The 120,268-nt window shown below is 41.8% G+C and overlaps 1 protein-coding gene across 1 annotated transcript; it reads left to right on the top strand.

Moving 5' to 3' along the window:
• Nucleotides 1-52,799: 52,799 nt before the first annotated feature.
• Nucleotides 52,800-112,251, top strand: FAT4 (FAT atypical cadherin 4; the record flags this gene model as incomplete). Its single annotated transcript, XM_057373287.1, has 16 exons — nucleotides 52,800-52,931; nucleotides 55,619-55,880; nucleotides 57,447-57,797; nucleotides 61,827-62,749; nucleotides 63,463-63,637; nucleotides 76,876-77,056; nucleotides 80,418-80,668; nucleotides 83,061-87,410; nucleotides 92,410-92,514; nucleotides 94,168-94,475; nucleotides 98,374-98,459; nucleotides 99,459-99,638; nucleotides 100,655-100,779; nucleotides 101,891-102,090; nucleotides 106,549-106,810; nucleotides 108,874-112,251. Coding segments are annotated over 16 exons (9,762 nt in total), but the record flags the coding sequence as incomplete, so codon positions are not given.
• Nucleotides 112,252-120,268: the final 8,017 nt, after the last annotated feature.

The following is a 120,268-nucleotide window of genomic DNA, read 5'->3' as shown; positions in this document are numbered from 1 at the left end:
GGGTTTTGTGTCTCGGTATGGTTAAAGAAAAGGGAAAAACAGTAATAGGGGATTCTTAATGTTGCCTACATGATTGTACTTCATTGCTTTCTATGCTCTCTGCCCTGATGGCAGAAATCATCTCAATTGCACCGTGGTGTGTGAGTGAACAACTGAGCGTGGGGAGCTGCCCAGTGCTGGACGTGCTGCCTGAGATTGGCAGGAGTAAGGAAGTTAATAGATCTTTTGTCTGATGCAGACACCAGCAATGGGTTTGGGTGACGGATACCTGGTGTGAAATAGAGATATTTACAGTTTCCAAACACTGACCAGGCTTTGTCTTGCCAGCAGGCAGCATGAAAGAAGGGCAGGCTTGCGTGAAACCACTTGTTCCAGAAGTGAATTAATCCTTGTCCTTGGGAGATGGTGTGATCATTTCCCCTTCCCCCGCCTCCCAAATTCTGTCACTAATTTATTTTATAGCTGTTTAAATAATACCAAATATATGGAGAAGGTCCATCTAGTGTTCTAACTGAAGGAGGAGTACCTTGCTGAACCCAAATGCCTTGGAACTGAAGCATTCCATTATTTTCAGTAAAGTAACAGCAAAAAGTTTAGTAAACAAAGATGCTTATTTACAATTTGTGCTTATTTCTTTTAGCAGTAGCTTTTGTCTTGTGTATGTTTTGATGCATGTTATTACTGTATGGAGAGAAAAGTGATGGTGATGGTGGGGTTGTGTGTTAGAAAAGTACAAGTGGTGGGTAAAATCTTCAAATACCAAATATTTAAGATTTGTAAAGAAAACCCAAGTGCTTGTTCCAGTGTATTTTGCAGCTGGATGGTGTAATTTTGGATGGCAGTTGTTGAATGTGAAAGCTTGTTTTTTTAAATTTTATTTTGGTTTTTTGTCCTTATTGTAAGCTTCAGTGACAAACCAGATGATTTGATCTTGTGTTTTTTGTTTTGGGATCAGTCTTAGCTTTTCCAATGCCTCTTGTATTAACTGTTAGGTGTTGCACTGTTGATCTCATGTAAAAAGAATAATGTAGGTGTCCTGAAGGGATCCCTTCAGTTTGCCATTTTGTACCTTTTTAAGCATTCTGCTACAAAAAAAGCCCTCAGCAATAGCTTAACTCCTTTCTCTTGGCTGTCCAGCATAAAATCTCTTTTTAACCTTTTGGGCAGGGCTGAGTGTTTCACTGTCATGATTTTATATTTACTATAGAGTTACTAATGCCTGTTGGCATCACTTGCACAATGCATTGCACTCAAACAATGACTTTGTGCTGAGGGATATTTTGGGTGGTCGTGTGCTGTACCCTGGTTTGTGTCTGGCAGCGATAGTAGGAACCCAGGGACAATACCTTATCCTCTGTGCTGTGTTACCAGGGATTAAGTGGAATTAGACAGGATCTCCAGTTTGCATGTTTAACCCTTTGGTGGGTGGCTTCCTTGAAGGGAGCTGTGGGTTTGCTAGGAGCCAGTAGTCCCTGTAAATAGATCATGTGTAGTGATGTATACATCATCTATGTCAAATGACAATAGGGGAGGTGAACTGCTTGTTCAGTTCAACATCTTTCATACACTTTAAATAGGTTCGTAGTTTTCAAGGAAGGGTGTCAGTGAGGAAAGTGTACAGACTTCAAATGAAAGGTTTAGTGATGGTATTGATTTGAAAATGGAAATAATTGGAGAGGCAGATCTGTGGTCCTGGTTCTTGCCTTTTACCTGTGAATGTTAAATATCCTCTCAAAAGAGAGTGGATTATCTTCATTTGCAGACAGGGAGAAATGAGATACTGGGTTTTCTTTTGTAGCTACATCTTGTGAGTACTTCTTGATTGGGAATCTTGGACTTTTAAGCTGGGGAACGGTTTGCTCTGTGTCACTCCTGCATCCCTTGGGCTGGTACCACTTCAGGGGTGTAATGTCACCCATCATCTAATTGAGAGAGGAAAAGCGGTGCCCTAGTGGGGCCAAACACTGAAGGTGCTACTTCTCAAACCCAGCTGGCTAATGGAAGGCTTTAAATTTAGTTAGAGAACTTGAAACCCACTTCAGAGAAGTCTTATCTGGCGTGTCTCATATTTACCAGCACAAGTAAGAACAATGGGGTTCTCCTTGTATTCATGCTATTTATAAATCGGTTTATTCTTTAATGATACATGGCACATCAATTGTTGCCTGACAAAGGAAACTGCTTGTGAAACGTTGGAGTAAACAATGAAAATCTGCTGCCTTGTCCCAGTTCCAGACACTTTTTTTCCTTCCTAGAGCTGATATTGCCGATTCTAAGAAACGTGCAGTTATTTAAGTTACTGCTGTCACGTGCACGATCTGAAAAAGGATCTCTAAGCTGTCCTTGAACCAGAGTGGGAGATGAATGTTCCTTATGTGGAAAACTATTCAAAACCAATTTGTGTGTTTTGGTTCAAAGTTGGCCTTATTTTCATCCTCTCTAATTTCTTTAATGATTCTGCCTTGCTTCGTGTTCTTTATATCTAGACTTTCTCATTTCTTTGCTATTTTAGCAGCCTTTGGGCATTTTTGCATGTGAGGTCACTTCATAATTTTTATGTTAAAAATCGCTAGACTTTTAAAAACAACATTCTTTATTACGGAAAATATTATTTTTCATGCATCTCTAATGCAAACACCAGAAATAATAGCCAAAAAAAAAAGGGCAAAATTTTCATGTGCTTATTTTTGCTAAGTGTTAAATTCTTCATACAAATCTCCAAATGGTTCTTGGGTTCTATCGATGTTAATAAGTGAGTCCTTTCCATGTAAAACGATACCCCTAGGGCTGAGGGAGTGCAGGTTTCTTTCCATGTGTTGGGTGAAGCAGTTGGTGGCTGCTCATTTGTTCCAGAAGTTGGTCACCTGTTTGCCCTCTTGGTGTCCCCAGCCCTCACCAGTGTCTTTACTGGGGTGAGAATGTGTTGGTGGTGTTGTCTGGGATTTTTGCTGTTGCCTTGTCCTGTTTCCTGTGCAGTTTCTCTGAGATTGTCCCTCACCAAAGGATGCTTGTTTTGTTCTGACTGGCAGAAGTTTCCACGTTCTGAGCCTGTCCAGGGGTGGATTTTGAATTGCCACTTCCCCCCCACTCCAGGAGCAAGGTGTCCATTAAATTTATATCAAAGCCAGCCCTTGGTGTGATGTAGTTGTGCTGGTGTACAGTTTGTTTTAACTGTGTCTAGACTAGGGGAGTAGCATTACTGTAAACTCAGTTTGGTTTCTTACCAGTGTGATTGTGTCTGTGCAAGGCCGTGTATAGAGACAAGCCTTAACACACTCGTGTTCTAATTAAAAAAGGAATTTTTGGTGACTAAAATGGAAATAAAACAAAGAGTTTTCCTAATGCATTTCCAAAGTCTGGTGCATCAGTACCATACTGATTCGTTTCAGTAAATTTATAGCCCTGGTTGGCTTTGCCAAGAATAATACCAGATATGTTGGAGAAACCGTGTCTTTGTTTTACTGCGACGTTTCTCTCTGTTCTAATAAATCTTATTTTTAATTAGACCCTCAGTCTAGACTGTCAGGAAGGTTTGTTTTTACAGTGGTCTATTTTTGTTTACTTCCTTGCAGCGAAAACATTCCAAGAGGACAGTAGAACAGATGGAAACTGATAGCCACGATCTCACTGTGAAAATACGTAGAGTTGCATTAGTTAATGCAAAAGAATTTCAAAGGGCCTGTTATGAAGTGGTAATTTATGTGCCAGCAGCTATGCAAAAAGTAATGAAAACAAGAGTTTGCCTTAGCATTTCGTGTGCTGCAGCCATCACATGTGCACCCTGTTAGTGGGCTGCTGCTTGTAGTGACATGTGGTCTTCAGCAAGGGTTGTGAAGCATTTAATGCCTATGGACAGGAAGGCATCCAGCAGCTCTGAGGCTCAGGTGAGGGAGCTTTGGGGGCTCTTTTTGGAGAAGAGTTTCTTGCAGTGTGTTGCTTTCTTGCCGTGTGTTGCTTTCTTGCCCTCTACACTCTGCCCCAGAGGTGGCATCCCATGTCTCTGTTTGGGTTCTTGCAGTGGCCATGTGAGGTGATTGGGATTCTCTAAAAGAAATGAGACACAAAGACAGGGATTTTTTTTACAGATCTTCAAGTGACATGAATGGGAATAGGTTTGTGATGTGCTATGTATTAACCCTTCTAAATAGGGGCCCTCTAAGGTACCCTGAACTCTTCTCCAGGCTGAACACCCTTCAGCTCCGTCAGCCTGTCGTGACAGAAGAGGTGCTCCAGCCCTCATGTCATCTATTTCTTATTACTTATTAAATTCTGTATGAGCAGCACAGATAAAAGTGACGAGCTGGAGACTTTGTGTTTTACAAGTTACTGCTGACTTCTTTCCAGCCCCTTCACTGGATCTCTCTTTTATTGGGCATCTTAAGAGCACTGAGCATGGCTGTCTGTGTCACTGATGGGAGCAAAGAGGGGGTTTATGAGCTGAGTTATGAGAGCAGACAATTTGGAGATCTCCATCACCAGATGGAGCATCACAACTCATTCCTGTGCTGTCTTCTGGAGAGCAGAAGTGGACCCATGTGCCTTTGGGAGCAGGGTCTGCAATCCTGCCAGGAGCTTTCTGCCAGGCATCACAGGTGGAGCTGCTCTGAGCTGCTTCCTAACTCTGATGTTGATGTAAGTATATCATGTACAGCGAGGCAAAAAATAACAATAGACAACTTTCTGCCCAAAGATTTATGCTAACGAGTGTTAGTTTTGGTTATAAAATCATATACATTTTTTTCTGTAAGGATTTCTTTGGAGTTATTTTATTTGATTTTTAATGCTTCTGAAGCCTTTTCAAGATGTTTGTTTGTCTAAAATATGAATGAGTAGAACATTAATTTAAGATTTTAAGCAAGTGCTCGGATCTAGTCCTCTTTGGGTTTTAAGGCAAACATTTTGTTTTTGGTAGCTGCAATATAATCCTGGGGAGACCATTAGTTCTAAGAAAGTGTATATGATGTTTCACCTACCCAAATATGCCTAAAATATGAAAAGAATTTATATCCTACTCGTGCCACATTAATTGAAGTAGCATCCAACGCTAGATAGCGCTGAATTACACAGAGCCATGGTAATTAGCTATCAAAACAGGAATTTGATGTGTAGCATCCTCAAGCAGCTGGGGAGAGTAAAAATCCAAGTTCAGATCACAGGGCATATATGTATGATAAGACAGAAAAAGCTCCACTTTAAGCTGGAGGGGTGTATTTGCCATGGGCACTGTGTATGGGGAAATCCATGATTCTCCTTCCCTTGCAGTGCACTAGAGGATAAATTGTTCCTTGGGGAGCTGGAGAGAGCTCAGCTGAGTGCTTTTCATGTCAACTCCTTTCTGGGTCATTTTTGATGTATTAAGAGAATTCATCTCAAATAGTTCAGACAGATAAATAAGATGCCAGAGCTGTGCTGCACATCTGTAGTATATGTGTTTAAAGCTTGAATTTTCCACGGGGGTTTTCTTCTTTAATATTACACTTCAGGTTTCCTGGTGTTTTCCCCACTTTCATTCTTTATTCTTTTCAATGCAATATTTCTTTTTAATCTATCAAAATGTCATGCCTCCTGAAATATTGAAGACGTGTTACAATTACAAGGCTGTTTAGAAACAGAAGGCAAACTCAGTAGTTTATTGTACTTTTATTCTTTTGAGACCTGCATTTCGGTGTGTATTTAAATGATTTTTCTGAGCATGGTTCTGTTCTCTTTGAAAGTTGCCTTATAAAGTTTTTATGCCCGTCTGCTTTGGGGAATGAATTTGAACCTTTATGATTTCAGTGAACAAATTAATGAAAATCCAGTTTTTTAACCCCAGTAGGGTCATGTCAGATTGTCTGGAAACTAATTTATGGTGGTGGTGATTTTCTTGCCACTGTTTTCTTTCTCTAACAGCACCCTTAACTCCTGCACTTCAAACTTTTGAGGAATTAGCCTRTTTTATTTTATTTTTACCTATAAATTTCTTAATTCCAAATAATACCTATGGTCAGCACTGAAAGTTGTATGAGTTTTTTGACATCTGTTTGTTTTTTGGGCCGAGCTACCAAGTAGGTCTGCTGTTCCTCAGAATGAGGTTCAGTGGTTGTGTTGAGATGGCAATTAATTAAACACATGCACCAATACCTTTTTATTTAGAGTCCTGGAATGAAGAGACTCCAAATGCTGCCTGACCCAGGCCAGCAGAGAGGGGAGGAAGAGGGAGGGGACTTTTTCTTGCAGGGCAGGATGATACGGGGTAGGAGCGAGCTGCACACATGCCTGCCAAAGTGCTTGGATCAGACTAAAGGAACACAGATGGCTGAGGCTGATAAAGGTGTCTCTTATTGTGTTGGGTTTTTTTTTTTTTCCTCCTCAGCACTGTTTTGACTTTGTGTGTGAGAGAGGGGTAAGAAGCAAGACAGCTTCATTGTATAATATGTTTATTTTGATACATTTTACAGCATAAGGGAAGGAGTCGTGTACATTCAATACTCCTCGGTAGGATGCCAGAAGCTGGAGCTAAGTCCTCCTTTTAGGTGTCTGTAACAAATGAACAAAAATGGATCTTCAGGGATTTGTGTCATGCTGTCCAACCTTCAGTTCTTATCTGCTGATAGAAAAATCTCCGTTCACTGCTGAAAGTAGCTCCTAAAAACTGGACTGAGGAGCCTTGAAAGCATGTGGCTGCCTTTGCTTGTAACCAGCTCTCTTCTTACCTGGCCCCTTCCTGTCTCCTGGACCTCAGGTGATTTATTTCCATGGTTATTTATTTGTTTATTGCTGTGGTTATTTGTTTATTGCCATGCTTTAGGGTGTCTGTGGATAAGCATCAGGTACAAATGTGTGTACACAAAGGACACATGTGAACAAATAATCTCCTGTCCTCCAAGAAGGTGGCCCAAGTCTCCTCCAGTGTGCTTGGAGGAGGAGGCCAAGCTGCTGCAGGACAGGAATGTGTTAAAGGAAAGGCAAGTCCCACAGCCTCTCAATCTGAGCACAGCCCAGTTTTTTTGCAGCATTTGTTATTTATTGTTGTAGAAATTAACTGGTCACCGCTATCTGGAAATGTCATGTCTGAACTTTAAAGCTGCTTGCAGCAATAAATCACTGCCACCAGACATGGTGGCTGTTCCAAGTCTGTCAGAGCTGTTCCACCCATGAGCAGCACCATCCATCAGGGCTGGGCTGAGGACAAGGGAGTAGAAGCAAGACCTTTTTTCCCTCCATCTGTTTAAAGCAAAGTCTTAAAAGAGGCAATTTCTTTAGAGGACCCTAAGATTCTTGTCTTGTAAATGATGGTGGTGATTTCTCCTGCTTATGACAGCTGGAAATCCACAGGATGTTCTTCCTGGTGTGCATGGAAGAAAAATGGTGCATGGGACTTCACACTAGGGCAAATAATCTTGCATATATTTTTCAATCTGTGGTCATTAAGTTGAAATATTGCAGTTGTTTTTCATAGAAATGAGTATATTAAAAGTCTAATTGCAAAGCCATGCTCATAATGGCGTAACCAAGCATCACCCAAATCAGGGCTATTTTGGTCTGTTGCTTTCTAGATCCTCTTTTTATCCTTCCTTAATCATCCCACATGTATGTGTTTTTAAAACACCCATGGAAATACAATTCAGAGCATAAACCTGCCCCAAACCGATGGAGTGAGATAGTCTTTCATTCTGAGATTTAGTGCTATAAAAATTAATGTGCTTTTTTGATGCCATGAGGTCTCACATGTGCAGTCTCTTCTACAAATACACCATAATATTACGATTGTTAATTGTAACTACCACTATGCAAATAGAAAAATTAATGCAACCCAGCTACATTCCCTTTTCTTAAAAAAAAAGAAAAAAAAACCAAAAAGACCTTTTGCATGAGTAGGAAAATGCTACATTTTTTTGGTGAAAATATAACATTGTTATTACATTGTTATTACATTGTTATTATAATTTTGGTTCTATAAAGGATGTATGAGCATGAGAATCTGGAGTATAGGAAAGAAATTATTCCTAAACAGTGGACTGGCTTTCCTTTGAGTTATGCTAATTTTCCTTCACTGTAAGTCTATTTTATTTAATTAAATGGTTTTTAATTTACATTGGTATAACCAAGCAGAAAATAAGGCCCCAAGTACACGAGAAGGACCTACTGTTTGTGTAAACTAAAATCTATATTGAAAGTGACACGGGGTAAACACTAAACATCTAACAAAAAGCTTGCTCTTTGCCAAGGAAATAAGGAAATCAAGACGTTCTGGAGTCTATAATTAGGCACTTGACATGACTGTAGCTCTGTGAAAAGGAGTAGAAGACAATGGTATTAGCACAGTACTCCAAGGAAAAGAACAAGGGATAAATTCTGCTGTGAAGTGGGCTACAGGGCAGCTTGATGGGGAACAGTTTTGTGGGGGCTTTGGTTGAGAGGTCAAACTCTAGAAATCAATTTGTAAACACACACACTGCTCCCTGCTGACATAGTTAAAAATCATCTAGTACTGATTTTGAGTGTTTTCTGTTGTGGCATAGTTTTAAAAAGACAAAAATCAGCTGCTTTATCTGATTTATGTTGGGGTAGGCACTTGATGTCCACACTGGGATCTGCATGCCTTGCTTAAAGTAAGCCACTGTATTTGGGATTTGGCTAAAATTAGGTAGTGGATCCCATACTAGATGCAGGTTTCTGTTTATTTTAGGAATAGCAATCAGCAAAAGAGTTGGTTGGTGGTGACAGGTCCACCTTTCTGTGGCTCCAACTTCACCTGCAGATGGAAGGATACAAAATAAACTGTGTGGAATTCAGTGGCTCATGAATGCTTAATGATGTTTGTGGCAATCTCTTCAGTTTATTCATGGTTTTGTTTTGTTTTTTTTCGTTTGAGAAACTTGTATTGGAAAAAAGGAATCATTTTAGTAGGCTGAAAGATAGCATTCACCATCACTCCAAAATCAGTTTTATTGTGATTATAGCAAATACCTGGCTGTCTGTGTATTTCTTCATTTGAAAACCAGAAGGTTGGTGTTTAGAATAAGGGATTCTGAAACAGAAATGGTGCTTTAGATTTCTTTCACAGCTTCCACAGACGTTGATTAATTGGGACAGTCAGCATGGCTTGCTTTTGGAAAGAAAAAGCTTAATGATTAACTAAATTCTTTTTCTGTCCCCCCACTGAGCATATAAAATGGTTATAAAAGAATGTAGAAGAGGCACAGTTGGAGTTGTTGTTGTTGAGCACAATAAAAACACAGGCAAATATTTCACAATGTACTAAATGTAGCCAGAAACATTAATTTCCATGTGATAGCTATCAGGATCTTTGGATAATCATGTATGCTCCAGGTCATTTGGTGGTTTTGGGAGAGAAAAGCTGTCACAATCCCTAGATTTTAGGTTAAGTGACACCTATATTGAATGATTTACCAGCACTTCTTTCTGTGTTTCGCACTACTGGAATTGCAAACCAGGGGGTTGATAAGTTTTTACCAATTCTAAGCCAAATCATGTTGCTCTGTCTTGACATTTCTAAGTGCTTGGTGAAAAGTAATGAGGCTCAGGACATGTCCTCTGTTGATGTGAGATTTTTTTTTGTAATGTGATGAGAATTTTATCCTATAAGGAAGGGAATTGTACCCTGTCCAGCACAGCTGACAATGTCTATCATGTTCCACTTGTAATTCCATGTTGTTGGCTACCACCAGCAATGACTGCAGCGTGTTGAAAGGTGTAATTATCTCTTGAATAAATCCTACACAAATCCAGTGTTTTGGAGTTATCCTGATGTGTGGGACACCACAAGTTTTGCTCCTGTTCAGTGACATCAGCTGCAATTCTCTGTTCTTAAATCAGAGGTCCCAAGAGAGGTTTTTTTTTTTTTTTGGGAAACTTTGCTCTTTTGGGGAAGAGTTATCCTTATGTTAGTTGATAGCACTTAAATTGCTGTGATTTTTTTCGTGCTTTCCCCCCAGTCACGGGAAGGAGAATAGTAGGGTGGGAAGGAGAATAGTAGGATGTAACTGTGATTCACCACAGCTTTACAAGTACAAAAGTTTATGTAATGTAGTGGCAACCTTGGATCCTTTTAACAGATGTTATGTGTAGACTTATGTGAAAGTGACACCGGGGTAGCTTCAGTGGGATGACTTTAATTTATATGTTTTGAAAGATACATCCTATGTTGAACTGCTTTATAAATATGTCATTGTGGGTTTACACAGGCAGTGCCCATCAGTAGCTCAGTGTTCTCATCTCACGAGTCCCCTAAAAGTAATTTTCCCTCCAAGTCATTAAGCTCAACCAGTGCTGTTTTCCCAAGTGCCAGCTTGTGCACACCTAAGCATTTGAAATTCAGTTTTATCATGACAGAGGATGGAATTAAGTCTCTTATTACAGCATGTGAATATCTCATCAGAAAAATTTATGGCTTCAAGTCTGAGCCTAACATATACTTCTGAGGGATTGTTTGTGTTACAGGCTGATAGGTTTTGTCTGGCTCCCCTGGATTTTGAAAACATTGGTGGGATGGTGACACGCTGATGGGATGGTCTGGTGGTCTCTCGTCTCGAGGATTTACTGTCTTTTGAGGAATGTAAATTCTCTTCCAGGCTGGTTTGCATTAATTTTTATGGTGACAGTGGCTTTATTTTCTGAAAGTGGCCTGCATTGGATGAAAGCATTCAACAGGTTTGGAGCATCTGGAACCTCTCCTAGGACTGGGTTTTTTTTCTTGTGTTCCTGTTTTGGGGTGGGAAAGGCTACTTCTGTAAGGCTGGACCTTGTCCTCAACAGATACCACACTGTATCCTTGACATAACTGGACCCACAGAGCAACCCTGTTTGTTTTAGAATTTTCTCTATACTGAGCCTCCATCTATTTWTTTTTTTTGTATAAAATTTTCTTATCTGTCTTTCCATCTTCTTTTCATAGACACTTAACATTTTTCTTCAATCAAAAAGGAACTCATGCTCTTAATTTTTAACAGCATATTTTTGATGTTTATTAGCTATTATTTTGAAGCCAGAAATGTTGTAGTGGTCGGGTTTTGAATGTGTCTTGCAAGAAATCTGCCGAACAAAAGGAAAATGTTATCTAAAGATTTAGTTAGTGGTGCAGCAGCTCCCTCATGACAGACCTGCTTGGGTGGATAGTGGGGTCCAGGAATGAGTGGAATGAAGGAATGTAACTGCATCCCAGGGCTCCAGGACAAGTCTGCATTGTCCACAGCCTCATTGAGGATGAGCACTTTGATTGCAAAGGGATTTTCCCCAGGCAAGGAGGGCTCCTGGTTGGGAATTCTGGCAGCAGAGTGGATAAACATCCATGTTCTGTTGCAGAGTGTAGAGACCCTCACGTAGGAGAGATGTGTCAGGGCAAGAAAAATGGGATTTGTCACCTTCCCCAGGGAAAGAGGTGGAGCCTCTGATCCATTTAAGCACCTTTGCTTTAGAAGACAGGTACTGTTTCATTTTCTTGAAATGGTGCTCAAGTTTTCTCTGTTTTTGGTGGCACCCATGGGATTTACACTCCTCTGTTAATTTTCACATGTTAATTATCTATGTGTGTGTTTATTTGAGGGAGTAATCATTTGTATTTATTGTTTTTGTTTAACACTTCTTCCTGCTCTGTTGCTGGCAGCAGCATTTGATTTATTTCTGTGATTAATTCTTATCCTTTTGAAATCCACAGAGCCTTTAAAAAAAAAAGAAAGAAATCCTAACAATAATAGTAGCATTCAAGCTCCTTTATCTCCATTTTGTTCCAGTGCAGTGGTGGATATTCCAATTTCTCCATGGCAATAGAGAAGTATTTCAGAAGCAAATATCTTGCCAGATCTTTGCATTTTCACTACAATTATTGCTAAGCAGAAAGAGTACTTTATCAGCCATAGGCTTTGTAGGGCCAGAACACGGATGTTTAAAGCTGATGCAAATGAGAATTCCCTTCTCATTGTGAGTTTACTGCTGAAGCAGTGCAATTTTTTAAGAAGCAGGGTTCTTTTCTTAGAAAAACGTCCCTGGCATCTCTTTGGTAAGCGAGCGGCGCGGGGCATCCCTGCGGTTTCTTACAGGCTGAGCAGAAAGGTCTCCTTTGCTTGATCCTGTTCCCTGGGGATTATGTGCATTAGCTGTTATCCCTTTATGGGTACATTATAACTGCTCTGCTCAGGGCCTGCAGTGGCCAGCTTGGGACTGTCCTGCTGTCATGAGGACAAGTAATTAACCAAAGGTTTGTGTGCGTTTGAATCACAGATTGGTTTGGGTTGGAAGGGGCCTTAAAGACCATCTTGTTCCRACTMCCCCATCACGGACAAGGACACCTTCCACTAGACCAGGCTGSTCAAAGCCCCATCCAGCTTGGCCAAATCCAAATCAGTTCAACATTTCTTTCTTTCTTGTACATTTGCTGGTCTCGGGCAGACATCTCTCACCTTTGGTATCATATCTGGCCTTTGCTGCAAGCAGGGAAATCATTTGTTACTCGTGAATATTCTGCTTGATCTTTCAGTGGCATGAGTAAGGGTTTGTTCTTACTCTGTAAAATCTTCCAAAATCAAGGGCTTGAAACTGAAGCTTCTCTCCTTCCTTAATCAAAGACACAGAGCTGTTGCAATATCAAGTACATTGTTTTTCCTGTGATAACATTGTATTTTTATTGTTTCATTCCTGTAATTTAATCCTATAACTGACATCCCACTCTGGTCTGAATTTAGAATTTACACTTGTAGCATTAAACTGTTTTGCTATCTATTTATTCTACTTTGAGACTTCATGGGATAAACCCTACCCTTTCAGAAGAATCATGTATTTATTTATTTATTTATTTAAGCTTTTTTAGACTAAAAATAGCTCTTTTTGAGTAAGGGGTAATAATGAGTGCAGCACTGTCCCTGACTGGGCTAATTACCAAATACTTGAAATTAAGCATATTCATCAAGTAAACCCATGAAAGAAGTGATCTAATAAAAAAATAATGTTTAAAGAGCTTTCATCTCCAGCGAGATTACTTGCATGAGTCAGTTGAGAAGCATTCACCTTTGTTCACTGACATTTATGAAATAAGTAGCTTGGAGCTACTCATTATGTTGTAGCTATTTAACACTTATTTAACTACCAGTTGTTTTGTCTATAGTACAGAGGATTAATTCTGAAGAAATTATATATGATAGCTAATCTGACATTTAAGACTTATTTAATTGCTAGGCTAAATGATTCCTAACAATGAAACTTTAAAAAAATTACTGTGCCAATTATTAGTAATAATAAAAGCACATTAATTCCCTTTATTAATATGGTGTAACATCTTATTAAAAGTTTGAGCATCTACCAAGTTTTGCTTGCCAGGCAATGGAGCTTTATGAGACCTGGGCAGACACTGAATCCAGACACTCAAGTATAATGCTAGACATAGTGCATGGAATTATCTGCATTTGGATTAATGTATTAAGAGCTTTTTTTTTTTTTTTTTTTTTTTTAAATTAAACTGCTCCTTTCACCAGGGTTTGATGGGCATTCCTGCCAGGATAAGAATACGCATGTTGGGTGTAAAAAGAAGCTCAAAAACTGTTTCATGCATTTGTGAGAGCTGAAGAACATTGTGAGTTGGGTCTGTCGTGTATGTGTGCCCCCGTGTCAGATAAAAAAGTATGTGCAAAGCAGAAAGAATTTTATTCTCCTTACAGGCTTCAGCAAAATTTTCACGGTGAGAGATTATCTTTTGAGACATCCTTTTAATGTAGGTAAACATCTCAATCCAAATGGTACCATCAAGTGTGGAAGCTTTTGGACACAGCAGTGTACATTATGTAGAGGATAGAATGGAAATGGGTATAATCGTTGTATCATCACCTTTGAAATGGAGTTTGTGTAGCTGCTGTGCCCCTGAAAAGGATGATGTATCTTCTGAAGGATAATGTAGGGGTAACTCTTGAATATTCCTTGTGATGTCACCCTGRCAGCTTTGTGTGGTGGCCCAGGAAAATGAACAAAGCAGCAGAAAAAGGCCACCGTAGGGAAGGATCAACGTGGACAATGCTGGGCATGRGTCCCAACGCGGGCTCTGTCACGCTAAGGGGATTACTGAGTCTGTGCCGTGACMGCTCTCCCAAAATGTGTCGGAAATATTAGTCACCTGTTAATTTAGATTAATGAGCTTTACACATTTGTGTTTGGCAGGTTTGCATAGATGCTGCCAATTTTTCCCCCTCTAGTTTGAGAGATAAGTCAGCTGGAAGCACACGCTGTGGGGGAGTTACCCACACCAGTATTTAATACCCCTGCATCTCCCCTGTTTGCTGGGACCTGGTCACTAAAGGTCAGAGAGCTCCATGGTCATGTCTGAAGGAAATTTTCTGTCCCTCTGACTCTGAAATTGTTCTTTCCTTGTCCTGTTTACTGCTTGAAAACTCTTCAATTTTCATCAATCCTGCCCTTTAAAGTTCTGCCTTTCTCTTTATAGACACACTCTCTTGGCAGTGGGAAAAACCACCAGTTCTTACTAATTTTAATTCTTCATTTTGAATCCAACTTTTGCTACTTCTAATGAAAGGATCCCTAAAGATTCAAACTCCTTCAATTAGTTATTGTGCTCCCATGCTGCTTGGTAGTTAAAGAGCTCACATCACCTGAATATAACCTTACTGCAGAAGAGGCATCTGTGTGTGTAATGTTTGTCCTGCACTGTTTTCAAGCATAATGAAGACACCAGAGTAAGCAAACAAAATTTTTGCTGCCTTATAAATTATCTTACTCAGTTCTGAAAGCAGCCTGCTTGGCTTTAGTGCATAACATTAACTTCTAAAGCTGTTCAATCTGTATTGCAGATTTTGCTATTACTAATGATTGTTTCTACTGGGTAGTTCCACCACCCATAAGGTTTTAAACTGGTATAAAATGCTCTGCAAAGACTTGAATAATCAGAAAGGAATAAGGATGCAGGAGTTAAGATTCAAAAGAATTATGCCTAAGAGAGGAATCCATGCTGTAGCAACCAGGGGAGTTGACCAGAGCTGCAGGGGGTTGTATTGGGAGGAACAGTGAGTTTTAGGCACAGAATATCTGGTGAAGCTCTGGACATTGAGCCCAGCTGGAGGTGATGCCTGCCTGATAGAAGTGATGGTGCCTCAGGTGAATAAATGTATTAATTGAGCTCTGAGCCAGGTAGTCTTCTGATTAATGACAGAGCATGTCATGTGGATGTAACTTATTTTCAGTGTTTTCCCAGTGTCTGCTTGTATCTTGGTACTGCTGATTTGGATAAAGGCCATTTCCTAATGAAGCTTGTTAGATAGTTGTCCTCAGCCCTGTTTCATTGAATGTGGGTGTCAACTTCAAAATAATATTTCATATCTTTCATTTGAAGTTTGACTTAAATTGTCCCAAACAAAAGCAAGTGCTTGGTTGTCCACACTATAATTTTTATAAGCTTTGGAGTTTTTTTGTCTTATATGAACCATATCTTCCAGGTTTTACAGACATAGTTCAGTTGTGTTCTTGTGAGCTGTATGGGATTACTCATTTCTTAGAGGCAGTCAAGTTTTTCTTATTTAACTTGTTGTCGACAAGTGTTTTTTTTTAAAAAGTAATGCTCTTAGAAGGTCATTTGACTTTTGAGGGTTATTCAAGTTGTTAGCCCAAACACTAAAACCTTGTGTCCTTGGGTTCTGATTAGTGACACTTTAATAAAGTCATTTGAAGTTCAGTAGACTGAATTTTCCACCTTTTCTAATGTTTCTATGGTCACAGGGAAGCGACCTGTATTCAATCTTTTAAATGCAAATCTTTTAAAAGTTACAATTTTGTGTACCAGCCTTCTTCATGGGTTACAGAAAGTCCCCTTTTTTTTTTTTTTAACAGCCACAACAGTGTTTTTTCTCTTTCTTTTCTGTTTTCTTCCTCCTTTTCTTTCTAGTGATGTGACAGCAATTGACTAAACTTGGGTCTTTTGGGATAACAAAGGAGAGAGAAAAATCTTAAAGGTTTTTATTGCCTCACTTGTTTTTTTGGCAGGGCCAGGACAGACAAAGGCCTTTCCACTTKATTAGATAATAAGGCTAACGTGGTCTTTGAGTGAAAAATATCTTTGCATTCTGCTCTTCTTTTTTCACCAACCCAAAAAAAAAGGAGGGGTGTTGAAGGAGAAAACTATGCCTAATCAGCAACAATTAAATCTTTCACGGTGAACTCACTTTGGAGGAATTAATGCATTTTGTATTGCCTAACAACTCGAGTGAACATTAACAACACGTGAGAACTGAGGGGAAGAAAAATTATAGCCTTTTTTTTTTTTTTGGTTCTTAAGGAACAGGGAAGGGCAGGTCATTGACTTGATTTTCATGGGAAGATTGACTCCGGAGCGCTCGCATATCCAGGAGAGGGGTGAAGGGTATTGACAGCTGGGGTTTGGGGAGGGGGAATTGTGCCATGGCTTGTTGGGGAAAAACAAGGGAAGATGGAGAACAAAGCRCGGAGAGAGGGAACAGTGGCTGCAGTGTCCCGGCYGAGGGGCCGCCGCTCCTCCGTGGTGGATGTGCSTTGTGCTGGCACTCAGTGAGCTGTGGCAGGGGAATATGGGCAGAATGGAAGGGGCTGCCCTGAAGTGGGAAGTGTTTGCTGTGAAAGGAGCAGYAGGAGTTGTGCCATGGCCCTCCGTGCGTGCCGTGCAACGGTGGAGAGGATGCTCCTTCAGCCCTGTCAGACCTTCTCATTGCTGAGAGCAGCTCGTGCCAAAGAAATCCAGGAATCCAGGTGTGTCTGGCCAAGATCTCCTAGTGAGTTTTACAGGCTAAGAGCAAGCACTAAAGGTGTCTTTGTTCACTGTTTTTTGATTATTATTTGAAAGAGTTCTCTTTTCTGATACCTGCTTTGCTTGCACTCTGTGATTAAAATTGATCTGGATGCTGAGGTGTCCTCACATAAAGTCCCCAGTCTGCCTGTTCCCCTTTTCCTGGATCTGGGATGCTGATAGATGGGTATTCATCCAGCATTCTCACCCYTCTCCTGTGAGGGGAAAGTGCACGCCCCATGCTCCGCTTCTTGTGTGACCCTCCCGCCTCTGCCAGCGCATCCCAGACCTTTCCCTCCTCCTCCCTTCACTCATGCRTGCTCATTCCCAAAACAGTCACAGCCCACAAGACCTTGGATCRTCATTTGTCTTCTTTTATCCAATTAATTCCGTGTCTTTCTCATCCCTCCCTCTACCTCTGCCATTATTTCCCCCTCTCACTGGGTGCCAGTGACTCTATCCCCAGCCAAGTTTCTCTCTTCATGCAATGGTTTTTCCAGCTTCTTCCTCAGGAAGGTTTTGGTCCTTTTTGAGCATCACATGCAGGATACAAGATTGTAATTCAGAGTAAATATTACTTTTCCCCTTAAGAAGTCCTCACTTCAAGTGAAGTTACAATTCATTAAAGCCTAATCTCATGAGCTGTTAAAGTAACTTACACCAAACAAAAATGAAAATTGTGTGTGGTTTTGCAGGTAAAGGAAACGTGGAAAGCACCAGAACAAACATGTTTGGCCTTTACATGCTTCCTGAGAGAGGACTCTGTCCATTCCTTAACCTTGGAACCATTCCTTAAAGCTTGGTACCCAAACTTTATTTTGGGCTCCAAAATGTCAATACCCTTTGGAGCAGCCGAGCAAACCCCTCTTCTCACTGAGGTCCCACACCTGCTTGTGACCCAGTCATGGAGGTTTCACCACTGCATACCGAAAAATCACCACTTAAAAGCTCAGAACCATTTCCTTTTTAATTTTTTTTTTGTTTGTTTTAASCGCTTAAACAAGTTTTGGCAGCAAAAGCCTTGTCAGCGACATCAGAAGTTTCTTCAGTTCATTCAGCTAATTCAGGTCATTTAGAACTGGGAAACTGATTGGGAGCTGGGAAAAAAACAGAGAAATAATAATTTCCTCACCCAAAAATAATGAAGAAACTGTGAGGAAATGAGGTTTGCTAGTTGTGTGCTCCTGGAGAGCAGGATGACAAGAGGTGATGGCTGCGTTTTCCTTCCACTCTCTGAGGCCAAAGGAAAGGCAAGGAGGTAGGAGCTGTCTGCCTGAAGCTTTTTTTCTTACTAGCAAACAACTGGATTTTTTTTTCCTAATTCTCTGTCCTTTTTAGACAATTTAGCACCGTTTCACTGAGTATGACTTTATAGATGAAARTATAGTTAAATACATCTTCATAGCCTCATCTAAATTCTTTTGAATTGCRCTTACTGCACTTGTGAATATCAAGATATGCAAACATATGAAAGCTATTTTTTTATTTAGATGTGTATATGATGTTCCTCTGCGAACTGCTACTTCCTTTAATAAGTAATACTTGCTACTGTTTATTTTTAGGGTTTTGTGTTTCTTTTTTGTTTTGTAATTAGTTCCTTAGCCGGTCTTGTAGAAAGTACTCTTTAATTTTTTAATTTTCTTTCAACTCTTGTGAAGTCCATCAGCTGAATTTCCCTTTTTAGAGAGCTGAGTTCCTATTCACACACGCAGCCCTTAATTTACAGAGTTGCTCTGAATTGGGGCTGTTCTCTGCAAAGGCAAAGTCCATGGTTTTTGATGCTGGCTGAAAGCAAACCGACCCACACTGCCCAGCATCCAAAAAACCCTGGGGTTAGTGCTGCACAAAGATCACTATAGGAAGTGGCTGAGTTGTTCCTTTTTTCTTTTCCAGCGCTGTCTTTTATCTGAATCCCYGCTTTGCTTGAGCTTTAGAAGTCAAATGAGCAGAAGAAATGCAGTAGATGATTTGAGATGTGTGTGGGAAGAATGGGAGCTGAAAGATTGGCTTTCTGAGGGCTTCGCTCAGTTCCTGCCTTCCCAAAGAGACCGCGGGGAGGTTATTCTTCCTGACTGCATCTCTGCAGCAAAGTAATTGCTTTGAGGATGGTGCTGTGGAAAAACATTTATTTCAGATTATCTTTGTTTTAATGGAGGGTAAAAAAAAACAAACAACAAAAATAAGGCAAGCAGCGGAGGTAGGGAATTGGTTTGGCTAAATTAAAGTGCCTTATGGATAATTTAATAGGCATAAATGGCAAAATTAAAAACAAATGGAAACGAGGGTTGCTGAGCTTTAATGAATGTTCTATTTTTTTTGCAAAGTGGCAGTTTTGAGTGCTGGAACATCGCTGTGCCTTGTGATCTCCTCAGTCAGGGTGGGAGCTGTGTGGTGGAAGCAAAAGGATGCAAAGGAAGGAGAAGGATCAGGTGTCAAGGCAGTTGTGTGAACCCCACAGGAAGAGGACTCTGGCAGAGAGTCTCTTCTGCATGCTGTGCCTCTTACTGGGTGTTTTCCAGCTGGAAGATCCATGAGAATGCCTGGAGCCCATGAGGAAAGCTGTGTGAATCCCATGTGCTCTCTGTAGCACCCACCAGATCGAAAGCTGTGCTCAGCTCAGCCCTAAGGTGCCTTAATCAATTAGTCCTGGCGAGCAGCTTCCGGCTGTAATTRGTCTGATCTGCAATCTTATCACCTCGTCTGGCAGATTATCCATTTTTAGCTGATTTGTGGGCCAGCAACCTGCATGTCCTGGCCTAGGGATGCTCTCAGGTCGCTCCTTCTGCTTGCAGCATTTCTGTAGCTGCCTTGTTCCTTTCTGGCAGTTCAGTGCCACTCTAAAGCCAGAAATGAATTSACTGAGAAAGGAACATCAGGTCAGGAGAAGATGACTTTGAGYGTTCAGAGAAAGCTGTGTATTATTGCTGCTCATTCAAGTGAAAAAAAGAAAAAAATCTGCTTTCGTTGAATTCAGAGCTAATGTATTAAGATGGTAAATTGTGGTGCTCTGTGCTGTAGATAGACCATGTGATGCAGTGATGCTGCATGAAATACAGTCATAGCTGAAAAGAAATGAAGGCACAAAAAATGAAAAATTAATTCTTGCTAATTTATATTTCTGCAGGCAAGTGCCATTTTCATAACAAGCTCTTTCATAACATTGTGGCTGTTACCCAATGTATTTCTTAAGTTGTAGCCCTTTTGTTCGAAGCAAAATGAAAAATTTCTGATCTAACCCGTTGTGAATATTTAGTGAAATTATTCCAATAGGACAGCTGGGGTGGGAAGTCATTCCTAGACATTCCTAATTCCTTAACATGACTTCCAATTMTTTGTCACACCTTCGTTTCTGTCCACTACAACCAGTGACAGCGTTTTCATTGCCAGCCCCCAGGCTCCAGACCTTGCTGCTGGCCTTTTTGCACCTCACACTTTCTAATTTTTTGGAAATCCCAGGTTTTTTGTGTTTCTACTCTTTTCTAACCTCTTGCACACTGAAAGGGTGAAGTCTCTGATTTATCACTTCCATTGTTTGAATGATGCTAGGCCTGGAGTAGATCTATTCTCTATCTTCAGCTTTTATTACTCATAGTTTTCCCAAGTTGCTTGGCACTTTTTTCTTTAGTGGCTGTGTGGTTGGATATTGCAGAAATGCAATTTTTTCTGAAGTTAATAACCATCCCATTGCTGTTGTTGCATTAGGATTTCATGATTGTGATGGACAAGCTGAATCTGTGTAGTTTCTCAACTTTTTTTCCCTCTGTGCGTTATTGGAATAAAGGCAGACGTTTCTCCTTGCAGTTTGGGATAGGCAAGTGAGCTGATGGAGTTCTTGTAAGTTAGATGGCCTTTATTTYGAATGCATGTAAGTGATTAAGTGGCTTGGCAGCTGCTCAGAATGATTGCTCAAGGGCCGCAGCTTCGGTATCTTTCAAATGGAAAACGAGCCAGTCMTTTAGTGATATCACTGAGAAACATAACATTCTTCAAAGCAGGCAAAGATGTGATGCACTAGGGAGACACATCATCCCTGCTTTTGGCCTCTGCTGGCTCAGGCATTCCTGTATGCTGCGCTGCWCCACGATAAGCAAAAATGAATGCTGAGTGTTTCCTTTAATCTAGYGAAAACTTTCCTTTTGCTAAAACCATGGGAGGCATTAGAGCGCATCCAGCCTGGAATTACAGGCTCTTGCTTTGTGCTGTGTTAATTGGATTAAGTTGTTAGTGTTATCTGTGCAAGAAGAAGAGACAAACTCTCTCTGGCAGTGTTAGTTAGCGTGGGACAGCCTGTTTGTGTGAGTGGCTGGGCTTTGTTGCAATCCTTGGGAAGCAAGCTTGCAGTGCTTGCAGATCTTTCCACCTGTGAAAACAGTGCATTATGAATCCTTATGATCCAGAAATCCTTGCCATTCACAAGACGAGATGAGCAGCAGCATGGGAAGACACAGTCACAGCCAAGTGAGTCTTTTGAGTATCACTCCAGTGCTGTCCCCTAGGTTTGTATCGTTTAAAACTCCTGCTGACTTCTTCACTGATGGCTCTGTGCAGGCTGGTGGAGTGTGGTCCAATTTGGACACGGGAATTTCTGTTCTAGCTGCAAAAGCCACCTCATAGTTCTACAATGTTTCTCTAATTGCATACTGTTCATTTTCAAGACTAAAATGAATCATTGTCAGGCTTGTACATAATTCCATGTTTGGTCCTAATGCAGCAGTTGCAGAGCTTGTCTTTAACCACACACACACTTATTCCATGGGAAATGTATTTTCTCAAAAATGGACAAGGGACGGCTAACAAACCATGTCTTGCTCCAATTTCCTTTGCAGGAGGGCTTAGTTGTTAAATTGTGTTTTAGAAGGCACGCAGCAGTGCAGAGCAGTCGGCAGTGTGGTGTGTTTTGGGGTTTTTGGGGGATGCTGCAGCTCTGGCTGTGGCAGTGCCAAAGATGCTCAGGGTGGCCAGCCTGGCTGTGCTTCGTGAGCCCACTGCAGCTCTCCTTACAAATCAAAGCAGCTTTCAGGTCTCGCCCAGGACAGTTTTCATTATTCCTGTGAAGGTGAACCGGGCTAAAATTGTCACAGGCAAGCAGGCAGCAGTCGGGTTGCTTTGTCCAAGGGCTGCCTGCACTGCAGCTGCTTCCTGCCATTGACACAGTGGCATCCGGAGAGCAGCAGCCTGGCTGCTCACACCGTGCCGTGTTTTTGGTCTCTGCTGTGTCTCACACTCTCCCTGGTGAACCCCAAGTGGATAAAAAGCCTCCTTGTCAGGGTCTTTCTCTGCATTATTTGGGATATGAGGTGGGTGCTCCTGCCARCACGCACATTGGTGCTGCTTCTGTACCCTCTCCTCTCTGTAACTTCCATCTTCGCTGCCTGTTTTATCCAGCAAGGAACTGGAAATACCAATTACTGGATGATTTGGCTTTGCTTGAGGGAATAACAGACAAGAGCTTGTATGTGTAATCTTTAGCAATGCCACATCTTTGTGGGGAGGGAATGATGATAGCCAGAGGATCCATTTTAATGGGATTTCTGATCACGCTTGCGTTCTTTGCGTGGCTTACAGCTCCTTCCTTGTGCAGGGCAAGGGTTTTCTGGGGGCAAGGGATGCCCTCTCCCCCTGCCCATCAGCCTTGGAGGTGGCCACCAGCCGTGTCCCTGCATCCCTCAGGCTGGTACCCAGCCTGGGAACGCTGAGGGCAGAGAGGAACAACTGACCCAGAGCGATTGGGCAAATCCCACTGGGGAATTCCTGTAAATTGAGCAGCTCCTTGTGGTCCCAAGAGCAGGAGTCAGCCTGGAGGCACRGGCAAGCCTGATGTTGAACAAGTCAGTGTAATTCAGCCCCTTGAGCTTTTTCGAGTGCCAATCCCTCTGTTTTTTGTCTGTGAGATGTGATGTGCGCTTTCTTAAATTATATGGAGCAGGGGCATTATGGTAACTTCTCTTTTTTTTAACTCCCCCTAAAGGAAGGTGTTTCCGGAGAGAGTGCCAAAAAAATTCCCATTTGTTTGATAGGAAGTGTGTGTGATGTTAAGAGAAATTACAGCTTTGAGCATTCAGTGTTTGTGGAGAGTAGTTCCGCTCTTGAGGAGATTTCTTAATAGTGCAAATTRTTAAGGCACACAAATGCTCTCAGTAATGACAAATTAAAAAGGAAAAAAAGCCCAAATCACATAACTAGCAGACAATTTAGACAGGAATTTGTTTCTTAAGGCCAGTACTTCCAGCTAGTAATTTGCCTGTGGTCAGGGGTATCAAGCAACTACTACCAGGTGGCAGCATCCTGAGACCATAGCTCTGAGGGAGGTTTTTTTTTTTTCCATACATGGCAGATTGTATCTGCAGATCACATTGCTAATGTATCAGTTTTGAACTGAGCCATGAGGTAATTTGTTCAGAAGAAAAACCTCCTGTGTAACTGAGTCAGAAATGGAGAAAGAGCTATATAATTTAACTAATGGYTTTTCATTCTGTCCCACAGGTAGAAAGTAGTAACAGAAAAATTGACCAAGTGTGGACCAAAAAAAATTTTTACACTCGCTTATATTGAAGAAAGAAATACAGGATCATACAGTCTTTTTTTTAAACTTGTCTTAAAATACCAAAGCAAAGGACAAAACTTGTTTTCAGTCCTATCATTCTTCTTTCCATTAGCAAAATAAACTCTCTAGACCCTTCCCCCAGCTAATGTTATTCTGCACACAGCGACATTCAAAAGCCCATTGACAAGCTGCAAATGATGTGTGAAGCAAACTCCAGGATTAAGTTTATAACCTTTCCCCAGGGGGAAAGAATTTGGAGGCAGGAATGAATCTGGGATAGTGAAACAAAAGGGTACAATTGAGATGGATCAGGAAAACTCATATTCATATTCAGCTAAATGAAAAATACTAGCCAATCCTMGTTTCKGTGGTATCCCAGGGGTTTTCCACAYAGGTATRTAGGACATTATTTTACAGYTCCTTCTTGCAGGTTTTACTGCTTTTGCTAATGAGAAACCACATCTCTCTCTCTTCAGCTTTGCAGCTGGGATTTGGAGGCATGATATAAATAAAATATAAACGGTAGGTGATGGAGGGTTTGTATCCCGTGGATATTGTTTGCATCTTGGGTTTTGAGAGTCATGTACCTCCCTCCCAGGGGGGTTGTCATTTACCGCTGAGTTTGTTGTGGGATGGGTGTGAATAGGCTTTGGGGGCCTTTAGACATTGTCAAATCTCAGATGTTAATGAAGTGCTGGAGCTGGGGAGCTCCTTYCCTGCAGTAATCAAAGAACCAGCTAGTTCCTTCACGTATCCCTAAGATTATTGCCTTTCATCTGCCAGCATTAGCTTCTTTTGAAGTCATTTAATCTTTGCTCCCATATAAATTGAGAGRAGTTATTTTAAGCAGCTCAGTGGGCAAGAGGGAGTCTTGTGATGGRTTGTTCACAAAAAGAGGTCCAACTGCAGGAGTTAACCCCTGTCACCCTGGCATCACTGAGGACCCTCCCAGTTAGCTGGGCCCTGGTGACAGTGGGATGCCTATGCCCAGACAGAAATGTGGCTTTACTGGAAATGGATCATTGAGGAGAGCTACAATCAAAAGCAAGTGAAAGCCTGACAGAACTGCTACTTCTTCAAAAAGAAAAAAAAACACAAAACAAAGCTTGGATTATAAAGTCAATAACAGGTATAAATGGGGCCTTGAGTTCCTGAGAAAGTTATAAATACTGTGAAATAAAGTAAGCCTGGTGGGGTTAAGGTGGAATTCAGCCATTCTCACGAAATGAGCTCACAGAAAATCATAGAATGGTTTGAATTGGAAAGGATCTTTGAAGGTCATCTTGCCAACCCCCCTGCAATGAACAGGGACACTTTCCAGTAGGCCAGGTTGCTCAAAGCCCTGTAGAACCTGGCCATGAACGCTTCCAGGGATGGAATGTTTCCACCTCCCTGGGCAACCTGTACCAGTGCCTCATGGCCCTCATTGTGAAAGATTCCTTCCTTATTCCTGGCCTAAAYCTACCCTCCTTTAGTTGAAGCCCATTGCCCCTTGTCCTGTCAGGATGGGCCCTGCTACGAGTCTGTCCCCATCTGCCCCATAAATCCCTTTTCAGTCCTGGAAGGTCACAGTGAGGTGTGGCATTCTGACCAGAGCCGGCTCCCCAGCACTCCTCTGTGCGCATATGTTACTCTGCAGAGCCTGACACTTGGGCTTCTGGCTTGTTTTTGTTTCCTGACAGCACACTTATGAAAATGAAAAATCAGGAGGACTTGCTAGCGGCTGCCAAAAATGCGGAGAACTCCTGTGTAAAGCTGAGCTCCATCAGCAGGACAATGCAAGCGGACACAAATTCCTCTTGCCAAGTTAAGATGTATGCTTGGAATGAGAGGTCAGGGCCCTGCATCCTTATTCCATCTGATGCTCTATTATCAACAACATGATAAATTACTGTCCTCTTCGTGGCTGTGCCACTCCTCTCCCTCTCTAGATCTCAGAGCCATGGATCACGTGGCTTTATTTTTAAGGAAAATACCACCTTTTTTCTCTTTKGGTTGCTGTATGCTTTTGGCACTTCGGCTCTCTCTGCATGGTCCACTTTTTTTTTAAGGAGGGACCGTAGTTTGGAAAGCACAGAAATGTGTTCTTTCAGGAATTCAAGACAGAAAATATTTGGCAAGGCTTTTTCTGTGAGATATCCTTTGGAAATACGATAGTTCAAAAGTAAATATTAAGTAATAAATTCAGATTGACGGGAAAGAAGTTCTAGTAATAACCAGTCTTTTCYATATAGGAGTGAAGTTGGTATCATCTGTCTTTTTAATTGCAAAGCATGAGTTCATATTTGTGTTTCCAGCCCTTCTCTCCACTCTCAGCCCTCACCGCCTGGGTTGCAGATGTTCCTGCTGTGTCCACATCAGGGATGATGGAAAGAGGCAACAAACGACCGACAGAAACTAGCCAATTGAATTATGGAAAATATGCAAGCACACATTGTCTTCTGCTCTCCTCCCAAGTACAAAAGAGTTCCTCGTAGCTGTAATGCCTCCCAGAATTTAAGGTCTGTTGTGCTGTGGCTGACCCCGGTCTCCATGTGTCAGAGGGGGTGGTTTCCAGTGAGCTGAGACCTGTTTGGTGTCTCCAGGTGCTAACCTAAAGGTGAAAGGCTTTGGGCTCCTCCCAGCTGCTGCTCTACCTTGTCTTTCTGTCAGGGATGCTTCTGTGGGGAAGAGTGGGAACAACAGGTGACATTTTACTCGGGGTTGGGTAGTTACCCTGATGTGGGAAATGGGAGAACACCTGAACACTGTGTTTGTGTTTAGCACCCTGGAACATCCTGGTGCTGCACCCCAAATATTCTTCCTGTAATCGCTGTCAAGCCCCAAATGTGATATTTTGTCTGCATTTACCAAATGCTATGGTCAAAAAGTTGTTCGGATTGTTGTGCTGGGAGGTTGCCGTGGCTTTGGGCTGTGATATCCATCAAGTGCTTGCTGCTGTGTTCTCACTTAAACCCTCGGAGCAGAAAATGCACATTCCAAGGGCTGTCCTGCTCGTGTTGTGCTGTCATTGCACCTGTTGCTATTGTCTAAGCCACAGGACAGAGGTGATGGCCAAAGCAGATGGAAGCCGTGGCCGTCCGCAGGGAGATGTGGCAGCCCCCAGCTGTGAGATTCCCTCAAGCTTGGAGCAGAAGCTCTTGCTGGATGTCTGGCTGCCTTCTTTTCAAATGGGCTTTTTTTCTTGCTGTTTCTTTGTAGTCTTGTTTCATAAAAGAAATCAAAGAGCAGATTACAGTTCTCTGTTGGGAGAAAGGAAGGGGAGAGGAGACGGTTGCCCAGATCTTCTTTAGAGGTTATCTCAGATGGTTTTCAGATGATGGTAGAAGGGGAGTGTGCCAAAAAGTTGAATCATACGGTCTCATACCAGAGCCTTGAGCTTTCCAGAATACTTTTGTGTCGCACATAATGCCCACATCTTGGATGCTGAGCTCTGAAATGTTTCCTTGGTGTTCCTGTGGTGCTTTGATGAGAAAAAGTCTTTTTGAATTACAGGGATTGGTTAGTCGTCTTTTAGAAAAATAAATTCCGAGTGGTCTTTGTTAACCRCTGAATGATAGGTTTTTGTGGAATAAAATAGAAGTTCACTTAGACTGCACATTTTTGTTCTGAAGTCGGCAGGAGGAGGAAATGCTGATATGGGTGTATACTTGGGAGGAAGATTTATCAAAGAAGCATACATTCACACACCCTCTCTTTTTCAAAGTTATGGTCAGTAAATGATAGGCTTCCTTCCCTTGTGTTTGACTGCCAAATAGATTTCTAACGMAATTATTTATATACACTTCCATTTAAAAAATATAAAGCATCCCTGGGTCAGTCCAAGGGCTCAGCATCCAGTTCAAAGTGGAAGATTAGGAAACTTCAGGCACAGCCTCAAGCCTTTCCTGTCAGCACAATTTCTCTTCAGGAAAGGAAGATGGATAAAGTGAATTTCTCATTTTATTGTAGATAGTTTGCCTATCAGTTTCTTCCTGCTTATTTCAGTGTGCATTGATTGCAATGGATGCTACTTGCTGTTGACTGGCTTCTCTCTGTAACTTTGACCATTTTATGGCTTTTTGGCTGCTTCTACTTGAATAAGGCTCGTGCTTTCAATGACAGTAGGGTTGGTTACCATTCTCTTCTGCCTTTTCCRTTATCACATCACTTTGAGAGTTAGGGGTTATTTGTCAGAATTGTGAGTTAAAAAAAATAAGCAAACACAGAAAAAAAAAGAATGCTATCCAACCTGCAATCCTAAAATCTTAGATTGTGAGGGAAGTATTTTCCCTGCACCGAGCAAAAATGTATGTATAGAAAGTTTGTCCTTCATTGCTAGGCTTGCTAGACTCATGCTATTTATATTGTTGAACTCACCAAGATGGTCAGGATGTAGGTTTTCAAGCAAATGAATCTATATATGTGTGCTTGCACAGCCTTTCTTCATCGGGGACATTCTTCCTGTTTCCTTCTCAGTGTTTCTCCTAAAATTAGTTTCTTTGTGACAGTCTGCACAATTGGGTACTTCTAGATGAAATATTATGAGTAAAGGGGAAAAAAAATGTTACTGATCTTAGTCTTCCTGTGGGTCTGAGTGATGCTGGTGGTGGTGAGTGCCACTTGTTTTAATTGGGGGTGTTCAAACTGTAAAAACCAAGGATCTGCTTAACCATCAATGACCCAACCATCTCCTCAAGGGCTTTGTACCTGGCTGGAGAGAGCTGTAATTCTGGACAAATGTTTCTTTCCTTATGCTTTGTTACCAATATTTACATTCTAAYGGACAACCATAGTTAGATTTATGGTTATCCTTGATCTGAAGTTTGATACTCAGGCTTCCCTCCCAGATGATGTCCTTGGCAAAGCCACAAARTTTGGCTCCCTGTGAATGCCACGTTAGGAATGTGCCACCATGGTATGGCAGCAGCTTGCAGAGGATGAGGTTTTTGTGAGTGCAGGTCCTTCACACACCCTTCAGCTGCCTCTGCATCCCCCWGAGAGGAGATGCCTCAAGCCTGTGYAKCAGGGCCAGAGGGACTTCAAGATCCTGAGACTTAAGAATCCCACCTGGATCTGTGATCTCAGAGATCTCTTTGTTTAAAACCCTTCTGCATGCTTCAGTACTGTGTTTTAAAATCTCCCCCTTTTAAAAAAAAGTGCAGGAAATATGTAGAAATGGGCTGAAGCGATGGGCAGAACCCCCAGGGATYTTTAGGTGGGATCCAGCTGTGCTTTGCTGTGCTGCAGCAGGAGCAGCAGAGGGAGCACAAGCTAACACATCATTCCTTTACCCACAGCCGKACTGTCATCACCCATGACATTTTGCTCGATGGATGAAGATCAAAAACGAGAAAAAAACCCCAACCCAGTGTGTTTGCCATAGGATAGGGGGATAATATCCCCTGTATTAAATGCAGAGGGATAGCAAATGGAGACGTATCCTGTTACGGCTTCTGTTTTACATTTGATGCTCTCTGTGGAGCTCCAGGTTGCATGATGTCASTGCAGTTCCATGCCAGGCTGTAGCCAAGGGAAGATTGATGCTGTGTGGTTTTGGAGGGCTCTGGTGCCTCCTGCCTCGTGGTGTTCTCCTGGTAGACCTGAAGCAGCAGATTAGCAATATTAGGTATTGAAAACGATGGCAAACAACAGGCTGAGTTGTCTTTGGTGGGTGAGATTAGAGCCAYGAGCTGGTCAGGTTTTTTCAGTACACAGAAGCCTGGCCTGGCCTCCAGGCAGGATTTAAAGCAGAGCTCYATTTTCACTGAGTTTACAATCATGCACAAAAGATATGTATCTTTTCCTCGAAGCTCATTGTGTCCTTTSAAACGTGGGCAGTGTGGGCTCTCTTCATCCATGCAGTCCTTGCCATCCTGCCAGGGCTTTCAGAGTGGATTGTCATCAGCAATGTCACCAACTCTTATTTGTCGCTGTTGCCTTAACCCCTAGGCGTGCAATTTTGTCAGTTGTTTTCCCCATAATCAAAACTTTGGACAGCATTGAATTTCCTCCTGCCAGTTCCCAAAGCAAAGTCCCAAATAAGGTCAAAGAGGAGAGATATATTATTTTTTTTTTCCCTCTAGGAGTTTTAATAAACCAAACGCAAGCTTTAGTTTTTTCCTTTAGATTAGAGATTGCCAATAGCAAGGCTTTGCTTTGTTGAATTATTCAGCAGAAGTAAAGGTTACTGAAACGTGCACAGATAGATGGCTGGAGACCCAGAGCAAAAACTTCAAAAAGCCCTGGGACCGCTGGGGGCAGGAGCCACTTTTGGTCTCAGAGAGCAGAATTGTCTTTGTGCAGAGAAAATAAAAGCAGTAGTGTGCTTTGACAGCCTCACCCTTTGCACCTTGCTGTTTTATTGGGCAGCCTGCTTTGTTTCTGAGGCTGCTGCTGACTGAACTCTGGAGACAGGAATGGCAGGTTATTGGAGCAGGTTGCTGTTTTCCAGGAACATTTGTCCACCACGCTGTTGCTTAATGCTCAAAAGTTGGATGCACAGATGGCGGCCTTTATAGTATTCATTATGAAAATTATGAAATTAATTAGCAACTCCACAGATTGTTAATGTGTATTTTGCTTGATAGCAGCTTTTAAATATCTTCTGCAAGTGGCTGTTTATTCTCCTAAGTATTGCTTTTCGTGTTTTGGAGAAGCTTCCCTGGTGCATCTTTTGAATAAGTTCTCCCATGAATCTCTGCAAGGATCAGCTGGGCTGTGAGCATGTAAGCTGCTCTTCCCAAATTTGCTGCTCTTCCCAAACTTGTGTAGGGTTTTCTGTGGTCTGCTGCTGCCCAGGAGCCCATCTCCCATGGCCATGAGAAGGGGATTAGTCAATAAATAGCATCAGGCTTAAAGGCCAAAGAGACTACTGTGACGTCCAGCCTAATCCCTGGCTTTCACAAGCTACAGAGTCCCTCTGCTTATTAAAACTTKTCTCAGAGATATCTCAGCTTTTCTAAAAGTCTAACTCCAGCACAAGTAGGAAAACCTTGCCTGGTTTTATTCATGTCAGTTGTTTTCCTTATGGGCAGCCTCATAATAGAAATCCAGTTACAGACTCATTTGTGTGAAGAATCTGCCTATAAAAACATCGAAGGTCTAGTGCAGGACCTCTGACATTAAATCTCTGCTACAAAACATGGTCACCTGTTGTAGTCTGTGTTTTAATATGAATCCCTTTCATTTACCAGGAGCAGGAAACCAGAGATCAGAAGCCACAAATTGTCATCACCATGGCCTTTGCTCTTGCCAGCCACTGGTAGAAAGGTGACTTTACCCAGTGTCARTACTGTACCCATAATACTCTTCAACACAGTAGTTTTAAGGAAAACCACCAGAAGCTGCTATTGGAGAGGCAGATTTTATTTTTCCCCTTTATAATGATGTTGGCAGTGTGAMTATAATTTATCCTGACTTGGTTTAGCTTCAGCCAGCTGTTTTTTATTGAAGAGCTGATCTTGTTTCACCGGCAGGAAAGCTCAGAAGTGAGAGAAGTAGCACCCAAAGAACAAAATTCTTGCATCATCTATAAACTTCCAGTACTGGCTGGTTTTGCTTCTAACCTTTCCTGTTTGTTTAATATAAAAGTTGAAGATTAATCTGTAGTCTTTTTATGTGAGTGAGTTGTCAAGGTAGTTTTCTTCATATGTGCTTCTGTCTTAACAATATCCTGTGTGGGGAGAGAAAAATAGACATTTGCAACAGAAAACCATTGTAATTTGTGACTTGGATTACTTTCTGAGGTAGAAAGTGCAAAAAGCATTATATGAGCATACCCACCTGTGCCGATGTTAAAAAAAAAAAAAAAAAATTGAGAGCTTTGGGACTGGATTTACACAGACGTTTTTGCAATTGAAACGCCTCTCTAAATAACGYGGCAACGACAGTTGGGCTTGTCACTTCTCATTTCTTTCCATTTTTCTTTTTCTGCCCTGAGGAGYGGGGTTTGGCCTGTGGGGCTCTGCTCAAGGGCAGTGTTTGGCAATGTCCCTGCTGGTGCTGCTCATTGTTGTCAAATGCTGGTGGCGTGGTCTCTCTGTCAAGGCCGTGGATGCAGGGCACCTAGAACTGAACATTTGTGCACCTGGCAGATCCATTTGTTCATTTCTGTGGATCCAGGGAGAGTTTACTTTACCCTAATCCAGTGTTGGGTTAGTAAATTCTGCTGAGACATTGATCCCATTTCCAAAATCATTCTCCTGGGTCTTGAGGGAAATCAAGAGGAGCGTAGGACTGCTTGATCTATCAGAGCAGGGCTTGAAACACTACATACCATGTTGGTTTAAAGGGAAAAAAAAAGTGATATAAGGAGCTAGAAAGTTGTTTTGTCTCCAGAAGAGCTGGAAGGAGGTGGTTCTCTCCACAACTGATGGAGCTGCGGTAGAGCTCCCTGCCAAAAGGCATTGTGTGTGCTGGAAGTCAAGATGGGTTCAAGGGAATGTTGGACAATGTATAGAAACCACATCCTGCACAAGAAACCCTTGAATTGTAAGTGGCTGGGAGCTGGGAAGTGTAGGGGGATTTATTCTCACGTGTGTCCCGGTGCTTTTTTTATTTCCATGGTTTTACACTTKCCTTTTCAGTCAGAATTACAGAATCATGGAATCACTTCAGTGCAAAGAACCCTCCAGAATCACAGGGTCCAACCTTTAACCCAGCACTGCCATGTCCAAACAACCCAAACCCCAGCAATGTGATATATTTTTACTTAAAAAATCTTTCTATACATTCTTTTCACAAATTCTTTCCCAAATGATAGCTGTATGGAATTGAAATTGGGCTCTTCTTCCTGCGCTACTGAAGGCCTTGAGCAGGTGAACCTTTGGTCTGAGAGTGATCATTCACATGCTGCTTCATGGCAGTAAAAGCAATGAAAAAATGGCTTCTGCAGCTCCGCCTCATTATTGGACAGCAAAATAAATGTTATTTTAGACTTGGTGCCTCAAGGGAGAGATTGCTTAGTTACTTGGACAACTTTTTAATGGCAAAGAGAGTGATRCTTTGTGAAGACACGTCCAGAGAGTTTGTGGAACCGTTCTTAGCATATATATTRCTCAGTGGTTGCAGAAATGCCTGTCTGGGATACCACAGGTACAGTTGATCCTCTCTTTGGGCATGGGGATGAATCAACGTGTTGATTTCCAGATTTTTCCAGTCTTGCTTCTTTTTGTAATGTAACTTTGTACTTCTTTGTGTTTGTAATGCAGGGCAGAAGGCCTTGGCACTGCTTTGAGGACTGCTAATCCTTGCAGGGTTGAATAACTCAGACATACTCAAATTTTAGGCCAAGCCATGGCATAGTACAATTAATAAATTGCAATTCAAGCTGCGGTGCCCTAAAATAGGAACAAATTTGTTCCAAGCTGGAAAATCAGTTAAGGTGTTTACAAATGACTCGCTGTCAGTTTGTAGGAGGTTTTTTTGTGGTGGGTTACCTCTCACCCTACTAATACCTGTGAGCCCTATAAACCTTCTAGGTAGGTTTAAACAAATAAAGACAAGATGTTTTTTCCCCACTTTTCATCTTTTCCAGTAGATTTAAGAAGGAGCAGTGGCTGGCTTCCAGCCACTTGTGTTTCTGTAGCAAATACTTACCTGGGATATTCTGGTGGTGTGTTAAGGCACACTCAGCCCAGGGCATTGCATTGTTCTGGCRAGAACAAGGGCTGCCAAAAACAATACAGAGCTGAGATTTCAGATTCATTCCTTATCCACTGCTGCTGTCTTGATGTGCATCCCTTTTTCAGATAAAAGGATTTGTTTCACAGTCTCAGGAAGGGCAGTGTTTTTCCGGCCCCTGTGTTCATTTGTGAATTTTTTTTTTTTTGGCCATAATTTCATATATGAAAGCTTCACACAAATATTTCTTTTGGTTTTAATTTACGGTTCTTCAGCTGCTGTGTGTGTGTATGGGAAAAAGAGGTTGACTTTTACTGCATTGTGGGAGGTACAAAAGAAATTCATCATTTCAAAACCTGGAGTTTTTGAAAGCAGGAACTAGTCAGCTGGCTGCCTTTCTCAGRGCATCTTCTTCAATGTAAAAGACACCAAGGGTTGTTAAAATATTAATGTACCACCGTAACACTAGGGAGAAGGATACATCACCCAAAGAAGTCAGAGAGGGGTTAAATGAATAAATAATGCTCATTGTCATTAAGTAAAGGCCGGGTGAGCCACAGGTTTTATTCAGGTAGTGTGAAGTTTCWTACCAAATCTGTGAAGTCTGAGGTGGGAGAGCTTTCATCTTTTGCTGTCTTTTTGGTATAAGAATGTTAAACTAGTGTGTAGATCATGGCCTCAGTATTGCTTTTAAAGCACATACTTTGAAAGTGCCTGCAGGTATGTATATGTACTTTAGGGAAAGACAGCAAATAGATTTAAACACCACAAGGAAAAAAAGCCCAACCAAACCTGAGATATTACTTAATTATTMTTTTTTAATTGTATTTTGGTGTGTTTTTTGATTAGAAGTTGAAGAAGCTTTCTTCCATCCCGTACTCTGTCACCTAAATAGTGTTAATAATCTTATGTGAAATAATGATTTGTATTTTTGTGAATGTTTTGTCACATGATGTAACTGAAGTTTGAAATCCTAATGTCCTTTACAGGTGGCATGCCAAAATAGATGATTAATGTTCTCTGAACTTTACAGATGATAATCTGTCTACCAGAGACAGATTTCATCGAGAGAGTGAAAGGGGTAATTAGAATGAAGGACAGCCTTGCAGAAAGGGGAGACATTTGTTATTAAGAGCCCTATAAAAATATTTCCTTCTGTAAACACAGCTGCTGTATGAAATGTTATTCTAAAATATATTGTGAGTGTCACATAAACGTCTAATTGACAGCTGAGATATTGCAGAATGTAATCTGTGTATGTGGGTCAGGAGAAGAAAGCAATAATTCAATGACGAGACTTTTTTGACACGGTAGTCACAAACCCAAACTTTCTGTCTCCTTCTTGCTTAYAGATTCAGATAATATTTAGCTTTTCTTATGGGACTGAAGTTGTCCAGGATGTGCCTCCTGCCTGTAACAGTGGATTGAGCTCTATCAAGAGTTTGTTTGAACCCTCTGAATGTTGTTTGTAGAGGGCAATAGAGCAGAGTTTCCCTGCATTTTCCCAGCCAAGCCTGGCACAGCCGCCTTCAKTTGGCCATGTGTAGATGGCAGCATTTACCTACTGTGCTTTCCTCYTCTAAGACTTCAGGTGATGGGGATAAAAGGTTCTCAGTGCTGCAAAAAACAGTCTTTCTGAAAAGAAATTTGACTATTTGGGCTAGAAAAGGGCAGTGCTGGGTGTTTGTGGGTCCTGATGAGAAGCAGTGCCCTTAGACCCTGCCTCTGGACTATCATGGTGGCAGTGATAACTTTCCTTTCCCAGAAACAATTCCTGTTTGTTGGGGGTCTCATCTGAATCTCAGTGTTTTTCACAGTGAAAAAAAATCTGTACAAGTGCCCTCCAAACTGTTTTTACTTATTTGTGATTTGACTTTTTTTGTTCTTCGCCATTATTCATGTTTAACTTGAATTAAAAATGCAARGAATACAGAAATTCTTTTATATCTCTCTGTAGAATTTTTCTTATTTAAACTTTATGAAAGTAATTGTATACATAAAGATTATACCCCCTCTCAAAAATCTCTCTAGCCATGAAGTCCAGCTTTTGAGAAAGTAAGATACAGTTTTGGAAAAGTAAACACTGCATGGCACAGAATTTGAATGCAGTACAAGGCAGCTTTTTTTTCATTTTGCAGCACTTGGAAAAGTTAAGGAGAATTTTTTGCTTTTTTCCTAATCTATGCCCCTACTCTGAATGTGCTTTTAATCTGTAAAGCTCTTCTTTATTATTCCTCTCATCTCCTTGCACTAAGCAATCCATTGCAGGCAGCTCACAGGCAGCAGCTCCTGTGCTCTGGAGCAGGTGAGTTCATGGGATGTGTGTAACTCTGTGACAAACACTCCAAACTTAGGATCTTGTGGGAAACTTCCAGAAAATGAACAGATCTCTTTCCTTCTCCCAGTATCCCATAATCGTAAATCATCAGAAATAGCATCCCAGTGCTGCCAGATACACTTGATCCCCATGTGCTCAAAAATWTTTATGTATTTCATCCCTGTGAACCTAGTGGTCAGTTTGTGGAGCTACCTTGATTATTTCCACCTTGTGGAACAGCACAAAGTTCAGTTTTATTTGTGTTTAATTTTACTGAAGTTCAAACTTTGGCCATATTGCTAATGCACGCACCTGGGAGAACAACTTTTAGCTTTCAGATTCCAAACCAAGTGTAATAATTGGCATGTTTGCCTGAGAGGGAAAAGCTGAATCCACATAATTCCTATCTTGCTGATTTTGAGTTGTTTCTGTGATTTAAAGAAAGATTGCAGGAACAGGAAGTAATGCAAACTCTGTTGTCTTTTGATAAATATGGTAATATTTATTTTCAGAGTCTGGTTGTAGGAACACCTTTTACTCCATTAGGCCTAGCTACTGTATTTAAGTCAGATAATGAGGAAACATTCATTAATTGCTAGCAGGGATCACAATTTAGTGTTCTACCTTCTTTTGTAAACTCAGATTAGAATATACTGAACAGACTGCCTCTGCCCCAAGGAGTTTGGAGTACAAATAAAACCAGAGCAGAGTGCACTGTGGAAAGCAGAAAGGAAATACCTAAGATTGAAAAAAAAAAAAGAAAAATCTTCAACTTATTATTGTTGACTCATATTTCTGGCTATTATATTAAATATAAAATGAGATGAGAGCAAAAACAATACCTGGAAACTCCACAGTGTCCAAGAGTAGGAGAAATCTTGCTGTACAGGGTTTTAGTATTATAGGATTTTTATAAGAGTCCATGACTTTGCAAGTTCTGTTGCCATAAGGATTGGCAGTGAAGCACAGTAAAGCAATAAAAGGGCAAGGCGTGGAGCCAAATACTTCTGTTTGTAATTGTGGTGGTGATGTGCAGAGCAGCAGGGAGAGCAAATCAAATGCAGATGGCTGTTGGATGAAGCTTTGGCTTTTATTGGTGATAGTGCTCAAGGTGGTGGTGATACTCTACCATCCCTGGAAAAAAGCTGGGGAGCGTTTAAAAGGGATGCAGGGAAGGGTCCTGTGTGCCATGGAAGGTGCCAGACTGAGGGCTGATCACTTTGGTTGTMCTGTTTTCTCACTGGGGTCTCCACCAGGCTGGTCTCACCCACCACTGGCAGTCAGTGTTTGACTGAAGCACCTCCTAAACTGTTGTGGTATCACAGAGAGGAGGTTGGAGGAGCCTGCACGATTTCCAGCTCAAAGGCAGCACTTCAGGTGCCTCATTGTTCCCAGTGGTGACTTTTCCTGCTGCTTCCCAGACTTCCCTCCTCTCCAGTGCTGCAATATTTCCTCCTAAGTGCTAACCCAAGTTATTTTCATTACTGTGTAATTCCTTTGGTTTTTAGACAATTTATTATCTTTGTGCTTTAACGTTATTTCAATATCATTTCTCCCCATCTCCATTTTCGAGACTGAATCTCATCTCTTCCAGCATCCCTCAGTTTGTGGGTTTGTGGGTCATGTTCAATGACTGTAGTTATCATTGCTCTTCTTTCCTGTGTGTTTTCCCTTGTTCCCACGCAGTTCCTGGATTTCTGTGCTGGAATTTGATCCAGGGGCTGTGGCTAAGGTGAGCAGCAGAACAGAAGGCTGATCTCCCATGCCATACGTGTGCACTCCTGGTTTACACCRCAGCACATGGCTCTCCTTTCCTGCATCTGGGCACACTGCTGGCCCGTGTTCAGAGGGGAAGACCCCTCTCTAACAGAGAGCTGTGACATCTGTGGCTTTTCCCCTGGGGCTCTCTCGCTGYAGGAAATTAGGTCTGTGGTACACAGCTGAATGGTTTTTATCTCCTTGTTGCCCTCTAGGTGCCTGTGCAGCCTTTCCTTGGTTCTCTAGGTGGTGTCTCTCTCCTTTTGTGTCCCCCTAGGAAAAGGTTTGCAYAAAACCCCTTGCTGATGGCTTTGGAAGGAGCAGGTAATCTTTCCTCCTTCCCTCCCTCTCCTTCAGGGATTATTGTGACATAGAATGCAATGTGGGACATAACTGCTCACCAGAARGGATGTATTAAACAGCTCATACCTCCCCTGTCAGGAGCAGGGGTTGGAAGGTCTCTCGTAAAACATGGGAATATATCGACTGCATGTCGCCCACAGCACTGCCTGCCTGCTCAGGGAGGAGACTGAAGCGTGCACAGAAGAGAATTAAAAATCAAGAGTTGCAGGTAGAGAATAAGGGCAGTGAATAAAGCCTGTGGGAATTAGTTAATTAGTTTTTTGTAGTTAGAGGACAGGTGCTTTCTTAGTTATTCAGGTACAGAGGGATACAGGAATTAGCAGCAGAGGAAGCAAAGTAGCAAGGTTAAGGAAAGGAAATAGGCAGGATTTTGGAAAACTGTGTGTTCTGTGGCATCACCACAGAAGCGAGTACAGGATAGTTCCATGAACTGTAGGTGAWATTGGGAAAGATAACTCAGGTGCCCTGTTCTCCTTTCCCTAAGGAAGTGTCTGACCCTGCAAATCCCACAGTGCAAGCAGGGGGACTGACTGCTCTACCAGGAAAAGTCGTGTTAGGCTCTTCCTGAATAAATCAGATCTAAGTCATGCTGTTACATGAATACACCCCTAATCCTGGTAACTCAACCCATTTATAACTGTGCAGCTACAAACGATGGAAGAGACCCCACAGCCTTTCCCGACAAATGGGATCTGTTAGCCCGTGGAAGTTGCACCCCAAATGTGTTCAGTAGGAAAGCTCAGACACACCAAACTGCATATCTACAGAAAGGTTTGGACCTCCTCCACGTGGTTGTCACGTATTTGGCAGAGCTGAGGCTGAAACTGAGATAACAGCCCTCTTTTGCCAGGCCTGGAATAATCTCAGTGGACACTGGGAGAGGGAGCAGYCATCCCCAGAGGGTTGGCAGCAGGAAACAAGCAGGTGGTCTCTATTAAATACTCAGTATTTTTTTACCTGTGTTTGAAAGCATCTTTCTGAGACTTTTTGTAGGCTTTGAGGATATTCAGTAGCTTTGAGCTTTGATGTATGTCCCATTTTGCATTCCTACTGAAATTACTCCGTTCCTATTGAGATCCCTCTGGAGCTGGTCAAGGTTTGCTCTGAGCTAAGTATTAGTGTGACACCTTCAGATACCTTCTTCCCAAAATATCAGGGAGGGTTCATGCTGACAGCTCTCTTGGTTTTAAAATGTGGTGCTTTGCTTGTCTGGACCATAAACTTTTGGTTTTGAGGAGATTTTTATTAAAACACATTTAACAGAATATTTTTATTCATGTCCTAGTTTGTAAAACACAATTGCCAAACAATGGATTCTTATAATGAAGCCTCTCCCATGGAGATTTTTCTTTTGCTAATTCCTGAAAGGCAGCTCTTCATTTTCACACAAACATTTYTGTATTTGAAAACATAAAGCCCTACACACACCCTTTTTTGAACTGAGCTTTTGTCCAGTGGATCATCAGCTTAGTCACATCAGTGTGTTCACATCCACTATGTGAACTTAATTTTTTTTTTCTTGGCTTGAAGTTGTGAGACGGTATCTGGTCATGGCTTTAAGGTCATTGTTGMCAGTGCTGAGCAGCTGTACACAAGCAGATGCAAAGGCTTAAGAGCAGATGCTGTAATTACAGAATTACAGATGTACTCATTAATTCTTGTTTTTTAAATTTACTTCTTTTTTTTTGTCTCTCTCTTTTTAAACCGTGCTCTGTAAGTGCCAAGTGTATTTTCCAAAAGTGTCAGCTGGGGATGGCTCACTCTAAAGCACAGCCCTGTAAACAATGACATTTAAAGCTGTGTCTGGTAGTAAAAGCAATAATAACCTGATCTTTTCTCCTGTGCATCAGCCCTGTGTAAGTTATCTGGGTTAGTGGAGCATTTGGCTCTTGGCCAGCATTACCTGGCTCTGTGCCAAATGAGACACACAACTTTCGTTGCTGTGGTGCCTGAGCTGTACAAATAAKCTGCTTTTTAGGCCTACAGGAAGAAAAACACATCCACTGAAATTGTTAGTCACCTTTCCTTAGTCACATTTGAGAGAAACAAGATGGTATCGTAGCCATTGTGCAGTTACACAGCTCGAAGGGGCTGGTGGTGAGAGGAACATAAATCTTCTCAGTTGGCGTTGTTCTGTTGCATGGTTGCTGTTTTCTGTTTTGTAGCAGATGACTCACATAATGGACCATTTTCTGGCGTGGTTACTGAAGGCAGTAGGATTTACACCAGCAGGATTTTTGATATAAGTTAATTAYGATTTCAATACCAGGAAATAAGCTCAAGTTTAGAAGGAAAAAAAACCCCCTCAAGTGCTGCTCTGTTTCTGTGCAGTCTGATGCTCTTATTTGTCAAACTGATTATGAAATTTGTGGTGTTAATGGAGTTAGTCTTAATAAGATGCATGCATAGATGTACCCAAAAACAGAGGAGCTGAGCTGTCTTTGTGCATAAATTAGAAAATTCTATAAGCTACTATGATATAAATGTGGTACAGGAAGCTTGATTAGAAAGCACCAGTGAGGTCAGTGCCTGTATAATATAAAAATTAGTGCAGAATTTGCTGTGCTTTTTGCAATGATTTCATTAGTTCAGCAATGTATGGATAATGTTGTAGCTGTCTGTTAAATTAAAGAGCCCCAAATACTGGTGATCATGGTTTGCTACACACTTCCTAAACCTGCAAAGTACAAAGTTATTAAAAAACCAAAACAGACAAAGCTCAAGAACTAAAAGTTGAATGTTCATTGAGCTTATGCTGAAATGCAATGAATAAATAMGATTTTGAAGCTAGTTGCATATTTTAAATGACCTTCTATGCAGAGAGAGTGATGCTCCTGTACTTTGGTGCTCTGTAGCTCAGACATGGTCACAGTGTGACCAAACACAGCATTGATACCCAGCCCAGAGAAATGAAAGGATTCCCTGTGCTTTTGTTGTCCTGTACACCAAGGGGACAGAGCTGGCTCTGAAGTGAATCACGGAATGGTTTGGGTTGGAAGGGACCTTAAGGAACATCCCATTTCACCCCCTCCTGTGTCAGGGACACCTTCCACTATCCAAGGTGGCTCCAAGTCCTGTCCAGCCTGGCATTGGACACTTTCAGGGACACTCAGCTGCTCTGGGCACCCTGTGCCAGGGTTTCCCCACCCTCACAGTAGTTTCTTTTCTATAGCATTTATTAATACAAGGCAGACTGTAGGTTCTGGCAGTCTAGACAGAACCATAATGTTTCTTCTGGCTTTTCTCATCAATTTTGACAGATTTGAGGCGTTTGCATTTCTGCACAAAGAGGTTTCAATTAACCCTTCTAACTCACTTGTGTGGTGGGCTCATTTTAATTCTCTCAGCAGTGTTTGCCAAGTTCCTTAGTCTGTGCTGTATCTGTGCAAGGAAAGGCATTAACCATGCTGGAGTCTCTGGGGATTTGTTTTGGGGTAACTGAAAGCAGAATGTGAATCCAGCCATCAATTAGCGTTGCTACAAATATTCCCCCTTAGTTTCTTTTTACTGTTGTTATTTTAACCTGAATTATTGTAATCAAAACCTGTAACTTTCTTCCTGAAGCATATTGCTATGGATTAATGCAAAAATCACCTTTATTAATTTCTCACAAGTACTACTATTTCAAGCAATATGTTTCTGGATAGGTGTGGGTATTTTTCACCCATAGAATGCTTTTAAACAGAACATCTGCATGTCCACCTCCTATGCAATTACTTGTAAGAGAARCAAATCCCTGTAAAGCATCCCATGATGTCTTTGAGGCATAACGCTGTCCCTGTTGCCCTATCACCAGCTGTTCATTATGAAATTATGGTGGTAATTATGTTGTTGTCACYATTAACATGATGAGCTAGCAGAGGCATTTGAGTTGTTGCCATTTTTTTAATTATTCAGAAGTTTTTGCCTGTCTTATTTTCTCCTTTTTTCCCACTGCTTGATAATTTTCTCAGAAAGCTTTCAGGTTTGTTACACTTGCACCTAGAAAATACTTCTTTTATAGAAATGTTTTGCTCTGCCATTCTCCTATGTTGTGCTGAGGAAATAAAATAAGGTGTGTCACACCCTATGGAAGGATCAGACCAGGCTGAGATTTAGGAATTTTAGGTGGTGGTGAGGGAAATGGTCCAAAAAAACAAGAAACAAAACCCCTCAGCATTGCTTTTTAGACCTGTCCATGATGCCCAGATTTGTTGCTGTAATTCTCTTGCTAAGAGTTAATGTGTGACTTTCTTTGGGTTTTTGCATTAAATTTTGCCTCTGTTTCTGTTTTCCTGCCTTTTAAAATAATATAATAATTTAACTGCAAGCCATTCAAATTTTGTCCTCGAAACACTTCTTTTTTCTCAATTGTCTATAAAACTATTGAAATGCTTCAATTGTGAGCATACAATGAATGATCATCYTCTAATCTGTTCCATATGGATAGTGGAGCAGTTTGTACATCCAGTACACAGCACTTCTTAATTCAGTTAAAACCAGCCAGACTGAGACTGTTGCAATCTACAAGATCTTTAGAAAAAAATGTACTTTAAAAAAAAAAATCTCATGCCACATCATAGACACCCTATTGAAGACAAAARTCAAAGAAAATAAAGCAAGGGGAGAACACAGGGAAATTGAGCTTATGTTCAATCTTCAAAATACAGAATTATATCTTTTAGTTGTGTATTTAGGGTTTCTTGAACTCTATTTTCTGAATCTTGTATGGTTACACTCTTATTCTGATTTGTTTTGTTYTGGKTTTTTTTCCTGTGTTCCTCAGAAGGGAACTGGTGATTCTCAGCTCTTCTACAATTCCTCCCATACATTTTCAATATCCAGAGACTTGTAGTAATGACCAGTGGGTGGTGAATTTCCAAAGGATCAAAGATCTGGCAYGATCAGGATAATAGCTGAGAAAACCAAATGCTGTAATACAAGGGATAGCTGAGTCACTTCAGTCGGGACATCAGACAGGGACCCGAGCAAGAAAAGGTTCTTTGGTTTCTCCTATTCTTGAAATACCATGGGAACCATTCTCTTGTGGTACATCTGCTTCCTGCCACACTGAAATTAAGAGATGCCGAAGTGCCAATGTGTTTCTTTCTTCTTTGTTTTTTTTTTTTTTTTTTTTTTCTCCCTTTAAAGTTTGCTAAGATTATCAGGACCCAATGTTTTTACTTGATTGAAGGGAGCCTTTGGTTTGGTCGGTCTCTGTGTGGAGTGGATCAAATAACCCTCCTGACAGCTGTGTTCGTGTCACAATTGTCAACTGCTGGGGATATTTCTGACCCAGGAATCAGGGCTTGCTTAGAACCATCCACAACAAAACCAAGTCAGTGAGAGATCAGCTGCAGTGCAAAGTCAGGGGCTTGGGGGAGAGAGGTGTGATATAGGAATATATCAGGATAGGATATGGACTATTAAAAGTTCTCATTATTGATTGCAGCAGCCAGAGWGTGCAGCTTCACAGTTTGATGTAGGTTCTGTATCTAGAGAAGGTGGAGTGGAGATTTAGGCACCAATAAAAGTCAAATCTCTGAATTTATGCTCAAATAAAACACTCCATATTCTTTATTAAGAAAGATGACTGTAAGAATCCCACATAAGCACACTGTTCCAGCTATTTCTGTGAAAGTCTGGGGTTTTTCACTTGATTTTTCTGCAATGCACAAGGTCATGTATATACTTGCAGATTGGTGAAATGATAAGTTTCAAAAGGTGAAGGTCTTTTAAAAGACCTTTTAATTAGTYTTTAATGCTTGATTTTCTAAATTTGCTGTGTCAAATCTGAAGTTCAACAGCTGAGTAAGAAAATTCAAAAGGTAAGTGAGGAAAACCAAAATTGTTGGCTGACGTGAGAATTCTGTAAACTGAGTTTCATCCACCTTCTGCATTCCCAGGCTGAAAGAAATGTATTATTCAGCTATTCAGAATAATTCTGGAGATCCAAAGTTTGTAGTTATGTATGAATTTGGATCTTCACGTTTTGGTAAAGGACCAGTATAGATTTTTTTCTTCACCTTCAAGAAGAGAAGAGATGATGCTGACACTAGAATCTAGTTGGGCAGAAAAACTTGATTTTGGAGGCAGGTAAGACTTTCTTTTTTGACCATTTGTAGGAGTTGATCCAATAAAGTGTATCAGCCTACTGTTATCATGTAGGACTTCCTTAATAATTATACTGAAGTTTTCATGGTGGACCGAAAAGATAATTGGAGAAAGATATGCCTGAAGATACAGCTGCCTGAATAAAAATTCTGAGATATGAAAGTGTCTAAGGGAGTGAGTTGAATTTCTTGACCCTGCCACCGTAGCCTCGATTGTCAGCCAGCTCTGCTGGGGACAGCCACATCAAAAGGTCCATCTGTGGCCACAGCAGAAAGCCTTTCTGGCCTCAAGTGGCCACAGGGAAGGGGCCCTCCCTGACACCRCAGGAGCAGATGTGAAGCTGCTGCATAAGCCTGCAGTCTGCAAAAGAGGAATAYATGGAGGACAACATTTCTGTTGATAGCCATTTCTGCTGATATTTGTGGGAGAATGCAGAAATACTTGGAATTTCTAGCCTCCACAGTTCCTTGCTRGCAGCCTGTTGGTGCTGGGGGGAGGGGGAACACCTTTAGGCATTTCTATAAAATGGCCTTGTTCTTCTAAACCTGAAGCTGGAAAGTAATGGRTTGGCCTTGTGTGTTTTATTGGCTRAAGTCTAWTTAGATTCGTRTAGGGATTCTTCTCTGAAAGGTGCCACATATAAAATCCTCATAACTGCAAACCTTCAGTCCACATTCAATCCTATGTCTTTCAATCCCTTCCACTCAGAGAAAAAGATCTATGCTTTCTTTAGTATCTACAGCAATGCTTTTTCTACCATGGCTCTGGGTAAAGAGTTTTTTTTGTGCTGTTTGGGCAGCCTTCGGTGATGGGCTGGATTTACCGTATTGTCCTGATGACTGTATGTGTCTTAAATGTCACACCTGTAAGTTTAATTAGGTGATTTATTTAATTTAGAGGTGTGACATTCCCATTCTTGAACTTCTAATGCTCACATTTTCTGACTGTATCCTTTTTTTTTTTTCTGGCATGGACTGCAATGTTCTTACCGATTCAATCCATTTCTTATTACATGGCAGTAGACCTTATTTAATTAAATGCAAAGTTATAAACCAAATGGTTCCCAAATGTATACTGCTTTGAGTATTTAAAAAAAAAAATCCAGAAAGAAAAACCTCACTGGCAAGTGTTTGCCAAGTGTTTGTGTTGGTTTGGCAGGTATTTGGAATGGAGTTGGTAACCAGAGGCACTCAGAGATGCAGAAGTAGTAATGTCTTTATGAGAAAGCAAGTTTATCTYTGTTTGTTCAAAAGTCCCCTTTTGTGTGGGGAAATGCCATAGGGCCATGTGTGTGCTGTCTGTGGGAAGGATGGGTGGGTGGAGGAGTTTTTTATGGTCCTTAGTGCCAGCCCATCTTCCTTGGTCCCACTGGATTGCAGACCTGGGAGAGGTCCTTGTGTGCCAATTAGTCCTGTTGAAATGGACTTCCAAATAACTTATTCCCATAATCAATCTATTTTTTAAATTGTATGAWTACTGACTGAGCTATGCATTTTATTCATTTACCAGTACTGACAAAATAACCTATATTTCATTATGGTTCTGGTGGTGAAGTAAGAGAAAAAAAGAACTGCTTGAGCCATTTCTTATYGTTTTTATCCCTTGTACCAATTTGGTGTTTATCTCTCATTACTGTGAARTTGGATCACACTGGGTTTCCATGTTTATGATTCTGTATGTTTTGATGTGTATTTTAAAGTCAGCGTGCTGTTACTTTGTTAAATTAGCCAAGGTTTGAGTAGTGCTTTCCCTCAGCCGGTTTTAATTCCCTCTGTTGCATGTGAGACCGTGTCTCTTTTGAGGGAGCAGAAAATGATGTAGTGCTGTAATTACCTTCAAATACTGATTTCAGAAAGAATGAGAATTTTAGCAGTGCTTGCTTTGCCTTTAGGGGAACTTTWTTTTTTTAATCTTCTGGCTTGGAAGTGTCAGTGTCCTGTCCTGGCTAGTGGCCTTCTGCTGGGACAAAATTGTTTCTTTTCAGTGTCTTTCATCTGGACTTTGGCAAAAAAAGTTAGATGTAACCACAGTAGGTAATACATTTCCAGACAATGCCTTATTGTCTGCGCAGGCTGGATGCAGAGACCTCGCATACTACTTAGAATCCAGATTAAATTACCAACCTTTTGGGCATTTTTATGTAAAATACTCTTTATTATGGTTTTSTCATAGCTAAAGCATGAGTCACTTGCAGGCCATAATAGATTTTGGCTATGCTGCATGATGAAGTGTTCTGGATGCAGTGAAACATTTAATCAAGACTCCAGGCAGTGCAACTCCCAGTGGTCACCTTAACAGACAGAAAAAAAGGAGAGAAAGCGAAACAAATTAATGGCACCTTTTCTTTGCAGCACTAGGGTCAATATTTGTTAGAGACAACGGAAGGAAGTAGCTTCTTTTTAGTTTTTAATTTTAAATGATGATGAAAGCAGATTTGCACCTGATTCAGACTAGGTGAAGGAAGAAATTTTCCATGGTGAGGTTTTGGTTTTTTTTTTTTTTGTTTTCTGAGGTTGCCCAGACAGGTGGTGGATGTCCCACCCCTGGGAACATTCAGTGCCAGGTTGGACAGGGCTCTGAGCAACCTCATCTCAGTCAAAATTGCTGATTGCAGAGAAGCTGGACTAGATGGTCTTTAAGGATCCTTTCCAACCCAAACTATGYTATGATTCTATGATTTTTCTGATAATGCCAGTTGAATCACTCGGGTTTTGATCCCTGTCATCTCCCAGCATTTTATAGAGGTGTTTTATAAAAAGGTCTTGGTTAGAAAACACCAAATCACCTTACTAACCTTTATTATTATTTATTATTTTTCTATTTATTATTATAATATTTATTATTTATTTATTATATACAAATAAATATTATATATATAAATAATATTTATTATTTATTTATTTATTATTAACATGATATTAACTCCAGGAAAGTTACACGGTATTAAAATACTGGAGTTGGAGCCCACAGATTAAAATTACTGGGAAATTCCAGCACTATGGATTGATCATATWAAGATATATAAAGCCCCATGCATGCTTTTTTAATGGACAGAGGAAAACATGTTTCTGAAATGCGCTGAGCCCTAGGTCTCCAAACTATTTCAAGGGTGGTAATCAGTAGTAATTCCTGATTCTGAATCCCTATTCTAAATAACTGTTGTCTTTTTTGGATTGATATTTTATTTGCTTTGGGGTGACTGGTGTGGGCAGTGTAGTAGGAGTTTGGTTAGTATTCACTACATTGATTTTTTTTCTAGAAGTGTTACCCCAAATTTTAAAGTTCAAGTGGCTGCTGCTGCCCCTGGCCTTTTGAAGTTGCCTTTTCTTTTCCTTCCTCCCAGCAGTGCCTTTTTAGCATYTTTCCCCCGCATTTTCTCCCCAGCTGCAATCTTCCCCCTGTTAATAGAGGGATTTTTAGCAACATAGTATTTCTATTTAACAGGTTTGYTGGCCTGCAGCACAATWGTCTAATGTGATTTTTATTGTGCTRGCGTGTGCTGGGGTTGTTTGCCTCCTGGAAAATGGGATATTCAGATGCCTCATTCAGCCCCARCTATTGCCTTGTCCCAAGGCATTTTCTTTATAAATGGGCTTTCCATCTTGTTGTGAAAATTGTAAATGTGCACGATCTGTAGTTCAGGTTTTTCACCTTCTTGRTCTTGAGCTCTGCTATTATTGGGTATTCAAGTAATTTTAGAATATAAGTGTTTATTTTYCCCTCAAATTTACTGTTTTCTGGTGATTTACAGCAAGGTGGGAAACTGATTCAAGACAGCCTATGGGGTTTTATTATTATTAGAAATTTTACTGTAGGTATTTTCTAGGAATATATATATTTACATGTGTGTATATATATATATGTATATATGTATATGTAATTTATATATATATGTAATTTTTATATATATATATTTATATATATGTATATATGTAATTTTTTTTCTTTTAAAGAGGATTTTTTTTTCTAACTGCATTTCCAGAAATGCTTCATACTCTGATGCTTTATCTCCCCATTCCCTTGCCTCTCCAGTTTGGAGGAAGAACACATGCACTGCTCCTGAAGCACTCAGTACAACCACAAATTCACTGATGKGAGCGGCCACTGTGATCACTCACATCAATAAAAGAAGGAATCTGTGCCTCCATGTGTGTTTTTCAGGATTAGTGAAACATTATTTGCTTTGGGGAAGAAAAAGGCTGTAGTGATAGCGACAGGAAAAAAAAATGACTAGTGTTGGCCAGGTTCTTCAGTGATTTATGTGGATGGGGTGAATTAATAGTTRTATTCTTTCCTTTTATCACTGTGATTTATTTAGACTATTTGTCAAGGAAGGGGTAATAAATAAATAAATAAAATCTTTTCACTTTTATTYAGTTCAAATTGATAGTGTGCTGCCGGGGTCTCCAGCAAAGAAGAAAAAGCTCCTTAATTTCTTTTTGAGATGAAGGATAATTTAATGACTTAGGCACAAACAGAAGTGCTGAGGGTGATTTGTGCCCACATAGATTGTGAGATGGGATCTCCTGACAGAGGCTGTGAACGTCACGCAGCGAGCAAAGGGAAGAAGAATGACTCAACAYGGTATAAATGGAAAAAAAAGCCATTGCCTTTCCACTCTGTTTGATCTTTAATCAAACAGTTGTAGTGTTTGAAGAGGTATCCACTGCAGGAGGCATCTGGGAGTTGCCCTCCTCTCAGATCGTGTTCTATCTATAGATCTCTGATCCAGTGTGTGCCACGGATGCTGTGGCTCCAGGCAAGAATTACTCTTTTGGGACTCTCAGGGAAACTTGCTGCTGCCACGTGAGCTCATTCATGTTTCCTGTGTCATCTTTTTTTCCTCCTCTTGTTGTCATCTGATAGGTGGGAAGAACTTGAGGAAACTGTTCTGTCTGTAAAGCCTCCTGACTTTGGAATGAAGGAAAACGAAATGTTAATAACTGTAATAAAACAGAAGGCTAGGCTCTGGCCAAGTGAGCCCATTGGTTTGTGGAAGGTGCTATGATTGGTTAGAATTTGGCACATTACCTTCCAGGGCAATGTTTTATTTTACATACCTTTGGAGCTCATAAACCCAGTCACTGAAATAATTTCTTTTTCCAGACTAAAACTCTCATTTAAAGCTTTTTATGTTGAGCATGAAACTTGTCTAGCCTGTCCAGTAATAGTTATCTGGGGTACTAGGATTTTTGAAGTGGATTGGTGTTTTTTGCTCTAAGAAATGAAATTTTTTAGCAACTGCTTCTTAATTCAACAAATTATTTTGAATAAGCTTAAGAATAGTTTATGTTCTAAATGCTTAAATAGATCTGTGTGCCTTAAAACTTAAGGTCTTGACAGGAATCCTTATATCTGTTAACAACTGAGGTTTTCTCTATGGAGAAAGAGCTATTTTCCTAACATATACATTTAAAATAAATTGAGGCAGAACTATTTGAGGTGAGTGCTGCCCTGCTTCAATCTGTTCTGAATTTGTTTAGGGGTAAAAAACCCAAAACCCCACAAGAGACGAATTTGAGCAGCAAATAAGAATCCTAACAAGATCAAGGCAATTAATACTTCCTCTGCATTGAAAATATCCGTGACAACAGGCTGCAGCAATCGAATTGTCACAGATGAGCTTGGGCTGGCCATCTATAACTGTGACAGGGGCAGGGCATTATTGAGAAAATGTTATTAGGCCTGGGAAGGAGAAATTTGATTCATGCACAGGGAAATTGGTGGTATTGCTTGGTTTTCTGTATTGCCCATCTCTGTGGCTTGTTGTACGCCTGTGTCTTTGCATCTTAGCTAGAGTAAAACATAAAACAAGCACGCAAACAAAACTAAGAATAAAGCCCCACCCAAGAGATGGTTTGTGCAGAAATTGATTTGTAAAATTACTGTGCTTATTTTACAAGGGTTAGTAAATAAATAACATGTATTTATCTGAAGAATGAGCTCTGGGGGAAAGCTTTGATTTTCAGGGGTTTTTTTCCTCAATGTATTAAATGAGTGAAAGAAAAGCATTATACTAGAATCTGTACAAAAGTAATTTTGGGGAGATTTATGTGCAAGTGGGGTGAGCTGTGCTTTCTGATTTTTTMATTTTCCCTTAAACAACAAAAATAAGACAATAGTTTGAATCTGCTAATCAGTTTTCCATCAAAGTTTTAATAGATTGAGAAGAATCTGTAACTATTTGTGTTCCTATGGCTTCTGCAGAAATTCAAGGCTGTTCAGAAGAGCAAAGCCCCCATCAGTGCCTGCACCACTGAAGAGAGCAAGTTAGAGAATTAAAAAGGTGCAAAGACGTTTCACTATGACTTCTGCTTCTGTATTTTATTATATTTGAGTCCTCTGAGCATCAGTCAGACATTTGAGTCCTGCATTAAACGTGCTGTAGATAAAAATAGGCATCAAGGAAAGTTGCAGAAGCTTTTGTTGCACAGTGCAGTACTTTGAGTGGTCCAGGGAGTGCTCTCAGATGGTTGGTTTGTCTCTGTCTTGCATCCTAGAGTTGCACTGAATGATGAGTTTGAGATCAGGGAAGAATATTYCCCATTTTGGATAGATTTGGAGAAGGGGGTGGTGATTATGACTTGCCATGTAGCCTGGGCATGTTGCTTCCTGCATTTCTACAGGCATGTAATGGTTCCTTGTTTCCAAGATTGGGATAAATCCCTTCAGCTCCCKTTTTTTCTATCCTATGGTGTGTTTGAGGTTTTGAGGCCTTTGGTTTTCTCGATATTTATTCTTGTGCWTGCTGTTGTCACTGGTGGGTGGTTCACCACTGGTTTGTGGTGCAAACAGCTGGTRATAACTCCACAACCCCCTTGTCTTGCCTTCATTTAGTCCAAGGAGAATTACACATAATTTTTAATTGATAGCATGTGATCTTCATCAAACCATGTATTTCATGAAGTGGYACACATTGATATCTTTATGCAAATGTGATGTGGGATTAGAAAGATAGAAGCAATTGGTTGAGAAAAGATTTAGTTTAGATCTTTGATTAAAGCTTTGTGGAATATTTTGTTTGCTTTTTTCTTCTCTGGTAAAGATKTGATAAGATATGCTGCAATCTTCCAGTGCCCTGTGGCAATGGGAGGCTTTGTGGTTGTGGTTCTCCCATGGGCTTCTGCTTTGTGTTGGAACTTAGGGAATAATTTCAAAGTGAAATTAATTTCTGAGCTCCTGGACRTTCWGTTTRCATCYRATCTCATTCAGGATGTATACTCTYTTAAATGAAATTTAACAGAYGCTCATTTTGGGGAAAATGAGATTWTCCTCAAATCTTGGTCACAGATGTCTTAGACCAGGCTGGATGGGCCCTGAGCAGCCYGGTCTGGTGAGTGGCATCCCATTCTGTGAGTCTGTGATAACTTTAGTGAAATTTCTGCCAACAGATCCATCCAAGGATCTTATTCCCTAGGTTTGCAGTTCTATGTGTAAGCTGAAGTAGTGTATTCAAGCAGAAGTAAAGATAGCTTTAAACACAGATGCTAATTAGACTTGGCCAATGGTGAATTGTGAAGCAATCCACATTATCTAAGCCCTGTGGATAAGTAATAAAACACGGTGTAAGTCCTCTTCAAAAATGTTGTGTTTGAGAATTTCTTAYTTTTCCACCATCCAAAGCATGTCTTCAATACAAAATACAGTTTCTTTGTTTGCTTGTGTACTGATTTTTCAGAATAAAATTACCTCTTTTATTCTTTTTCAGTTCTCCAGAATGGGACTTTACAATTAATTTATTTGTCCCACAACCATTAGCCATCTTGTATCCTTGTATCCTCACTATTTTACATTTTTCAAGCTGCAGGCGATGCACAGCTCATGTCCCAAACCCCCCAGAAGTTGTCACATATTTTCCATGTGATTTGTACAAAGGGTAATCTCTCATCACAAAAATGGGTTCTGGTGGCAAAATGTCACCCGCAGCTGGAACATTAGCTGTGAATGACACGTATGGTAGGAATAAATGAATTTCAGAGCTGTGCAGCTGCTTTACCTTGAAACCCAGTCTGGGGAAAGGCTGCACTTCGGGAAGGAATAAATAAATAAATAAATAAATAATGGTCTCCTATAAAAGATCACTGCTTTTGACTCCGCTTCCAGCACATGTATCTGTTATATTAATATTACACTAATATGAATAGAATACTTCCTCTGTGTTTGGGATCATCCTGGTGATCAAGACAACAGCTTGGCAATTGGTGGTCCCTGTGAAAACAGAAGAGAGAAGAAAATTTTTAACAGGGGACTAGAAATATTAGATCACCAGAAATGTCTGTCTTGGCTGTATCCACAGTAGCCCAACCCATATTTTTTCAACTAAGTGCAGGGAGAATCTTTGTGAATAATGGCATAGCAGATACTGTAGAGTAAATAATGTTTTATCTGTCAATCCAGGTACCTTCTTTAAGTCATCCATACCTTTGCCTTTTACCTTTCTCTGTTCCTTGGTAAGACTTCTTTCAGCTTCTCATTTTAGTGGGTCTTCAGAGTTTGGTAACTGTTCAGTATTTTGGGTCCAAAAGCTACCATTTTTTTTCTTATGATAAATCTAAACCAGCTGTGTCTTCTTTTCCTATTTTGGAATATTATGTTCCAGACCCAGCAACGAGAGAAAATGTGGGTCTGCATCTTTTTCAATTAGCATCAGCAGGGCAGCAATMTTGCTTATGAAAAACTAGGGATAAAGATCACAAAACAACCTTTCAGGAGCTATCATTCTTACTTGGAAAAGCACACAAACATGGCATGTGAAAAGAACATTTGTTGAACTCTGGATAGGCAAGGAGAGTAGATGCTAGTGGGTGCTCCTAAAGTAATGTTTATGTTTGCAATTAGAGGGGGGCTTTGAGAGAGAGAGGAAAAACAGATTATTTGTTATAAAATATATTAAGTGCAAGGGTGTTTTTTCCCCTCTCGGAACGGAGAGTTGCCAATATATAAACATTTCAGGGAGAATTTTACACCACCTCATCTTTATGTCAGGCAGCATTTAATGGTTGAACGATCTCCTGCCCCGGCACTTGGCAGTTATTCTCCAGGGGCTGACTTTGAGGATTACARTGACAGTCTATCAGTGGATCTTTTCCAATATAAACTAGACTAGGACCATTTAAAATCAGTTGCTATCAACAAGTCAAATTAACTTTTATTTGTGTTAGAGCTTTTCCTAGGAGTATTTTGTAASAATGTGGAATTTTAATATCCGGACGGGCTTTTCCTATTGTTGGTATGATTTGGGAATGTGCTAATTCATGTGATTAAGAGCAATTTGCCTGATTTCTTTTAGAAATATGTGATTTGTAACATTCAGGTCCAATCAGCGTTTAGTGCTCACACTACTTTTTTCCTATTCCTGCTTTTTACAGGTAGAAATAACACTTCAGGATATCAATGACAACCCACCAGTTTTCCCCACAGACATGCTCGATCTGACTGTGGAGGAGAATATAGGAGATGGATCCAAAATACTGCAGCTGACAGCCATGGATGCCGATGAGGTAGGAGCATGGTTTCATATTTGAATATTGGTACTAAAAGTGCTGCTCTGGAAATAGGTTTTTACCTGTTTCCTTCATCCTTTTGTGTAAACTTGGCCCTAGGTACCTTGCAGTCATCACAAAATTCTGTCCAGTATCAAAGAGGTGTAAAGTAACTTTGAAACCAAGATGTTGTAGCTGAACCCAGGTGTGCAGTGAAATAATTCTGGGACAAGCYTTGGAGAACAAGAAAACTTCTGGTCATGCCTGCTCTCCCTTTGACTAGACCTAAGAAAGATCAATATTAGCCCTTCCAAAAGAGGGTTTTATTTTACCAAAAAGAGGGGGAAAGAAATGATGTTAAATTATGTGCTCTGTATCTATTTGCAAAACAGTTTTGCCGTCTTAGATTCATTACTTTGAGGATGTTGCARTTAAGGTGCTATGAAGAGACTAAAATGCTGTTGATGCATTCATTTATTTTAGCAACTGAAGTTATGAAAATGTTAATCTTATTATTTTTGTTCACTCAAACKGATTCTTTCCACAAGGGAAAGGCCTAAAAGGTCAATATAAACATGCAAAGGAGTTTGTGTTATCATTAAAATATAGAGTTACATTTGACAACAACAAGCAGTTCTTGCTTTCAAATAATAGGGCAATTCAGCCTCCTCCAGAGAATTTTTTTCCTGGCCTTTGTTGTGTTAGCTTGGTTAGTCTTCCTGTGATTGTTAATTGGTATACTTAATCTTACTACTACAGAGGGAACCACGGGAACACCCCCGGGAATGGTACCAATGTGACTGTAAATATTTTGTTCTTGCCTTTATTTTCTGGTAGTAGTCTGATATGCAGACAAAACTCAGGGTTTTGGAAAGGTGAACTTCTGTAAAAAAAAATCTAGCTTTTTGTCTTTATTTTAGGAAGAAGTAAATATTGAACTACMACTCTCTGGTGTGGTATGGGAAATACATTTAATATTGTAGGGATATCTTACGCTCCAGACTCTTGTTAACCATTCCTGAGCTGCACCTAATCTGTTACCTATTCTGAATCACTCCATCCGGTGGGAAGTGATTTGTTACCTCAGAGAGAGATCAGCCAGTGTTTTTATCAAGAGGAATGATTTCAATTTCCCTACCAGAACATTTGTAACTTGAACTCTTCACAAAGAGCCCAAGTTTTCTCAGCGATGTGCAGTTCAGGGTTGAGGTACTTTTTCATTCCCCCTCTTTTTGAAATAATATGGTATAAACCAGTACCACACATGGCTGTGGTTTTAGCTGCACTCTGTTAGAAGGACTCTGCCTGGTCAAACACGAGGTGAAGAATGTGTCCAACTCTGAAAATTCTCAGGAGATTTGATGGTTCAGCCACACAATTGAAGGAAAGCGTGTGACATCCCCATGGCACACCTGAGCACACAGCTGAAGCACTGCACGCAGCTCTTCAGGGCTGGGCACCTGCAGAAGCCTGTTTTCTTTCTAAATTGCCTTTTATCAGTTAGCTCAGCCTGACTCTTTGAAACAGCACCCCAGAGAGAAAGTTTGGCACGGGCACTCTGGTCAGGTCAGGTAACAAATGCTTTTCTCTCTTCTCACAAACACGAGCAGGTGTTTGGTAATTTGCTTTTTTAGGCAAGAATATTTGAAACAGCCACGGAATTTCTTTCTGCCTGATCTCTTTGATCTGTTGTTCATTGCACAAGTGCCACTGGCATGTCAGCAGCAGATTTCAGCTGTGAAAGCTTAGCTCTGCCCTGGCACCAGRGGAGGGCACAGTAAATATCTGCTTGCCCACCAGAACACATTGCCAGGCACCATCAGCATGCAGGGTGTGGGTTCTTGATGTCAGAGGTTACTAAACCTTCAGTATCCTTAAGCCTGTCTTTGAAAAATAAATACATGACATTTTTCCATGTAACATTACATTTTCTTCATTTTCCTTTCAAMCAAAATGCTCAAAGTCCACATGAATGCTTTTATTTTTTTCCGTGAGAACAAATGAAATTTTTTGACCCAAAAGCAAATGCTTTTGACTTGCAGCGTAACCCAAGGGATCACAACTGTGATTTTAATGATGCGTGATTGGTCTCTTTGGGGTTTTTTGTTTACAGGGGTAAACATATTTCCATGTAGAAACTGACCTTTGAGGGGCTGCTGCAAGCACAGTCCCCATGAGTTTCTCCTGACCATGAGCTGTGGCCCTTGCCATGCTTGGTGGCTGAAGGAGCTGCCCTGTGCCTGCCCCAGGTTCTCTCTCCTTCCTTCCAACCCTTCCTTCCTCTCCAGAAAACAAGAAAGGCAGAACTGATCCCACTGGCAGGGATTTAATTTAACCTTCAAACATAAAACAAGAATGAACATTGATCCTTATTAAGATGTCACACTGCTTGGTGATGCTGGCTGGAAACTGAAACAGGTAACAGAGCTTTTTGGTATTGATTGGGTGAAATCCTTTTATGAACAATGGGAGCACAAAGTATCTGGGTAATCTCGTCTTTTCACATCTCATAAATAAAAACCATGTGCATATGTGTCTGCCATGGGACTGAAGCAGGGACTGGGCAGGAAAGCTGTTTATTAAAGGAAACTCTTCTGAAAAATAATCCCCAAGTGCAGTTACTGGAACGATCCTTGCCTTACTGCAAGTTACAATGTGGTTTTCCTGGCGGATAGCACGCTTTGACCACTTGTGTTTTGCCTCAGGGAGCCAATGCCCTGGTCACATACACCATCATCAGCGGGGCTGACGACAGTTTCCACATTGACCCCGAGTCGGGGGAGCTGATCGCCACCAAGCGCCTGGACCGCGAGCGCCGCTCCAAGTACTCGCTGCTGGTGCGCGCCGACGACGGCCTGCAGTCCTCGGATGTGAGGATAAACATCACCGTCAGCGACGTCAACGACCACATCCCCAAATTCTCCAGGCCTGTCTACTCCTTCGACATCCCAGAAGATGCCACTCCAGGTAAACGGGAAATGGAAATGTGATCCCCGACCTTTCAAGTGGTTGTGTTCTTCTTTTAAAGCTCGTTTGGGATGCAAGAGTTTTTTGATGCTTAAAAAGGGGGTTGTAAACACTGGAAATATGCTTAAAAAGGGGGTTGTAAACACTGGAAATATTTAGATTTAGTTTTCAAAAACTGTGCTCCATTGCATGTCTCCAGATGACAAATTAATATAAATTCCAATAAAACAACTGTATTTCTATTTTATAGAGATTATTAGTACAAAAGTGTCTGCCAGTAGCATCTCAGAAGCTTGCTCTAAAACAAGAAGAAACCAAGGAGATGTAAATGACATGGTGACAGCTTTCAAGCTTTTATTAGGGTTGTCATAATCATGGGAGTCTCAGTTTGGGATAACTAAGATTTCCCTCAGTGCCTTCAATTTYTGCACTCTGCTCCATGGTCCCTGTCCCAAAATTTGGTGGTGTTTTGCATTAAAGGATTGCAGTGCAATCAGCTGTGCCTCAGGAGTCTGATCTGGAAGTAATTGAGATGTCTGTGTAGCACAGAGTGCTTTGGTTGCTGATCCCCAGCCATGCTCTTTGCTCTCAGAGCCCTGAGTCTCAGTCTGTTTTAGCAGGAATAGCCCTGGAAAAGGCAAGCCTAATTCCCTCACATTAAAATGATTCTTCTCTCGTTAATCATTTATAGGGTGTCCATTAGTGCTTCCTAGCCAGCTTAGCAGTGATGGATGCTGAAGGAAGAAATAGGCTGATTTTGTATTAAAGTAGTGCATCTTCTGCTGTTCTGCTCTCCAGCAGTCCTGGAGCAGATACCAGCATATCCAGATGGATTGAAGCAGCACTATTCTTCATTCTGATGGTATAAGCAGCYTTCATTATCACATTGCTTGAAAATAGTTAACTGTGCTGGCTGTAGTTCATCTGGTTCCACAGAAAGGGAAATTTAATGATTTATTTTCTTGGAAATGAACTGATCTTAATTAAAATTAGTGTTCGAAGTACTAAAAAGTGACACTTGATTTCCAAACTTCAGTCAGATAGGTCAGTCATGCGAGGGCAGCTATGCAGAAATGAAAACACTGGCACGAATTCACAGGGCGTTGAATTTCAGAAAACAGTGGAGAACAGACCCCTATAAGGTTTCTCGTTTTCTAACCGCAGTTACCCTGTAAAGGCACTGTTTCAAAGAGCAAAGCTGGGACATGTGGTGTATACTCACATTTTGGTTTCTGCATTTGGAAAGAAACATCTAGAAGGTTTGAGAACTTGTGATTGTCTGCGGCAAAGGGAGGGTCTTTTGAGTCATAGGAAGACAATACCAAGTAGGAGAAAAGGTATTTTTGCCATTGTTGATATCTAATCTGGATAAAGATAAAAAGCATTCCTGGCCATTTCTTAGGGCAGGAATTAAGGCAAGAATATGGTGTCCCTTGAAAAAACTTATGCAATAGTTACTCAGACAGAATTGAGGCTTGAATTTCTCTTTGAGGATATCTCTCATGTGTGATGCTGAGCTGACTCTGCTGCAAGTGCCTGATGATGCTCTCCTGTGGTGCCGTGCAGGTTCCTTGGTGGCAGCCATCCTCGCCACCGACGACGACTCAGGTGTCAACGGGGAGATCACGTACACCGTGAGCGAGGATGATGAGGAGGGGATCTTCTTCCTGAATCCCGTCACCGGGGTGTTCAACCTGACCCGGGCGCTGGACTATGAAGCGCAGCAGTATTACATCCTCACCGTGCGTGCTGAGGATGGGGGCGGCCAGGCCACGGCCATCAGGGTGTAYTTCAACATCCTGGACATCAATGACAACCCGCCCGTGTTCGCCATGGCCTCCTACAGCACCTCCCTGATGGAGAACCTGCCCCCGGGATCCGCCATCCTCAACTTCAGCGTCACCGACGCCGACCACGGTACGACTGCCCTCACATTCTCTGTCTCGAGTCAGTAACCTGGGTTTCACCTCAGCAACATATTAGAAATCTTGTTAAAAACTTAACTTACTCTCATATGCTTAAACTCACGTTTAAATTAGACCTAGGTGTTCCCGCAATCTTTTTTTTTAAAATTTGTAATGTATTCATAAGAAGGTTGTGGTAATATCAGGTGTTATCTGCGGTCATCTTAAATGTGCTCTAAATTTTAAGTGTGTCACTAAGACAATTGTCATCCTCAMGATGTTGAATACTAAAGGTTAAAAAACTTACTGAAAGAGATCTTGGGGAAATTTCCCATCAAAATAAGGTTTAATCTAGGGATTCTTTATGGCGTCTACCTGTGCTGCAATGTAAAAGGTACAATCTTCATAGTTTGCTAAACCATTTTGCCTTGCCCAAGCAAGAATAGTTATAGAATGTGACCATAAAATAGGTAAACATCATTCTGTTGTGTACAGCATTTTCTGAAGTGTCCACAGACATTACCCAGTGTGACTTAARGCAAAACTCTTCATAACACTCACAGTGGCTTTACAGGTGAAGGTTATTTTTGTGACATTTGAGCAACCTTGTCTCCTCTCAAGCTGACAGGGGCTCAGCAGAGCCCATGGAAGTGTCTCACACTGAAATGTCCTTCAAGGACAGAGCAGCTACATGCTTTGAGGAATCCCAGTTTGTGCACCTAAAATGACTGAATCCATCAAGATTACTCAGTAAAGCAGTTTTTCTTAAGGAAATGCTGAGTTGTTGAACTCCAACATTTTTGTGGGGAGATAAATTTTGTGCTGATGGGTGGAACTTTCCATGGTAAAAATCGTGTTACTGGTTTTGAGATCAAACTGAGTAGGAAGACATTCCATAAGATAAGCCAAGAAATCAAAAGTTAAAACTTTGTGATTCTGGCTGTTCTTGCATGMATCTCTCTTTCACCACACTTGTTAAGCTTTTATTTTACGTAAAYTAAACATAAGTTGGAGGAGGAACTTGAGCTTGTATCATGCAAAGCCAGGGTTGCTCCCTCAGACTTGGAGATAAATGGATTTGTGTCTATCTTCTCCTTTATTTCTTAYTTTCCTATTAGGGCTGCAAAACTCAGTTTCAAATCTCTTTGGAAGTTCATTCCATTTCACCATTATGAGTCTGTTTTCCTTTTCACTTGCACCTCATACATTAATTTCCATCTGTGCACAGTGGATGGGAACTATATCATAGCACTGACATATCAATTCACATTCATCACACACTCAGTTATCAAGGAGGCAAAGAGTATTTGAGGAGCAATGCAACGAGAAGTCAGATATCTTGCCTTTTATATTTTCTGGCACACTTGCTTTTCTAGCAGGCTGGATTTAAAATTAATAGGGCAGAAATATCATTCCAAGAGCGTGCCAGGTTGARTTCTCCCATAGGACTGTAACTTAAGCAAATGTTATGATCTATTGTTGTTTCTGTTTCAAGCCCAAACGCGTTATCTCGTGTTGTCTTACATTTATCTASAGCACAGAAATAGCTGGTGCAAGTATTGTACTCTTCTCCATGTGCTCACAGATAGTGCACTCAATTCAAATATAATTTTGTTGATTATTTATGTTACATGACCCCATAGTTTGAAGGAGCTCTGAAAAGACATTGTTTTATAATGAGGTATGGCTGTTGTTTTAGCATAAACACTGATAAAGACAGAAACATGGTGATAGTGAAACAGCTCCAATTTTCATTTTCTTGTTCAGTACAACCCTTGGGAAACAGCAGCTGTTTATCTCAGCTTGCACTGTTCCATATACAGACCCATAGCAAATATCAGCTACAGCTCTTGGAAATTTAATAATATATATAGTAATATAATAATACATACTAAAGAACTCAGTTACGTTAAACACATTTATCTAGAGATTAAGATTTTATTTTTTTTCAAGAAAGAATTAACAGGATAAATCTCAGAGGAAAGCACACACAACTGGTACAGTAAGGTATTCCTCCAGGCAAAGCTGGTGTAATTTCCTAGCTAAACTCTACCAGTATTTATGGAATGTACTTTTGTGGTGTTTTTGTTTTAGTCTCATTAGTAAATAAATAAAAATAGAAACAAAACTCTTTAAAAGAGTGTTATCATGCAACTGGTGACTCCATGTCTGTCCTTTGWCAGTTTTATCAGATTAACCCTCAGATTAAATAAATGTAAACTTCAGCAAAGAGGATGTTCCTGCATTCTTCCTAAGAAAAGCCCAGCTCCAAACCTTGAAAGAAGGGGGATGGATGTGGTACACAATGCCAGCTTGGCATGCTGTGTTTAAAAAAAGAATAGTTCATTAAGTGGCCTTCCTGGCTTCACTGCTATTTAGGCAACTCTTCTGTTTCATAGTTTAATTTATGTAAGCATTACCAGCATGGAAACCCATGAGAATGCAGGACAAAGAATGAGAAAATGTTCATGGAWGTGAGATAAAGAGGAGCAAACAGTAAATTTTCTTAGGAATAAACACCATAGAAAACAGTGAGGGTAAAAATAGAGTATTTTTTAAATAGTTTTCTTTTGCAGGACCCAAATCGTACCCATCTCCAAAAATTGACAAAAATCTTGAATTGGCAGAAAGTACTTTACGAAATCAAGACTTTCATCCATATAATTAGTCATTTGAAAATACAAATGAACAAAAAAGCAGACTAGCATTAAACTTTCACCCTCCTTCACTTGATCAAAGTAATGGAGAAACACTCATTTCTGCCAGATAAATGTATTAATTTCTTTAATTGCATTCAAATATTTTGTCTTTCATGTTTGGTTCTGTTCATTTTATAATTTAACTCCAACAAGAGGAAAAAGAGAGAGGGAAAGATGCCAATTAGAGTAGCCACTGGGGGAAAGACAAGTAAGACTAGATTTCTCAAGTCTGAGCATAATAAATAGCAGAGATTAGTAAATCTAATGCAGGGATAATTTTACTATCAAAGCAATTCACTTGGAGAGAAAAAAGCTTCTGAGTAAAAATGACAAAATGCAGAGCAATCAACGAGTGGGCAGCTTGGTTTCTTTGCATGAACAAGCCAGTTTGAGGGGTAAATTAGTAGCTAATGGTTGGTTAATTTACTAATCCTAAATAACAGTCTTGAATACACAAAACAGGAAAAAAAAATTGAAATTAATTAAAATAGGAGTAAGACAGAYGGAAAACTCATTTCACAATTAGATGTTCCCAATAAGTAGTTGTTTATAGAGTGAACTGTGGGATCGAAGTAGTGACACACATTGTTTCCTGCATGAAAWATTTAAGGATATTTCACAGCCCTTTCAAGGTTCAAGATGCATTTCCCTTACCGGAATGATAAATCTCTCYCCTGACCATAATTGCTAGTTATGTTTTGATCATGAGATGAGGGCTGTTCATCTGATATTTTGGAATACCATGCCATATATGGGAAGCATACCTTTCCCCACTATTCACTCTTGGCTTRCTCCAGCTAGGCTTGGGAGTTTCTGGTTGTGGCTTCTTTTAATTGAGTGGAAGAATTCATGAAATAATTACATTAATAATAACGTTGCTTAGTTGAACTGGGAAGAACGGAGGAAACCAGATGTTCAGTGAGCAGCAGAGCTACTGAGTCTTGGTTTCTGAAGGAAAATACTTCAAACCCTTTAYTGTAGATGGGGAAAAATTACTCGTGGTGCCACTGTGCAGCTCCTGCTGAATGAAATGCAGAGATGAACTGTGCCAGCCATTCCCTCTGTGGCCTCTCCAATTAACATCCTTCCCGCTCTCTCTTTTCAACTCTTGTCAGAAAATATTCATTTCAAAGGCTTCTGCTCCACTGTGAAACTTGGCTGAAATTAGCAGATGGGATTCAAAAATGGTTATGAGAGGGCTGAATACTCAACGTGGTTGTCCAGTCCTCATTTCTGTAGGAAAATGAAGGAATATTTCCTATGGAAATGAGGCCAGAAATACTGATACCTCAGTCGGTGGGATGAAGTCATGTTCTCTACCTTTGTTGTCCCTCCCCACCCAGGCTCCAACTCTCAGCTRTCGTTCAGCATCGCCTCCGGGGACAGCGCGGGGCAGTTCGCCATCGACAGCCGCGGGGTGCTGAGCATCCGGCAGCCTCTGGATCGGGAGAGCCAGTCCTTCTACAGCCTGGTGGTGCAAGCCCACGACATGGCCCCCCCTCCAGCCTCCAGGTACACCAGCACGGCCCAGGTGTCCATCATCCTGCTGGATGTGAACGACAGCCCCCCCAGCTTCATCTCCCCGAAGCTGACCTACGTCCCYGAGAACACGCCCATAGACACGGTGGTGTTCAGGGCGCAGGCGACCGATCCCGACAGCGGCCCCAACAGCTACATCGAGTACAGCCTGCTCCGGCCTCCGGGAAACAAGTTCAGCATCGGGACCATCGATGGGGAGGTGAAGCTCACCGGGGAGCTCGACAGAGAAGCCGTGGCCAACTACACCTTGACTGTGGTAGCCACAGACAAGGGCCAGCCGTCCCTTTCGTCATCTACGGATGTGGTGGTCGTAGTCCTGGACATCAACGACAACAACCCGCTGTTCGCCCAGAAGCTGTACAGAGTGGAGGTGGCAGAAGATACTCTGACGGGGACGGATTTAATCCAGGTGCTGGCTACGGACGGAGACGAAGGGACCAACGGGCAGGTCCGCTATGCCATCATCAGTGGAGATGGCAGCAATGAGTTTCGGATCGATTCCGTGACGGGGGTGATCACGGTGGCCAAGCCTTTGGATAGAGAGAGGAAGCCTTCCTACACGCTGACCGTTCAGTCATCTGACCGCGGGAGCAGCCCCAGGACCGACACYGCCACGGTCAGCATTGTTCTGAGGGATGTCAACGATTTCATTCCCACCTTTGAACTTTCTCCCTACTCTGTGAACGTCCCTGAAAATTTGGAGACGCTCCCTAAAGTTATTCTTCAGGTGGGTACATTCAGCAATAAATAATGATCTCTGACAATTGCCGACATGCTATTAACGTTCAGTGTCTTTCCTTCAAAATTAAAAAGGGGCAAAACAGCAAAAAAGTTGCTCCTTGGCTTTCGTTGGACTTGCAGTCATTTGCCTGTTTTCCTTTTTGTTTGAATGGGTGAGGCTTTTTTTACCAAAAATTTTAAGTTAAGCTTTGAGTTCTGTTCATGTTTCCCCACCTATCCTCACGTCTGCCTTCACTGGGACTTTAAGAGTCTGCTCTATCTCTTGTCTCATTCTCAGCTTCCATGCAACAAATCTCTCAATCTGGTCATTGCCTACATGGGATGAGGCTGTGTGCCAAATGTTGAGAGAGAACTAAATGGATTGAGACAGCAGGACGTGCAGTGCTTGCTCTCATACAGAACTCAGCCTGTACCAGGTCATTTGTGGTTTTCACTGAGCCCCAACACAGTATTACTGTATTTATGCTTGAGAAAAATAGGTAATCAACTATTGAATATTTTCAAACTGTGCTTTTTAGGTCTGCCACCACTGTGTTAAACATTTTTTTACAATTACAGCTAATTTATACTTGTAGCATTTGAATTAATTTAATCCGTTAACTTGGATTATTATCATTGAGGATGTTTCCTTTATCCCAGTATAATTTTACAGACACACCAGGTCTTGATAACCATTTTTTTTTTGCATTGCTTGTGTAGGTTGTGGCAAGGGATGACGACCAAGGGTTGAACAGCAAGCTGAGCTACATGCTGGTGGCTGGCAATGAGGAGGGAGCCTTCACTCTGTCGGGCAGCGGAGAGCTGCGCCTGGAGCGGAGCCTGGACAGGGAGGCCAAGGAGCAGTACCTGCTGCTGGTCACAGCTTCTGATACAGGTAAGGCAACCAAAACCTCTCTTCTGCTCAGGTCATGTGCAAAGCATGGAGTTCTGGACAGAAATAAATGTTTTCATGGTGGTCTGAAACTTTAGTGGGTGGAGATTGGGTGGGTTGAATGGAGATCTCTGCAGGGAGAGGCTGGGCTTAGCTGATGTCAAAGGGAGTTTGGTTCCTGGAGGTCAGGATTTTATTTTTATGTCCAGTTGTCTGCTGTTAATAGTACTCACTGCAGGTTTAGGGAGGTGGATTTTTGCCCTGCAGTAGCAAGTGGTCCATCCTAAGTCATAAGACCTTCACGCATATAAACAGCAATAAAACCCATATAATGTTGGCATCACAAACGTGCAGAGGTCGCATCAGCGACCAGAAAACAGCTAACAACTACCCAGTTAATCTTACTGAAATCCTAGCCCTGAAAAGTAATAAGAATTTGCATTTCATTATTTTAATTTTCTGCTTTGCTCAGCATCCAGTCATATGTTTGCTCCACAATACCAAATTTATTCCAAGTTTTTTCATTTTAAAACAGGACGTGAAGTCTTGTTAGGAAGATTAATTGCACTTTCACTTGAGGTATCCAAGCACAGAATTTTGGTTTCATATTTTGGTGTATTATTAACAAAGACATCCTGCATCATACTTTGGACYGGTCTCCAGTCTCCCATGGTTTGATGGATTTAATTTACTGCAGAACTTGTTCCTGCTTTCCAGCAGTAAAAATAGAACCAAACCCAACATGTTGACAAGTGAATACAGTTTTGTTTTCTGCCATGCTGTRTGCAGTATCTCTTGTGCCAGTGACAATAGCTATGGCTTATATTTTCCTATTGCAGCAGTGCTCAGGTATTCCACAGCTGAAGCTGCAAAACACAATTTTAGGACTTGAGGTATCATTTGTCTTGTGCTTTGGCTAGAGATGCTGTGTGCTTTATGGTTTTTATACTGGTTTTCCATTACTCTGAGCCTCAAACTGCTCACTTGTGACTTGGACTTGCTTGGGCTTGAATGTCCTTACGTTCCTTCGGAAGCTGAGGCTGGATTTGTAAGGATCACAGATCCTTCACATCTCTTTGGTCTCTCAGYCCAAGCTGGTGGAATCAGTGAGGGCAAGAGAGTGAGTACAGAATACCTGAACTGATATGGGGTGTCATGCAGCCAACAATTATCGACCTTCTTGGATGAGGGAGGGGAGCAGAGCTCAGCTGTACCCCATGCCTAGCACTGTGTGTAAGCCAAGAACAGTCTTTTTCTACACTCTGGTCCCTAAAAAAAACAAAAACCAAACAAAATCTAGGAGATTTAACCAACAGTTAAATCCTGCAGTCCCAAATGAAAATATTTAGCTGTGTTGGGAGATCTGTGCCTTCCAGGTAATGCAGGGAGATGTTCATACATGAAGTGTGCAYGGGGCCTTTGCCACAAGTGCTGAGAACAGCAGCATGTTTTATGAGTTCCTGTGTTTAAACAGGTAGATAGCACACTCATTAAACACTGTTTGAAACTTCCTTTTTAAATTTGCTGTGCTCCTGTAAAGCTAACAAGTTCCCATGCCCTCCTGCCAGTGTCAAAGTGTACTAGCAAGCATATTCAGAAGCAGCTGCTCAGTTATAACTTCAAGCTAAATGTAACTGCTTTGCTGTGTTTAAGTTTACAAYCTGACTAATCCACAGCTGGTGTGATTTGGGATAATTTTCAACCAGGCTGGTGAATAACAAAAACTATCATCTTCTGGTTGCACTGAGAGTTGTTCTGAATTCACACCAGCAAAGAAYACATTGAAAATTGTGATAGCTGTCATTTATCTAAACTAAAACATCGTAGGAAGTAGAAGTCTTCAGTGGAAATCAGYGGCAAAACTTCACTTGATTTCATGGAAGAAGATATGAATCCTGGGCATAGATATCCAGGTGGTACCACTGGCTGCTGCTAGCCAATGTCTGCTTCATTAAATGAGGTATTTCTTGCCATRCTGGCAAAAAGATGGGAATGACACAATCTTGAAATGGATAATAAAAGTGTTTGGAGTATTTATGTTCTTGAGCAGCTGCTAACTGTTTATCAAAGAAACTCTCACAGGTGCTTCCAGCTCTTTGCCTAATGTAATTATTTCCTTTGAGTCTCTTAGTTTGTGTTTGTTTGATAATTCTTAGAAAGGAGGATTTTGCATGCAGACCAGTCATCCAGAAATTCGCATGCAAAACAGGTAGGGAAGCTGTGCCTGACAAAGAGTCGAAGAAAGCAGACTTGTCTGAAACTCTCCACATCCATTTTATATTTGAAAATGAATCAAGGAAAAGGTATTATCCTTTGCACTTTGAGGTTGGCTTTTATTAGCTGTAATAAACAGTCTCTCAAGTTGTCTTTAGCAGCCCAAAGAACAGTCTTGCCATATATGGTGCATCTGATTTAAGGTTTGGGTTTTTTTTTTACAGATAAAAATCACGGTACACATCCAGATGCACTTAACTCTGGAAAAGTCTATCAGGAGCRAAATTCTGTCTGTCCAGCCCTCTTCCCATTTTTCTTAGGGTCTGCATCTCAGTTTTTATAGGCTGYACTGACTGGTTGAAAATATTCAGAGATGATATCCTGCTCATAGAAGTCTGTGCCAACTCTTCCTGTTCTTTCCAGGAAGCAGACACAATACATATTTAGAAGCACCATTAGACATTGGAACTAATGGATTCTCAACTTAGTTTTGGCTGTTTTCCTGGTCTCCTTATCCATAATCAAGGATTTCTTGCTTTTCTTATGTTTATTTTCACTTTATCAAGTTTTGACTGTGGATTCTTGCAGTGGTACCTTAGCCTGTGTAAGGGGAAGTTRCTGGAAGAAGGATGATTTGTAATTTTTCATTATTTTTCTCTGGAGATACCCATCCAATGTACCTTTATAGGTTTTACAGCACGTTTTGGCAGCAGGTACGCTGCCTATAACAGCAAGGGAAGGATTAGGATGTGGTAAAGCGTGGAGCCAGCAGGGCTGCAGAGGATCCAGTGCCTGTGCCCTCAGGGATCTCTGAGCTCTTTCCTTGCACACAGGCATGCTCTCCCAGAGCCTGGACATTGGTCCTGGGCAGAATCTGTCCTGAATCCTGAGAAGAATTGTGARTTATGGAGAGCTGAGCTGCTCATAAGCGTTGGGGACAGGCCAAGTAGGGGACTGCTGGTGGGGCCACRTGTGCCAGCAGTGGAAATCCAGGCGCTTGCTGGAGAAATGCTTTCCCAAGCAAGAGCTCCCCTCAGGCCCAGAGAAGTCAGTGSTGATAGATGCATTGTCCTGGCTCTGGCCCAACTATTCCTTGGCCTTGCCTGCTGATCCTCCGCCCGGTGCTCAGGGTGGATCGCGGGTCGGTGGAGWSTYYTCTSTGYGCTGGGGGAGGGGAMAGACAGACAAAACAGCTCCTGGTGCTCTGCTCAGTGATTTGTGTCTGCAGCCTGCCTTGTGCCCAGTGTCCACAGGACAGTCTGCACAGAGGGGTTTGATTCCTGCCTTGGTTTATCAACACTCTTCCCTCACTCTGCACTTCCACCGTGCTCTCACTGGGCTGGGTCTGGGATGCTCGAACTCCACTCCAGGTAGGGGATTTACAGGGACACACCAAGCATCCATCATTGGGAACATTCACATCTTCCAGAGCTGTACACCTGTGGCTTTGGCCGAGTAATAAACCATAATTCAACCCCATAATTTAGCCATCCCCATTCAGAACCTTCCTGCAGCACAAGAGTGCACGGATWATGAATACAGCGACAGGCAAAGTGATGGGCTGTGGAATAACAGGGTAGTRTTTAGATTGCAGATGCTGCCCCAGAATGTCTGCTAACATCAGCACCAAAAACCTACACACARYTATTTGAATGTGTCTTCWYGGGTCTGCTTCTACCACATAAATCTCTTCTGCTTTGCTGTACCTTTTTTCATGGCAAAATGGTTGGGAAAAGAGACCTTTTACTTTTTTTTTTTTTTTTTTTCCCCGTCTGGTGGGGATGCTCCACTAGGTAAACATTCACTTCTGGCAGCGTGACAAGAACTGGTGCAGCTGCTTTTATCATCCATGTCTTTAACTCTTTGAGCAATTTTCTGGACAAATGTTAGCATTCCAACAGTCGTCYTCCTTTTATTTATTGATTGCAGGGATGTGGAGTAGCACATCTGGAAAYCTGCTCACTGCCCAGGACTACTGTTTAAATAAACTGCAGCCACCACCTCTTGATTGGGTTGGTCAGAATGGCACATTGCCACAATAAAACCATAATCAAATTCTGATGTTTCTAATTAGAAGCTGTGTTCCCGTGTTTTGGGATTTTTTAATTTTATTTTCTTAAATAATCTATTTACTGATTTAGATAAATAGTCCTGAAAGAAATGAATAAGTGGAGTGATTATTATATTTAGTTAGCTGTTCTTTGTATACATCCCTGGCCTGGATGAAAAACAACCATATGTTTTTTCTTTAGAAAATGTTGGTCCCCGATTTATGCATTCTTTCCTTCAAGAATGTAGGAGGGCAACCAAGCAGAGAGGTTATTTCCTTCTCAGGAATTCTCTTCTGAGCCGGGCTTTTGGTTCCTTTCAATCCTAAAATTAAATGAAAGATGACAGTGCATTTCAAGATGTTTCCCAGTTTGGGGTGACAACAAAAAGCTGTATTTTCTAGTAATGATTAGGAAGTCTTAAGACTGTGTGAGGTTTATGTGGCTAAAAGACATTAATATTCATCCTGTTTGCTTAACAGGCACTCTATTTCTACCTGAAATGGATTCTACAATGTGAAAAGATGTTGCCTGAAAAGAATGAATATTATTTTTAAAACAAATGTAGCTATTTTTAAATGTTGGTGCTGTCAAAACAAACAAGTGACTCTAGTTTCAGCTAGAGGTGTCCTGTGTGCCAKGCTTTCTGTGCAGTGTCTGAATACACCCTTTGCTGAGGCTTTGGTGAGCTCAATGGAGCTGATGCCTGCTCACCTTGGTGTTTAGCAGCTGACAGAGGGATTGCTCCCTTCTGTGGTCTTCTTTTATGGCACAGCAGTTTCAAAATGAATATTGGGTTCTGTCTCAGCTCCACTTTATTTCCTTGTCTTTGTGGAAGCCCTTCCTTGTGTCACTGCTACTGACTCCAGACTAGTTTAGTGGTTTTCTCTTTCACTGGCTTTGTTATTTTTGCACTTTTAATACTGGTACTACAACTATTGTTGTAGTAGTTCCACATGTTTTTTTAATTTATTTCTAAATGGCACTGTGGGAGAACTGGAATGGACTCATCAATGAGTTCACAGTGTTCATATTGTCCYACCATCATCCAAAATCAGGAGATGAGAGAATGGACAGTGGCATTTTGTGGTGTGGGGGTCTAACAGCAGGGTCTTGCCCTATCACAGAGCCTAGAAACTGCCAGTGCTCACTTTGACATTTTTCTCTAGAAGACAAAAGCTCCAAAAGTGATTTAGGAAGTGGGTTTGTGGCAAAGTCAGTGTGATAGCCCCTAAGGAGTTACTGTCGARGAAGACAGCATATCAGTGTCTATAGGATGTGACACATTTCCTCCCCAAAGGAGATGAGCCTTTAGCTCATCCCCTCGGAGAGCTGCCCCATGAGATGCATAAAACAGCCCCRGAATACCATTTGAGGGATTTAGTCCTCTTTTTGGGCTTAAACCTTCATTATTAGATCACCATTTTCARAATAGCCCAGCAAGAGTCTCTGGGCTAAATCCAAGCACATAAGTTCTCTGGGGTTTGGTGCAGGAGAGTCTGACATTCAGGCTGGCAAAGGGCTCAAGCTGACATATCTGTGAAAACAATGAAAGATTTTCACTCAGATTCAAACAATGCATAGGATTTCTGTTTTCAAACCAAACCAAACTAGTTTGAGAGGGAAAAACAGCAGGTATATCTCTTTGAAGAAAAGATTCGGGTACATTTATTTTAACTGGAAAACAAGCTGGAATATAATGCTTAATATGTAAAAATTTTCAGGGTAGAAAGAATTGTCTGTTTTTCAGTTTTCAAGCTGTTACACTTCCTCCCTTACCTCTTCATTCGTTCATCTTGGTCTGATTAGTTTGGAACTTYTACATGAAAATTAATTTTAAATTGTTCTTCTGCGTACATCACTTAACTGTAAAATTGTTTCATGTCTGCTGATGAGTTCTCTGAGTGTAATCTGTTTTGCAGAAGAATACTTGGAGTAGTTGTTAAGCAGTTTATCAGCCTTTGAGAAATACTGATTTTTCCAGTCGTGGTGATCTTAAACCATTTTTTAAATTAAACATTACACCTTGTAAATTGTAAGTCTGCTAGCTCAATCTTCAAATACAAAGCTACAATTTCAGGAAGCTTTAATTGCAAGGATAAAACAAGTATAACTTGCACATATGGCCTGAACATTTATYCTGCCAGTTAATCTTCTTTATTTATACAGGGTGTTTTTAAAGTGTAAGTCAAAATTGTGCATTACAGGAATTTTGCTKTGGGATATTCAGGAGTCACAAGCCATCAAAAATTGCCTTAGTCAGCAGTCCCTGCAGGAACCAGCTTCTCTGTTTTTTCTGTTTACAGCAATAACTTATAAGAAGTAGNAGCAATAACTTATAAGAAGTAGGAGTAATTTGGTGGTTTTAAGAAAATACTTTTTTTTTTTTTTTGTTAATGGCTCTGCCTTTCTTCTGAGTTGCAGTTCCACTTCCTTTCAATCTCACTTTCCACTTGGGTGGGGCACATGGCCATGTTCACTCTCCCAGCACCGTCTGCCTTGTGGGCACAGGGAGAYCATAAAATGGTTTGGGATGGAAGGGACCTTAAATCTCACCACATTCCAACCCCTGCCAGGGACAGAGACACTTTCCACTAAACCAGGTCACTCCTAGCCCTGTTCAGCCTGGCCTGGGACACTTCCAGGCATGGGGCATTCACATCTTCTCTGGACAACCTGTGCACAGGGAAGAATTCCTTCTTTGCACTCTTACAACCAATCATTTGCCAGTTTTGGTTTTTTGTTTTTTTTTTTGTTCTTTTTTTTAAGAGCATTATGTTCAGCATTTTCCTTAATTGTTCTTTTTCTGAAACAAATTTGGTAGAAGGGAATTCTTGCTCTGGAAATAAATGCATTTCAGGCTAAGAAATGTGCGGTACCTACATGTGAGATTGTTGAACAGCTTGTAGTTGTGCTGAATATATATTCTAATTTTTCTTTATTGCATGTGTTTTGTTCTCGGTCTCTGTTCCTGCAGGCCCAGGTCTGTAGCTGTGCTCCAGCTTTTTCTTTGTCTTTCAGGGTTAACAGCTGCAGGAAACTGCTCCTGCTCAGAGGAAGAGAACAGGGATAGGGAAATGTGTATATACACCAGAGGCCTTAAAACTGCCTCTCTGTGTGCCTGCAAGTCCTGTTCTTTCAGCAGCATATTAAATCTATTGTAATGTGGTGTTGCCCCTGTTCTGAAGCTCCAAAGCTTAATGAATTCGTAGGATGCAGCCAGTCAGGAATTTTGGTATCCAAATTTAAAACCCACGTGGATAAAACCAGATGAGCTATCCCATTGTGCCTCACTATTTGGGACAAAGTTTCCTTTTGCACTCTCAGAACAGGTGTGAGTGTCTGTGTTTGTGCACAGGCATCWGCCTGAGCATGGATGGACGTGTTTTGTTGCTGGAACAAGGCTGGACTCTGGTCTAGTGATTAATTTATTATTTGGGGTTTTTTATTTTTTGTTCTCAAATTTAAGCTCTATTTGCTTCCAGCTTATTTTGGCTGCTAGATGCGGGGGATGAAATTGGCTTTTCTAGTACCTGATCTAGTACAGAATGTCCCCCCCCCTTTTTTTTTTTTTTTTCTTTTTTTTTTTCTTATTAGATAATCTTTGCAAAAGTGCAGATTTGTCCCAATCTATTCTGTCTGTCAATCTATTCCCTTGGTTTTTGAAGTACAAGTTCTGTTTAATCTGCTTTGGGAACAGCAACTACTTTGTACCTAACTGTGAGAAAAACTCAGATTTGAGACACTCAGAAATTTTGAAAGTCTGAGTTTCCTGCATGGTTTCATTCACCAGTCACCCRCTGAACTGCCTGCAAGTACTTCTTGCTTCTAACTTTTTAATATCTTTTATTTGCCACTTATTTCTGCTTTTGTCTCAAAATAATYTAGGTTCACCACTTTTTTTAATACTTACCATGACAGCCTGTGGTGAAAAATTGAGTAAGAAAAAAACAAAGCACAGTCAACACACCCAGCCAGGACAAATATTTGTGGTGCAATCCTGTAAAAAGAACTGCTTCTTTTTCTCATTTCAAATACGCAGTTTCTTCTGTGTTCTTGGAAAATAAGCAAAAGTCATCCATGTTCCAAATCAAGCTCCTTGTGCACTAGAAATGCAAAGTGTAATGYAGCCTGATTGCATTTTTCCTTAATCTAAGTCTGTATTTACTTTAAAACTCACCAGCTGAGTGAGGCTCAGCACACTCCGTCTGCATTTAAATGAATTTAAAAAGATTGGCCACTTGACTGTGAGAAAGGCCTTGTTTACTTGAGTGAAAAAGTTAATTCTCTGTGATAACACACACAACTCTTAGTCCTGGAACTCATTCACTGAGTGTTTGACTGGAGAAGTGGAATCCGCTTTGTTGCAAAGCAACACATTTCAGTGAGGCAAAAATTCCATTTCTGTTAAATCGCTTTCCAATTTTCAGGATAATGATGTGTTTAATTTACCACAAAACATGGTAATCTGCCTGCAGTGTGAGTCTTGATTAGTCATTTAGATTCATTTTAATCCTTTTTTTTTCTTCATTTTAGTGAAATGTATCTGTGGGCTTTTTACGTAACTTCATTGTTCGTTTTCTAGCACTTAATTTTGATATTTTAATGCTGGCAAAAACTTCTGAGTTCCTGATTTCTGAAAGGAATGATGGTTTTACTATCTGCTGCGCTCACCATGGTGCAGACAGGACCTAGAAGCTRTTAAGGCTTCAAACAATATGTGGATGGTGTACTGGACACATTCTCCTATTTCTAATTTTTGCTGCGAGCCAAACAGCACCACTCTGCCGAGATAATTTCCAATAGCATCATCTTTTCCTGAGCTTTCTTGTAGAACCTAAATGGCTTTGCAAGTTTCCTTCCATGGCTTTTCCTTGCTGCTCCAGTGCACTGGGATCATTCTTCGCTCTCCCTGGGGTCCAGATGTGGTGTGGGGAGCTGAACAAGTGCCATCCTGCCCCACATTCCCCATGGATGTTCCTTCGTGTCACCTCCTCCAGTGTCCCATCAGAGAGCGGGGACAGAGCCCAGTGCTGGCTGAGCCCAGGGTGGCCTCTCATAACCTCCCTCTGTAACTCATCCTCCACCAGGGGCCTCAAAGAGCAGGATCCCAAGGTCTGCTCCTTCTCTCCAGCCCCAGACACATGTTTACTTGCAGATGTAAGCAAAAAAGCTGACATTTTTGGAAGGACATCCGTGGGAAGCGATTTTCCCCCTGAACTCAGTGTTGCTGTTTTGACACTAGCCCAGGTTAATCTCTGTTTCAACAATGACGTGTGTGGGACCGTCTGCTTAATGTATATGTACAGCTGCCACCTAGAAAATAAACTGTGCAGTTCATGGAAACAGACTGCAGCACAGAGATGGGAAATTCAGAATGATGATGATAATATTAATGTATGAATGGCACCATCTTATAAATTTTTCAAGATTCTCATGAAACAGGAGCAGCCAGTTTGATCTCTCTCATTTAGTTCACAGAGTCACTTCTGTGTTCTCTGGTTGTTCATCATTTGGTTCCTTCACTCCTCCATCCTTCTAGAAAACTTTTTTTTCCAGCATGGATATTCTAAGCCTATGGTATTTTGGGATTTGGAAAAAAACCTGCTGGTTGTATAACACTAGAGAAATGCTCTAAATGAGGAGTGTCTGACAAAGAAATAGTTGCTGCTTCTGCTGAAAAATAGTTCAGGCTATCATGAAAAATCATAGAATTTTTTAATATGAGTTCACTAAGGGAAAAGTGCATGTTTCTTTGTGGCTTTAGCCCTCAGGACTGTTTTTAAAAGTACTCAGAGGCTTGTGTGGCTATGTACAGCAGTTTTAGCTAGGTTGTAACATATCTGGTTTATTAAGAATGGTTTGGGGTCATCTTGTGTGTTTGGCTAATATTGCAGAATTTACACTAAATTTACTGCCCTTATTTATGCAAAATATTAAGAGCAGTTTGAATAAAATAGAGGTGATGCTTTACTGTARTAAGAATAACTGACTTGGGGAAGATGTGCTATTGAAGCAAAACTAAGAAATCTGGGAACTCAGCCTGACCATGGAAACTACTTCTCTCACCACAAATATGGYATGTACATTTTATGAAACCTGCTTATTACCAAGGGCCAAATTCTGTGGTCCTTATGCAAGCACAGCTTTCACTGGAAGTTCACTGAGGACGGTAGAATTTGGCCCCGAGCTATTTCTTTTCCATATGAAATTACTTCATTTGTAATTTCCTCTTCTTATATTTCTCAGTAACTGCAGAAATGTGAGCTAGTCATTTAATTTCAACTGAGTTAAAGCTTTGAGGACTCTCCCTGTGAAATTGCAACTTTATCTTTCAGTGTAATAGAATAAAGGAGTAAATTTGTGGACGTGATATTTTGCTTAGAGGCAAAAAAACCCCACCCTATTTGGATAACTACACAGACAGGAAACCAATGTAAATACGTGAGTTTTTCCATTGAAGTAAGATGAGAAAGGTTTGGGGTTTTGAACCAAAGACCAATGCCTTGGGATGTTGCAAACATCTGAATTAATACTGGGCTTCTGGGATGTGTCTGTGAGCGCTCTGCAGCCACAAGCCAGCGTTGATGAGGTCTGGGTTCCTTATATTACCCCAGTTAATTTYGTTAGTGTGGTGCTCAGCCTTGGCTGGAGTATTCCCTTCTGCAAGGCTGATGCAAGTGAGCCCACACCGCGCTGCATGGTGCCTTGTAGACACTTCCAGGGAGGAAGGGCAATTGGAGAGTAAGGGATTGGGGCATGAGGCAAAGGTTGGGATCTAAAGGCGCTGCCACCTCTTTTTTTTTTAGGAATTTCCCAGCCTTGGCTTTGTCTCAGCAATTACCCTTAAAACAGTGAGCTTCRGGCTTCAGCTGTGAGCTGGCTTTCTTTTCCAGGCTGAGCTGCGTTACTGATGCTCTTTGAATGTGACTTACCCAAGATTAATTTCTGAATTATATATAAGTTGTTGAATCAGCTGCGAAACTTTACAACTTTCAACCTTTCATTTCATTAGCTGCGAGATGAATGTCAATAAAATGCGTTTGGAAGGCCAGAGCTTGATGACACACGCAGCAAACGCYGCTGAGGACTCTCTTTCGTTTAATGCAGAAATAATAAACACTTCACAGGCAATATTTCAGCAATCAAGAACACTTTTGCAGGCTTTTCTATCTATATGTRTTTGGCTAAATGACAAAATCGTGAGTTAAAAAAAAAGGCTAAAAAATGAGTCAGACTTATTGCCTTAATGTAACCTTCCTGGCTGAAAGTGTATTAATTGGCAGGGTGAATTACCTCAGACTGGAGCAGAGAAAGGCCTCTATTGTGTGATGTGAAACCTATACTTCTTGGCTTGCACGTCCTTTCCTCGGCATTGTGATCCTTCCCCTCTGATCAGCAGCCCTCAAACTCAGCCTTGTGAGATTTATAACACCTTTTGATTGGAAGCTCTGTCATTCAGCCCATCTGGGCATTAAACCAAGTCACTGCACAGCTCCTTGTGGTGAAAAATCCTCCTTCCTGAGCAGGGGCTGCTCCCAGTTTCATTTTGCGATGCAGTGTGGTGCTTGTGCAACCTTCAAGGGTTAACATGTGRGGAAATGGGTCGTTGTTTCTCCTTTTATGTAAAAACTTGGTGTTTGGAGCCCTTGCCAGGAGCAGATGAGACCCAAGAGCGGAGCCTGCCTCCTTCCCAGCCCTAAGGTTGATCTCCAGCAATAACCTTGGATAGCAGAGACCCAATCATCTGCCGGGCTGGAAGGGCTGGGGCGGTCACACGGGGCAGCCTGTGTTCCATCAAGTGACAGCTCCGTGTAATATGCCTGCCTCACGGCAAGGACTCCACCAGTCTGGCCCAAAGCAGTTCATTATCGCTGCTTTTTTCCCCATCCAGCAAATGCTGGGCTTTTGCATCCGAGATGGAAGGGRAAAGGATGCAATCTTGGGTAAAAGAGGCACGCTCATCATCTGTCTTTTTGGTAAAAGGAGCCATAACTCACGTGTTTTGTGCTCCACTATCACTTTTTCCTTCTCCTTCCTATGTGTTCAAAGGAAGGAACAATCCCTTTTTTCCCCAGGGACCCTCAGTGAAGAATTTGGTTAGCAGAAGATGTCTTGCTGATTCTTGGCTGAAAAGGGATGTAATGAATGGACTGACAAAACTAACATGAGCTTGTAAAARTCTTCATTGTCTTTTTTTGGATTTGACAAAGGAAAAGCTTAAGAGAACAAATACTGAGAGATTKCACATGAATAAACATGCTATTTCATGCTCGTTGCTGCTCATCAGAGTTGAGTTTAGAATAGCAAGGAGGATGAAAGCCCTGGGTTAAATAAGTTCAGTCTGATTTCCCGTAAGCCAGTATCCCATYGGAGTGAGCTTATTTGCTGCTATAGATGGTTGCTTCTGTGGAGAAAATGAGTCTGAACAGRGCTGGAGACTCACTGCGACCTTCTCACCGCTCACAGAAGGTCTCCCCAGGTCAGGGGTGCGACCGGCAGTGGAAAAGCCACGTGGAAAGCTGGGTTTTGCCACTGTTTCCACTCTTATTTGTTCTGCGGATGAATAAATTGAGGGCTGGAGTCCTCACGTCTGTCAGCGTGCCACCTTTGAAGGTCTTCTCGCAGAGAAAGAGGAAAGTCAACCACATCTTCAAATTGGTCCTAATTGTTACAGGAAGCCTTTCTGAGCAGTTCCAAGACCATCTTTTTCCACTGAGCTTGTATTACAAAATATTTCTGGAATTAGATGGAGCAAGAAAAATAATAACTTCTTTTTTCTTGTCTTTCACAACTTGTACTTTATGTCAAGATGACTTTGAAACAAACCCAACCCTGTCCTCCGCGTTGAACTTGCTTTCTTGCTCCGTGAACTGTGACATGCTCAAGCGCTCGGCTCTAAATCGGGGCTGGCAGACCTCCGATTAGCAGGCTGGTGTTTGTAACCTCTGGCACTTTGTATCCCCCCCTTTCCCCCAGGATCTCCTGCCCTCACTGGCACTGGAACCATTGCTGTCACAGTGGATGATGTCAATGACAATGTCCCCGCGTTCGCCTTTAACATGTATTTCGCCACGGTTCCGGAGGATGCTCCCACRGGGACAGATATTTTGCTCGTCAACTCCTCGGATGCTGATGCTTCCACAAATGCTGTTATTAGGTAGGTCGATTACTGCTGCTCCGTGTAATACTGCCTCATATCTTGCCTGAAGATTTATTTTTTTCCCCAGCATCCATCACCAATGTGCCTTAAAGCTGTAAGATGAAATAGAACAGCTTTATGTGTGTCACTAAGTTATTTGGGCAAATCTGTCTTTTTTTTTTAAATATGTTTTTAGAGTTACTTTAAGGACAAGTGGAGTTGCAGAGTTACTTTGGTCTTTACTGAGTGAAAAGCAAASCAGTTTAACTTTCACCTGCACCCACTACCTGCCTTGCTGCTGCATTCACACCTTTTCATGCACTGAGCAATTTTCACTGCAAGCCAGCAGGTTCCCTGAGTAAATTTTTGGTCAATGAATGTCTTTAGTTTAACATGAAAATCACACAAGGTAAAGCATAGAGTTTACACCATTCAGAAAACCRGTAAAAAGTTAGAATTTGGCATTTTTGCACTGAATGCCAAATGGTTTGCAGGGCTTAGTTGATGGGACTTAACTGGGCTGAACACTGACATTCCCAGTTCCACAGATGAGTAATGAAGATGCTGAGAGGCAGTGACAAGCTGAAGATTATCTGCTGAGGACAGATACATTGCAAATGGAATGCAAAGCAAATTTGTATTAGTTCTTAATCAGAAGGACACGCAGGTGATCTCACCACATTTAACTATTGTGGSTGCAAACATCGCTGTTTCCAAACTCACAAAGCAAGATATAAAAGCTTCTTTATTTACTTTTGTTAGYTCACCTCAGTTTCTTCTTCAAAGAGCATAAGAGTACCAAAAAATAAAGTGTCACTTTCTTTTAAAGGAAGTCAAATAAAACAGAACTATGTTATGGCAAAACAATGTCTATAAAATWCTGAAGTATTTTCTTTCCACCTAGCAAGAAGCCAAAAATAGAAACTTGACATTTAGACATCTTTGGATATTTGAAAATCATCCAAAATTACCATTTATTAAATTGTGAAACAATGAAGCTTTTAATTTTATTCACTCTTAGTCTAAGAAACTATTTCTGGCAAGATCCTTCAGGAAAAAAGAATTCCATGCAAAGCATGAATGACTGTAATGATTGCGTCCCATAATCAGAAATTATCAGAGTGCTCTTGGATTTCTTTAGTGTGGTTAAATTGCTTTAATATCTCTGCCATTAGTCTTTGTCATTCACTCAGTACCTCATCATAGAATTAGTTGATAAAAATATTTTTCCCTTCATAAGTAGCTATTAAAAAATGTTTTCAGGTTTTGTTTTACACTCTACAAGCTCAGAACAGACTTTGTTTTTCTTGGACAGAACTTGTCCAGATTCAGCATTTAAAGTAGATCTTAAAATATGGCTGGTATTACAAAACTGGTGAAAGCCAGAAGGACCAGAACATGTAAGGTCGTCTTGTCAGAGGTGTTGAGCACTCAGAACTCCTTTTCAGTCTTGTTAAGAGTCTGTTTCGAAATTAAACCTTTGGTTTCTAAAAGGAATATTTAAAATCCTTGGCTTAAAGTCAGAAAATGTGCTGTGTTTTGAAAGAAGTGGTTAATCTTCTGCAAAACTGTCACCTGCCTATACATGCCAAGACTTCTCCTGTTTCTGGTGATAACCTGTGAAGTCATTAAAGGAGGGTGATGGGGTTGTAAATGGCCATGCACAYTYGAGCAGCCTTGTTAAAGACAGTAGACRKGAGTCAAAAGGCCAGATTTTAMGTRTTTGGATCAAATTCCTTTTATGCCACTTGTCACCATTAGAGTTTMAGGGCATTTTTGGTTTTGTTTAGTKTTTTTGGAGTTGAGTTTSGRTCTTTTACACTGTCCAGTTGGTTTACGTGCAGCTATAATTCAGATTATCTGATGACGAATATAGTATGTCTTTATTATTTCCTTTAAAATAATAATTAAAAAAAATCATGGTAACATTTGAGCCACTCCATATATGTGGAAACACAGAAGAGAAAGTTTCTGTCTCTGCAACACCTCACTCACCATTACATCATTGCAAATCACAGATGAAATGTGCCGGTGCTGCTGCCGTTTAGGGAGATTTAAGTGGTGCTTTAGGCTTTGTGCACATTCCTCCCATTCTAGATGCACATTGCTAGGGCTGGAGRATAATTGCATATGGCCATCACATTATATCATAATTAAGCAATTAAAGCATGCTTGTGGCGTTGTGTAGAGATTAATGACTGAGTAGGAGAAGTTGCCACAGCTTATTACCCAGGCTGGCTCTCAATCCTCTCGGTGCAGCTTCTGGGCTGTGTTATGATTGCTGTCATAACCTGTTCGGCTCTTAAAGAGGTGAAGATAGGAACATTAATCTTTGTCATTAAAGCCACTTCCTTCTGAATCTTTCACAGAATTGCCTYCAAAAAGCTGCTACTGGACTGTACCAGGCTTCTGTGAAGGAGCAAAGCTAACTACAGCTGTGTTGGGTTGTAATATTGAACATGAGAATTGTCCATTTGAGCCAGTTTTTGTTTCCTTTGTTTTCTCAAAAATCTGTTATCTGAATTAATAAGGAATGTAACATTATCCAAGTGCTGTTAAAAATGCAGCCCAGTGCTYCCCATATCTTTGAGATTCATTCTGGTGACCACGAGCTGGGTGAGAAGTCCAAGAGAAGGGACAAACTGAGTGGGGTAGGAAGTCAGAGGAGCCTGTGCAAAGCGCTGCAGTGAGCACACAGTCAGTTCTTATCAAATCACACAGGGATGTGTGCATGCACAGCCAACGGGGGCTAAACTCTGCTCCCAATTAGTCTCTGTTAACAGGGCTCTCGGGCCACTAATTTGCTATGAATTGCTATAAATTAACATTGAAATCTTGAATAGCAAAGCTTTGGAAACAAGATGGATATTAAATCCTCATTTTATTCTGTAAAACTGTCTTTTATTTCAGAAAACAGTAGGTTTACTAAATATATTGTGTATAATTAGTATCAGAATTCTGTATAATTAGTATACAGAATTCAGTTAAGAGGTACATCAGCCTTTTGGAGTAACACTTAATGCATTAGCTCAGGGAAATCAAAACTAGAGGATGCCTCCAGTAGGCAGTTTTGAGAGTWTGTCTGATTGTATCTTTAAATATCCAAAAGCTCAGTCAGCTACTCATGTGTTAGAAATCTATCTGTGTTAAACAACTGTGCTTGGAAATCCCCAGAAATGTCATTTATGACAGGCCTTGGAATCTGAAAAAGTAAAACAGTGAGGACAGATGGAGAGTYAGAAGAAAATCTGACTGTCTGTCTTGATAGCCATCAGCATGGTGGTCTGAAGAGTATAGGAAATGGTTATTATCTTAAGGCAGCAGGCTGTCTTTTGAAATACTGATCCCATTTTTGTCCCTTGGTTTTCCTTTCCAACAGCTACAGGCTGACGGGCGGCAATTCCCAATTCACCATCAACCCCTCTACAGGCCAGATCATCACCAGTGCTCTCCTGGACCGAGAGGCCAGGGAGAAYTACACCCTGGTGGTGGTGGCCAGCGACGGGGGCGTGCCCAGGGCCCTGTCCAGTTCCACCAGCGTGCTCGTGTCCGTGGCCGACGTGAACGACAACCCGCCCAAATTCCAGCACCACCCCTACGTCACACACGTGCCATCACCCACTGCTTCAGGTAACCAGTGGCAGTGCTTGGGATGAAAGCACTTCCATARACACACAATCATGGGATGTTTGGGGTTTGAAGGGACCTTAAAGATCATCTGATACCCACCCACCTGCCATGGGCAGGCACATCTTCCGCTAGRCCAGGTTACTCAACCTGTCCTTCCAACTTCCAAGCTTGGGGAATCCACAGCTTCTCTTTTCATTTCATCTTTTTTCATTTCATCTTAATGAAATTCAAATCTGTGCCACAAAAAAAATGTTTCTGAGATGTTCCTCTGCAGCTGTTTTCCTGGTGTTATCCTCGTGTTGCATGGGAATGAGGAATAACAAACCTCAATTTGCCATCCACAATTTAGGAGGTTTTTTCTATTGTGTTYCTTCCATCCAAATTCAATTATGTTCCTGGAGTTACGTAAAGTGGACGTACTGTAAATGAGCACCCACTCAAAAAAGTGATTGTTTTGCCAGGGTTAGGAAGACAATGGCCTCTTTTTATTTCTGAAAGTCTCCTCTGAGCAATTCTTAAAGAGGATTTTGACAACCCTTTCCAAAAACACTTTGTCTATGTCAGATGTTAATTATGTTGCCTCTCCTTGAGCCAAGTGGTGAAGCAAAATAAAATATAAGTAAATCCAAGCAGAAATCTTTCTTTTGTGGAGCCTACACCCATATTAAAGTTACTTCACTCAACAAGTTAATTTCTGATTTAGTTCATGTTTTATGTTTTCACATGCATACACATACATGGATATGTGATGCCTACAGAGAGGATTCCATGACAAATGGTTTACAAAACAAATTTTCTTTTAACAGWAAAAAAAGGGCTTATTTCCATGTCTTGGATTTTGCCTCTAAATTTTGAACAATTGCAAATACTTCTCCTTTTTATGGAAGAATGAATTTGTTTACAATTCTTCCCTGTTTTCAGAACAACATTATTGAATTGTTTTATTATTGCATTGGTGAAACTTTGTGTAATCTGACCAGGGCACAGTCCCTTTATCTGGTTGGTTTTGGGAGGTTTCTTTAAATTCTTTTCACAAGGAGTACACATAGGTTGACCTGATGTTTTCTGGCAATATCTGTTTGGGTGCTTTTTGTATGAAATCTCTTAAAACTAGAAACTTAAGCTATGTTTACTTGTTTTTTTTAACTCAGCAAAAACTTAGGGATGCATCCATTTTTTTATTTACAGCTTTCTTTTCTTTTTKGTATTYTTAATCGAGTTTAAAAGGAGGAACTAGTAATAACATTAATAATATAATTTGAATAACTAAAGCACAAAATCTCATTTCTTCCTGTCCCATTTCTCACAGGGATTTGAATACTGTTCTTGTCTGAATATTCCTGCCCCTGGAGTATAAATCACTGCACATGACAAATAGTGACATGAACTATAGTTTTAAGGGATGCTGTCAAAGTCATTCCTGCCTGCAAATGATTTTCCCTTGAGTGGTTGAAAACAGCATGATTTTTACACAAAAATGGGCATTTTCTAAATTTTATTACCAGTAGAACATCAGCAGTGTTATGCAAATTGGTTGGACAGTGTCAAGTTTGAAAGACTTGCATTAGATTTGTAAAGGCTGGTGAGAAAGAGCACCCTGGGTTCTCCTTGCAGATGGACAAATAYAGAGGTTAAATGCAAATGGTGCTGATTGTGAAGGATAAATTCAAAAGACCTGAAATGTCTGAGTGTTATCATGTTACTGTACTCATATGAAGTAGTTTTGTGTTTCTATTTTCCTTCTTTCTCAGAGAACCAGCATGCTTTTAAAAATGCAGTCCTCTTAGTTACTCTGTCCTTGGAATACTCTTAGAAAATCAGGAGTGAGAGGCTAGTGGGGMGAAAGGAGCAGCACCCAGGGAATAGGAAGAGAAGGGATTGCAAGGGAAGGTGGGTGTGTAGGGTATATCCATGCACGTATGTYCATGCGTGCTGCCTGTTCACTTAYATAAWGTTAATAATCCTTGAGTTCCAGGGYGGAGTTTTTTCATGGSTAAGAGTAATTAATAAGCTAAGAGTAATTTTACAAATCAAACCAGATTTCAATCTTACTGGGTTTATGGCTTTTAAAGTGTGAATGKTCTAGAAGTAGGATGCTAGGTCCAAAAGCCTGCTGGTCTGTTTCCCAGTGCACTTACTGAGATCTGTCCATCCRGCTTTCTGAGTGCAGTGTCTTATTTTTCAACTCTACATTTTCTGATAATGTGCGTGTTTGGTGGACTCACCTGCCTTTGTTGAGCTCACCATCCTGTGAAAAAGGCAGCTCATTTTTGGAGCAGTGTAAGGAAGAGTGTGCTGCCCCAGGATGTGCTTCTGAGTGAAAAGCTGGCATCACATTTCTCACAATCAGTGCATTCCTTCAGGACTGACCTAACCTGCTTTTCCATTTCAGGCTCGTTTGTGTTTGCTGTGACCGTCACCGATGCAGATGCCGGCTCCAACGCCGAGCTCCATTATTCCCTCGTGGGGAAGAACTCTGAGAAATTCCACATCGATCCAGCAAGAGGGGCGATCCTGGCAGCAAAACCACTGGCGGGAGAATCCGAAGTCACCATTTCCGTTCACGTGAGGGACGGTGGCCGGTACCCCAAGACAGAYTCTACCACGGTCACCGTGAGGTTTGTGGACAAAGCCGAATTTCCTCGCGTGCAGGCGGATCAGGAGACCTTCACGTTTCCTGAAAACCAAGCAGTTGGGACGCTCGTCACCACCGTCTCCGGGTCTTCAGCCAGAGGAGGCTCCTTATCTTACTACATCGCCAGCGGTAACCTGGGCAGCACCTTCCTGGTGGACCAGGTGACGGGACAGCTTTCTGTGGGGCGGGCTTTGGATTTCGAAGCCATACAGAAATAYGTGGTGTGGATTGAGGCCAGGGACACGGGCTTTCCCCCCTTCTCCTCGTACAAGAAATTGGAAGTGTCGGTGATTGATGTCAATGATAATGCGCCGGAATTTGAGCAAGATCCCTTCATTGCAGAAATAGCAGAGAACCTGTCCCCGCGGAAAATACTGACGGTGGCTGCTGTCGACAGGGACAGCGGTCTAAATGGACAGCTAAACTATGAAATAATTAAGGGCAACACTGAAAACAGTTTCAKCATCAATCGAGCCACTGGTGAGATCAGAAGCGTCCGGCCCTTGGACAGGGAGAGACTGTCTCAGTACACACTAACCGTAAAAGCTTCGGATAAAGGCACTCCGCTGCAGAGCACGACCGTCAAAGTTATCATTAATATTTTAGATGAAAATGACAATGCTCCAAGGTTTTCCCAGATATTCAGTGCTTCTGTGCCTGAAAATGCCCCTCTGGGTTTTACAGTMACCCGGGTCACGACATCAGATGAGGACATTGGGGTGAACGCGGTCAGCAGGTACTCCATAAGGGACACGAGTCTYCCGTTCACCATAAATCCCAGCACTGGGGACATCACCATCAGCAGGCCACTGAACAGGGAGGACACYGACCGCTACAGGATCAGGGTCTCTGCGCATGACTCAGGGTGGACAGTGAGCACAGATGTCACCATATTTGTCACGGATGTCAATGACAAYGCCCCACGATTTACAAAACCGTCCTATTACCTGGAGTGTCCCGAGCTTCCTGGGATTGGGCTGAAGGTCACCCAGGTTTCAGCCACCGATCCAGATGAGGGCTCAAACGGCCAGGTCTTCTACTTCATAAAATCCCAGTCCGAGTTCTTCCGCATTAACGCGACCACRGGGGAGATTTTCAACAAGCAGTACCTGAGGTACCAAAACTCCAGCGGTTCCAGCAATGTCAACATCAACAGGCACAGCTTCATCGTGACCTCGTCAGACCGGGGCAGTCCCCCGCTGGTGAGCGAGACCACCGTCACCATTAACATCGTGGACAGCAATGACAACGCACCGCTCTTCCTCACTCCTAAATATTTCACTCCTGTTACTAAGAACGTGAGGGTTGGCACAAACTTAATTAAAGTGACTGCGGTGGATGACAAGGACTTTGGCTTGAATTCTGAAGTGGAGTATTTCATGTCTGATGAGAGCAAAACCAATAAATTCAGGCTGGACCGGAGTACAGGCTGGATTTCTGTGTCTTCTTCACTAATGGCTGATTTGAACAAAAACTTCCTGTTTAAAGTGAAAGCCAAGGACAAGGGTAATCCCCCACTCTCATCTGAGGCAGCTGTTGAAATAGTAGTGACAGAAGAAAATTACCATACACCGGAGTTTTCCCAGAGCCGAATGAGCATTACTATCCCAGAGASTCACTCTGTTGGCACGGTGGTCAGGACAGTTTCAGCACGAGACAGAGATGCTGCTATGAATGGATTAATCAGATACAATATTTCCTCAGGAAATGAAGCTGGAATCTTTGCTATTAATACAACCACCGGTGCGCTGACGCTAGCCAAACCACTGGATTTTGAGTTGCACCAAAAGCACGAGCTGGTYGTCACTGCCACAGATGGAGGATGGGTGTCCAGAACAGGCTACTGCAGTGTCACTGTCAATGTCATTGATGTCAATGACAATTCCCCAGCATTCAGCCCCGAGGAATACTTCCCCACYGTGTTAGAGAATGCCCCCAGTGGCACAACTGTTATTTGTTTAAACGCCACCGATGCAGACTCTGGGTCTAACGCTGTGATTGCGTATGCCATTCAGTCCTCAGACAGCGACCTCTTYGTCATTGACCCCAACACGGGAACCATCACCACCCAGGGATTTCTAGATTATGAAACAAAACAGAGTTACCATTTAACAGTAAAGGCTTTTAATGTTCCAGATGAGGAGAGGTGCAGCTTTGCTACTGTCAACATCCAGTTAGAAGGGACRAATGAGTATGTGCCCCGCTTTGTGTCCAAGCTTTATTATTTCGAGGTTTCAGAGGCAGCCTCCAAAGGTACTGCTGTAGGTGAAGTTTTTGCAAGTGATCGYGATATGGGAATTGATGGAGAAGTCCACTACCTCATCTTTGGCAACAGCAGAAAGAAGGGCTTCCAGATAGATGAGAAAAGTGGCCAGATCTATGTTTCAGGACCTCTTGACAGAGAAAAAGAAGAACGAATCTCTTTGAAAGTCCTCGCRAAAAATCTGGGGAGCATTCGTGGTGCAGATATAGATGAAGTAACCGTTAATATCACAATCCTGGATGCCAACGATCCTCCTGTTTTTACCTTGGGAACCTACAACGTACGAATCAGCGAGGGTGTTCCACCAGGCACCCATGTCACATTTGTCAGTGCCTTTGACTCTGATTCTGTCCCCAGCTGGAGCAGGTTTTCCTATTTCATCGGGTCCGGCAACGAGAACGGCGCCTTCTCCATCAACCCACAGACAGGACAGGTGACGGTCACTGCAGAGCTGGATCGAGAAACGCTGCCCATCTACAACCTGTCCGTGCTGGCCATCGACTCGGGAACGCCGTCTGCCACAGGAAGTGCCTCCCTGCTGGTAACTTTGGAAGATATCAACGACAACGGCCCTACCTTGTCCACCAGCCAAGGGGAAGTCCTGGAGAACAACCGTGCGGGAACTCTGGTGATGACGCTTCAGTCGTCAGATCCCGATCTGCCTCCCAACCAAGGTCCTTTCACTTATTACCTGCTCAGCACCGGCCCCGCCACCAGCTACTTCAGTCTCAGCACCTCTGGCGTCCTGACTACAACGAGGGAGATTGACAGGGAGCAAATCAGCGATTTCTACCTGTCAGTGATCACCAGAGACTCTGGCGTTCCTCAGATGTCTTCCACAGGRACTGTGCAGATCAAGGTAATAGACCAAAACGACAACCCGTCTCAGCCCAGAACGGTAGAAATCTTTGTTCATTATTATGGCAACCTCTTCCCAGGTGGAATTTTGGGCAACGTAAAGCCGCAGGATCCGGATGTGCTGGACAGCTTCCAGTGCTCCCTCACGTCRGGAGTCACCAGCCTCTTCAGCATTCCCGGGGGCACCTGCGAGCTGCACTCGCAGGCCAGGTCCACGGACGGCACGTTTGACCTGGCCGTGCTCAGCAACGACGGCTTGCACGGCGCYGTCACCAGCAGCGTGCGGGTTTTCTTCGCGGGCTTCAGCAACGCCACCATCGACAACAGCGTCCTGCTGCGCCTGAGCGCCCACAGCGTGCGCGACTTCCTGACCAACCACTACCTGCACTTCCTGCGCATCGCCAGCTCCCAGCTCACCGGGCTGGGCACGGCAGTCCAGCTCTACGGGCTCTACGAGGACAGCAACCACACCTTCCTGATGGCGGCCGTCAAGCGCGGCGGCAACCAGTACGTCAACCCCAGCGGCGTGGCCACCTTCTTCGAGAGCATCAAGGACGTCCTCTTCCGCCAGAGCGGGGTGCGCGTCGAGGCCGTGGACCACGACTGGTGCCTGCAGAGCCCCTGCCAGAATGGAGGGAGCTGCCTGAGGAGGCTGGCGGTGGGCCCGGCTCTGCAGAGCCATGAGAGCGTCCCTGTTGTCATCGTGGCCAACGAGCCACTGCGGCCCTTCGTGTGCCGCTGCCTGCCGGGCTACGACGGGAGCCTGTGCGAGACCGACATCGAYGAGTGCCTGCCCTCCCCATGCCACAACGACGGCACTTGCCACAACCTGGTGGGGGGCTTCTCCTGCAGCTGYCCCGAGGGCTTCACCGGCATGGCTTGCGAGAGGGACATCAACGAGTGCCTTTCCAACCCCTGCAAAAACGGGGCCGCCTGCCAGAACTTCCCAGGAAGCTTCAACTGCGTGTGTAAAACAGGCTACACAGGTATGCTTTTACTTCTCTATACCTTAAGGTGCAGAAAAGTAGCGAGAGTGTGGAGATGTCCCTTCTCAGCACAAGATTGTCTGAATACAAGCATCCCCAGTAGACAAAGAAGTCATGCAAAATGAGGTATTAATAGTGTGAAAACTTAGAAGACCAGGTGCCCATAATATTATTTTATTTCAGCTCTGTCCCCAGGCAAATCTCTCTTACCTGATTTGCATTAGAACAGAAAGATTTTTATGAGCGCTATTTAAATTTATTAAATGTGTAGAAACCRTTTCCAGTGCTGAAGTATGATTTTTCTGTGCGTGTTATTGTTATGCATAATGTGGGAGCATTTCAAGTCTGCTAGGAGTGTGCCAAGCAAGAAAATCAGTCTATGCCCCAAATTACTTGCAGGACAGAAAACAGATGAAGGATATGGGAAAAACCAGATTTCAGGCAAAATGGCCTACCTCTCTGTATTTTGTCCCTTTGTCATTTATTTTTCTCATTAAGAGCAGAAATGTTTGCAGGATTCCTACCCCATCTGAGCATTTTTTCTCTAATATTTATTACAAATTCAAACACAGCAAAGCAGGCTGGTCTTTGCTTCTGCTACAAGTAGGATATTTAATGAAGGTCTGAACAATTTAACCAGTGCTTATAGCCACTTTTTATAGAAATCAGAAAAAAAAATTCTAAACAGAGGAGATTAGGTAAGGCTTTCATTGCCTTTTTTAAGGTATTTCTGTATTGCAGAAGCCCCAAGTAGCACAACTGTGTCCATTGTTCAGACAGTGGTGGTGTGGAAGTTGCCTCCACCACCACCACAACTCACCTGTAACCCATGGAGGGATCAGGGAATCYATTGTTCCTTTGGGTTTTTTTCTTAAACCAGATCAGTGCAGGAGAGAATAGAGGAGAAAGTTAATTAATTTCAAAAAAAAAAAAAGGTTTGACTACTGAATTTAAATCTCAGCTGCAGCAATGAGTTCATATTCAGTGCAGTACCACTGACACTGATGAGATACATCGCATGAACCTCACAAATGTGCTCCTGAGCCTCAGGTCAGGAGCAATTCTTGTTACTTGACAAGCAGTTCTAATTAAGTTACCAATCCAGGATTTTATTTCATGTTGTATTAGCACATCAAATTATTTTGCCAGGAGCATGGCAAAATAATTCTAGGGCACYTAAGCCCTGTAACTCTTGAGGTCATTAGCACCAGAGAGTCTATGCATATGTTTGCTGTTGCAGTGAAGTAAAATCTTCATTAAGTCCAGCAGCAAACTACAGTGTGTGCCTCTAGACTGTAATTTGAAACATTTATGAAACATCCAGCTGATTTCTGCTGGTATTAAAGCTCATATTTTAATGCTCAGCCCTTATGTCAGCTAAAAATCAAACTCTGTGTGTGACAAGCTCAAAAAAAAAAAGACGAATGTTTCTGCTAAGAGAATGTGATGAGAGACTCTTAGAGTTTGAAGTGTTGGATTTCCTTCATGGCATGAATTCAATGTGGCATCTGATAGGAGCTTTCTTAAACTCCTTGTCAACACAAATAACCTTAAAATAGACTGCCACTGAGGCAGACGTTTCTATTTGGGAGTCAGATGTTGTTTAATCAGTTGGCCATTGCAGAATCAGGAGTTATTAAAGTGTCCTGAGATTAATTGATCAAGACAGAAAACAAACGGTACCGGCGTAATTAAAAGACAAAATATCTTTGGAGTTTAATATCAACAGAGCTTATTAGATAAGATCACAATTAACACGCAGAATATTTAGATATTTTATGTCTGCAAAAGCATATTTGAAATTCTGCACATTTAATATTCAATAGGTTCTGCAAACAAATGTCAGTGTACTGATTGTTTGAGAATGCTTGACATAGARGCCATTATGTCATTATTACACTGCCAACAGAAAGAGAACACAGCTGCTTGGGCTCTTGATTTGCATTCATATGTGATTAAAGAWAGCCACAGTGGATGCAAAAATAAAGCTTCAAACTGATTCTTCATGAAAATAAACCTTGAGTGTCTCAATAACAAAAAAGAGACATCCAAATTAGTGGATTTCTAGTTCAGTTGGCCATATACATAGCTTTGCTGCTTCTGTTGGAATAAAATACAGGCTCATAATTGAATTAGCATTCTTGGTAAAAAAATAATATTTACATGGTACTGCGTACAAGTAGAAATTCGTATTTTCTGAGAGAGACTCACTGTTCACTGTAAATTAGAGTACATGAGCTGTAGACCTTTGTAATGGTGTACCTGAAAACTGAGAGTCTTACTTTTCCTTGATTTATTATGTTTTGTCAGCTGCATTTCACTTCATCACACTGCGAAAGGTAATGTTCTTTTCRCTGGATAGGATTATAAAGACTGATTACCTCAGAGCAGCATCATTAGGGTTTAAGCAATCTGTTATAATTATATCTCTTAATGATGAACAGGTTTTGTTTTTAAAATAATCACTTTCTGGAGGGAATATGCTTGGTGATTTACAGTAGTTGTCTGCCCTTCCTTTGAACCCTTCATTTCCTGTTTTCCAAGATTCATTAAGATGAAGGAATGTAGGTTTGTGAAGTTGTTTCAAATGCAAGATTAGAATATTAGAACAACCACTTTAAAAGATGGACAGACACAGAGAACCACAAAAACTAAAACTCTCAAATCAGCTGAAAYCTTAACTCGAGAGCATTCAGCTGGTATCTGTTCCTGTTACATTTTTCAATTAAAAAAAAAAAAGAAGTCTGAGGAAGTTAGATTTCTGCATAAGCCCCTGCTTGTGATAGCATCAGCTGGAGGTGATGAATGATAAATGTTGAATGCTGTCTGTTATCAATTATCCAGCATTCTCCTAATTTTCATGGCCTTCAGGAAAAGATCTTTCTGATGCAGAAGTGAATACCTTGCRTCTTTCAGTATTTCATCTGAGGAGTGATCTATAAACTCAGCTAGCTGCAATTTTCATCRAGGCCAGTTTGGATGGGATTTTGARSAGCTTGGTCCAGCTGAAGGTGTCYCTGCTCATGGCAGAGGGGTTTGAAYAARATRGTTTTTAAGGACCTTTCTGACCCAAACCATTCTATGATTCTGTTAYTCTAAATAYACTTTTATTAGTTTCAAAAACTCTTCAAATAGTTAAACATGGAGAAGATGCTGTTACTGGTTAAAGTCAGTGCAGCTGAAATAAACATCCATACTCTTGCTGACTCAGCAAATGTGTCGGCTTTAATGTTAGCTGAGAAAAAGAAGAGTATTTCGTTAGATTGAGCTGCAAAAATCTGAGTAAACCTTATTAGCTACMCTTGATTTTTGTGAAAACTAAGCTACATCACTGAGCTATTTTAAGTGTGTCTGTCTCACTGTTGCTGTGTGCTCTCCTTCATAAGTCAAAGATCTCGACTACGGCCCATAAATTGAAAACAAAGAAAACAGCAAAATCTCACATAAAAAGTTAGCTCATCCTTCAGTCATGCCCATTAGAGAATAAAACATAAATAAATACCCCCAAAGCATAATTAGRTTCAGACACTGGAAAAGTTTCCTGGATTTATGGTGCATCTACAAGTTACGTATTAACCGCAGGAATCCTCCAGCGCTCCATTTCCATCCTGCTTGCAGTCACACATGGAGAGCTGCAGCTCACATGGAAGAGCTGCTTGCAAACTGGAGGTTAAACAGAAAAGTAGAGGAGGGGAGGGGAAAAAAGAGGTTTTTCTTCATTAGGTGACTCAAGTTGTAAAACTCTGAAAAAGATGGCAGGGTTCGTATAGCACAGTCCTGATTTTTTGCAGTTTTAAACACCAGCAACCTCYAAAGACTGCATATGGTGCATTCCTATCATGGGAGATGTAAAATTATAAGATAGATGTGACATATGAGAGCGGACACCCTCTGTGCAAGCTCATGTTGTACTTTTTTAACTTAAACATGTGCATATGGTGTAAGAAATAAAACGATTCATTATCAATGCAAAAAGAAKCTTTAAGGCAGTCTTAGCCCTTGCTTTGTGCATAAAACCTGCGTGAGATGGAGTTYAGGAGAAGTCTGGAAGACTGTGGCTGGTTCTGTGAGTTTTTCTAGTGAAACAGGGAGGACAAACATTACAATACTTTGAAGATTTTGCTGAGCACAAAGGCTGGCACTGCTGGTGAAAGGAAGATRAATTCCAGGAGTGGGATGTCGTGAAAGTGTTGCTAAACTCATCAAAGCCAAGCAATGAAAACCTTAGAAATGGAGAGCAATATTTCCTTAGTAGATGTTTCCATACAAAGAAAATTTTAGTTCCATGCARAGAATCCCCATGTCCGTATTTGGCATCTGTTAAAATCTTCACTTTTTCCTCTTGGTTCCCTTCCTCGCTGAAATGARTTATGTGATTTCAGTTTGTTCTCTGGGGGATAATATTTACTACATGTGACAATGTCTGCTTAGGAAAGGACTGGATCCAAGGCAGCTTGTTTTAGCTCCAGAGGACTGTGGTCTCTCCGAGTCAGGAAGGAGGTTGTAATTGATGAGGAAAAATAAGAAAAATCATATAATGTACAATAGCAGCCTGTGTTCAGCATGACCTGTTTGTACAGGGTCCAGCAAGGGCTTTCTGTGTCTCCTTTGGACTCACGAGTGTATTGCACTCAAGAGGGAGAAAAAAAGATCCATTTTTAGTCTTTCAGTTCACCATTGCCTTTCATTTCATAATCTCTTTTATAGACCCATATAACAAAATAAAATAAATAATAAAATTAATGGCGTTAAAACAATAACTCACCAGCATCTTTAATCACAGTGAGACACCTGAAAAGTGAAGTGACTTTCTCTGTGCTACACATTATGCCTGTGGAAGGGCTGGGAGGAGCCYAGCATCCTGTCTGTCCATCCCTGAGCTGGTCCCTCTCTCTCGGGTTTGGTTCATAACCTCATTATGAACCATATCAACACCAGCCTGACTTTTCCTATTGCCCCGAATGCTCTGACCTGGAAATTGCTTTTGTTCCCTACACAGGGAAAACGTGTGACTCCACTGTCAACTACTGTGAGTGCAACCCCTGTTTCAATGGTGGCTCCTGCCAAAGTGGCCTGGAGGGCTATTTCTGCCACTGTCCCTTCGGTGAGTGCCCTTCTCCYCTCCATCTCCCCTTCCCCTGTTCATATTTCTATTTCTTTTTACCTGCATAAATGATTTCTGGTTTGAAAACTATTCAAAGTTGGGAAAAACTGCATGTATTTAGAGGCTTAATTAACTTGTTCTTCTTTAAAAGAAAACTAAAAAGTGTTGTGATTGCTACAAATATTTAATTATTCCTAGTAGTAGCTCCTTTCTCTCTCACACAAAAACACAACAAGATCCAGCCAAACAATTCAGTGCCTGAAAATTAAAATGAATATTTCTAATTGGATGGATGGATGGATGGATGGATGGATGGATGGATGGATGGATGGATGGATGGATGGATGGATGGATGGATAGATAGATAGATAGATAGATAGATAGATAGATAGATAGATAGATAGATAGATAGATAGATAGATAGATAGAGACAACTGACCACAAGTAGAAAGGATGCTTGAAATATTAAAATCAAAACCATTGACTTCCTAAAGAAGAAACTCAACCACAGCTTGATCAGAGCTGAAGGACCTTCAGCACCAAGAATATGCAAAGTTCAGTCTGAAGGAGGAGKTATGATGATAACAAGGCTCTCCTGATGAATAGCAGGCACTTTTAGGAGAGCTGAAGAGTAAGAGCACTGTAAATAACATCAGTATTTTACATCAGAGAAGCATATAGTAGTGCCAAAATCRTTTCATAATTTTCAGAATTTAATTATCCCAGATTTGGTTTGTGGAATGGACCCAATAAAAACATAGAACAACATGGATATTTTAAGCTATCGTGACACAATTGCTGCAAGATTGATTCTGAATACAGATTAKTCCAGAATTATGATTGTTCATATGGAAAAATATGAAAGTAAGTGTGACAAATTAATAAAAAAATAGAAACACACAGAAAACATCTACAGTGTTTTAAGGTTGCTGAAAACCTTTTCAACCCCCTGCAGTTGTAACTAATGCTGAAAAAGTTTTTCTATTAACATATGGGATAATTTCACTATTCTCTTTTATTTTCTTGTACATTTCCTCAGGGTTTATTAATTTTCATTGTAGACATTGTCCATTGTAAATGTAACTAATATTCATAATTAAATCTCTTTTTTTTCCTCATTGTCTCTGCAGTTACAGAAAAATCAAGGGAAATTATGTGGCAGAGATCTGAAAAGAAGTATATAGATTGCACCAAAATATTAATATCAGTAACACCATGAGAAGGCACAATATTTTAATCACACAAATGCTTATTTAATAAATATAAAAAATGAACCACCCARTGAGAAACTGTTCAGACAACATGCACAGAGAGAAAAAGAAACTCCACTTGCAATCTTATTTCCATAACCAGATTAATAAAAGCCTGATGATAATTAACAGCYGTGTCTGACAGGGCTGTCAATTGGTGTTTTCCAAAGAAGCCATGGAGCTCCACAAAATGTTTTCCAGATTTATCTGCCTTTTGTAACTTGATTTTTTAGAAATACATGTACCTCAGCAGCCAGCTGTGGGAAACATCATTATTCTATCAGTTGTGAGTTTTTTTGGGGTGCCTTGAGGAGCCTGTGCCATGCCCAGAGCACATCTATGCTTTTTTTCCTGGGAGAATGCACAGGAAGGAGGAAAAAACTCTCTGTTTTTCCTTTTTTAGGTGTTTTTGGGAACCACTGTGAACTGAACAGTTACGGCTTTGAAGAGCTGTCSTACATGGAGTTCCCCAGCATGGATCCCAACAACAATTACATCTACATCAAGTTTGCCACCATCAAAAGCAACGCCCTGCTGTTGTATAACTACGACAACCAGACCGGAGAGCGGGCRGAATTCCTGGCCTTGGAAATAGCAAAGGGGAAGCTGAGGTTCTCCTACAACCTGGGCAGTGGCACCTACAAGCTCAGCACAGCCAAAACCGTGTCTGATGGGCAGTTCCACACCGTCATCGCCCGCCGCGCCGGAATGGTAAGGAACTCTAAAATGAGGGTTTAAAGCAGGTCCAGCAAATCCCTTTGGCTTCCAGGAGAACTCAGAGGAGCACAARATGAGTGACATTGCCTTTGCTAGCAGATCCTCCAACTTTGGGAAAAAGCTCCCTCAGTTTGTGCCTTATTCCAGCTGACTCAAAGCCCTGCGGTGGTTTGTTTAGTATGATGATGATAAAGTGTAATGGAAAAAATGTGTGCAAAATGCCCCGTGCTCTCAATGTGAAAAATGAGAGCCAGGAATAATTAATGACATAGATGGCTACGCACGAGACTAATTARCTGGTGTAGATTACAGGGATGATTATCAGGGAATGCTAATTAACCRCAGTAACTGCAAAAAGCCTCAAAATCATTTTTCTCAACATTTGGAAAATAAAAGTGGACAAACTTAAAATTCCAGGCATCCCTGACCTCCTTGAGCTAATTGTGAGATTTTTCCAGTCTCATCAGACTGGAAGCCTGGTATTCCTCTGTAGCATACATGGAAAGAGTTAAAAGGTGCTACATTAAGAGAATTCTTTTGAGGGGAAGGAGGAAAGTTACTTCTCTCTTTTTCCCCCAGAATGCATCTGAGGTGAGGAACCTTGCCAAAAACYGGGACAACTGATTGCCATATGCCTGGCACTCTGACCCCTCTCCTGCCTTCATTTTTTTTTCTCCAGTAAATGTTTTCTGTTCCTCTTCTCTCATTTTTTAATATTTCCAAAGTAGAACATAAACCAAATGCTCTTTGAATCCAAGCCAAGTTTTCTGACTCCACAATGTTTGAGTTAGAAATGAAATCAAATCTTTTTGCCATCCATAATCAGTGACWATTGCCCAACAGTTCCCTTTCTGAGGCAGAAATGGCCAGCATTCGTGGAATTCYGTATTCTTCCCATGTTTGAAATTAAAGTCACAGTAATATATGGTGGGGTTCCCTATTTTATTTTGTGTATTTCAAGCWAGTGATGAAGGGAATTAAAGCAATAAACTGTTCTACCCTGTGAGGCTCCTCCTGAGTCCTTTCAGAGARTCTTGAGCCTGAAACTCCATTTCAGTTCACAGTGATATCAACCTGATATCCTGATTTTTTTCTGGGTGTTGGTCTCTTCTCCYARATAACAAGYAACAGGACGAGAGGAAATGRCCTCAAGTTGCACCAGGGGAGGTTTAGATTGGATATTAGGAGAGAGCTCTTCCCCAAAAGGGTTGTCAAGCCCTGGAACAAGCTGCCCAGGGAAGTGGTAGAGTCACCATCCTCAGAGGTGTTAAAAAGAGGTGTAGATGTGGCACTTGGGGACATGGTTTAGTGGTGGCCTTGACAGCGCTGGGTTGGTGGCTGGACTCTCAGAGATCTTTTCTAACACAAAGGATTCTATGGTTCTGTGAAATCCCATCTTCAGCTGGATTTGCAAATCCAGTTTGTGTGTGTTTGTAGGATTTGTGCATCCAAATAAGRTGAAGGATAATTGTGATGTTGAGCATTGGCTTTGGTTCAACGTGCCTTGATATTGGATATCAATTTGCATCTTGCAGATTTAATAATTTACATCACAGCTTCCTAATGGTAAACCCCAAAGGTGCACCTTAATCTTGAGACACACCAGGTTCCCATTTTGGTAACTAAAATAGTATGTTACTTCTATAAATAAGATTTAAATGGCTAAGTATAGGGGCACACAGTAAAAGTTGCAACAAATAAATGAAGTACACTGAAGRAAAAAAAAAACAGAGAAAGAAAATGTTTTACTTGTCAGTGTGCCAGAKGACTGTAGAAGAAGAGAGAACATAAAAAGGGCTATTTATAGAAAATTTCAGCTATGAATGCTTAAGGCTGGAAGCAAACATTTAACACAACCTATACCTTTGTGTGGTTTGGGTTTTTTTTAATGTTTAAACCTTTTCAGTAATGTCAGCTGTTTACAAACACTCTGGGAAGAGAATCGCCTTTGTCTTACATATTTCTGCTACAGGAAAAATGTCTCCCAGGTGTCCAAAACTGCATAAAATAGGCCTCCTTCAGGATTCCAAATCTGTCATTTCCTACAGCACAGTGGGATTTTATCGGAAACTGGTAAAATCATTAAGTTGTCAGTCCTGAGCTATTGCAGAGTGACAGGATAGAAAGGCTCATAATGTGGCAAGGTAACTGTAGAGTAATGCTTAAGTAACAAGCAGGAACATTTGACTAACATTAGAAAATAAATTGTATGAACTCTGGTCCAAGTAAAATATATACTCAAATATCCAGCCSTTCAGCTGGAGCTGGAGCTTGGCTTGCAGAGCACATAGCAATGTAAGTTAGGGAGATTATGCTGATTGAGCTAAGAACAAAAAAACTCATTTCAGTTTTTGTTGTTGATGTTCTGWAGGAAAATATGTATGCATGTGGTGGCATACAGAGCAGCCAGCTTATTATTCTTTCTCTGAATTGTTTCATTTACACAGGGCTATAATCTGCTTTGGAACTGCAGACTGACATTTCTTGGGAGAAGCACTTTGTTCATTTGTATGGAAAGAAACTCAAGATAAGCTCTCATTAAAAATAGCAAATTGAACAATTTAGGCGTACTGTAGGGCACGATTTAGGGCTGAGAGCTCTGAATTTATTTGGTCAATACGGTGTGTCAGCCTGCAGTGTGCAGCACGGACAATCTGTGGGGATTTCAACAGGCTGTTGTTAGCAAACTTATTTGTAGGCAGGAGGAAAAAAAACCTCTGCAGAGTAATGATGTCCTGATAGCCAGTGCTGCTTGCTCAGCTCCCACAGAGTAAGCGAAATCAAAATATAAACCCAGGCGTTCTTCGAGGTGCTGTTTGATTTACATTTGCTGTAAAACTGTACCACACATCTAGCTGAAACATGAGGAGATGCACAACGTGGAGATTGTGTTTATTTTTCTGAARATTTGTTTTAAGGAATAACTAACCTTCAGGGTTGCTTGGTTGYTTTTTTTTTTTTTTATTTTCAGCGCATCTGTTATTAATAAATCACTGTGGGGACAATTCTTTGCTAAATAAGGAATAAAATAAAAACTCCTTTTTAAATCAACAGGAGTTATTTAATGATTTTAGTGACAGCTTTGACTTTAATAGATCACCAGTAGGAGTGCCATGAGTGCCTTCAGTGTAAGCAACTTGGATGAGCAGTCACAGAGTCACAGAATGGTTTGGGTTGAAAGGAACCTTAAAGATCAGCTGCTTCTAACCCCTCTGTCATGGACAGGTTGAGGCAACCTCATTGTCTGGGACTTGATGGCTTGGAGATAATAATAATAATAATTAACAGTAATACTGCTGTAAGTACTGGTGATGCCTGCTACTTCTCTAAACACCAGCCTGGTCCCACTCTAGGTATCCAGATATTTCTCCATTATCAAAGTGGAGATCCTTCATTACCTCAGTGTCAAAGGATTACCTTAAGCAGGTCCATTTGGTTACTTTTTGAGTTTTATTGAGTGGTTGATTATTATTTTTAACTCGTAATCTCARTGTTTCTACTCCCAGGGTTATTATTTTTAATCAGTAATCTCAGTGTTTGTACTCCCAGCTTTTGTAACATGCTTTTTGTCAAGTTCAATATGTTTAATGTCATGGTCAAGCCCCTGAAGGAACGCCCTTTGTGTGTGGAGGGAGCAGCTTTTTGTTCAGATTATCTGAACCATATAAGAGTRGGATACGGTACGAGCCAAAATAACTGCAGTTTCAAGGAGTAAAGCAAACAAATATGAGAGAAACCCTACCCAAATCTGAAAAAATGGTGTTCAACTGCTCCCTTCTAGCCAAGGCCTTGATATAATACATTTAAACCATAAATATTTAATAAATATTAATATTTAATGGGGACTAAAGCCTTGTAATACTCAGCATATTTGTGTGCATGCCTTTTGCAGGCAGCATCCCTGACAGTGGATTCCTGCTCTGARGATCAAGAGCCAGGCTACTGCACTGTTAGCAACGTTGCTGTTTCAACTGACTGGTAAATATTTCTTCATTTTGTGGGGTTAGTTTGGGATTTGGGTGGGATTTTTTTTGGAGTACAATTAAAAGTAAAATTTAAAAGAAACCTCTGTGTAAAGCCAGGGAAAGTTGGARTAATGATAAAGCTCCCAACTGTCAGTTTCTTCCATCTTTGCAGAAGAAAATTGAATTTTTTACATGTACTGCTACTTGCTAGCAGTAACTTGGAGCTGGATCACAAGGAGTTTGCTCAGAAATCCCAAGTTCTCTACACCATCTCTGTCTCCAGGCTCTGGTGGCAGTCAAGTAATGTGCTCTGCAGTGTAAATAAGATCTATTGCCTAATGATTTGGGGTCATGTGTTTAAATAAACTGCACCTCTCATTCCTCGTAAAGATATAGAAAATTAAATCACCTGATCACTGCTGTCTTTAGAAAAAAAAAAAAGTAAGGGTAATTACTTTGACATTGTTTTCATGTGTTTTCTTTACAGTGTTGAGTTCATAAACAGTGTCCAGTAAAGAAAGCAAACTTTATTTCTGTTGTTTACTGTAACTAACTCACCAACCTTTGGGTCACATCTTTGGAGATAATAACACCTTTAATCCCAACCACTTTGGCTGATTCCTTGCAATAATCACAATCATATTTTCTGCCACAGAAGGGCTCCCCTGCTAGCAGAGGTGTTACATCTTTGTAAAACAGTGAGTTATCTTCTTGCTATTGAAGTATCCGTCTACAGTCTGAAATACAATTGGGTAAAAAACCTTATTTGTTAAGATCTCAAGGACACTGCTCAGCCAACAGAAATTTTAACATGCAAACTGAGCGTGAATTTAGAGTCATACCCTCTGCAACTATTCAAGAGCTATTGATCTCTCTGTCTTCCCTTCTGAATGTGAAACCCAATTTTTCTAAGAGGAATTTTAGCCGTGGGCTGTAGCTGGTGGTTGCAGTTCCTTTGCTGTCACCACTGTCCTAATGTCTGGTACTGATGAGTTATTTTTCTCTTTTGAAGGACTCTGGATGTGCAGCCAAATCGAGTTACTGTTGGTGGCATCAGGTCCATAGAGCCCATCCTTCAGAGGAGAGGACAGGTGGAGAGCCACGATTTCGTGGGCTGCATAATGGAGTTTGCAGTCAATGGACGGCCCCTGGAGCCCAGCCAGGCTTTGGCAGCTCAAGGAATCCTAGATCAGTAMGTCTGCTATATGTGGTGTCAAATGGAGCCCCTTTGCAATAAAGGAAGCTGTCAYGAGTGCTATTCCATTCAGACCCCGACAGATATTCCATGGTAGAAAAATAATGACTGTAGAACCTGCTGTAAAATGTGAAAAATGCAGGAAGAAAGTGATTTTAGATGAAAGGTTCGCAAAAGATTATAGAGCCTTCCGAAAAGGAACATCATTACATTTCTATTGAGAATGATTATTCAAGTTGCTTTGCAGGCTGCAATTGAGTAGCCCCTGTTCTTKGGTTTCTTTATAAATTCCACCTGGGTTTGACTGTGCTCATACTGTTTGCTAACCCTCCAGTCCCTTGTATTTCCTCTTAATCCACCATGTCTGTTCTCTCACTTTGCCTCTCAAGTATCACTGAATTTCCCTCATATCCTCTGAGCGCTCTTTCAGAAATGATGAACTATCTGATTCTATTGTTTTTTTCCATCTCAGTATTTGAAGTCGCAGATGTAGTAATAATGTCAGTCTTCCACACAGATTTCCTAGCTCATGCTTCCTCTCTCAACCTCCAAGTTTGCACTGTTTGTTGTGATATGAAGGCTCTGGCAGTCTGCAGCATAAAAAGACCTAAAAGAGTTCCTTCTCTCTTGAATAACTTCATAGGAGCTTGGCTGTCTGAATTCCTTCCTCTCTTGTAAGACTGTTACAACTTGATACTGAGAGTTGGGATCTGCTTAGAAACATGTGCTGTCTGTAGAGAGTCTTAGAATCACAAGATGGTTTGGGTTGGAAAGGCCCTTAAAGATCATCCATTTCCAACTGCCATGAGCAGGGACACCTTTCACTGGACCAGATTGCTCAGAGATTCATCCAACCCGGCCATGAACATTTCCAGGGATGGGGAGGGGAGCCATTTTTGCATCTCTGAGGGGAAGAAAGGGAGTACCATTTAAACAAAGGACATTTCCCTGCACATTTGTTCTGCTTCTTTGTGTGCACGTTTTTCAGCATCTACTTTTCCAATTTCTTTCAGGTGTCCCAGACTGGAAGGCACCTGCACTACCAGCCCCTGCCAACACGGTGGCACTTGTGTCGATCAGTGGTCGTGGCAGCAGTGTCACTGCAAGGATGGACTGACAGGAAAGCACTGTGAAAAATGTATGGGCAAATATGTTTCACTGTCTTTCTCTTTAATGTACACCCAACTGTGGCTCAACCAAAGGCCACTAAGAGGTTCTTTTCAGGGCCGCGGGATAATGAATTTTATAAAATAATGGAAACAAGCAGCATGTTCCCTCTTAAGTGGTTTAAAAGTCCACAATGGACTGTTGTCCTTTCATGAGCYAAAAATGGCAACAACTTAAATGCACCTTAATGTCTTCTGGTCTGTATATCGCATTTCAGGTAATTTGCACTCATTTAACTCCTGCCTCCCAATAACATACAATCCATAACTAAAATAAAGGTATCCCATAGGAGGGGTTTGTCTGCTGTGGGGAGGTAAGAGGGTAAGCGAAAACCCCTTCATGTAAACACTGAGTTCATGTGCTTATGGCTTCTCCAAACTAAAGTCCTTTTCATCAAATTGACTGTGGATTATATGCAAGAAAATATTGTAAATGTAAATGAAAACAAGGCATTTACGCTCGGGGGTGATTAACTCTCGTAGGAATAGCCCTGTAAATCAATACAGGATTGTCCAGGAGAGCAAAGTGATTTATTTCCTTGTAGTTGTAGTATAATGACTGGGGTTTSCTTTTTTATGTGTCCCATTATTGTTTAGCTGATTTATATGCTTTTATTGCACCGGTTTCCAGAAGAATTTAGCAATAATTTTAACAGCATTTGGTAGTCAATGCTCTGCCTTCTTTATTCACTTTTTTTTAATGCCATAACAAATAGAAAGTCATTATCTCTGCCCTGAAGAGCTTAGAGTTCAATATATCATGAAACCCTGCTTGCAGTAATGGAAACAGTAACATCCCTGGGAAGGAATTACCGTTCTGAGAGCCAAATTTTTTTTCCCTCCTCCCTCACTTGTTCCCTAGCGAGTTTTAATTTACTATTGACTGATAGCAGCAGTAAATTACTCGCACACTCCCACTCTCAAACGCACATTCTGGTCAGAGCCAAAGAATRGAGGGGCTGCAGTTGCCATTGGCTCCCGCTCGCCCCTTGACCTGCTCTGAACTCGCTCTGTGCTCCGAGAGCGGATGGTCACAGTCAGGCTGGGGCTGTAATGCTAAAAACTCCCCTGTCCTTGTCCCAGATGTCACTGCTGACACAGCCCTGTCGCTGGAGGGAAAGGGCCGCCTCGACTACCACATGAGCCCCAACAAGAAGCGTGACTACCTGCTGAGGCTGGGGGCTCGCCCGGCCGTGGAGCGCCTGGAAGTGAAGTTCAGGACGAGGAGCGAGAACGGCGTTTTACTGCACGTCCAAGAGAGCAGCAACTTCACTACTGTGAAGGTGAGATTATGGCTAATGCTGGCCTTGATTTGATTGGACTGCCTCGTGCGCTGCGATCGAAATCGCCTTTTTCCATTACTCTTGCTGTTTCCTTTATAAAATATTAGCTCTTTAACTGAGGCTAGGCAATGCTCCAGTATCATTCGTCTTCTCAACCRTTCCCTTGCTATTTGCCAAGGTATCAGTAGATCTTGATGGTTTTGTATCTAATCAGTTTTGTCCAGACTCCAAATAGTGACTGTTTTAGGGCGGCGGGAATGGTACTCATTGCCATGGTTATTATCATCATTACACTTTACAGAACAAATCATTTTGCTATTGGCCTTTTATCTGCTGATTTTTTGAGCCTTGAACCCAGACCTTCCTTAAGCTAGCAAACGATTGCCAAAAAGTTTTCATTAATTCCTACCAACATGGCTCAAGCTTATCAAACTAGGAAGTGAGGGATAACTCGAATTCATGAGGTTACTCACAGACCAGTGTCCAATATCAAATTATTTTGGCATGCRTAGCTGAATTAATGCTTCAAATGCCACACTGTTTTGGATTTTTTTGTTAGTTTTTAAGTTTTTTTCCCCTAAGAGCTTATTGCTGCAGAAGTTACCTTTCTCAAGAGAAAGCAATGGTTTGGTTGCTGGCAATGACTCAGTCCATTTACTCATAACTCCAAATGAGTACAGCAGTGATATTGGCAAGCCCCTTTATTGGGTTGGTGTAAGCTCCAAGTTTCCTTGACTGCTGCAAGGCTTTCCAAGTTTTTCTTCCCTGACTTTTAGAGAAATTCATACAGAAATTCACACTTTCTAAGCTTCAGCCCCATGGATGTTCTCCACCTGCCTGGTCCGAGTTCCGAAGCTTTCCTGACACACCGGCTGCRTTCAAGAAGCATGTCTGCACTACTTCCCTGGCATATGCTTTTACCACATCATTTCACAGGAAGTTTCTGCCTCACTTGTATTAGCAGATAAGATCTCATTATTTTGGCTTCTGGAGAGAARCAACCTTTTTGTCCCCCCTAGTAGAATTTGCTAGGGTGAGCTCTCCAAGCATTACTGAAAAAAAAAGAGAATTGTCTTTCCTGGCTAAAAGCACCGGTGCTGTGTTTATGCAAACACTCTTGTTATTGTTAATATTGGTGAGGTTATACAAGCAAGCAGAGGGTGTCAGGTCCCAGCCCCAGCTGTGCAAAGCCAGAGAGCACAGGTTTGCCTGGTAACAGATGCACAAGTTTGAGGCAGGAGAGGTAACATCAGCCTGCCGATTGTTGCCAAGCTGTTCCCAGGTGATGCTGGTTAGTAAAACTGTAGTAATTTAACTATAGCTAGTACAGTATGGCCTCTGCACTGCTCCTCATGCACCCAGCAGTATTTCCCTCAGTGGTGGCCCGAGATGGCAGTGAAGCCAACCCAGCAAAGGTCTCCTTGTCATCTACCCCTGGTGCAAAAGTTGTGCTTTAGGGACTTGTGTTTGCAACTCATCAGTCTTCAAAGCACCATTTTATAACTCAACTGCTGGGTCTTTTAGTATGCTTGTTATCCAAAGTATTAGCACTCAGAGAAAACTTGCCATCTGTTTTGAATATTGAACCGTGCTAGGGAGAAGCTACGAGTCCTGTGGCTGCTTCCATGCCTGCCTATTTTAGTCCTTGCAGATGACTGGTTTTGGTGTAGCTGGGATTGGGGTAAAACTAAAGAAGTGGTAATAAATCAGACCCACTGAGATTGTGAGCAGTGACCAGTCATTAAATGATGGATGTAAACGCCACCCCAAAGAACCCGATATAAAGGCATCCTTAATCCAGGAAAGATACAAAATATTTCTGGTTACATTACATAATGGTCAAATTCAGATGGAAAATGCTTCCTCCAAAATCCACCACAAGGAAAAATCTGCCATCAGATTAAATTAGCATAAATAGAGCTCTAAGATTGTGAATTGTGTGGATATAGGATGTGGATTATGTGTTACCTATATGGCTAACAACCTGGCACAGATTGCCCAAGGAAGCTGTGGATGCCCCATCCTGGAAGTGTCCAAGGCCAGTTTGGATGGAGCTTTGAGCAACCTGGGATAGTGAAGCTGTCCCTGCCCATGGAACTGGATGATCTTCAAGGTCCCTTCCAACCCAAAGCCTTCTATGGTTCTATGCATGTATCAAGTTGTAGGAATTAATCAGACCATAACCCTTTTATTTTTTAAGTGACATCCCATTCAACAAGCTATAAATCTGTAAAGGCTAGTGTTCAGTTTTAAGACAAATGAAAACCAATTTGTTCAGTAAATGAGACTTGTTCAGTAAATGAAACTTTACTTGAGTAAAGTTGAGTCAGCCTTGTAGTTGGGAATATGTTTGGTGTAGTGGTTCATTCTTTTCATTAGAATTCTACTTGTCAGTTGTTCAGCCATTCAAATAAAACCCAGAAATGTGTGTTACTCAATACTGTCAGCATCAGCCTTTGTTTCAAATTTAGAAACATGTTCTGCTTCAAGGCACCAAGAAGAACATTCCTTATCTTTTCCTGCTCAAAGCAGTCATGGACCAGTCTTGTCTCCGGAAATTTTCTTTTCCAAATGCCCCATGTATTTTATTTGAGTCTGTTAGCATTAGTCACATGCAATTCTAAAGAAACTGAAATAGGGTTAAAAAATCATCAATCAGAATGGAAAATATYGGTTACTGACAGGTAAATAATTCTACAGTTCTTTTCTTAGGTGGAGTTAAAAATTTGGATTCTGTGCTCAGGCTTCCCTTAAGCTTGGAAGGTATTGTCTGATGTGGTGTATTTCCTTCTGTTTACATAAAGACCAAAATACAAGGCAGCATTTTTATGGCACATAAAAGACCAAATAAGACATAACAAACCAATYACAGGTTGCAGACATAAATATATGTATATATTCGGCTCAGTCAACCTTTTTATAAGTGATTGTGGGAAATGGTGTTTAATATGTTTTAATAGTCTGTGTGGCTGTGTGGGATTTTCCAGGGGCTGTGATAGTTTAGACACATGCCATTTGTAACAAAAGCATCCCTTCTCTGAGGGCAGCTTTATCAAACAAAACATTTTCAAATAGTCCAAATGACTGCCTTCATAAATGGAGTGGATGCACATATGAACCATTGTATCCTCCCTCCAAATGGAATACGTGCTAGATGCATTCATSCAGGCTGCTGCCAAGACATGAGCGTGGTCTTACAGCCTCGTTAAAGCTGGAGTGTCTGAACAAAGTCCTCAGCTTGCATCACTGGAGAAGCAGATCCAGAACATTTAACAGTTTCTGGAAGCGAGAGCAGCATTCTTGTAGCCGGTGTGTCACCTCGCAGTTCTTCCCAGGTGAACATTATTTTTCCTGGAATAAAGGATACAAAGTTTTGAGAGCTTTGAGCAGACCTGGGGCTCTGACCTTTCCTGGACTCTGCCTCCTGCACGTCCTGCACGCTCACATTATACATCTCAGACTGACCAAGCCACAATGGGGAGCACAGGATGGAGAGCAGTTGTTCCATTTTCCATGTGTGACCAAACGTGCAGAGCACAGAAGGAAACTTGCAGCAGGTTCCAGAGCCATTCTACATGAGCTTACATGTGTCTGTACATCCTCAGGAGGTCAGCCAGCGTATTTATGCAATGTTTGAGAAGCTGGCAGAGTTGGATGTTGGGGATTCTTTTTAAGCTCTTACATCTTARATGCAGAATTTGCACTGATCTCATTTTGGGATCATAATAAGAGGTTTGAAATCCTGCATCTCATGATTCTGTAGAATTGTGAGGTGTCATTCCTAAGAGAAAAAGCCAAAATGTTCTTCCTTTTTTCCCTAGCAGTTCACAAGTTGTCAAGCAGTTTGCTCAAGTGAGCACTATTTGAAAATTCTCACCAAATAATGCACTTTGAAGCTCTTCAGAAAGTTTTCTGAAATACAACTGCTTTTTTTCAAAATACAAATTAGCAGAAAAAAGATATATTAAATGGCACTCTTGCTCAATCCCTGCCATGCCTTATGCATTCCTACTGTGTCGTAATAAAAACTGGATGCAATTTTCTTGGGCAAGGACAACATCTGTTCACTGTGCAAAGCATTTTCCACACTTGCCTTGAAGAGGGAGGAAGARTTATTCTTTCTCTGGTTAAAAAGTGCTGTCATGTGCATGTCCTTTAGCTGCCTTCTCAGTAGGCTTTTCTCTTGWGAGATTAGCCAGGCAGTGAGTGGATAGCAACTCTAAGCAATTTTTCTGCAGAAGTTTCTGCAATGTGATTTATTTAACTCTAGACAAATTTTTATTGCTAAATAATTAACGCCTTTTAGTACAAAGCAATTATTTGGGGGAAAATACACCCACCTAGCTTTCTGTTGCACCAAAGCCATATTAGAGGAGCTGTGTCGAGTATTTGGCTACGTGTGTGTAGAAGTTRCGTGATATCATTTTAAAATCATGCTTTATGTGTTCTTCTGAGCAGATAAAAGCGGGGAAGGTGCACTACATATCCGATGCTGGAGTTGCTGGGAAGGTGGAAAGGAACATCCCTGAGGTGTACGCTGCTGATGGCCAATGGCACTCGGTGCTCCTGGAGAAGAACGGCTCTGCCACCATCCTGTCSGTGGACAGGACCCACAGCCGGGACATTCTCCACGCCACTCAGGACTTTGGGGGGCTCAATGTCCTCACCATTTCTCTGGGAGGAATTCCTTCCAGCCAACCTTTCAAGAGCACAGTTGCAGGTAATTTTTTTTTTTTTTTTTATTGGGTGCACATAAGCACATTCGAGTCTCTGTTTGCTTTGAGGTTACCCAAAGACTGCAATTCTTTATCAATAATTAGTATACATCTATCCTTTGCCAGAAAAAAGTGCAAATTGAATGAGTAAGCATTACAAACTTTGTTCCTTTAGTACACACTGCAGGCTTGCTGTTTCCAAAAGCAGGCACTCCATCTGCAGGGCTTTTTGGAGCCTGGGGAGTGGCTTTGACTGCTTGTCTGTACATCAGTTGCTATAATTTTGTTGCCCTAATGGAGAAGAAAGGAACTATTCTTTACATGAGTCAGAATCTGGAAAATCAAGGCAAATCTTTTATTTGGGCAAAAATGCTAAAGAGAAACTTTGTAGGTATTTGATAAGTGCTGCAGGATTTAGCCTGTTATTACTATGATTAAAATATTTTCTACAACTCCAGCTTCCTCCTGCTTTATCATGCTGTCAGATGAAGAAYAGGATTTATTTCTAAGTAACAGAAACTAAGGATAATAAGTATCCACCCTCTGACTGATGTCTAGCTGCTGAGATGTAAATCAGTCTCCCTTAAGAGTTAAAGTAACTGTCTCAAACCCTGGCAAAAAAAAGTAGATAACACATATTTGATATAATTTCCCAAGTGCTAACTAAAGATGGAAGTGATTTTTAGCTGCAAAACGTGAGATAGTCCAGACAATACAGATGTATTTTTCACATATTTTYATATTGAAAAATCTTCCTGGCTTCAGGAATTGTGACCAGATAAAGTATTTTTGAGCGGAGCAAATTCACACTTTACACTTGTGTATTGTGAATTTGTATGAAATGTGGTAAGAAATCATGTGGATGCTGTGCTGACCTTTATCCTTTTTACATGTATGTTTTATGAGCAGTGTGTGCATGGAAAAATCAGAGGCTTGTAGGAAAGCTGGAACAAGGAAAATTGAGGACACTAACCTCTCACCACTGCCCAAAGCTGTGGCAGACAAATTAGGAATGTCTGGCTTCCATTAAGCACACACAGTYCAAAATCCCTTATTCATATGATTTGATTGTATTTTAATATTGGATTACGTTGTGTACGACATACCAAGGATTTACAAGGCASTGGTATAAAACTCTGCATGAACTCAGAGCTGAAAATATCTGCAGAGYTGTTAAAGGCAGACAGCACACACGAGTGACAGTTCCAGGGCTCTGAAGTTGGTGTGCCCAATAAAACTTCCAAGTCTATATGACGAGTTCCCTGTTGTTTATCCCATCACACCACTGCTGTAAGGAGCCACCATGCATGCAGCAAGGTGATCGTCGCTCTTGCTTGGCCTCTCACCTTCTCACCTGAACCTAAATGTTCAGCCCTGAGGATGATAAACCTTTAATACCATCTCACRTGACTCAAGTCTATTTGCTATTTAACGTTCATCTCTGTGTAAGGTTTTGCCAYGGCAGGGATCACCGTAAGGTTGCACTGCCTCAAAACCCTTCTGGAAAGGATTTAGTCTGGGGAGCACACAGAATTATTAGGCTGGCAAAAGAATGGATTTTCCTGTGACCTCACTCAACCACTGCACAGAGCCTGGGGAGAATTCCATCTCCCTGGGCTCTGACAGCACTAAAACTTGTGGTGGGGTAGCACTGCAACCAAGGCATGGRAAGTTTGGGAAAAGGCCACTCAAAATTCAGGATATAAAAGCATTGCTGTGAATTTAAGAGACGGTGAGACAGGAGACTTAGCAGAAGCACGACAGACAAACTCAAATGAGTTAAATGAGCTTAGCACAGCCAAGCCAGATGCCCAAGGGTTTTTCTGTGGAAATGATAAGTTTTGGAAAGATGGGAAAATCAGGAAACAAAAGCATTTCAGTATATGGAATGAAGCTGTTAGAAGGAATTATTTGTTCAAATGTAATTCAAAGACATTAAGTACTGTTAGAATAGATGTCTCCCTCTGGTAACCATGTGAGTTCTTATTTAAATGAAGAGTGGAGCCTGTACTGTGCTGTTGACACACCCAGCTTTCAGCTCCAACGTGACTGTCCCTTTTTCCCGCAGGCTTCGACGGCTGCATCTCCTACATCAAGTACGGCGAGGAGAGCCTGCCGTTCTCCGGGAAGCACAGCCTGGCCACGCTGTCCCGGACGGACCCGTCGGTGAAGATGGGCTGCCGYGGCCCCAACGTGTGCGCCAGCAGCCCGTGCTGGGGCGAGCTCATGTGCGTCAACCGCTGGTTCTCCTACCAGTGCGTGCCGCCGGGAGCCTGCGCCTCCGCGCCCTGCCTGAACGGCGGCAGCTGCGAGCCCRGCCCGCACGGCTACACCTGCAGCTGCCCCGAGGCGTACGTGGGACGGAGCTGCGAGACGCTGCTGGCCTGCCTGGGTGTGCTGTGTGCCCCCGGACACGAGTGTCGGGCGGCAGCAGGCGGCGGTCACGCGTGCCTCCCGTCCCCGCAGCCCGCCGAGCTGGCGCTGCCGCTCTGGGCCGTGCCGGCCATCGTGGGCAGCTGYGCCACCGTGCTGGCGCTGCTGGTGCTCAGCCTCATCCTCTGCAACCAGTGCCGAGGGAAGAAGGCCAAGGGGCCCAAGGAGGAGAAGAAGACCAAGCAGAARAAGAAGAAAAAGGGGAGCGAGAACGTGGCGTTCGATGACCCCGACAACATCCCGCCCTACGGYGACGACATGACCGTCAGGAAGCAGCCCGAGGGGAACCCCAAACCCGACATCATCGAGAGGGAAAACCCTTACCTCATCTACGACGAGACGGACATCCCRCATGCCGCCGAGACCATCCCCAGCGCCCCGCTGGCATCCCCCGAGCCCGAGATCGAGCACTACGACATCGACAACGCCAGCAGCATCGCCCCCTCCGACGCTGACATCATCCAGCACTACAAGCAGTTCCGCAGCCATGCKCCCAAGTTCTCCATCCAGAGGCACAGCCCGCTGGGTTTCGCCCGGCAGTCCCCCATGCCCCTGGGCGCCAGCAGCCTGACCTACCAGCCCGCCTACGGGCAGGCCTTGAGGACGGCRTCCCTGAGCCACTCGGCGTGCCCCACTCCCAACCCCCTGTCCCGGCACAGCCCCGCGCCCTTCTCCAAGTCCTCGACATTCTACAGGCACAGCCCGGCCCGGGAGCTGCACCTCGCCATCCGGGAGGGGAGCCCGCTGGACGTGCACGGTGATGTCTGCCAGCCTGGCATCTTCAACTACGCCACCCGCCTGGGGAGGAGAAGCAAGAGCCCGCAGACCATGGCGGGCCACAGCTCCCGCCCGGGAAGCCGCCTGAAGCAGCCCATCGGGCAGATCCCGCTGGAGACGGCTCCCCCGGTGGGGCTGTCCATCGAAGAGGTGGAGAGACTGAACACSCCGCGGCCCAGGAACCCCAGCATCTGCAGCGCCGACCACGGCCGCTCCTCGTCGGAGGAGGACTGCAGGAGGCCCCTGTCGCGGACGCGCAACCCGGCCGACGGCATCCCCGCGCCCGAGTCCTCCTCCGACAGCGACTCGCACGAGTCCTTCACCTGCTCCGAGATGGAGTACGACCGCGACAAGCCYGTGGCCTACACCTCCAGGATGCCCAAGCTGTCCCAGGTCAACGAGTCGGACGCGGACGACGAGGACAACTACGGCTCCAGGCTGAAGCCGCGGCGGTACCCGGGGCGCCGCGGGGAGGGAGGGCCCGTGGGGGCGCAGGCGGCCGGAGCTGCCGACGGCTCCCTGCCCGGGAAGCTGGGCCAGCAGGCAGCCAGCTTCAACTGGGACAACCTCTTGAACTGGGGCCCGGGCTTYGGGCATTACGTGGATGTTTTCAAAGATTTGGCATCGCTTCCTGAAAAAACAGCAGCAGCAGCAGCAGTGGGTGACGACAGCAAAGGTGGCGCGGCGAAGGCTGTGCCCAAGGAGGGGGAAGCAGAACAGTACGTATAGGCTTTGTCTCCTGGCATCGCCTCCGTRCAAAGCCACGGGGAACTGCTCGAACCATTATATGGTTGTGGAAAAGCCAAGGTCAGCGTCTGAACCCCAGGCCAGTCTGGTTGGAGGAGACTAAAAATAATAACCATTATGCTGCTGAAAGAGACTTAAGACATTTTTAATTTAATTATGCTCGGATGAATTTGTTTCTCCTGCATGCGTTGTACTTGCAAACCAGATATTCGGCATGCAGCCTTTGGAAAGGGTTTCCTATTTACATTGTTTGGTTCGTGGTTCTTAAATTAATAATGCTTTGTTCTGAAAAYGAACTAATTTTTTGTTCCAGTTGTGAAGGATGTGCATATTGTCTCCAGCTACTAACATGTTTTACGATGCAAGAGTATTGAGGATTTAATGTTCCTTMAGAAGCTCGTGGAAGTGAAATGGTGAATGAAGGAATTGCAGTAGTAAGGTGTCTCAGAAAATGTCGTTACCATATCCTGCAGTTGCTCACATGTGACTTTCTGGATGAAATCAGCTTGAATAATTGCTGGCAACAGTGCTTGCTGTAAGTCTTATTCCATACAAGAGGTGCTAGAAGCAGCTCAAGCCAGTCAGCACTTTAGGAGTTTTTTACCTTTTCAGTTTGTTTATTTGTTTGTTTCAGGTTTCTTTCTTTTTTTTTTTTTTTTTTTTTGGTTTTCTTGACAAAGTTGTGTGAGAGCTTCTGAATCTCTATATTTTTGGGGATGCTTACTTAATCCTGGTCCCTTCCTGCCCCCCCTCAGTGGTTCCTGATTGTCACTTGTCAGCCCAGCCTGGCTCGCAGCAGCAGGAGCGAGGGACAAACCCCTCCATTCCTACATCTCCTGGCCTCTCAGCTTGGCTGCTGCTGCAGCCTGTGCTTCTCCCCTGGTTCCATTTTCCCATCTGTGCCGTGGAAAAGTAGGAAAAACACTTATTTCCCTGCCTCACAGGGGTGCTGTGAGGGCTAATTAGTTAACTCGTCTGAAGTGCTTCGACATTATCAAGCACTATAATAAGTATTATCATAATTATTATTACAGCACTGCCTAGCCTCTGTGACCTTGGAGTGGCATTTTCTGCATTCTACAATTTTYTATGGTGGAAACTTTGAAGAATTATTTATTGTATAGAAAATTACTGCACTCTAGCATTTTGCAGCGGATATGAGGGAAAACTACTTGTAGATTCATTAATGTAGCTTTATCTGTTGCCCCCAATTCCCTGAAGTTGTAGGTAAAATAGAACTTCACAAAGCCCTTACATCTTCATGCAGATCTGATGAACCTATTGTACTGTGTAAAAACTTCAATTTTTTTGTTTTGGTTTTTTTTTTTACCTAAGCCGTGTTTTTATATCAATATTTTCCTATGCTGAATAGTTTTCTTACTTTCAGGGAAGGTAAGAAAAATACTTTTTTTACATTTGTTACTTATGTAACATCCATATTTTTCACATTTTGATAAAATTGTAACATACTGTATGCTTTCTACCTGTAAATGCCAATAATAGAATTAAAATATTTATTTAAAATCTTTAGTGTGTGTTACTGGAAACCTTTTGTCTTTTCTCTTTCTCTAATTTCCACTCCTTGATCTTCACTTTTGAGGTTTTAAGTTATAAACTTTTTAAGTTATGTGAGGTTTTTAATTAGAAAGTAGGTTTTAAGAAGCAAGTAGCTATCTCAGGAAGACAGAGGAGTATCATGAGGTTGATGAGCCTAAGGTAATGTCAAAAARTACCAAATCTACTTTCCTATTTCTAATAACATAATAAAAACKGTATTTTAGTCCATAGGGCTTTATCAGCAGCAACTGGTTTCATGTTTTTTAACCCAAATTTTCACCTCTGCTCCAAGCTGGAGCTTTCCAGTACGTGAACAGCAAGGAGTGTGAGAACAAGAGCTTTCTGTCATAAAGCAGCAGTTGAACAATAAATAACTGCATTCTTTTATACTTACAAAGGGATAAATCAGGCTTGGACAACTTCTTGGAGAATGCAGAGAGGGRAAAAGTTAAGGCTTCAGGCAAGAGGTGAGTTCTGGGGTTAGGTTTTGAATTAGTGGTAAATGTAAAGAACTTAGGAAAAGGACAGCAATTCAAGGGAGGGGTTTATGTGTTATATGCTTGGTTTAGTGTTTATTTTGTCTCAAAACTGGCAATTAGGAACCAGCTCCTTTTGTCTGATAGTGCTCCCAGCATCATCGTGCCCCACAAAAGTGCRAAGATAATGGGCCAAAGTAGCCCACATTGGTATGTAAGTAGTTTCATCTGAAATAACACGAGATCCACAAGTGATTTCAGGGTTTGAGGAGCTGCTGTAATTAAACATCTGTTAAAAAGCTGTATGTTTAGTTTGAATATTATCCCTTAATACAAACTGTACCGCATCCAAGCAGTGATTTTAATAACACATGAAAACTTTAACAAATGAAAGCTTTTAAACCTAACACCGAACATATTGAGGGCTGTGTTATGCCAGTTGAGCGTTGTGAAATTATTGAAAAGTTTGGCTAAAGGAGAATAATGTGCAGTGTGGACTTGCACAAAATGCATGTCATAACTGCAGCACATTTAACAATTTATCGAGTGGTAGTGCATTCCTTGACATTTTGACACTTTGTGGTAGACAAATGTATATTTTACTGGTTTCCCTGTTTGTGAAAAGCATAGAGATGATTTTGACACTTAAACATATGATCCATTTCTGCCATTTTTTTATAATTCTTTCATGATGAGGATCAGCCGAGGGTTCCAAGTGAATCATGCAAAGCAATCATCCGAAGTTACCAGTTGTGAGGGAGCAAACAGCACAATTCCCCCAGTTCATCATCAGAGCTGCAYGCTCCTGTTTCAGGGTCTGGAATGTATTATAAGTCATAAATATGGGGGAAGAAAAACAGTCTGTCCCCCTCACTGTGGTTCACAGGAGYCTCCAAACACATCTCATGTCAGCAATTTGTCTCTGACCTGTCTTTGTGCTGGTAGGTTGCTGAACTGCTGTTGCCATCTCAGATGGAGATGTTTTCTCCCAAGGATGTTACTAATGAGATGAAAAYGGACAGGGAAATGGCAGATTTACATGGCATTCTCTTGCTTAGCTATGAAAAGGAAAATATAGGAGTACTGTGTTCTGTGGCAGAGGGATAGATGAATAAAAGAAGTGAAACCTAGATTAATCTTATTCAAGATTTTCAGTATTTTTAATGGAAGTTTTGTAACTGTGAAACCATGAAATTAATGGCAAAACACATTACATTGAAAAGTAACATGAAGYCCCACATTTTGGTGAAAACATCCAGTGTTTTGCTGTTCACCATTTGATCCTTTTCCATGGCCATTGGTGTATTCATTCCACCATCTTTCCCTCTGCTCTGTGAAGTCAGCCCTTTGTTCCTTCCAACGTGCTCACTTTGTTTTTCTATAAACAGCACTCCATGAGGAAGACTGACAACGTGGTGAGGTTGCCAGTCATCATCACAACCTGTCTGTTTTTAAAATTYAGATATTTGCACTCAGCTGGCCTTTCCTATGTTTTGCATGAACCTCACCTTCCATTYAGCCATCCTGTAAGAGGTTTTTCCAGCAATAAAATGTGGTTGGATTCTTAGTCATTTTACAGCCTTTCTGCAGTAACTTTGAGGTTTCATCCTTCTCTACCAACATGATGCCTGCTCGGAGCTTGCCTTCATTTCTGTCTCACACAACCTCCCCACTCCTTTCAGGGCAGATTCAGCAAGGTGTTGCTTTCCTTCCTCCCTTACAACTGGCAGCACACCTGGYAGGAGGTGGAGGATGAGTAGAAATGGCTCCTCCTAACCACTGGGAAACAGGAATGCAAAAATATATTCATTTAACTTTAATTTACATCCTCTCAGAGGGAGCATTTTCAGGGAGTCACCAAACAGTGTCAGCTGTTCCCTCGGAGCACTGTGACTCTTTGTGCAGCCCCTCGGACCAGGAGCAGGGAAAATAAACAGGTCCCTGTCTTCCCATTTCTTGGTTTATTTCCCCTGAGCCTGATTCAGTAATTAGTGTTTCTCCTTGCGTATCTAGTGCAATTAGCTAGAACAGCAAATTAGGGAATAAGAAATAAACATTAATACAGAGAAACAAACATTAATATAGGAGAGCATAGGGGATGAGAAATGGATATTGATGAACCWTTCAATAAGCACATTTTGGTGCAATAATCTAGAATCCTGACAAATAAGCATGGTAATTTCCTTTAAAATACAACTCTCTCAATAATGCAAGCCTTTATTAAAACAATTTGTTAAACCTTGGCAAAGAAACTGTGTGACAACATCATTTTACAAGAATTTCTTGTAGTTTGTAGAAAGCTGAGTGAGAGCTGAAATGGTTTGTTTCTCTTAAAACAACTGATGTTAAGCATATTAAAAAGGAAAATGAATAATGTCTTAATTTTTTCCTTTTTTTTTACACCTGTAGAATTCATCACAATCATCAAAACAGGTTGGGTTTTGTAGAGCAGGGAATGCCTTTTCTGTGGTGGTGACACCTCYCTGCTTTGCAGGAGGGGCTCCAATCGATGTGACATGTTATTGTGAGCTCATGCCAGAGGCAGTCTGCTCGTTTTGAGAAMGAACAGCGAGTTCTGATAAAGAAAACCCACCCTCAGCCCGGGAATACTTGGGCCAGGCTGCTGTCCCAAGCTTGATATTGCCAGGACAACATTCCTAACTGCCTGTGAATTTCTGCCTAAGCACTTTTGCAAGGGAGAAAATGCTTTTGTAAGGGGAAATTGATTGGTGGTTCGGTCTGAGCACAGAAAAAAGAAAAAGACAAAAGCTTTAGGTTAGAAAGGACCTTAAAATCACCCAGTGCCAGCCCCACTGCCACGGGCAGGGACAMTGTCCACTGGACCAGGTTGCTCCAAGCCCCATCCACTTGACTTCCAGGGCATCCACAGCATCACCACTGTATGTTTCCATCAGATTTTTGTGGTTTTGAATTAGAGTCTATATGAAGGCAAGATAAGCTGGAAATTAGGGAGGCTTTCTTGAGATTTAGTCAAAGCTGGAAGCACTCAAAGGTAATAGTGTATAAGAACACAATCCTTTAAAAGCCAAAATTTAATGTATCTAAGCTACTGGAGCACCCCAACATTTCAACAAGTGYTTTACAAAATTGCCTAAAACTCTGGCTTCCCAGAAATGCCACGGAAAATCCAAATAGCCTGATTATTTTATCCATGTAAAATACACTTCTATTAAAATTACCCACAGAATCCCCAGTGCCCTTACTGCACTTACAGCACCACCCAATCACTCAGAGCACAGCAAGTGGAAAAGAGGTCCTGGTGGAACAAATCGGTCCCTGAGGAGGAGAATTGCTCTCTACTTCTTCTGAGGGAGGTCATTCCTGGTAGTGATGCTTGAAAATTGTAGCCTTAGTTTTATTAGGAAATTCCATCTCAACTGGGGCAAATCATGCTCTAGGTATGGGTGTCACTGGGAGCTTTTCTAATCCTGTTGTGTTTAGGGGTTTGATCAATTTTTTTCCCCCCCAAAGTAGCTTGCAGCTCCAGTCGTGAAATAGGTAAGAAATACTGTCATTACTTCAACAGAAGTGGTTTTTGTGATTGAAGTTTTTACTTGCAGTGAGGAGGAGGTTTATTATATTAAATTCAGTGGGACATTATATTAAATTCRGTTCACTTTGACTCTTTTCCTACTRTTGGCAGGAAWTCTGCTGTTGTTCTGCACCCTGTTTGGTTTTCTCATTGTTGGTTTTATCCACCTGTTCCTAGCATTAAAACCAAGGGCAGCTTTTTATTCAGCTAAGGCTGCAAACAGCATCCACCCTGAAACTTTTCAATGCTTTTTGTGGCCAAGGGGACCCTTCTTTTTCATTGATTTGAGYGCACTCGCTGAATAATTGCATCCGACGAGGTTCTGAAGCTTAGTCAGAGTTTCCCCTGCCTTCTGATTTTGGCTGCTTCTGTTTTGACTTTAAGATGTCCCTGGATGTTTGTCACGGGAAATGAGCTTGGCTGTTTGCTTTGCTTTAAGTGACATTCAATACCCTGAAGAGASAAGTGGAGTATGACAGGTCTGTAATTGGGTCAATTTTTCTTTTTCCATCCATGAAATAGCCAGGCATGTACACATCTAACTGTTCTGCCTGTGCAGTACACCATGTCCTGGATTTTTAATAGGGTTTGTCTGTAGCTAGTTTTGATTTTTTTTTATTTTTTTTTAACACGTATAAATGAATCTTTTAGAGCACTGAGGGGTTTTAAACTGGAAAACGTCAGTGACAAGAGAAAAGCTGCAGTGTGGCAACTAAAAGAAGCTTTTCCAACGTGTCTGATCAGCACATCCCTGCACCTACAGCTGTAGGGCATCTGCTGAGACAGAAGATCCTACATAAATAAGATGTTAATGTAAAAAATGGTATTTACATTACCTCAAATGAGAACTGTTAGGGAAATGTCYGAGGGCCTGTGTATCTTTCCTGTGATGGCTGGATGGAGATTCCTAAACAAAAAGCAGCAGGCAACCTAATGTTTGCAAGGTGTTCTTTTACATTTTCCTAAACTCTTAAGTAGAACAAAACTTTTAAGGCTCCTTGTAAGTGGCCCTGCATGGTCTTCACTGCTCGATTGTGCTTCATTTTCTTATGGTTCTAGTGGGTTATTTGCTTTTTGGGGGTTGAAAAGTGATGGGGAGGGTCTCACATGACTTCCAGATGACCTTCCACGCTGACAGAGCCCACATGGAGGTGGGAAATCCCTGTCCACCTTGGAGAGCACCAGGGTGCACTTCCAGTGTGAGCCTTTCCTTTGGCTTTCCTTTCTTCTGGGCCGAATTTGCTGCTGGAGTAGCCAACCCTCACACACAGATCTTTTTTGTTTCATCTTTTTGCTTCATCCTGGAGTCCCTTTCTCTTGGACAGAGACACGGGGTGACATTCAAGGAGCTGCCTGTGGATTGGGATCACTTTAGTTCTGGAGAAGGCAGCTCCAATAGGGCAGGCGCAGTCAGCGGGGGAAACACGCCGTGTYAGCAGGATCATGTGAACAAATAAAACCAACCAATTATTTGTGGTTGGATGTTTGTTTCATGACTCTTTTGTCACTCAGCYGCCCTTCTCCTCATCGGGATTTTTTTCGTTCCTGCTAAACTGCTCTGACATATTTTCCACTCCATACATCACCGAGGATTGCTGCCCTGGGAGCGGCTGCGGTAGGACAAATTCCTTCCTCCTTATTCCTGATTTCTGGCATTCACAGCGAGGAAATGGCCCTTCAGAGTGCCACTGGGTGCTCCTGGGGCTCAGGGATCACCTTGCAGCTCCTCAGCTGCCCRTGTCGAGCCAGCACTCCGTACCTGCTTGCTCACCACAGTATTAAAGGTAATAATAATAATAAAGGTAAGAGTAATGCCATTAATAGCAATAATAACAAAGGTAGTAATAATAAAACAAGAAACACAAGCCAAGTTATGAGGGCTCCAGATCCCAACAYGATGTTCCTGAAGTTAGGAGTTGTCTGCTATCCCAAAAATCACCAGGAGTGACAGCAAAGAAGCTGCTTGTGTTGGGATGCTGGAAGGAGCGCGTGTTTAGGGCAGTGGCTGATCCTGGGTTTAGTGTTTCCCCCAGGGCTGTGCTGAAAGGCACCCTGAGCTCAGCAAATGTCTCTTTTGGGCTCTCAGCCCCACAGAACGGGCCAGTGGGTGCCTGTGTGTGCTGCTTTCCATTTGGGGCTATTTGTCCACGAGCAGCGGCTCCGAAGGGAGCTCAGTCCAACACCGCCCTCAAGGTTTGTGTGCAGGAATACAACAGGCACATGCCAAACAGGCAGAGGAGAAAAACTTGTATTTTGGGAGGTTTTTTTCCTAAAAACAGATGCCATTGCGTTTTACCTTAATGGTAATTGATTATTCCACAAAGAAGTTCCTGCTTCACCGAGGTCTGCCCCGATTATTTCACAAACCAGTGCTTTACCAACTGCTGCAGCTTTGACCCCCATCGCGCTCCTGGGCACAGAAAACTCAGGTGATTTCACAGGGCAGTGTTTTACACCTGAAAATAAGTGCTGAGACACCCTCCTTGGGATAACAGAACCCACAAAAATTCCTGTGCTGCAGCAGAAACGCATGAGAATTGGGGATTAAGCAATGGGATGCAGTTTAAAGCATCAAAACTTTCATCAAGTTCTGCACAGAAATACTGCAGTAACATTCATCAAAATATCTCATTATCTTTGCCCAGGGCCTGTGGGRTTTGGGGTCAGGGATAAAGAACAAAGAGAAACGTACATGTAAAAGTTATGTTTTACACCATAATGATCTGGTCASCCTCTAACCAAAAATGCTGAAATAGCTCAGTAAATGAGTTTGTCTGATGCACAACCACATGAAAGACCATTGTAAGGAGCTCCCCACTGCAGACTTGCCACTCTGATTTTTTCCCCCCTGAGGACATCATCTGTGGATTTTGCTCTCCTCCTCTCCTCTCCCTACTTAAAAAGTGCTACATTSCTGCTGAAAACTCCATTCCCAAAGTGAAGGGAATCATTAGCTCCTGGCACTTAAAAAAACTACCAAATCTTCCTCACTTGAGCCTCRTCTTAGTAATACATCAGCAGGATGTAGCAGCCCTTGCTGGAGCAAATCTCATCTAGAAGATCTCAGGCTATGGGGAATCCTTCTGGTTTCTCCTCAAATTAAAGAATTACACTCAAATAATGGATATAAGCAGTGATATTTGGGTAGCATTGAGCCTTGGACACTTCCAGGGGTGTGGCTGCCACAGTTTTGTTCCTAAAGCAGAGCCCTTCCATGTCTTACCAGTTATATCCTTCCTGGCTAAACTTTCTCTATAAAATAAAAACAAAACTAACTCAGCATTCAGTGATTCCAAAGGATGGAGTTATCAGGACCTAATTGCTTCAGTTTGCTCTCATAATAACAGGAAGCATCCCAGAGCATTGTCAGAGTGGCTTATTTCTATAAATAAAAACTGGAAGAGCTGCTGGCATTTATAAGGAGAATGAGTTCATTGGAATAAAGATAGACTTATTGTGGATTAAGTGGGAGCAAACACAACCTTAAAGCAGCAGAAAATAGCAATATTATTCCTGCTATCTGCACATTGTCTTTACAAGAACACTCCTCTCTGTGTTGCTGGGTGGTTCTTTTTATTTGGARGGGAAGGGTTGTTTTTAATACTCCGTGATAAGAAGACCCTGAAAAAATAAATAATCTCGCTGGAGTTGAGGGAAAGGGGACTACCCTCAGTAAACCACTGTGTTTCCAAAGCTTTCCTCTATCAACAGGCTGGCCCTGGAGTCATGGCTCTGGATGTTTATTATTCTACTAGCATTGTATATATTGACAGTCTGACCAGTAAAACTCTGCTAGAGTCRTTCCACAAAAAGCTGGTGAGAGAAAGCAGCACCGAAACACGCAAAATAGTATTTGCTGAGGCTGTTTTTGTCTCTCGAGGAACTGGCAAACTGCAGGGAGTTTGCTCAGATTGCCCCTT

Source organism: Malurus melanocephalus, unplaced genomic scaffold, assembly GCF_030028575.1.
Source record: "Malurus melanocephalus ecotype Western Australia unplaced genomic scaffold, MMel_1.1 scaffold_192, whole genome shotgun sequence".
Classification (NCBI taxonomy): Eukaryota; Metazoa; Chordata; class Aves; order Passeriformes; family Maluridae; genus Malurus; species Malurus melanocephalus.
The sequence above is the reverse complement of the archived record's forward strand: the minus strand, read 5'-3'. Positions and strand labels throughout refer to the sequence as shown.